The sequence below is a fragment of the Balaenoptera acutorostrata genome, chromosome 12 (genome assembly GCF_949987535.1).
Source record: "Balaenoptera acutorostrata chromosome 12, mBalAcu1.1, whole genome shotgun sequence".
In the NCBI taxonomy this organism is placed as follows: domain Eukaryota; kingdom Metazoa; phylum Chordata; class Mammalia; order Artiodactyla; family Balaenopteridae; genus Balaenoptera; species Balaenoptera acutorostrata.
Window position 1 is genome coordinate 5051160 of NC_080075.1, and position 118680 is coordinate 5169839.

The following is a 118680-nucleotide window of genomic DNA, read 5'->3' on the forward strand; positions in this document are numbered from 1 at the left end:
CTCATTCTTGGAAAGTATACAGATAAAGAAAAGGAAATTGAGCCCTGTAATACACAAGTACTAGCTTGGAACTGGCTTTTTCTGCTCTGGAGTCCTGGGAACATCTTCACAAATCATAACTGTCCCATGCATGGCTTCCCTCCTGAGGTGAAAATGACTGTGGAACACCAAAGACAGTTCATCCGGAGCTACTTCTGGAGTTGTGGAACCAGTCTTCTTCAAGCAATTGATGGCTTCTCGGGAATATCCTTTTTTTTTTCATATGATGAGCAAAATAATAGCTTACAACATCATGTAGAGTGGGTTTTTCAAAGCAGCACTGCTTGGTGTGTCTCTTGGTTTGCCCACAGTCCAAGTCTGTTGTTGGGCAAAGCAAAAGGATCATCTCAAGAAAGGCTGAGGGTGAGCACGGTTTGGGGCAGAGTCACCTTAGTCCCGATTTTTGGACACAGCAGAGCATTCCCCACTTATACCCTGTGGGGGACAGTCCCTCTTCTCTCTTCTTGTCCCAAGGGGGGTGACATTAAAACTCCGATTTAAGGTGCCAGTTGATTAAACTGAAAGGAAATGAAAGGGTCGATGTACAAGAAAACCTCAATGGAAAGTATAATATAAAAGCAATTCCACACTGTCATTCAGGTGAGTACCAATGGCGTTGCCGTGCTGTACACATTACCCTTCCCAACCGAGTTGTTGCAGAGCTTCCTTCGTAAAATGAAACATTTTCAAAAATGTAACCTCTCCAATCCTGCTAAAATGAAAGCGTTACTGCAGTCGCCTCTCCATGTGTGCCTGAGTCCCATGAGTGCATTCTTGGTCTCCCAGGTCAGACTGTGCCCGCAGTGTGGTAGATCCTCACAAATGGACCAGGTGAGTCAAACCCTTGTATTTTAAATCTTAAAAGTATAAAAATTAGATCTCCAATTTATTATGACAGTGGGAGATATAAAATGGATGAACCTGATAAATACAAAATCAGGGCCATAGGTTTCCTCCTACCTCACCTGAGGGCTCCACATGTTCCCTTTTGGAAAGAAAATTGGAAATTAATGCAGAACCACACTACCCATGGCGTCTAATTTGATTAATATGCTATTTACATGTTTAATTTTTTACGTTTTTAGAAAACAGTGTGAATTTCCTGCTTATGCCCCAATCTCAGGGAGAGAACCATTTACTCATTCTGGGTTTAGAGAATTGAGATTATTCAGATACATTGTTTGCAAAGATACCTGATACAGCTTCTACACAAATTGTGTTTCAAATATCAAGAAAGTTTTACTCCCTAAAACTACTTTTAAATGCATGTTTTATGATACGCATTTAATATATTCAAGTTCTTCTAGGTTAGAATACAGATTTAATTTTATGAAAAATACTACAGTAGCTTTGATGAGATAAGTATAATTTAGTTTGCTGTATTAGAAATAATGATGATAATATGATGATATAAATGATGATAATATTACCCTCTTATTGTATTTTAAAATTATATGTCCAATAAAATAAACAGGCTATAAACATCCAAAGAGGATTCCTTTATAAGAGGCAATATGGCATCATCAACATAAATAACTCAAATATGCACAACCACTGGCCCTAGGAATGAAATTTCACATTATACAGTGAGGCTCCCTGAGAATTCTACTGAGGAAGTAAAGTGACTCTTCTGTAAATATTCCCTTTTCTGGAATAATTGAGCAAATATTAGACTTAGTGCATGTTATTGTTACCATCCCTTTGATGATTCAACTTAAATTTTATACTTATTATATTTTTGTCTTGAATTGTTCTTTATAAGTGTGAATATCTTTCTTATCCTAGAATTAGTTGAGAAAAAAATGATACACAGGTACAAATGAATGAACGGTAAGGAAGACGTGGTAGTTATCATGAAGGTGCATGATACTTATGTGCATGCTTAGGTGGGCACATTTCTGCAGCTTCCCAGGTCTCAATTTCTGTATTTCTTCATTTATGAAATTGAAGTAATAATGTCTACTGTAGAGAGCTGCTGTCAGGATTGACTGTGAAAATGTATGTACAAGCACCTGTCCCAGATCTGCAAAGAGTACACACTAAATGAATATGGCTGTCTCTCCTACATGGCCCCTGGAGGTCCCTGCCAGCCCCAAGATTCTCTGTGTCACATGATACAATGCCTAATGACCACCCATACTGGTCAATAACACTTGGGTCCTCTATGAATCCCAGAAAATCATAAGAATATATTTTCAGACTAGGCCTCATTCCACTTACTCAGGGGATGCCAGTCTGCACTGGTAGAAATATACCTCCTTCACAAGTGTGGATAAGAAATACAGTTCTTTGTCTTTATGGATACAAGGGACTTAGATTGTCAATGGTTCAGAATTAACTTGTAATTTATTTCTATTTTTTTTAATTATGCAGGCACTATGGAAACAATCCGATGGAAATAAAAATAATGAAGGTGGAGGGTATAATTGGCCAAAGCCAACAGTCTTTATCATGTACTCAATCCACCATTTGCCTTTGAATCTGTAGGTACACCGTACATCAAGAATGGCTAAACCCTATTGGCTATACAAATAAAAAATTAACTTTAGTTCTACTAGACTTAATTTCAGGTCTATTTAGGTTTAAATTCAGGCTTTGAGTTCTAGATTAAATTCATGTTTATTTGGATTCATGTCCAACTACTTGAAAACTCTGACCTAGTTACTAATCTAAGGAGTTAATGGTTCAATTATCCGGGAACCCTGTGTAGTCCCTGATGTTAAAGGCTAGCAGAAAGGATTTCCAACAACGATTTGTTAAGAATATATGAACTATAGCCATCAGGGGGGCCGCCAGTGAAGAGTTACACTGGGCCTGGGACCCTGTTTTCCCAGATGGTCATGCTTTGTGATTACATCACGGGCAGGGACCAGATGATCCAGGCTTATAAACTAGCACCAAATGAATCACTGAAGCCGAAAGGGCTCAGAATCCTTTTCATCAGCACTTACAGAGGGGTTTGACAGTCTCCACAATACGAAACAGTAGAAGAAACAAGGAAGCGAAATGTCCATAAACCAGTTCTAAGGAATAGCGTGTTCAGTGCCTCTCCTCTCATAAATCAAGCTCCGAGCATCCAACTGAAAAGGAAGAAGCTGAAAAAAAAAGAGCTGGGTCTTCCTCTTACGGGGGAGAACTTACACATGTGCACACACACACGCAAACAATCTTTTCCATTCCAACACTTGCATTTACAGGCGAAGAGAATGAATAAGGTCCTAAAAGATGCACTGACTTAATCAAAGATCAGCGCCACATCCCAGTAGGAAATTCTGACCTCCTGACTCGGTAGCTTGGTCTCTTGCCATTCAGCTTAATAATCCTTGTAGTTGATGGTCCAAAAAGGTTAATGAACCTTAAACATTTCCAGGAATCTATCTGGAATTGGCTGGAAAATTTTCCGCTTGACTATGAATAAAGCATAATCACGGAAGTTGTACAAACAATGAGATTCCACGCTACTAGATTATCATTTTGAAATATTATATGTTTATCAAGGAAAATGAGATTTAGGAAGAAAGAGTTAGCTAAGAGTTTATCAAAGTAAATGAGATTTAGGAGAAGAGAAACGCAAATGATTTTCTGATCCCCAAGTACGCAGAATATCCTCGTCCATCCTCCTGACCTATAGAAAAGAAAGAATTGTAGAAAGTTGTTAATTTTCCATGAAAATACAGCTCACTCAAGAGCTGAAACCAAATCAAGCTAAACTCAAGAAACTTTATACTGCAACACACACACAAACACACACACACACCCCTAGCTCGGTGGTGGCCTGGATTCTCAGCAGGAAAGTCAAGCAGGGCCTTTACTGACACCAGCACCTGCTGCCTTTCATGCCCTATTTTCTAGACGCCCACAGCTTTGCCTGCCTCTCTTAGGGAAACAGCTGCAGAGAGGAGCCTTTGGTGACGAAGCAGAACAGTTCCCATGTGGTAAAGCTTGGGAACAAAGGTCAGCTGTGATAAGAATCTCCATAGTTGTGGATGAGGAGGAAACAAAATTAGAAAAGAAGTCTCAACCCAGTTTCTCCCGCGCTCTGTACTTATCCACTTAACGATGTCCTCACTATTTTTCAAACTTCCAGTCTACTGACAAGTGGAAAATTTTTTAATTATCTGAGTGAATGAAGTAAAAGAAAAGAAATGGTTATGTCAATGAACACACTTCCCCCCCGCCCCTTAAATTACCTGTATAATTAGTTCCCTTTTCCATGTAGTTTTTCTGATGAAGAACTGATCTCCAATATAACCCCAACAAAGGCAGTCACTCCCCGTTCCTATATGACTCTTTCATTCTGTGTATGGTCCATATTATGAATTGCATTTAAATGCATATCACACACTCCTAAATTTATTTATTTTTTAAATCACTTCTGTATGTTTATGTGTTTTGTCTTTCCCTTTGTATTTTCACAAAAGAGGGGAGGGAAACTAAAATTATCCCTTAGGGTGGGCAGGGACAGTGCCCTGTGCTTTTCACACATTTTTCTCATGGTGTGTCTGTACATTGCTCCCCCTATCCTCCCCCTTCTCCTCCTTTTCCTCTTCCTTCTACCTCTCTCTCTTTCCTTTCACACACACACATGCGCTATATATACATACTTACATACTTCAGCTTGAAGCCATGTATAGAGAATTAAATGATTTCCTCTGATGATAATATGTCAATATCCAGCTTGCTCTATCTATTTATCTATCTACGTATGTATCCATCTATCATCTATCTATCTATCTATCCATCTATGTATTTATGTATCTATCTATCTATCTCCACCTCCATAATTTTTCCACATCTAAACAAGGAAGCATGCTTCCTTTTCTTCATAATCCAGTCTAAATCTAACCTGTTCCAGGGTTTTACTATATTTCAGCTGGTCAGAGAGTGATCTCTGATTACTCTCAGCTTCTTCATTTCATTAATACCATTTCCTATGGTCTCAGAGAGAAGGTCTCTAGGATTCAGGCTTGTAAAATGACCAGGAAAACCTGGAAATTAAACTCCAAGGAAAAAAAAAAAAGAATATGTCCATTAACCTAAAAATAGTGGTTAGGCAATATTCACAAGAACAAATTATTTGGCTTATGTTTGAGTCATTTTTAACAAACGGTGTGGCTCGCGGCCTGAGTCATAGGTTATGAACACAACCAAAATATATGGGATATTTGGCTCACCCACCTTGTGTATATTCAACTCAAGGTAAGAGTTAGTTTACTTCTGAAAAATATGCCTACAGTGCAATCCAGTTCTTAGTATTTAAGAACCAGTTATAAACCTGTTCTTAAGACCAGTTGTTTAATTCACAGACATCAAATAAAGCTGTAAAACCAGTTCCTCTATTAGGCTGTAACAAGAAGACAAGAACCTATTTCTATAAATCTTTTTATTAGATTATGTATTTGTCTCTGTAAATGGACCTGTATTCTTCTACTAGTACCTGCAGTCTACCTTTTGTAATTGTTGTATATATTGTTCCCATTTAAGCAACCCATGACTTAATCACAAGACGCTTCACCGCAATTTTTGAATGTAATGGCATCCTCATGTTTTCCACAAACATCTCAGTGTGTTTCTATCCTGAGATGTGTTTACACTCCTGGAAATGGGAAAATACTTCATCAGGCATGGTTGTACTTTGGTCTGAAAGTCTGTGGTTGAAATGAGGCCTATTTAAAGGTATATTTCCTAGTTAGATGTATTAACATGTAAAATGTTGATCCATGTAAATTTTTTCAAAAATTTTGAAAGTATCGTGGTAAATTAGCATATTACTATATAGGCTTTGTCCCGAGGTATTTGGACATAGAGAATAAGAAAAACTAACAAATTCATCGTGTCCATTGAAGTCACCTGAAAAGAAACATAAGAATATCAACAAGAGATTGAACAAATAAGCATGCATTATTATGGGGAAACCCATTTTTATTTCTTTACCATTGACTAAACAGTTGATTATTTTTGAGAAGCATCAAAAATAACTAAACTTCTGAATTTTTCAATCAATTCTAAGAAAATCTTTACAAAAATAAGAAGTTAGTTTTGAGCAAATCCAACATCCTCAAATCCTGTGCTGCATTGTGCTTCTGGCAGGCACTGCACTTGGCAAACTCTTACCGGGATTAAGCCAAACATCTGGCTTCTGTGTACGTACACACAAGCACCAGTGGGAAACATCGCAGGTATTAAGGTCTGGGACATGATCAATTCACAATCTCCCACCACTCCTGGACCCTTCATGCTGCCAGGACAACAGCTAGGTTTTCTTAGTTTTCTCTCCCAATTTGCAGTGTTTATTTTTTTCAAACCTTCTCTACTTTTCTCAAGAATAGTAATTCACCTCCTTCCCTCACCACTCTGCCCTCCTTTAAAAAAAAAGAAAGAGAAAGCATCAGCAAGAGCTCTCTCACCTACACCAGATTAACCATCTATTTGCTTTCATACCCATATTCTTCTCTTTCCCTACTGATGGGGGCCTCAATGCCTACCTAAATTTTATTCTTCAAATCTCATTCTCTTGGGTCTTGTCAAGAAGTTATTATCCTGATGTTTCCCTGGCTCTTGGCTAGTTAGTCTCTCCCTCTGTACAAGCAGGGGTCCCCTCTTCCTCCACAGCTTTCCTTCTGTGGCTTTGGAGGCACATTCCTAGCCCCCCACTGGCAAGATCCCCTCATCTACCTGCCCCTTAATTTTCGAGCTCTTGATCAACATCCTTCATCCTTCTGTCTTCTTATTCTTGTATTTTCCATGAACATTTTCCCCTTCTCCCCTGGTGTTCAAATCTGCCAGTATTTGTGATATGTAAATCGACCACCAGCCCTAAATTCTCTACAGAACTCAAATTCACATTTACTGTGGGACAATGCCTCCAGGGTATCTCACAGTCGTTAAAGATAAGACAACAGCCCCAAATGGAGTCACTTATCTAAGCCCCAAGTCACCAAAACCAGACTTAACTTAATTACAGTTTCGGCTCTCCCAGTAATGGAATCTTAAACCAGTCAATCAGGAATCACCTCACCAGTACTAGGGAGGTCATCTGCCTGATAGACCCTTGCTAGCCCTTAAAGGAAAGTAATCTTGCTATAACCAATCCGTTTTTGTTTTTGTTTTGCCTTCAACAAGTGTAACTTCCTTGTTTCTGCTCCCTTCCACCGATGCAAGTCTTTCATTTTGTACAGCTCTTCAGAGCTCCTTTCTCTCTGTTAGATTGGATGCTGCCTGATTCGAATCAATTTTTGCTCAAATGAACCCTTAAAATATTTAATATGCCTCAGTTTATCTTTTAACACAGGTAACAATATTTTTAGAATAAAATTTACTATCTTTTCTTCCCATCCATCCAATGTGACCCTAATCTTTGTTTCATTAAATGCAAAACCATGTGTTGATGGCTCAAGAAATTTTGGCATTCTACTTGATTTCTCACTCCCCCTTAATCCTACATAGAATCAAACTCCACCACTTCTCACTCTGACTCCAAATATCACTGGAATCCATTCATATCCTTGCATCCCTGTTGCATCCACCCACTTGTTCCACCATCACCTCTAGCCTACATATTGCAATAGCCTCCCTGCCTCCTGTTTTTCCACATCTGAGATCTACTCTCCCTTCTGTGGCCATGGAGATCTCTCCACTCAACCACTATGCTACATCCAACTAATTTAACTTGTAAGTCATCCTGCCCTCCATCACCTTTGCACGTGCTAACCCATTCCTCTCTACCTTTGCCTTTCTAACTCACACTTATTGGTTAGGCTTTAGCTTAGATGTCATTTTCTTTGTAAAAAATTCCTTCACACTATGAGTCTGGGTAAACCGCCCTTCCAGTGGGCTCCTGTAGCATCCTACTGAATTGAAACTTCCTACTTAGTTGTCTGTATCCACTTCTGAATTTCAGAAACCTTGCCTATCTTGTTCACTGTTGTGGTTCTAGAACCTGGCATACAGCACCTGGCATGGAGGGAATGTTCCAAATAATTCTTAAATAAATTCATGAATTCATAGATAAGCAAATCGTTTTAGGACTAGCTGAAGACTAAATGGAAATAAGTCGGGTTGAGGGAAGAAAATGATTCACTCAGTAAAGTGATGCATGAGGACAAAATAGTCTATAAATTATTTATAATGTCTATGTCCTATCATAAATTCTTAAAATGCATTTATACACATATGACTTTTACTTGTTTATGACAGATTCCTTTTATTCTCATTCTCCATTCCTCCCAGTATCGGTGTCATTTGTCACATAATTTTGCACAGGTCTCTAACTGTGGGCAGGGCACGTTTCCCTACCTCTTGACTCTGGTTTCAACCATAACATGCGCTTTGGTCAATAGATTGATGTGAAGATGATGCTGTGTCCTTCTGAGTCTAAGACTCAAGAGGCCTTGAGTGTTTCTGCTGGTCCTTTTGTGCCTCAGCCTCAGCCAGGGGAATATGGCTGTGCAGACCCACTGATTCCAGAGGAGAATAAGAGACCCATGGAGCAGAGGTCCCCCAGCCAGGATGCTTCAGCTAACCCCAGCCTAGCTCAGCTGACCTCAGCTGACTTGGACCCATTCTTGCTCGATAAAGGCTTATGGATTTAAGCCACTGAGTTTTGGGGTAGTTTTGTTAACACCCAATTCTTGCAGCAGTAACTTCCTGATATGTCTGTCACTTGAATGTTTGGGTACAGCTATTCCAGAGAATGGTTGTGATATATACTTGCCATTGTTCATTAAAAAATAGTGAAGCTGTAGAAAAAATATTTACAATACATATGTCTGCTAAAGAGTTAAATCCAGAATATATCAAGAATTTCCTGGTTAGGACTCCAGGCTTCCACTGCAGGGGGCACAGGTTCTATCCCTGGTCAGGGAACTAAGATCCCACAAGACGTGAGGCATGGCCAAAAATTAAAAAAAAAAAAGAAAAGAAAAAAAGAACTCATAGCAAGCAAAAATAAAAGACAAACAATTTAAAATGGCAAAAACAAAACAAAATACAAAAAAACAAAACCCACTTCACCCTGGGAGGAACATTTCACAAAAGAAGGAATACAAATGGCCAATAGGCACATGAAAAGGTGCTCACACCATTAGCCATCAGGGAAATGCAAATTAAAACCACAATGAGATACTACTTCACACACACTAGTGCAGCTATTACCCCAAAACCTAACAACCTGACAAAACAAATGTTGGGGAGTCTGTGAAAAACTGGAACACTCATTTATTGCTGGTAGGAGTACAGAAATGGCCGACCACACCAGAGAGCTCCTTTGCCATTTCTCATAAAGATAAACTTACCCCGTGACCCAAAAGTTTCTCTCCTAGGTATTACTCAACAGAAGTAAAGACTATCTGTCCACAAAAAGACTTAGAGAAGAATGCTTATTGCAGCCTTATTCATAATTACCTTAATCTGGAAACAGCCCACATGTCCATTAACAGATGAATGGATAAGCAAATTGTATACTCCTAGTGGAATGCTTCTCAGTAAAAAGAAAGGAACCCCTGACACACACAACAATTTGGATCAATTTCAAAAACACTATATGAAGCAAAAAAAAAACAAAAACACAAACCCATAAATAGTATGATTCAATTTATGTAAAGTTCAATATAGGCAAAATGAATTTATGTGATAGAAATTAAAGTAGTGGTTTTTCTCTTGGTGGGGAGAGGCACAGAACTGACTAGAAAAGGGCTTGAGAGGATTTTCTGGGGTTTTGGAAATGTCTTCTATCTTTGGTGGGTGGTGGTTAAATGGGTGTATACAATTGACAAAACTCTTTAGACTCAATATTTAAGTTCTGTGATTTATGGTATTTAAATTATATATCAACATCAATAAAGCTTGTCCTGGCCAAAGAGGGTAGGGAAAATATACAGATAGATGAGAAAGAGAGAGAGACAGAGACAGAGGAACGCGCACAGTCACACAGGGAGAAAGAAAGAAATCATCGAACTTCAAAACTACACTCCAAGGTGATAGTTACCATAAGCTGAACCATAAGAGAAGGTGCTCTCCCTCCACAAAATTTAATAACGAAAAGAAATAGTGCTTTTTACAGAGTTCACGTGGTATTTGTGAAATGAGTGAATGCTTCACATGGTCCCGAGGGAGCCTCAGCGTGATCTGCCAAAGACCTATTGCCTCGAGAAGAAAAACAGCAACACGTAGAACACAATTTTGTCTCAACAGGACGTAACTGTACAAGGTAGCACGAGGCAGGGAGATGCTTGAGGTCGGCAGACACTTCTCTGCCTGGCAGAACACAGGTAGAACTCTCAAGACTTCAGGTTTCCTCCAACTGAACGACTTCCCCCGGGCTCTGCACCTGACCAGACAGCAGATCCTGAGCAGCTGCATCTTCTTACTGGGCATTTTTATCTGGTGCAGCCTTGGCTCTGCTTGTTTGCTTGTCAGTGTAAGGAAGGAAAAAAAGGCTTTCCCCCTGCCCTTCTAAGTACGTTTTCCAGCTGGGGCCTGAAAATTAGACTGACAAAAGATAGATTAACCAGAGAACAACAGAGCTTATTAACATGCGCAGCACACATACCTGTGGAAGAAACTCAGTGATGAGTAACTCAGAGGTGGTTAGAACTTGGACCGACACAGCATCTTAACAAAGAGAAATAAAGGTGTAGGGAAGGGATAAGACAAAAGAAAATGGTTTTCAGGCTTCTAGGGCCTGCAAACTGTAGGAAGGTAAATACGTAGGAGGAACTAATGGGCGATAAGGCATCTGAGCGAGGTTGGTTGGCAAGGTCCGTTTCGGTGCCTGCTTGCTCTCTCCTTCACGGCCACAAAGCTTCCCCAGGAGAGGGGACTGATGGCAGTCCTCATTCCCAGCAGTTGCTGCTTTTATTCAGATAACAGAAGCTCTGAGACAGCTTCTTTCTGTATCTGTTGATTCTCATTTGCCTCCAGCTCAAAATAATCCATGTGCCAAAGTGGCATATGTGGGGATGGCCCCTTGTGATCCTCTACACTAGCTAATGAAATGAAATGAAACTATTTCTATTTAGGGCCGAGTCCTTATTTTTACTAATCTTGGAACCCAGAGATCAACAAACTTTAGTTCTCATCACTCTGTACCGTGTTCTAAATCCTGAACACTTGTGTGTGTGTGTGCACACACGTGTGCGTGCGTGTGTGTGCGCGCGCATGTGTGTGCATGCACATCTGCCCCAGTTTATACTATGGTCTAATAGTTTTGCTTAAAATGCCCTAATCCTTAATGAGAGTTGATATCACTGCCCTCTAGATGGGTTCGCCCCAATCATTCTTCCTTTATGATTTACACTTTCTTTGCTTAATACCATAGATGAATTTCTGAGGAAATTGTGTATAAATCAGTTGTCAAATCATTTTCATGCACTGGAAAGACTCTATTTAAAGGACTTGCGATTTAGAGAAATATTATACAGAACCTCTATATAATTGTGGCAGTGTCCCTGGTTACAAAAGAAGGAATATGTTCGTTTTCTCAAAGAGGAAGTGAATGCACTGGGAAGGTATCTGGGGCTCAGAGCAGTAACAGCGTATGTTCCAAACCAGATAACGGCCACAGGGCGCTGTGTGGCAAGAACTACAGCCAAAGTCACATGCAGGCGCAGGACACGCACACAGCAGCGGCCGCTAGAGTGACTGTGGCTTCATCCAGCGCCCTCGCCCTTGGGTCCTTCTCTCCAGCGTCAGAGGCCACCAGAAGGTCCGACTGTCCAAGGGACTGTCCCCTACCTGGGACCCCCTGCTTTGTTGAATGGGGAGTAGGGATGATTTGGACCCCACAAGTTCCAGAGATTTGGACTCTACCCCCTAATCCAAAGGCACAGGAAGCCACAGTCCTCCAAAGAGTGATCCTTTAGTGACTGCGAAGTGTGAAAAAGGACTGGCAAAGAGGGAAGGATGCTGAGCAGCCCAAAATGGACAAATGTCAACCACAACTTCATCCATAACTGATGAACTTCAAGTCCATTCAATATGGAGGTATAATTTCTTTTACCTATAAGACTAAAAGACACGTAAGATTAAAATACCCATAGTGAGTTACTAAGAGCTCTGGAAAGTAGTCTCTTATTCTGTGAGTTGGCATGTAAATGGATTTAATCTATTTAGAGGATGCTTGGCAATGTCTAACACATTTAAAACTGTGTTATCTCTTTGAATCACAGTTGACTTTCTAAGGCTTCACCTACAGTTCTCCTAACACATACCTGCAAAATGGATTTACAAGGGTGATCTTGGCAGCATTGTTTATACAGAAGAAGACAGAGGAAGCAACTTAAATTGTGTTCATCAAGAGAAACATTGTCAGGCAAAAGATGGGACCTCCAAAAAATGAAACAATATACAGCTTTTAAAACCTTTGTAGATATGGAAAGATCTCCAAAGAATCTCTTGTGTTAAAAAAGCAAGTTGTAAAACATCATGTATACTATGGACACATGTGTTAAAGTAAATATGTTAAAGACAAAAGAGTGGATAAAAGAAAGGCATATATAACATCTATGCTTATATACATACGTGGACATTTTCTTAAAGGATCCAAGAGAAACTCTCAGTCGGTTTTGCTTCTGGATAGTGAACAATAGGTTTGGAGTAGGAAAGAAACCTTTCATTGTAAATCCTATTTAGTGTTTTTAAAACACATATTGTAATACTTGTTCAATTACATTTAAAAAATAAAAGGGATTTTACGTTGCATATGTTTGTAAGCTGAATACCCAACATTTGTCTTTTACTGAAGGAAATACCTGCAATAATTGGTAAAAGAAGAATAGTCAAATTCTTTAAGCAAAGTTAGATTATTGCAAAATCCATAATAACCATAAGCACTTCATATTACGTATATAAATTAAATTTTATAACATATATAATGTTTACTGACAGGAAACTCCACGTTGGAGTTTCCTGTCCAAAACTGGGAATCAGAAAAGTTAAGTGATTGGACCATCAGAACCAGCAAAAGTGGGTCAAGAATTTTCATGGGCTTTGCAGATTCCTAATCAAACTGCTAATTCCCTTTTTGTCGCAAGACAGGACTGATCTGAGAGAACAACTTTATTTTCTCCCAAAGATTCAATACAAACTTAACTAGGATAAATTGTGTTGTTTCCCTCAATATTGATGAACTGATGTTCACGTAGCTTCGTAAAGAAACTTGCCACTAATCCACCTGAAAGAATTGACCCCTTCATGGACCAGTGTCTCAACAGATTAATAAACATCAAGAAATTTTATACTCAAAATTTTGTTTTGTGAATTCAATAAAATTCTTGATTGTCAAATCAGAGATTAATTTTGAATTCTAAAGTACTGGGAGTACATTTTATTATTACATGTACAAAGTTTTAGAAGGCAGATTTTGAAAACTATATTTAAGCATATTTAGTGAGTTGAATGTGAAGAAAGAGAAAATTCAATCCCCCATCTTGATTATGTGTTTAAGTAGTTACGTTGAGAACAAGCAATGCTTGAATTTTTTCAGACTAAAATTAATAGAATAAGTTATCGAATGAATAAAGTAGCTACATTTATCCTTCCTGATAACAACTAACCATGATAGGGGCAATCTAGCTAGAAAAAAAAGGGGGGGGGGGACTCAAATGGCTTTGGTGACAGCATATTCTTCCTAAGCATCTACATTTAGTTTTAAAATGTGGTACTAAATAGTTTAATAGTGTTTAGAAATATTTTTGAGCTTTATTTTACATGTAGCCAGTTCTAACGCATTCAAAGTTAAAAATACTTTAAAACTTGTGCAATGTCATTTTTGTCAAATGCTTTTTTTAAAAAATTATGGGGGCTTCCCTGGTGGCGCAGTGGTTGAGAATCCGCCTGCCAATGCAGAGGACACGGGTTCGAGCCCTGGTCTGGGAGGATCCCACATGCCGCAGAGCGGCTGGGCCCGTGAGCCACAATTGCTGAGCCTGCGCGTCTGGAGCCTGTGCTCCGCAACAAGAGAGGCCACGATAGTGAGAGGCCCGCGCACCGCGATGAAGAGTGGCCCCCGCTTGCCACAACTAGAGAAAGCCCTCGCGCAGAAACGAAGACCCAACACAGCCATAAATAAATAAAAATTAAAAAAAAAAAATTATGACATTTATTTATTTTTTTAAGTATTTATTTTTTAAATTTTTATTTATTTATTTATTTATGTCTGGGTCGGGTCTTCGTGTCTGTGCGAGGGCTTTCTCTAGTTGCGGCAAGTGGAGACCACTCTTTATCGCAGTGCATGGGCCTCTCACTATCGCGGCCTCTCTTGTTGCGGAGCACAGGCTCCAGACGCGCAGGCTCAGTAGTCGTGGCTCACGGGCCCAGTTGCTCCGCGGCATGTGGGATCTTCCCAGACCAGGGCTCGAACCCGTGTCCCCTGCACTGGCAGGCAAACTCTCAACCACTGCGCCACCAGGGAAGCCCTCAAATTCCTTTTTATTAGCAATTCATGCTTTACAATACATCTGGAACATCTTACTAGGTTCTCGCGCTCCATTCTATAGGCTCCCACGCGCCGCTAGATTGATCGGAAGCTCTATTTTAAGAAACTAATCTACACTGGTGTCCAGTCATTTCATATGGCGCCAGAAACAGAAACAATAAACAAGCAAAAACACTGGTATTCCACAAACTGTAGGCCAGCAGTAATGACCTGCCCACATAGTAGATCTATGTGCATTTTAAAATAGAACCTCTTCTAATTCTCAACTACCCCAAAAAGTGCTTTCCTATCAAGTGTTTTAATTTCTGAATTTGTGCGAATATTTTTCCCGTTGGATACTCAAGATCACTAAGCTGTAGCCCTGACCTTCCTGCTGCCGGTCTCTGCAAGCTGTTTTATACTTTGATCAATACTGTAAACACGCCCAGACCTAGGGATTTGCATTTCTATATGAGGCCTTTATCCAGGGTTGCCAGATTTCACAAATAATATACTGGGTGCTGGCTAAATTTGTATCACAGTTAAACAATGAATAATTGTTTTGTGGGAGTGTCTCGATTGTTTATCTGGAATTCGAGTTAAACTGGGCCCTGAGGAGTAATTTAAGGAAAAGTCCTATGAAACTTTGTATGAATATATTGTTGAGGACATTGTTTATTCTGTTGTGTAGCTTCTTTTTCACAGAGACCAAACATAAGGTTTTTGTTTGTTTGTTTTCTCCTGGTCTTAATGCCAGGAAGCCTTGGTTGTCTTCTGTGAAACTATTTGTTTTTATTTTAGAAGGTCTGCACAGGAGCCCTTGATCAGTCTACTGTTTTCACCCTGGCTGCTGGAAGTCTTAGAGCCACATTTGTGGCCCATACAAGTGTAAGAGAGCACGTGGGGTACCATGTTTATGCATATTTTTAGCTTCTTTTCTGGCTCCATTTTCTGGCCCTATCTTGAGTTTCCTTTCTTCTGTTGCTTCTACTTTGTTATTGTTATTTACTCAGTTTTTGTATCATTTTTAGCACTCTTCGAAAGTCTTGGGGACAGGGTGTGTGAAGGAAAATAAATAGACTAAACCTGCAGTCTTATTACAAAAATAGTTTGATAATTTGACATGGAATTCTTTATTTTGAATTGCATCTAAAATGGTTTTGTGACTAAAGATTTACTTAATTGCTATGAGGAGGTTGACAACCTTGGCCCATTTTGAAGGTGATCCCACAGCTGAAGCCCCAAAGTTGGCCATGGAGTAAAGATCCAGTGTGTTTCCATTCTCCATTTAGGAAATAAAATGTTTGAATTTTTCACCTGGTGTTTTGTAGACTCTTTCTTTCATTACCACCTCTAAAATCATCATTTTGTTCAAATAACATTTGTATTAATATCGCATTTCCAGCCAAATAAATACCCTACCTCCTGTTTCTTTCTTTAACCTCTAAGTTATCAGTACGCAGATAAGCCATTTTATACCTCCTTGTTGATGGGGAAACAGGACGGCTGTCCATATGGGATGCTTTGTGTGTAGTCCCATCTGAAAGTCGAGTTAATTGGGCAGAAAATTAAGGGATTCAGTCAGTGCAAAGGTTAAAATTCAAGCACTTAGTTTAGAGCCAGAGTCCAAGTTAACTCTTGGCTGACTGATCTCCCACAGCAAAGTGTTTATGATTTGCATTCCCATTTTTACTTCTTTCACTGGATTAAAGTGTCTTACATTTAATTTTTTTAAAAATATTTATATATATGGAATCTAAAAAAAAAAAAGGTGCTGATGAACCTAGTGGCGGGGCAGGAATAAAGACGTAGACACAGAGAATGGACTTGAGGACACGGCGGCAGGGGGAGGGGAAGCTGGGGCGAAGTGAGAGTAGTCGACATATAATCACTACCGAATGTAAAATAGCTAGTGGGAAGCAGCTGCATAGCACAGGGAGATCAGCTCAGTGCTTTGTGACCACCTAGAGGGCTGGGATAGGGAGGGTGGGAGGGAGATGCAAGAGGGAAGGGATATGGGGATATATGTATGCATATGGCTGATTCACTTTGTTGTACAACAGAAACTAACACAGTATTGTGAAGCAACTATACTCCAATAAAAATGTATTAAAAATAAATAAATAAATATTTATTTATTTATTTTATTGAAGTATAGTTGATTTATAATGTGCTAATTTCTGCTGTACAGCAAAGTGATTCAGATATACATATATATACATTCTTTTTCATATTCTTTTCCACTATGGTTTATCACAGGATAGTGAATATAGATCCCTGTGCTATGCAGTAGGACCTTGTGGTTTACCCATTCTATATATAATAGTTTGTATCTGCTAATTCCAAACTCCCAATCCATTCCTCCCTCACGCCTCCTCCCCTTTGGTAACCACAAGTCTGTTTTCTGTGTCTGTGAGTCTGTTTCTGTTTCGTAGATAAGTTCATTTGTGTCGTATTTCAGATTCCACATGTAAGTGATATCATGTTTGTCCTTCTCTTTCTGACTTACTTCACTTAGTATGATAATCTCTAGGTCCATCTATGTTGCTGCAAATGGCATTATTTCGTTTCTTTTTATGGCTGAGTAATTTTCCATTGTATATATGTACCACATCTTCTTTATCCATTCATCTGTCGATGGACATTTAGGTTGTTTCCATGTCTTGACTTGTATTGAATTTCTTAAATGGCTTATAAAAGCTATCACCTTGACCATGTCATGGGAGGCTGTCTCTTCCATTTCCGTTTTCTCTTGGTTGACATCAAGTAATAAGAATATGTGGGAAGTTAGGGGAAGTTGGGGATGTGGAATTGGATGCATGGCTCCACGCATCAGTACACAAACAATGAGAACAAATAAAAATTAAAAGAATAGTTTTTTAAAACTACTCTAAAGCACCGTGACTTTTTAAAAATGTGGCATGGAGTTTTTAAACTTCCTTAACTAGAATACCTTGGGTAGCTCATAAAAAACCAACGCACAGTACGAAATGTTTAATTCTTTAAATGATGAAAAACTAGCAAAACCATTTAAAAGAGTGAAGTTAAGCTCGTGCCTCTGGAACGTGGCCACGGAGAGACAGAATCAGACAAGCTGTTAAGAAAAATGCTGGGCTGGGCTGCAGAGCACACTGCCGTCTCCCCTTTTGCCTTAAGCTCGTTCACCTCTGATAGCATTTCCGTCTGAGACTGGAAATAGCTCACATTTCAACCTCAGTTTGACTCCTTTCTGGAGTTTCTCTCACTGCACTTTCTGGTTTCATCAAGAGAGGTCACTGTGGCACTACTACTAATAACCGTCTCTTCAGCTCCCAAAACAATAGAAAAGTGCAGTCAATCAGTCAGTCAACAACCATGTATTGGATGGAATGAGGCACTATGGCCAGGCAGTAGGGGTAAAGAGGTGGGTAAAGGATGTGGTCTGGATCGCATGGGAATGTCAGGAAGGAGGAAAAGAGGATACAGTTAAACAGGCTAAACCAGTGAATTTGGACCAGATCGCTAGCAAAAACACAAATATCCTCTTTGCCTTTGGTAGGCATTGTGTTTAACAGCTTTATGTAACATCTCAAACAGGAAGCACTACTTCTTAAAAGATTTGATTAAGTCACATCATTTTAATCCTGTCTATATTTCAAAATACCTTGGAGGCATTTCTTCAAAACAAGCAAGTAAACAGACCAAATAATCCTCATGAATCTCTTCGAGAAATAAACTCATATGTTATTATCCATCTTTTATGAATGGAGGTCCCTACATCAGGGAACAGTCAACCCATATCCGTTATCCATGCCCCGCCCCCCACCCCGAGTGCTGAGGGGTTCTCAACCTTGGTTGAGGGTCTTTTAGAAGTCCCCAGGCCAGTTACATCAGAACCATGGGGGTGGGGGTGGGGGCATTAGTATCTTTTACAGCCCCCGGGAGAGTCCAGTGCACAGCCGGGGTGGACAGCTTCTGCCCAAGGATGCCTTCAGCTGTGGTCATCAAATTGTGTTGTCATCCAACACTGAAAATGAGATTTTATAAATGGTTTAAGAAAAAGCCCACTTCACAGAAATGGAGGAAATGGTGGGGTTGTGAGCTGGTACCCTTTCAAAGGCTGCCAACCGCTCTCTGTGGGTCACGTGGAATGAGATTTATGTCAGTAGAGGAGAAGCTGTTTTTTCTGGGTGGTTAAGTACTTTTGCCTGGTTAAATAAGCAAACAAATATGGGGTAGGGAAAAGAGGGAAAGGCGCCGATTTTGATTGGCTTTGTGTCACTAGACAAGAGGGTTCCCTTTCCCTTCGTTTGGTCTCAAACAGAAACTAGGCCTCCTGCCTCTGCCCTTGCTCTGTAATTGATTACAAAGAGACCTTTCTACCCAGCATATTCACTGGTTCTCATCCCAACAGGGAAAGGTACACAACTTTATTTTTACTTCTTCCTTAAGTGAAATGACAACTCTTTTCATTAACATGAGCTCTGAGCTATGTGAACACGAAGTGCATGAAGAGAATCGGTTTTAGTTAAAAAGGTTGTGTGAAAATGTAGTTTAGTGATATCTGTGGAGATTATTTTTAATGCATAAAAATTGCTAAAATATTTTCCACTACATTATGGACAAAGTATGGGAAAGTAAAGAAAAGAGTAAGTTGATTGAAAATTGTTCAACTTCGTTTATAGTAGAAGACCTCAAATGAAAGCAATAATGAAGTTACAGTATGAAATTATTTAAAAAATTATAGTGTGTAGTACTGGTAAAGATGTAAATGGAACTGGTATATCTGTCCATTGCTGGAGACCACATAAAGTGGCAGAAAACATTTGAAAAATAATTTGAAAATACTTTTTTAAGAGCTTTAAACATTCATATCTTAAGTAATAGCAACCAAGTAATATTAATATAATACATGATATACGTAATATTATGTTTAAACATTATGAAAGAAAACTAAATGTTTAAAAATTACAGAACCATATGTAAATGCAGAGGAGACCCACAAAAACAGTACCTTTTCTTAAAATAAAAATCAGAAAATAGAACAAGAGTATACATTTTTTTAAATGTTCACAAATAAAAATATTTGGAAAATAAATCAATATAAATATCTAACAATACATTATATAAGTAATTATAAATCTACATACAAGGTATTATTGATATGCTGAATATGTTAAAGCCATTAGTTTCATAATTTAAAAATTACCTGTGAAGCAACATAAAAAATGGTCATGCCATTCATATATATGATCACGAATGAGTCCACTCCAAGCTCAAGGTACAAAGATGAGTTGCTTAAGATCTGGATAAGGATGAGAAAAATCAAGTGGCATGCACTCTTTGCTATAACAGAGGTGATCATTATTACAGGACTTGAGATGGAAAGACAATCATTTATATTGCGGGATTTAGTAAGGCTTTAGAATGAAGAAGGGAGCATCTGAAATAAAACTGAAAAGGACAGTACCAGAAAGCAGATATTTGTGTAGAGTAGGTTAACCACCTATAGAATGCCGATCAAGCAGAGGGAGAAATACACGAATGCAGAAGGCATGGTGGGGAAGTGAAAATAAATCATTTTGTTGAGAAAAAAATTCATACCTTTGGGCTTCCCTGGTGGCACAGTGGTTGAGAATCTGCCTGCCAATGCAGGGGACACGGGTTCGAGCCCTGGTCTGGGAGGATCCCACATGCCGCGGAGCAACTAGGCTGGTGAGCCACAGCTACTGAGCCTGCGCGTCTGGAGCCTGTGCTCCGCAACAAGAGAGGTCGCGACAGTGAGAGGCCCGCGCACCGCGATGAAGAGTGGCCCCCGCTTGCCGCAACTAGAGAAAGCCCTCGCACAGAAACGAAGACCCAACACAGCCATAAATAAATTAATTAATTAATTAATTAATTTTAAAAAAATTCATACCTTCTTACCCAGTAATTCATTCATTCAATCAGCCAACATCTATTGAGAAGCTACTTAGACCAGACACTTGCTGGTGTACGTTATAGTGGTGAGGAACACACCATCCCTGCATTCTGGGGGCACATATTCCAAAGCATAAGACAGAAAAGAAGTGTTAGATTAATATATGTGCAACGCACTGGTATGGGGTGGCTATAATTCCGAATAGTTATTATTAGATTTACTGACAATAATAACCTTATGAAGTGGAAATTCTGTGTCAGGCCTCTGTAGTTTGGCAAAGGGGTAACAATGTAGACATCAACACCCAAACTAAAATTGCACTCTTATAAGTAAATTTCTAACCAGAGGGTAAGGGCCAGCAGGAAGAGGGGATTACAACATTTTTTGAATGTGCGTGTAAGCCAATAGTCTTTCACTCATGAGACTTTCTCCCCCTCCCATTTCTGTCCTTTAGGATTCTACCTGGGTTTTGAGATTTAGTATAAAATCCCACCTTCCTTATTTAAGAAAAGCCATTTTGTTTAGTGAAGAAATAGTTGCTTGGTACTTATTCTATGTTGGACATCCTCTTAGGCCCTGGGGACACAGTCAAGAAAGTCTTGCTCTCTGTCCTCAAAGAGCATGGGGTCTCGTGGAGGAGACCAAGGATGGGGTGATCAGTGCAGACAGGAGCGCACTCCAAAATCAGATGGGGGAATCAGGGCCAGCTTCCTGAGGGAGGTGTGATTTAAGCAGGGTTTTGAAGGGTTAGTAAGAGTTAGTCAAGTTAAGAGAAAGTGTGGAATGGTAGAAAATATTAAATAAAGAAGGATACAGTGACAATAAAGATCTTATTATTTATTAAGCTCTTATACTGGTTGTCATACATTTTATGTGCATTCATCAAATTTTAGAATAACCTTATGAAGTAGGTATTACTACTGTCAACATCATTTCTATGTTATAGACAAAGATACTGAGGCACAAAGCTATGAAGAAGTGTGCCTCTAGATCCTGATTTTTATCACTAGAGACTAAGTAGATGATTCTACCTCTCACAGTGTTGGGTCCTTCTCCCCAACTACAGCACATGCTATTGGCTGTGCCACGCCTGGTTATTTTCTGTTCATGAATGTGTTTGATCTCCCATCTATGCTGGATGTTCCAGAGAGCTGCACACCGCGCTTCTTGTTATAACATTGACATTTACTTTACAGGAGAGCTGAGGCTTCATTCCACCTGTTCGTTGAAGAAGAAATGTCTGTTTTCAGCAAACCAGTGATTTTTTTTTAAAAGTAAAGAAGAAAGAAATCCTCTTGGGAGAGATGATACAGGTCTCTCTCGAATGTTAGAGAAGAGTGTGAACATACTTAATTTTCCTTAAGTATTTCTTCATGTTTGCAACATGCATAAATGTCTCCAGAATGTTCTTAAAATCTTGTACACGATTTATTTGCTGATAATAAGTTGTCTATATTTAATCCATCATTTGTCGGGTAATACATTTATCTTCCTGAAACCATCTTTCTCAAACTGTGATAGGACGTTTTCTTTAGGCATCAAGGCCAGGTGGTGTTACTCTTACCCATATGTTTTTTCCGTGATTCTGAAGTAAGAGGCTAGCACTCCATGGTCCCCATGGTACCAACCGGTTCTGCCCTTCTGAGTCTGGGGTCTTGCTGGGGAATTTTTGACTTTCCAGATGAACAGGTGCTAAACTATTTATTCTGCTTCCTATGAAAACTTCTGTACCATTTTAATCTTATAAGGTCCAGGTCCAGGGATTCGATGTGTGGTGCACGGAGCTTGGTCGCCGAGGGGAATGGGCAAGCGGAGAAGGAAGGGCTGTGGGAGTCCCACACACAGCGAAGGCCAGGATAAAGGGTGGGATCCATGGCCCTGCAGGTTAATGCCACCCTCTGATTTACCCAAGAGAGGACACTGTGTGTATTTCTCAAAATGCAGATGCCTGGGCCCCAGCACAGACCTAATGGGTCATTTCAGGGGAGATGGGAGGGAGAGTGTGCAGATACCTGTGCTTTGAGCACATTCCCCAGGTGACTCTCAGGCACAATAAAGTTTGAGAATCATTAAGATAAAATGTTGGTATGACAAGCGTTATTTTTACATGTAATTACCCTTGTTCTTAAGAAAATATTTCCTGTGTCCAAAGTCCAGAAAATAACCTTTAAACTTTCAACTTGTCCAATTGCCTCTATTGAAAGACCTCCCCCGAAAAAAGGCAGTTTAAAATTGTGTGGCAAAAACAATTTTCTTTTCTTTTCTTTTCATATTTTCATATTCTTTTCAACTAAGCTTAAAGAGACACTCAGAAGTGCTTTCTAGTTTTTATTGCAATAAATTGGGCTTAAAGTGGTTACTTCAAGTCAGTTAGTTCAAATGATCTGATTCAGATCACTGCTTTGGTTTGGATTGGTACCCAGATCTGAGCATATCACATTTCTTTTTAAGAAGCTGTTTTTAGAGGGAGAAGGAAGTCCCTTTTTCCCTCAAAACCCCCTTTCAACCATTTTTTTTTTTTTAGCCACACCACGCGGCACGCAGGATCTTAGTTCCCTGACCAGGGTTCGAACCTGTGCCCCCTGAATTGGGAACGTGGAGTCTTAACCACTGGACTGCCAGGGATGTCCCTGTTTTCAACCACTTTGATGCCTGAAATTCATTTTTTCTCAAGCGGGGCTCAAATGCTAGGGCTCTGAGACATCTAACACACCAAAATGGAAGGTGCACATTCAGAGCCTTCCTGAGAAGGGAATCTTTAGATAAAGTGAAGGGGGCAGGGTGAAGCCCAGAGGAGGGGGGAACTTGCACAGCAACAACAGGCTGGACTGCTTTAGACAAAATTGCCCCCTTTATTTTCCCGGGGGCCAGCCCTGCTGGTTTCCACTTCTTTTCCCCCAAAGGGAAGGGACCAGCCATCTGAAGGTGATGTCTGGGACTACCAGAAGCACAGCTACTGGAGCTAAAGGAACCACTAACTCCAAGTCTGGCCCCTGGTCTGAAAGGAACAGAGGAAAGATTGTTTCCCTTTACCCAAATAATAGATCAAACTGGGGAGAACTGATTAATCCATGAAAGCCTTTCAGCCAGACTATATTTGCCATCCAGAAAAAGAAAGGCATTCTCTTTTAGCTCCTCTGGGCCTCCTCCCCAGGCTGAGCTAATTAAGGGTCACTTCAGGATCTTCTGAGTTTTCTTTGGTGGCTTCAGAGGCGAAAGATAGGAGGCGGCTTTGAACAAACAGGAACCCCACCCATAAAGCCAATCTCAAATTTCAACCTCAGTTCTTCTGCCAGCTAAAGCATCCACATAGAGAAGGGAGTGGGCCATTATGCAGGGAATTCACCCTTAGGGAAAGACAAAACCCCAGCAAGCACAAAATAACAAAAGGTAATCTCAGAAACACACGCGAAACCTTAATCCCTTATCATTGAAGATAACAAGACCAAACATTGGGTCCCTCTGGTGGAAGGGTACAGCACGTACTTAAGCATACGAGTTGGTGTTCTCCAAATTAAAATCAGAGGTCCTCTGAAGCCTCTTGAAAACTTTCCAGTGTTTCCCAAAGCCTCCTCTGGTTCTCTTCAGCTTAGAGCTGGCAGTGGTGACCCCTGGTAACTCTTCGTGGTCTTGGGGTGTCACCGGGTGATTCTGTCCTCAGCTCCACACTGCCATCCTTAAGCCTGAAGGCATTTCCTAGTAGGATTTGAAGAACAGCCAAATGGAAAGGCAAACAGGCAGAAAGCATAGCAAGAGATTAGTTCATATTAAATATGTGTGTTTTGGTGCCCTGCAGGGCAGTATTGTACATGCAAAAGCTATTTGGAGGTTTACTTTGCTTTTAAAAAGTTGATAATAAATTTACTAAAGTTACACATTTCAAATTCAAACAGTTATTTCTCTAAACATTTAAGGTTGGCCCTCATCTGACGAATCAAACTTATAATTGTTGAGAAATTTCAATCCTTTTTTTTTTTTTTTTAAACCCATTAGATTTTTTTTTTTTAATTTTATTTATTTTTGGCTGCGTTGGGTCTTTGTTGCTGCGTGCGGGCTTTCCCTAGTTGTGGTGAGCGGGCTTCTCATTGCGGTAGCTTCTGTTGTTGCGGAGCACGGGCTCTAGGCGCGTGGGCTTCAGTAGTTGTGGCGCACGGGCTTAGTTGCTCCGCGGCACGTGAGATCTTTCCGGACCAGGGCTCGAACCCGTGTCCCCTAGCATTGGCAGACGGATTCTTAACCACTGAGCCACCAGGGAAGTCCGAGAAACTTCAATCCTTTTAAACTTTCCATTGCTATTTGTAGTCTTGCTAAGATGCCTATTTAAAAATCATGGGACTGTTTCAAGTGCTTAAGTATTCATTTTATATTGGAATTTAAGGCCAGTCTGTTGTCTCTATCAATTCAAAATCCCAAACCATGCAAATATATAGTCGCAAACGTGCACCGTTTCCTTAATTCAAGATATCAATATCACAGATTAGATCTCACAAATATTTTCTATATTTAGTGTTAAGCTTTCCCACCACTGGAAGATATTTATCCATTAAGGAAAAAATTATGGCATTTCACACAATTTGGGGGTCACTTTCTTATACAATTTTAGGGGGTGACTTCTCAACTTGGCGAGTTTCTTTTTTTTTTTAATTATTTGCTTTTTATTAATTTAATTTTTAAAATTTATTTATTTATTTTATTTATGGCTGTGTTGGGTCTTCATTTCTGTGCGAGGGCTTTCTCTAGTTGCGGCAAGCGGGGGCCACTCTTCATCGCGGTGCGCGGACCTCTCACTGTCGCGGCCTCTCTTGTTGCGGAGCACAGGCTCCAGACGCGCAGGCTCAGTAGTTGTGGTGCGCAGGATTAGTTGCTCCGCGGCATGTGGGATCTTCCCAGACCACGGCTCGAACCCGTGACCCCTGCATTGGCAGGCGGATTCTCAACCGCTGCGCCACCAGGGAAGCCCCAGGCGAGTTTCTTAATGACCAGAGATTTCATTCAGGACATGACCGATCCTTGTCCTTGATGCTGATGGATTATACCTGACCCTACATGTGGTAGCTGGGTCCATGAACCCAATATTCAGAGGAAGTAATCAGATAGTCCCAGACTTACAGTTAATTGTATAAGGACTAACTATTTGGGAAGGACCCTCAGAAGTTGCACCATAATGCAAAGTTTTAATTGGATCTTAAGATACGTAATATTTTTTCATTTAACCCTGAAGCTCTTTAGACCTGATGGAATCTCCATTTTTTTTCAAATGCTTCCTCTCTCTTACTGATATCAAATAATACCTGCTTGAATTTTGACTCTCCTCTCATGACTCGTTTGAATACTTGATCCCAGTTTTCACAGTCGTTCTGTTAACATTGAGATCAAGTTGAGAGCAGCGTTGAGAGCCTGGCTGCAGAGCTATTTCAGGCTCATTCACTGGAACACATGTGGACGACAAACTAGAGGGCTCCTTTGCTAAGAGATGAACAAATTTTCCATGCCATCTTTTTTTTTTTTGAAGTATAGCTGATTTACAATGTTGTGTTAGTTTCAGGTGTACAGCAAAGTGCTTCAGGTATACATAAACAGTAAGTCTCCCACATACGAAACTTCAAATTGTGAACTTTCAAAGATGTGAATGACCTACTACCCAGACATCATTGGATTGTTTTTTCAAGAGGGTAGATAGACTTGAATCCGGCAAGGAACCAGGACCTGTGCCATCAATGTCAGGTGTGAGTGAAATTGCAGCTTGCCCTCCGTCTCCTATTGCTGACAATCCTTCAGCTCTACCATCTCCCACCTCCTCTCCCTCCTCCAGTCAGTAACTCTTCTTGCCTGTTCCCTCGATGCCAGCCCCTGGATGCCAGCTGTTGTACTGTACTACTGTACTTTTCAAGGCACTGTACTGTGAGATTAAAAATGTTTTCTTTATTTTTTGTGTTTGTTTTTTATGTATTATTTGTGTGAAAAGTATTATAAACCTATTATAGTACAGTACTATATAGCCAATTGTGTTAGTTGGGTACCTAGGCTAACTTTGTTGGACTTATGAACAAATTGGACTTACGGACGTGCTCTCGGAATGGAACATGTTCGTATGTAAGGAACTTGTGTGTGTGTGTGTGTGTGTGTGTATTCTTTTTCAGATTATTTTCCACTATAGGGTCCAGGTACAGACCCACACACACATACATAGTGATTTTTGATTTATCTATTCAAGTTCAGGTAGGTCAATGCGGAATCTGTATGGCTGGACTTACAAATTTAAAGCTACAGAGTTTCGGTAGCTGCGCCCAAACTGCAAGCACTGGAGATTTGTAGGTGTGAAAATGTTTTAGTGACAAGCAACTGCGTCTTTACATGTGATGGATGGAAGATAGCGAGCCAAGAAAAGCCAAGGTTTTCTGAGTTTGTTCAACAGAGGACTCCTTCCCTACCTCAGTATACCACAACTTTCACTGGAAGTGGTTCTATAATTCTCCTGGATAAAAGGGGTCAATTGCATTCTAGTTTAGATTAAAGTGTACTTTAAAAAATGACAGTGTGCTAGTTTATCAGTGTTATTGACAGGCCAAAGGAAGTTTGAAAGAGGTTCATATTTTGTTTGGAAATAATCATAGCAATTCACATGGATTGAGCAGTTACTATTGATGAATATCTTGAATGCTTTCCAAGAAGTGTATTAATTTCCCAACTCACATGACCACTATCATCATTTTTGAGATGAGAAAAACAAAGATTACTTGCCCAACATCATAAAACCAATCAATATAAAAGCTTATATAAAAAACCAGGTATTCAGGCTCCAGAGCTACACTCTTAATTAACCACTGGTATCAACTCCCCCAAAATAAACACTTTGACGCCTCCTTTTCTTGGCATTTTCCCCCACATTTGATCTTTGCAATTCTTGTTTCATTCCCCACTCGGCATACTACTTTAAAATAAGCCCTAGCAGCCATGAGGTATATGTATTTGAGGAAGCTTTCATAAAATTCTACCAAATGTCCTCTCCATTTGTATTCTACAAAGGTTGTGTGTAATTGGATTATTGGCAAAATACTGAGGCACAAGTGCTCTAAACATCACATTCATATCAAAAACACCAGTCTTGTTTTTTTCCAACCTCCTTTGACAAACATTTCCCCACCCTGTGCTCAACCTATTTTCCTTGTTACCAGTCTGTGCAGGGGTGAATTGCTACATTTTCTGAGTATGATTCCTTACCTCTCTTTCTGAGTCATATTTACCATTGTTATTTCTTGGTTTCCATATTGTCCTTCGTATGAGATGTCTAAGTTTCAGGGAAACTCATGCTCATTTCCTTATCTTATACCAAACCAAACACTCTTTCAGAAGACTTACAAAAGTCTTGTATTTAAGCAACACTGCTGAAGTAAGAACTTGGTATGCGTGACTCCTTTATCTGAGTCTGTTTAATGTAGAGGTGAAAATCATTTTGCTAAATGTGTTAGGTACCATACTAGGCTTTGAAGAAATAAAGATAAAGAAAAACCTGATAATTGCCCTCAAACAACTAATGAGTGATTCAGTGGCAGACTGGTTAATAGACCCCTGTGTGGGGTTAGAGAAAGGCTAGAGAAGAAAACCCAGTCTGACTTCCAGACTGAGACCCTATGACTGCAGAAACCACATCTCCATATATGATCAAACGAATTGGTCATTTGTAAAAAAAAAAAAGTAGTTGAATGCCTACCATGTGGCAGACATTGTTTTAGGATCTTTAAGTGGCATTTGAAAAACTCTCCACAATCTTAGAAAGTAGATATTAACTATTATTACCCCCATTTTATAGATAAGGAAAATGAGCCACAGAAAAGTAGAGTAACTTGCTCAGGGTCACCCTGCTGGAGGAGATGAAACCATATTTTCAATTAAAAATATTCTGACTACAGAATCTGTATTTTTATCACCAATATCACATGTTTTCACTAACTGGGTAGTCTCAGACAAGTTATTTTCCTAAAAGTAAAATGATAGTATTTGTTCTACTTCAAAAGAATAATTACCATTAATGGAGTAGCTGCTGTATTTCAAACACTAATTTTAGACTCTAGAAAAAACAATAGTAAACTTTGAACTCATTGGTGTGCATCATAGCAGGCCATATATCAAGAAGCCTCGCTAGATGGTATTTATTCATTTATTTCTTAAATCATTTAATAACTATTTCCTGAGTATTTATTATGGTTTAGACTTTGTCCTAGCCAGGGCTAGAAGGTACATTCATGAACATGATACTCCTAGGACTCATGAAACTTACACTATAGACAGAAGAAACAAACAATAATTACATAAATAAGCAAATAAATTAAGCCTATTTATTTTGATTTATTTACCCTGCTTTTTTTTTTTATAACTATCACCGTCTTGTGACTTACTTGGATGACCTTTGGATTTTTACTGAATGAAGTACCCATTTTCTTACACATATATGTCTTAGCAAGACATTAATACTCTTTGTTATTTCCTGGTCACCTAGCCTTATCAGAATGTCATCAATGTGGTGGACAAGCATGTCCTCTGGGATGGTAAAATAACCAAAGTCCTTACAGTCTAATTTATGGAATAGAACTGAAGTTGTTATAACCTAAAACAAAATGGTGAAAGTATACAACTACCCCTTCCAAGTAAAAGAAAGCTGCTGCTGGTGTTCCCTATTTATTGCAATAGAGAAGAAAGGCATTTTTGAATTAAATAACTGCATACTAAATATCAGGGCTTCTGTTAATTTCTTTCGGTAAATCTACCAGATCCCGAACAGCAGCTGCAATTTAAGACACAGCACGATTAAGCCTGTAATAATCCACTGTTACTTTCCCAGATCGATTTTCTTATGTCAGCTTCCTCAGGAAACAATCTCTGAGACGGAGCTTTGTGTGCAGAAAATTTTTTGGAGAGTGGTGTCTGGAGAAACAGGTGGAGGCCATTTTGGGCACAGAGAGAAGTTAAATTCAATGTAGTTGCAACAAAGTTTCAGCTGAGTTCACAGGGTGTTCAGATGCTGAAAAATTCAGAAATGTCCTGAATTATGTAGGGGGGATGGCCTTTTTGTGTCCATACAGATGAGTCACTGGATGCAGTCAGCCCCTATGGAGGGGGAGAAAACTTTCACAAGGCAGCTCTCTTCACCTGAGGATAGTTTCTGGGGAAGGACTCAGCCATCAACGAGCAACACCCCTGAAAGCTGTCAGTATGAGTACAAAATTTTGAAGGGGGATCTGGGCAGTTTACTACAGGATCCAATATAGTCCACCCTTAGCACCACTTGAATCCACTTGCCTTGTAAGATAAGTTGCCCCTATCTGGGGACAGCAAATTCAGGATTCCAAGGGAATCTTAAAAGAGGAAGGTTAGTAGGATGAACTGTGGCCCCCAACCCTCTAGCTGGTCTTGGGGCTGTAACTAATACCCTCATCTTCCTCCTGCCTTATTCATTCTCGAGTCCCCTCACTGTCATCTAACATTTCTGCTCATCTAGGTGGCTTTTCTGGTGGGATGGCTCATACCACATCCCTGATGGCTTTGAGTTACTACTCACCGTGCCCTTCTAAGGCTGTGGTGGTTGCCTCACTTTTCTGTTTACCATAAACATTGGTAAAGTTATTGACATATTTTCATACAGGGGAAAGCTGGCTCTTTGTAGTGAGAAGACAGAGACTGCTTCTGTTATTAATGGATGCAGAAGATGGTCTGCAGCTTCAAGTTCTCAGACTCATTGTTGTCTACCCAGATTTTGCCATCTCAGGTCTCAGGTTTCTACACTTGTCCTGTTCTTAGCATAAATGACCTGGTAGGGTTGAGCATTTAATTGGAGATTCAACTCTGCAACACTACAATCTGACTGGCCCAGGGCTTCATTATAATATTTACCCTGGGAGGTGGAGGTAACATATGCTGCGTTTGTAAGTGCTTCTCTGATATATTTACCTGGTGATTCACAAAACTGCCAAATTTCAGTGAGGCACAGAGAAACAGAAGGCTCTCCAGATAATTAAGGTTATAAAACAAGCAGCTCTTCTTCTTGACCCTTATGCGATCACAGATTCAATGATGCTTAAAATATTATGAAATATCAGAGCCCTTTAAAGACTGTGGCAAGTCCTAGTAGAAAAATCATAGCAGAACCCCCTAAGAGTTTGGAGTTAAGCCATGCAAATAACTTTTAAGCAAGTAACTGCATTTCTTTTGAGAGTGCCTGATTATGGGACACCAGGTGGCCATGCTGTCTGAGTTGCCCATCATAAATGGGGTTTTACCTGAACCACCAAGCCAAACAGCACTCAACCATCAAATAGAACTGGAACATACAGTGTATCGGTTTTCAACTGCTGCGTAACAAATTACCACAATTATAGCAACTTAAAACAACACAAGTTTATTATCTCACAATTTTTGAGGTCAGAAGTATGATGGTTAATTTTATATATCATCTTGACTGGACCATAGGATGCCCAGATATCTGGTTAAACATTATTTCTGGGTGTGTTTGTGGTGTTGTTTCTGGAAGACATTCGCATTTGAATTGGTGGACTGAGTAAAACAGATGGCCCTCCCCACTGTGGTTGGGCATCATCCAATCCATTGATGGCTTGAACAGAACTGAAAGGCAGAGGAAAATTGAATTCTCTCTCTCTTTGTCTGACAGCTTGAGCTGAGATATTAATTTTCTTTTGCCCTTGGATTGAGACTTACATCATCGGCATTCCTGGTTCTTAGGCCTTTGGACTCAGACTGGAACTGTACCATTGGCTTTCTTGGGTGTCCAGTTTGCGGATGGCAAATATATATATATATACATGCTAAGTTGAGTTCTCATCTAGAGACTCTGGTGAAAAATTTGCATTCAAGCCCACTATTATCATTTATTACTATTATTATTTTTCAGAATCCAGCTTCTTGCCATTGTAGGCTGGAGGTTCATGTTTCCCTGCTAGCTGTCAGCCAGGGGCCACTCTCAGCTTCTAGACCTCCACATTTTCTTCATCCCACGACCCCTTCATCATCAAGGCAGCAATGGAGAATTTCACCCTAGTTGAATGCCTCTCTCTTGCATCCTTTCTGTGAACAGCCTGAGAAAACTCTCTGCTTTCAAAGATGATTAGATAAGCCCCACCCAGATAATCTCCTAAAGTCAGTTGTGTCATATAACATAACCGAATCCCAGAAGTACAATCTACCCTATTCACAGTTCCATGGATTATGCAGGGTATTACACTAATAGGAAATCTTAGGGATTGAATTACTTTACTATTGCTGCTGTAACAAAGTATCTCACATGTAGTGACTTAAAACAACACAAATTTATTCTCTTATAGTATCAATACGTGAGGTGATAAATCTGAAATATGTCTTATGAGGCTAAAGTCAAGGTGTCAGCAGGGCTGATTCTTTCTGGAGGTTCCAGGGGAGAATCTGTTCCTTGTCTTTTCTGCCTTCTAGAGGCCTCTGGCATTCCTTAGCTCATGACCATATCACTCTAATCTCTACATCCTTCATCACAGAATCTTCTCCTCTGCCTTCTGACCCTGCTGCCTCCTTTTATAATGACTCTTGTGATTACACTGGACCCACCCAGGTAACCCACCTCTACATCTCCAGATCCTTAAGCTAATATACCTGCAAAATCCCTTTTGTCGTATAAGGTAACACATTTACAGGTTCCTAGAATTAGCATATAGACATCGTTCAGGGGTCATAATCCAGTCAGCCTAGCACAGGAGCCACCTTAGGATGCTACCTACCGCATTAATATTGGGCTTTACAAGACCTAAAGGTCTTATTTATAATGAAAAGTCTGCCATTTTACCATATTTAAGTATTAAATAATTAGGAATTGATTTTTATGTAGGATGAAAGATGGCAATTCAATTTCTTTTTCTGATGGAAGCCGGTTTTCTCACGAACGTTAATTGATAATATGTTTACATAGATGGGTGAGTCCATTTCTAGAATCTTCAGCGTTGTTCTATTTGCCAATGCATTTACCCCTTCACCAAGACTGTGCTGTCTTAATTACTGCAGATTTATAAAAAGACTTGAGATCTAATTTAACTAGTCCTCCAAATCTTCTTCCTCTTCCTTTTCCCCTCCTTTCCCTCTCCCTTTCCCCCTCTTCTCCCTCCCCCTTTCCCTCTTCTCCCTCCCCCTTTCCCCTTCTTCTCCCTCCCCCTCCCCCTCCTCCTCCTCTTCCTCCTCCTCCTTCTTCTGTGCCTTGCCTATTCTTGAGACTTTGCACTTTCATATACATTTTAATTTTAAAGTCTCCTTTTACTCTTAAGGTTTTTAAATATTGACAAATCCTGTATTAAACATGTTCATATTTCTATTTAGATTTCATTAAATATACAGACACATTCAGGGAGAATTAATATATTTATTATGTTGAGTCTTCCAATCTATCCTCTCACTTGAACTGGGTCCTCATTAATATAATCTCAAAAAATTTTATAATTTTCTCCAAAATAATCTGTACACCATTTTTTTTTAGAGGAAAAAAATGTTCAATAATACCAAAGAATGGTATACACACGAAATAACAGGAACATTTAAAACACTTCTGATGGTGGTGTAGATAGGTATGCAATTTGGCAACATCTTCCCTGACCAGGGAGTGAATCCGTGTTCCCTGCATTGACAGGCAGATTCTTAACCACTGCGCCAGCAGGGAAGTCCTACATGAATTCTTTAAGTATCAAATCTATTGAAATCACAGTGTCAAGTCTGCTGAAAAGACACAGGAGTCAAATTTGAATTAGTTGCAAGTTTGAGGAGTAGGCAATACCGGTTTCCTCCGGTATCTGAAAGTAGAGCCTTCACTATGAAATTTTCCTAAGCCGAAATGGTGTAAAGCAAAGAAGCAATTACCTTAGGACACTTCTTGCTAATGGATGCTTAAAATAAAGCGAGATAAAGCACAGATAATCAGATACAGTTCAAAGCCATGGGGGCTTGGTGCTGAGATGCCGAGCGTGGTTCCCAGGGAAGGAACTTGGTGGTTCCGAGGTGCTCCGGGTGCACGCTGCCTCTGTAATGGGATCGCTGCAAAACCAACGCTGAAAGCTGTTTTCACTTAATGGCTTTTTTCATAAAAGCAAAAATCCTCTTCAGATTTCTTCCGGTTAGCGAAAACAGGTCCTAATAAAACAGGACCTGTTTAAAACAGGACCTAATGAAACAGGTCTTTCATAAAAGCAAAATGGCGTAAATTTTCTAAAAGCAAGGGATTAGCTGTAATCTGAATGATGTTTATCCCCTTTGCCAGAGAAACAGGAACTTTCTGGGTTATAGTATTTCCCGTCGGTTTTTAGCAAACGGGAATTGAAATTCACAACATTAGAGTACAAAAAAGGTCACTTTCTCTTATTTCTAGATTAACTTCAATCAGCTAATAAGCGCTGTTGTTTTAGTCTTTCAGCGAATTACAACTCTATAAATTGTAGAAAACTAATAGCATTGCAAGTATTCTTTGTCCATAGACAGGCAAGTGGATTCCGTCAGGGGGAGAGACAATTGATTTCTCTTCCTCTGTGCTAAAAGCTTATTTTGCATCTATCAGTAATTTCTTTTTAGCATTCCTGATTGCCTATAAATGAGGAGCGTTTTGAATTTTCCTTTGATACACTGTATTGGTTCCCTCACTAATTAACGAGTTAAATATAATCTTTAACAAATTATTCTTTTTTTTTCTGAGAGTCATGATTTTACCTTAAAAAAAAAAAAAAACCAAAAAACACTTTGCCCTTTCACAGGGTCTAGCAGTTTGACTCCATTTGCCCACCCCTAATTGCAAAAATATACTAACACCTTCCCTGTGGTAAATAGGCAAAGTTTACTGTGCACTAAGTAGATCACAAGAGCTCTGCTAACAGCTTGAAGAGGTTAAAACAAGTTGCCTAAGTAAAGTTTTACAAAGCCACAAAAAAGGATTCAAATTCAGGTCTGCTTTACTCCTGGGCTCCAGCTGTTAACCGCTGGGTTATATTTATTCCTGAAGTACTTTCATAACCACAGAAATTTTCTGCTTGCTCGAGACTGATGCAGGCTCTATACTTCAGAGTCTGGTAATCTCTTGGCCTCATTCCCAAGTCACAAGCCCTTCAGAGCGTAGGGAGAGTAGATGTCCTTACCCTCAATTTACTTACATGGGGTAACTCGTGAGGTTCAAGGACTTGGTCAACATCGCACAAACTCCAAGTGATGGAGCTACTTCTCCAACCCGGACCTTCTGATTCCGAATTCTTCCATGCTGCTCTATTGGAAGAGGAGGCTGCGGGGTCGCCCCCAGACAGGCCAGGGGGGAGGAGTTTACCGCCGGGTGCCCACACTCAATGACATCCTGGAGAGAGTTCCAAAGCTCTGCAAGAACTGACCATGGAGCGCTAAACCAAGCTTGGACCACTGCTCTAAGACACTTAGATCTTAGGACTATTTTTTTTTCCTTTTTTTAAAATTAAAGTATAATTTTAAAGTATAATTAATTTACAATGTTGTATTAGTTTCAAGTGTACAGCAAAGTGATTCAGATATGTATATATACACACACATATATATATATATTTTTTCAGATTCTTTTCCATTATAGGTTATTACAAGATATTGAGTATAGTTCCCTGTGCTATACAGTAGGTCCTTGTTGGTTATCTATTTTATATATAGTAGTGTGTATATGTTAATCCCAAACTCCTAATTTATCTCCCCCTTAATCTCCTTTGGTAACCAGAAGTTTGTTTTCAATGTCTATGAGTCTATTCCTATTTTGTAAATAAGTTCATTTGTATCATTTTTTAGATTCCACATATAAGTGGTATCATATGGTATTTGTCTTTCTCTGTCTGACTTACTTCACTTAATATGATAATCTCTAGGTCCATCCATGTTACTGCAAATTGCATTATTTCAGTCTTTTTTACGACAGAGTAATAGTCCGTTATATGTATATACCACATCTTTATCCATTCCTCTGTTGATGGACATTTAGATTGCTTCCATGTCTTGGCCATGAAAAGATGCTCAATATCACTAATTATCAGAGAAATGCAAATCAAGACTACAATGAGGTACCACCTCACACGGGTCAGAATGGCCATCATCAAAAAGTCTACAAATAATAAATGCTGGAGAGGGTGTGGAGAAAAAGGAAACTTCGTACACTGTTGGTGGGAATGTAAATTGGTGCAGTCACTATGGAGAACAGTATGGATGTTCCTTAAAAAACTAAAACTAGAACTACCATATCATCCTACAATCCCACTCCTGGGCATATATATACCCTGAGAAAACCATAATTCAAAAAGAGTCATGTACCACGATGTTCATTGCAGCACTATTTACAATAGTCAGGACATGGAGGCAACCTAAACGTCCATCGACAGAGGAATGGATAAAGATCTTAGGACTTATTAGGACATGAATGCAGCAACATTTCCCCAGGGCTTTCTTTATATCTGGCATTCAAAGAGTTTATAACCTAAAAGCAGACAGGGGGCAGCTTCCCTGGCCTTGAAAATAATCTATCAAATGTAAAACTCTCTTTCTGGGTATGAAGTTTTCCTGAGTCTACCCTAAGCACTAGGAAGACTCTAATGAGATGTAATCCCAATCACACATTTTCTCCTCCAACAAATTCACCCTCCCTCCTCAAGTCATTATGAGATTCCTAACCCCCCTCTGTGAGGTCCTCTTCAAAGAGCTTATTTTCTTTCATTCTGCCTGGAAGAATTAATTTAATTCACCATAGATGTATTTTACCTTGCAAATATTCATTTTCATTCCTGTAATGAATGAGGTGTAATGAATATTCTTTCCAGACTTTTTTTCCAGTGTTTTCAAGTTTGACATGTTGTTATTCACCAACCTAATCAGTCTTTTCTTCTTCTTTTTCAAATTCTTTTCCCTTTAGGTTGTTACATAACATTGAGCAGAGTTTCCTGTGCTATATGGTAGGTCCTTGTTGGTTATCCATTTTAAATATAGCAGTGTGTACATGTCAATCCCAAACTCCCTAATCTTTCCAGATATTTTTAACAGAGAGCTGCCTGAAGCCCCGTGTGTGTGGTGCAGTGAAACTGCAGGAATTCCAGCGGTATTGTCTACATTCAGAACTTGAAATTCAGTTCCGGGGGTGTGGGTGGAGGACGGCAAGCATTGTTTGCTAAACCCCATGCTCTTAAGACTGCTGGCTTGTACTGCCCTGCTCTGTGTGACTTTCCCGTGGGTGGGTCCCTGGCTGAGGACCTGTCCTTTTGTCCTCTTGTTTTAAGAATATCCCCTTTTTGGAGGACAGAATTTTTCCTTCCTTTCCTCTTTCTGATTCGTTGTGGTTTTTTTTAACTTCTGCATTTATAACTCTGGGGACACCCCCCTTCCCATACACACAAGCCCTTTTGAAGATAGCATAGTCAGATAACAGGGCTGCTTCCTGAACCAGGTCCAGGACAAGCACAAACTCAGAACAAGGGCAGCCTTCACCCGTGAAACAGTACACCAGCGAAACCCAGAATCCGAGTTTCACTTGCTCTTAGTTACCCAGAAAAACTCCTGTGAGGAAACAAAATAAATGAAACCCTGTGAGGCCTTCCTTCCTTTTAAACTGGTCCAGGGCCATGGTGCTAGGTGACCTCTTATTTTTAAAGTTTCTAACTGGCTCTACTTCTAGTGTTTCCATTAGTTCAAAGATAATATGCCAATAGGAATAAAAATATTGGAATAAAAAATTGCTTAAAGGATAATTCACGTTTCAACTTCACTGTACTGAATCCAAGACGCAGACTCCCGAATCAATAATTTGGCTATAGCCACTGTCAGCTTCAGTTAGCACTTCAGCATTATGTAAGACAGAAAGGAACCTTGGGGAAGTGGCAGTAGCCCATAAACAAGACCAAAACCATTACTTGATTTCGTGAAGTGATCTTAAGAATTCATATGGTGGTGGCAGAAGGCATATTCATCTTTTCAGGTTACTCAATGTCTTCTTTGCAACAGCTAGGAGGCCGTTACTACAGCTTAGTGGATGGAGGGAGGGGCTCTGGAGTCAGACAGCTCTCAACGTAGATATACCGCCATTTGTGTGTCTTTGATGAAAACTTGGACCAGCTCTGTGTCTTGGTGAAAGCTATTCTGAGACTCAGTGTCTTCTCTGCAAAGTGGGGATAACAGTCATAATAACTACTTCTAAAGATTGTTTTAAGAATTAAATGTTTAAAAATGTGTATGTACTGTTCTTAGTGAAAAGCAGGGCACAAAGTACGCTTTCAATAAATGGTACAGTTACCAAGAATATGTTCCTCTTTAAATATTATACAAAGTCATTCTCCCTGCCCTCTTCCATCCTTTCAGTGGGTTGTCGGAATATATTTCCATCGTAAGTAAATAGCATAGTGCAGTGGTTCAGAGTCGCCCAGGGCTGTGGAGATTGTCTGGGTGGGGACCTCATTTGGGAACCAAGAACAAAGGTCTTTGGAAACAACATACAATTGATATTCAAAAGAGACTCAGTTTAAAATCACTCACAAAACATTTTATTTGTCTTCAGAAAATAATCTTAATGACACAAATGATCAATCTTGCTTGTCATCTGATTTTTAGATCATCTATTAAGTTTCTAAAAACAGATTTTCAAAATCACATCATCTTCCACTGTATTTATTTCCATTTTAAAGCAAAGTTCTTTTCTGGCAGGGTGAAGTTTCTGTTTCTTCCCATTGGATCCTTCCCAAGTGAGAAATAAAACGATGTGCGGATTTGAGACACTTATCAATTCTTCTCAGGGAAAAAGTTTACGTCAATGACTATAAACCAGACAGACCTGGTTTCCAAGGTCTTCCTTGGAAGCAGGGCAACCTTGGGCCAATTACTGCATCTCTCTAAACCTGTATCCTTTCATTTAAGATGGGCTGATGCTGGGAATTCCCTGGGGGTCCAGTGGTTAGGATTCCAAGCTTCCACTGCAGGGGGCACGGGTTCGATCCCTGGTCAGGGAACTAAGATCCCGCCAGCCGCGCGGTGCGCCCAAAAAACAAACAAACAACAACAACACAACAAAGACAGGTGATGCTGCATCTACGTATAAAAAGCATTTTGAATAGTGCCCGACATGTAGTAAGCGCTCTGTAAATGCTGCCTATTATGACTGTTCTAGTCAAGCCTGATTTCTTAGCACACGGAGTATGTACCTTGATTTTAGGACCACCCATTTTGATTCGCGATCTGTATTACTCTGCCTGGAAACAGAGTAGTGACCCTCTTGGTTCATTTTACAACATGGTTCCAGTTACCTTGTTGAGTAAGAAGCCTGGGGGGTGGAAATTGTGACTTCTCACCTGTCATACTTCTTGAGCATCCCTGGCTTGGAAGCTGGTTAGAGTCTCAGAAAGAAAAAGAATTTATTAAATCAAATACTGTGGCCAGATGAAACAACATATCCTTTGCTAATTAGAGGAATGGCTAGCACTGAGGCAGGCATCTCTTTTATTCCCCTTGGCTTATGGCCCAATTAACAATTAACAGCGACTGATGTTCTAACAGGGAGCTTTCTGTCTGCATGGCTGGGTTTTCTCAGGAGGAGTTAGAAATAAGATACTTGACAGAGTTTAGTCAGGAAAGAACAATTAAAAACTACAAGAAACCACCCGTATTATTCATGGATAAAATATACTTGCAAAAACTTTAGACAACATCAATACGTTCGCTGATTTTATTTATTAAAAACTAACTTTTCCTAATTTTAGAAAGTTATGACTAGAAGCTATTTTTTTCCCGTGCTTAAAATTCTTAAACACCTATCTCTCTAGTTAATATTTATAAGTTAAGGGAATCACTTTTCTGGAGGACAGATCTCCGTATAGGAAAGATTCCAAGTAGAAGAATGAAAGCCCATTGATGTTTCCCCCAAAAAGAGGAGTTTTCCCTTTCTCACTGGGTGCCTATCGTAATATGCAGAGACAGGGCTTCTCAACTCACTGACTTCTGAGAATCAACGATGATTAGAATTGGACACCAGGGTAACTCTCTCCAAAGCAAGAAAATGCAGTAATTTTGAGGTAATGACACAAACATAAATGAGCTTTGCTTGAAAACCATGAATCCATATCCAGACCTTATTTCTGGTTTTGCTGTTGGTTGATGGATGGCTGGAGACTCGACCGGGTAGAGTCGTGATGATGGTTTTCAATGCTCTCTAATTCTGTCACATCTTCTTCCCAGGGCCCCGAAGTATCCTTTGTTATGTCAATCAAACTGCCTCTCAGAAAGGTCTCAGATGTCTGTTATCACTCTTCATGTGATTAAACCAATGTATGTCCTCTCTCATGAACACGTATATTTTAGCCTAAATAATTATAGCCGTTAATGATCAAGCACTAAGCTAAGCATTTTACATATATTATCTTATTTAATCCTCACGATCATTCTGGGAGGTAGATAAAATTATTACCTTACTTTATCAATTGGCAAATTTCAGCTTAGGGAAGATAATTAAGTTGCCCAGGGTCCCACAGCTAAAAGTGGTTTGACTTCAGAGCCTGAGCTCTGAACTAACTATATTGATTTAAAAAGCCAAATCATTTGAGTGGCAGGCACCCGAGTAGGTGAAGAGTATTCTGCAAGCCTCCCTGCGGGCGGAAGACCTGAGCTTTGCCGCACACCTGGCAGAGCACTCACCCCCTATGTAGGAGGGGTCATTCTAATCACTGAACTCAGGTGGTAATTACAGCTCTACCGCCTGTGACCCTGTAGCTTCTTCCAAGAAGAGAAGCACAGAAGTACATGGCCGTTATAAGAGAGAGAAAAGCATGAAGGAAGAACAATAAAGTATCCAGAATCTCATCTGCACTTTGTCATGGCAAACTCCCTTCTACAGCCTATGTTTCTCTTTTACCAAGTTGATTAAAGACAGAAGAGGTCCCATGGCATCACATCAGGTTTGGGGAGCATAAATAAGGACATTTACCACATCCCAAACACCAGAAAACATGTGGAATCCCTTTTAAGGTGGAAAGCCTCTGCATAGGATGAATACAAGGAAATGCCTCTTTACCCAACTTCGGAATTCACTGAAATCCAAGACCATTCAATAGGAATAGGTTTGAGAAAGTAAAAAACCAAACAAAAAACTTATGGAGAGAAGCAGGATCCTGTGGGTTGTGTGTCTGATTTTTTTTTTTTTTTCAGCTGTAGGATTTTTTTTTAACATTTTCCTTTTTTTTGAAATTTAATTTAATTTTACATTAGAGTATATTTGATTTACAATGTTGTGTTAGTTTCAGGTGTACAGCTAAGTGACTCAGTTATACATATACATGTATCTATTCTTTTTCAGATTCTTTTCCATATAGGTTACTACAGAGTACTGAGTAGAGTTCCCTGTGCTATACAGTAGGTCCTTGCTGGTTATCTATTTTGTATATAGTCGTGTGTATATGTTAACCCCAAACTCCTAATTTATCCCTCCCCCCACGTTCCCCTTTGGTAACCATCCGTTTGTTATGTGTGTCCGATTTTTTGAGGTTAAAGATAAAACAACAAATTCTGCCCTTGGTGGATGAGGTGTGCTGCTCAGCAAGCCAGCGGCCAGGCCCAGGAGACCCCCAGGGTTTCTTCCCCTTCCTGAGCTGAGTAGAGAGCAAGAACCAGAGCTTTCTCAACACTCAACAGGAAATCTTCTCTGCTGCACTACTTGGTGCCTGTTGGAAAAACTCATCATGCGAAACTGATACCCCAGAGCACTCCCGGGGTACCTACTACACCCTCTACCAATCCCCAGAGTGGGCTGGGGATCCTCTGTGTCCTTCAGACCACGGTCAACCCACATGCACATGTATAAGTGTAATTCCCAGATAAGTCCTGTGACCTATGCAAAGTGGCATGGGCTCTCCTAGGAGGAAGGGGATCACTTGATCGCTTCTGATTAAGGGGATCAAGTCAGGTCTGGGGACTCCTGGGATGCACTGGATGGTTGCCTTTAAATATGCATCGGATTAAATCAATTGGGGATGTTTATAGATATCAAAAGTGGCAATGATAAATGATACTTTGGCTAACTGATTAGTGCAGATTAGTTAGTTGGCACAATTGATAGCTCTTGTAAACTCTTGTTAACCTATGGGTGGGTGGCCAGAAGAGAGAGAAGAGGAAGAGAGTGGAAGGAGGGTGGAAAGATAAAGTTAGGCAGCAAAGTTGGTGAGCTGGAGTGTGAAGTTCAAGTTCAAGGTCAAGTTTGGGGATGATGAGGATGGAAAATTAAATTGGAAATTAGCTGCAAACCCTAGGGGAAAATGTCACACCCTACAAGCGCACATCTAATTAATACCCATTGTTTGTGTCATTGCTATTAAAGCGTGTTTATGGCCGTTTTGTTTCTAATATCCTTATTTTTCAAATAAGCATTCCAAGTACAAAAAGACTACAAGCCCACAGTTGACAGATTAATTCTATATTCTGTAGCACACCTATTATTGCTACTGATTACATATAGCAATGTTATGACCAATTTTACCTCTCCCCAGACATATAACTTATTGCATAGTGCATATCAAAATCAAAATTGAATGCATTCTCTTGGGAGGGAGGACAATCAGCTTGTGAAGGCAGCAACTCACCACGTGATCTGGGCAAGGTGTCCTTATTTGTGAACACAGTGGGCTGAGCCAGGCCGTTTCCAAAGCCCCTCCTGGTTCTGACCTGACTAGAAGTTGCCCATGCATAGAGTCAAGGGGAATTATTGACCAATCATGTTTGTATCTCAATAAATTACATGAATGACACATTTAGTGAATAGTTCCTGGGGTGACTGACGTCTGTCTCTCACAGGGAATTCATCTACAAAGCAACCTAAGCACAGCTAAGAACGTGGAGAAGCTTGCAAGTCTGCTCCCAGTCATCTGAAAAATCTCCTTGCCTCTTAGAGAGTCATAATAGCTTCCAAAAACCAGAAACAAACACAAAACTCAAGGGACTTCCCTGGCGGTCCAGTGGTTAAGACTTTGCCTTCCAATGCAGGGGGTGTGGGTTTGATCCCTGGTCGGGGAGCTAAGATCCCACGTGTGGCCAAAAAACCAAACTATAAAAAAAAAACAAAACAGAAGCAATATTGCAACGAATTCAATAAAGACTTTAAAAATGGTCCACATCAAAAAAATAAAAATAAACAGGAACAAAACTCAATTGCTCTCTTCAGAACTCTGAACATCCTTCTTTCGCAATAATCGGAACATGGACTCTGGAAAAACCCAACACAATCCTGTGGACCGTGACATTACTTTCTTTGGAGCAAAGGCCTATGGGATCTGTGGAGGTCCCTGCCGGGTCTGTGCTCCGTTGACCATCGGGACCCAATGGCTGAGGCCTCTTCCTCACTCTCCTCCCCAGATTCGAACTCCTCATCTACTGCGTGAAAGAGAGGTTTGGGCCTCAAAACCGCCCTTCTGCCCCTGCCCAGTTGTTCTTCTTGGCTCCTATTTCTTTGATAACCCAAGTGGGGTGGCTTCCCTCCTCTGTGCAAGCTCTTCATCGGGATTATTTCTTGTGTCCGTCGTCCTTCCTGAAGTGACCCCGTTGGAGAGTGTGTGTTGAACATGATGGAGGGGACTTCTGCGTCACTGCCGTCATGATCTGGGAAAGGATGATGGAAGGAGAAAAGAAGAGGACTTAAGATCAGAGAGTGGAGACTTCATAACCAGGCGAGAGAACTCAGAGGGAAGCAGAGCCCGCCTGCTGTTCCAGCTCCTACACTCACCTTTCTCATCAGCTTGGTTTTCCCTTTCCGAGGTTGCTGCCCCAAGGTGGGGTGTAGTAGAAGCTATAGACGCGGTGTGAGAAATCAACAGAAATGCACGGAAACCCGCGCGTCCGGCTAGGCTCTCCCAGGGAAGTGAGGGAGTGTTTCTCACAAAATCAGATCCATTAGCCGTAAAGCACAAAAAGATGCTTTGTGTTGTCAAAGACCAACTCTAAACTGAAGGTTACAAGGTACTATGATATGAAAAGGGTGGATTTTATCTAGGTTTGTTTGTGGGTTTTTGTTTTGTTTTGGTTTTGTTTTTTCATTTTTTAACTCTAGGTTTGTTTTTTAATCAGTGGCTACCAGAAATCATTAAATCTGAGTTTCATCCTTTTGACCTTGAAATAGCTAATCTTAGAGAAACAGGGATAGGAGAGTCATGAGTAGCAAAATAGCCGTGATGCCTTCCTTTCAGAGGAGGTGAGGAGTGAACAGGGTGCGTCTGGCCCACGATGGCAATGAGAAGGATGGGAACGTCCACTTACTGAGAACTTACTCCGTGCTGATCTCTTTATATGTTATGCCATTTAATCCTCACAACAGCGCTTTGAGAGGAGGAAACTTGCGAGCCTCATTTCACAGGTGAGGAGGCTGAGGTCTCTAAGAAGTTAAGTGACTGTCAGTGTCACACAGTGAGGGTGGGGCTGCAGTTATCTAAGCAGCTGGCATCTGCTTCTCACCAGGCTGTCCCTGTCTCCTTTACAAAAGCTGTGTTTGGGTCAGGACAGCTCGGTCAGGAATGCAGGGCAGCCATTGGGTACCTATGTAATGTCCCCTCCAAATACCTAGACCAGGTCTGGGACATTGTCTTTCACTCCTTCACTGTGCACATGCCTTCAGGGGACTATTTTTCACAAATCTCATTTCTTCTCATTTCTTCAAGTTCTAACCTTATACATTTATTTTCCCTTTAAATATTCTCCTGAAAACTTAGGTATTTTAAGACATCTATATTTAAATCTGAAATAGGGTTCTTTCTCCCACTCTCTACTTCCTTCTAAAAAACAAAACAAGAAAACAAAACAAAAACTTCACAGCTAGAACTAATATGTACACAGGTTTATACTTGACCAAATGTGTTTGGAACGTGGGACATCAGAAAAACTTAAAATATCCTGTTCAATACTATTTTTCCAAAATGTGACCAAATTATCCTGAGAAGGTTGTCTGGAAGTTGAGGAGGGGGTGGGAGGTGGGAGGAGGGGAATCAGCTGCTTTGAATAAAAAAAAAAAGTTAGTTAAAATATTTGTCCATTTTTTGGTACAGATGAGCCAGTTTGCAGGGCAGAAGTTGAGACACAGATGTAGAGAATGGACATATGGACACCAAGGGGGGAAAACTGCGGTGGGGTGGGGATGGTGGTGTGCTGAATTGGGCGATTGGGATTGACATGTATACACTGATGTGTATAAAATTGATGCCTAATAAGAACCTGCAGTATAAAAAAACAAACAAAACAACTAATACTAAACTTTCATTGGGTTATTTGTATGGAAATATGTTAATATAAATGTTTCAGACATTACATGAAATTTCTAAAAATCTTATATTTGTATTTGTATGGAAATATGTATGGAAATATGTTAATATAAATGTTTCAGACATTACATGAAATTTCTAAAAAAAAAAATTAGTTAAAATATCTGTCCATTTTTTCAGGACGTCCCTTTAATTTGTGCTTTACGATCTGGTCTGGAACCAGAGTTCCTCTTGATCCTTTGGCGTTTGGAACACTAACTAAGAAAACAACGGCTGGCCCTTCTGCCCCCAAGAGCCGTTCCTTCCTCTCTCTCCCCTCAGCCCCCCTCCTGGTTTCCAACCATCCTTCTGAGCTATGGCCCCCCTCAGAGGACAGATTCTAGCTGCGTCTCCTGACCACCTTCTGGTTACTGAAAAGTGGGGTCCTAGAACGAGGGAGAGCCTTGGGCAGGTGACTTGCAAGCTTCCACTCAACTTAAGTCACTAGATCCGTCCAAAACGGGAGGGAGGAGTTGCTTGGAAAGTGGAAGGCGGAAGGAGGGAGGGAGGGGACTCTCCTATTCGCACGGTCCTCCTCCAGGTTGGCGCCAGGCAGCGCAGTTCCAGGGAGAGGTCAGTGGAAACCTTTGCAGCAAAACCTGAGTGTCCGTTCCTCTACCTGCCACCTGGCTGAGAGCTTTAACTTCTGGACACGGGCACCGGGGGTGGGTGGGTGAAGGAGAAGCAGGGAAAGGGCTTAGGCAGGGCTGAGCCCAACTCACACCTGATACAACAAAGGCTGTTTAGAGACCCAGACCTTGCCCTCCGCATGGTCTTGTTTTGTTTCGTTTCAATTGTGGTAAAATACACAAAACATAACACTTACCATTTAACGATTTTGAAGTGTACAGTTCTGTGGCATTAGATACACTCACATAGTAGGGCACCCATCACCACACTCCACCCGCAGAAGTTGCTCATCTTCCCCAGTGCTCCTGGGTTCAAAGAGGGTTGTCCAGGCAGGACCTCTCTACTTACAACGCCAAGGGAGCCCCAGAGACAAAGGAGCTTGGAAGAGTGTGTGGAGCCTGCAATCCAGCAGGGAGCACACAAACATCTAGAGAAGGGGTGTCCTAACACGGGAGGACAAGGGGGGAGCGAGGAGGGACAGTGCTCTGTGTGTCACAGCCCGGTTAGCTGTGGGGGACATCAGGGGACTGCCTGATGGGCGCTACAGCTCCCCCTACGTCCTCCCCTAGAGCCCCTCCAGCCATTCCCTGACCTCGTCCTGGGCCGTAAAGGCTTCAGATTTGGAGAGAAGGTGGGTGCAAATAATTGTGCCCAGATACCCATGGAGGACTGTCTCAGTCTAATCCTGATTATTATTATAATTCTTTAAAACGTAAGAATAACTGATAAAATAAGTCCCACTTCATTACTTTTCCTTCACAGATTTCTAGGTTACCTACTCTTTTTGCTCACCTAATGAAATTTAGAACGAGTTGAGCACATTTGAAAGAAAAAAAAATTCATTGGGACTAAGATTTCATTCCACGTCTAGATTAATTCATGTAGAACTGACATTTCTAAAGTACCGTCTTCTTTTCAAGAACCCCCCTATCTACCCAAGTCAAGTCTTCTTCGATACCCCTCACTAGTAATAAAATGAATAATGGCTAATATTTCTTGCCCACTTACTTGGTTGCTGGCACTGTTCTAAGGGTCTTATCTGCACCAAATGGCTTCACTCAGGGCAACACTTTTGTATGTGGGAGGTACCAACATTCTCCCTTTTACAGAGAGGAAATGAAGCGTGGAAAAGGAGAGTTTTATGTTGTCTTCATATAAGTCCTATATATGTTTTCCTAGGATTTTATGATTTTTATTGAAAGCGTGAGTGAGATGTGTTTTAGGGCATCTATTGAAAGGACGCTTTGACCTATTAATCTGGTGAATAATGCAAATGCATTTCCAAATGTTAAACAACCCCACCTCTGGGATAAGTCCTACTTTGTAAGGTGTAGTATTCTTTTACTATCCTGCTGTATTCTATTTATAACGTGTTTGTACCTTAGTGCTCAGCTGAGGCTGCTGTGTGGTTATTTTTTGCTACCGTAGCTTGTGATACTGACGTTCATCTCAAGAAATGACTGTGAGGCTTTCGTGTTTTCTATCACTCAAGCAACATAAATAGCTCCAGCTGCTTGTACCAGGAAGAGTTTTAAAAATTAATCTATTATACACCCTATACCTGGTGTTCTTTTGTATTGTTTGTTTGCTTTTGTTTGTGTTATAGCTCTTTTTAACATAAAATAATACTACTTAGAAGAGTGTGACCTGGGAATAGATGACTAGATCGATGAAACAGAATTAAGTGTCTAAAACTTTCTAGTTTAGGAGTAAATGACTAGTACAACAAAAGTGGAAAAGAAGGTGCTGGGGCAGGAGCATGGCCATTTGAAAACAATTTGAAATGTGTCTGTGTCTTAACCTACACAAAGATAAATATCTTTATATTTATTATCAAAATAACTATTAGCCATTTGGCTTGAAATTGAAAAAATTAAACCATGAAAGTTCTAGATTTTAAATTACTAGGTGAATCATTTTTCTAATTTTTCTGTGGAAGATTGAGCAGATTTGATGAATCAGAATACAAAAATTTGAAGACAAGTATATCTAAAAACGAAATGATAAATGCGAAACTTTAGGAAAAATTATTGGCAGCAAATATGAAACAATGGGTGATATTCGTATTGTACGGTGTTCTTCAAATTCGTTTTAAGAAAAAAAAAAAGCAGAAAAAATGGGCAACGGCAGAAACAAAAACTTCCTCAAAAGAAATATGGTTGCCTCTAAAAATGTGAAAAGATGTTCAACCTCACTGAAGATCAAAAAGACTCAGATGAAAATTAACTGTGGTATATAGATTTTATCCTATCATATAGTAGACTACTCAAACGTTCACTCAAAATAGCCCAGTAATGCTGATAACGTTCAGAAATTACCTTTCTCACAATTGTTGATCTGAAGGTAAATTTAAATATATGTAATTTTTGATCTAAAAATTTTGCTTCCAGGAAAATATACTAAGGGAGTAATTGGTTATTTGAGCAAAAATCAATCACAAGTAATCCAAAGAAATTATTAGATATCATTGCTTATATTCATTAAATGTTGGAAGCATCTTAAATATTTGTTAATAAGGATTTTGCTAAATAAGCTATGGGGCTTTCATATAATTGACTATTATTAAGTCATGAAATGATTACTAGGTTCATATCTATTGATACTAAAATATGTCCACAACATATGGTTGAGTGAACTAGACAATTTATAAATATTGAAAAACAATGACTGTATTATGAGTTTATGTATAATACCTTGCTGTGTGTTTGTGACTTTTTTTTTGTTTGTTTGTATCAGGTCCAGGTAGGGTAGAGATCAGGATGATATAGATAGAATTATAGAAGGATGTTTACCAAAATGTTCTATAGTGATTATCTTGGGTGTTGGAGTTTCGAGTGCTTTTAAATTTTTTTTTTTATGCTTTCCTCCACTGGCTGAGTTTGATTTTATATCAAGCATGTTTTTACATCAGAAAAAAATAAAGTTTCATTGTAAGGAATAATTATATTCCCTCTTGAAAGATTTAATTCTCAAATCCTATGTGTTTAGTTTATTCAAATTTCCAATGTGATTCCAAGTCTTAAAAATTTAGGAATAGTAAACTAGAGAACATGGCATATCATATATATTATATGCCACTTTATGCTAATAGAAAATCATTTTATATACATGTTTAAAAAATAATAACTTAGCTTTTATGAGCACAATAGCCAGTTTCAATAGCTTTAAGAATTCTATTTAAGTAATAGGTATTAAAGAGGAAACATCCAATCAGTAAATTTGGTGAAGTTATTTTAGTAAAATTTAGCCAACTTTGGAGAATTCTGCTAATTTATAAACCACAGGAGAATCCCACCACTTCAAAGAAGTGCCCATTTTATGTTTCCCTAAGACAAGGGTCAGCAATTGATGACCCCCAGGTGTATCTCTCTGATGCATCTTTTGGTATGGCCCCTGAGCTAAGAATGGTTGTTACACTTTTAAATGGCTGAAAAAAAAATTTTTTAAGAATATTTCCTGTTAAGTAAAAATTATATGAATTTCAAATTTCAGTGTTCATCACTATAGTTCTGAATTCAACTAATAAAATACTTGTGTTCTCTTTTTCTTGTCATATACGTACTTACATGATATTCTTGATTTTGCCTTTTGGCCCACAAGCCTGAAACTATTTACCATCTGAACCTTTGCAGAAAAGAGAAGCAGCCAGGGATGCAGGTTACCTGTGAATTCAGCCACCCTCACGTCTCTGCCTGCTGGCTGAGGATGGCTGTATGGAAAAGAGAGGTAGCGGATGTTTTTGGTACCAGCCTGTGGGTAACAAGGAGAAATAAAAAGCAGAGTTAGGCACGCAACTGACAGCGTCACGCAACTGACAGCGTCACACGACAAACAAAGTGAGAGATACAGACCCACCCTGGAGCATCGTTTCTGGATCACTGCCTTTCAGTTACTTCAGTTTAAGGAAAACAAAATGTCTCCGCCTTCAACATACGTCCTTTCCCTCTCATGATAAAATAGACCATGATAAACCTCTCAAAGTTTCTCCTGCAGCCACCCTGACATTAGGGTAGAGATTAGGGGCTACTCCAGACCCAACCTCCATTCAGAGTCCCAGTAAGATTGCTTGGATATGGCCTCAGATGGAGTAGTTCAGATGCACAGTGGGTACCATGAAGATAGGGTCCAAGAGATGTGGGGAGAACAAATTCCTCCCTGTATCTCCCTGGGGGAGAAGTAAGCTTCCTAGAGCCAGGGTCCCCGTCCACGGAGGGTCGCCTGGAATGTCCAGTCCCTGGCCGCCGTGGGAGCTAGTCTAGCCTTGCAGCCCAGGGAGTATGGTCCAGTCACTGAACCATCCTGGGGGGCAGCTTGCTGCCACATACCCCGGGGACCGATGCCTTGGGCTCCAAAGGGCCCAGGCCCAGAGAAGGGGGTGTCTGGTGTCCTGTACCCCCTTAGTTTTCTCTTTTTCTGGCAACAAGGTAGTGGTTTTGTTTGTTTGTTTAAACACTGAGGTAGTCACCTGACGAGGCCCTGCTCGGGGACCGGCCCAGTTCAGGTGAGTCAGGGTCCCCGCCTTACCGTCCTTCCCCAGGGCAGGCTGTGACCTTTCCTCGTGCTCTCCCTGAAGGTGTTCTGGCGGCGGATCAGAATTTCTTTCGCCTGCTTCTCACTCGTTTGGGGTTTGAGGTTGTATTTGTTGTAGGACAGGGTCTGTAGAAAGAAGGGGATGTCAAACATGTCAAACATGTACAGACATCTCAACATAACGTCTAGCCTCAGGAGACCATGGAAAAACCAAGAACAAAGACTAGTAGAGCTCAGGTCCTCTGAGCTTTTGCTTCAATTACACAGGCACAAGCTGTGGCCCCCGAGGAAAGGTCTGTGCTCGGGGCTAGCCCATCAGGACCAAGCTGCGTTGGGAGCCTTGCCCCTGGCTCACAGGGTAGTGCCCCCCATCTGTGCTGTCCCCCTGTGACCCTCCCACAGTGATCACCCCCGAGGTACCCACAGACGTCGGTGCCCCCCCAGCCAACACACACTCTCTTTCCCAGGTCATGTTTGCTATGCTAGGCCAGCGGTTACTGAGTGTTTAGGGATCAAGGGAATTTAAAAACGACTTTGGCAATTTCTAGAAGGTTGCTATTTTAAAATGTTGCCAATCAAAGATACGCACAAAAAATCAGCCCATTAGTATCACCAGTTCAAAAAGGAAAAAGTCTTTTAACCAAAGTAGTAGGACGGGCATAATCTTAGATACAGAACAGTTTTTCAGACTGAATCAGTTTAGTTTTATGAAAAATGTCTTTCTTATTCTCACGGAGGCCAGTGAAAATTCGTCTTGAACCACAGACCAGCATGGTCCTCACACATTTACAAAGTGCTTAACGGGAATCTCTTTCACCCAAGCTAGAGGACTACAGATGTCACCTTTTGTGACAAGCCTCAAAACTGTAGACTTCCCACTAGCAACAAAGCAGACAGACACTTGTCCTGGATTGCATCTCTGGTTTTTCCTTCAAGAGAGCAAGAGGACCGTGGCGGAGGAGAGGAGTCATATGAACGACGTAAAGACAAGATGACAACCAACAAGGACCTACTGTGTAGCACAGGGAACTCCGCTCAGTACTCTGTGATAACCTAAGTGGGAAGAGAATTCGAGAAAGAATAGATACATCGTATGTGTATAACTGAATCACTTTGCTGTACACCTTTGTCAATCAACAACATTGTTAATCAACTATACTCCAATATAAAATAAAAATTTTAAAAAAATAAGAAAAATAAAGGAGGCTTTAAGGAAAAAAAAAGGTGGCTAATCCGAATCGTAATGTGCTGTAAGAATAAGCTATACACTGACTTTGAAGACATTAATTTAAAACAAAAGAGTACAAAATATCTCATTGGTAATTTTTTAAATTTATGATGTGTTGAAATAATATTTTTGATATAGTGGTTTAAATAAAATATATTATAAAATTTTTTTTTTAAAAGGATAGGATGAGAAAGGAAAGACAGAAAGGGTAGGACTGGTGAATCTCATTCTCCCAAGTAATAAAAGAGGAAGCAAAAGCCATCTCAGGGGTGGAGGCCCCTCTGTTTACTATGTGTGTTCTCCCCGTGGGACTTTCCATCACCTATTGGCTCTTCTTGATCAACAAGGAAGGGGGATCTTGCACAGCTTAGAAGGGAGAAACCTGAAGGTCAGACTGAATAGGTACCGATAAAAGAAGAAGAAAGGCGATTATTTAGGAACCTGATAAAAAAGAGACAATGGGCAGTTAGCCTCATTTTTGGGTGGCTTGGAGTTCCAGAAGCTCTCTATTTCTGGACTTTCCCTAAACTCAACCTCCACCACCATGGGGCAAGTCTGAGTACCAGGCACCCTCTGGACTCCGGCCCTCACTAAGCTGGCCGGCATTCTTCAAACCAGGAAGCTCTTAACTACTTATCTAGGCGGAATGCGATAGTCTTGCTGAAACAGTTTCACTTGGAACGATTTGAAAGCTGCTGAATGTACTCGAAGTGTGCTATGAGTGCTGCTGACCTGTGTTCCTCCAGCAGGTGCAGGGCCTTTTTGCTGACACATTCCCCTTCATCACTGACCTTCTCGAAACAGCAGCCAGAAAACATTCCCTTGCCCTGGATCATGTAATTCTGAAGTCATGGAAAGAGCTGTGGGTGGGTAGCTGGCAGGCCTGGGTTCTTAACTCAAATTCGTTTTGAGGTCTTAAACAAGTCAGAAAAACAACTCCTCTAACCTCAGCATCTTCTACTTGAGAAGGAGGAACTTTGACTAGATGAGTTTTTGGAGTCCCATGACATGGTCACAAAAACCAAGGCCCTCACAGTGAACTCACTTATGACCCTACTCAACAATTGGGATGTTCCATTGAATCCTCAAACTTAAATAATTCCTAGAGGACACAAGTGAAAACACCATTTGATTAAATCAAAGTTTCAGGAGGATTCACTTACTGCCCCTGAAATGTTCTTGCTGTGAACTTTGGGCCAGGTCCCAAGTGCTAGTATAGCCTCCATACCCTTTTCCAAAATTGAAAAACACTATGCCTGACATGTCTCCTTTTTGTGGAGATATATATATATATATATATATATATATATATATATATATATATGTGTGTGTGTGTGTGTGTATGTATATATATATTTTTTATTTTTTATTTTTTTTGACCGAGTGGCATGTGGGATCTTAGTTCCCGGACCAGGGATCGAACCCATGCCCCCTGCAGTGGAAGCTTGGAATCTTAACCACTGGACCGCCAAGGAAGTCCCTGAAATGTCTCCTTTTTTTACCTTAGGCTTTCAGCACTGTGGTTTCGATATTCTAATCTAAACCATCTCAGATTTCTAAGCTCTATTACAGTCAACCACTCTGAGACAACTCCACCATCACAGGCATCCTGGGGCCATCTTTATTCCGTGGTGGATGAGTGTCACTGCTTTTCTGTCTCTGGAGGGGGAGGGAGCCCTGCTGGCTCTGGAAAACTCTGGGGCTGCAGGGCTAGGGCAGCCTGACCCCTAGGGCCAGCAACTGGATTTGCATTTCTCTTTATACCACGGGTGCCAATTTTGCTGCAGAAACATAACAATTAACTTTCTGTTCTCCAAACTAAGCAGAGAGAAATTGTTCATCGAGAAGACTGCCTTGGAGAGAATAACATGAACAAGAACTGATTCCTGGAGGACTGGATCCGAGGACAGGGAACAGGGACACGTCTTATACACACCCTTTGTCGAACTTGGTACATGTTGTGTGTCAGAATGTCCCTCATGGACTCCACATCTTCAGGGCAGAGTCTTTTGGTTTCTTGTATCCTCTGGGCCCTGAAAACATCATTGGAGGGAAGCCAAGCATTATTCTTCCATCTTGGCAAGGGGACCACAAAAGCATCAATTTACTTTCAGGACTTCTAATTGATAAACACAAAGGTTATGTTTTTAACATAACTTTTCCTGTTGTTTTAGTAAATTCATATGAAATGTCAGCACGTGTGTCTTGACTTACATTTTGAACATGTGGCTTCTTTGCCTATAGCTTGTATATGGGAATTTCTCTAACCCATTTTTAAAAAGGAGTTTAAAGTCACGGCAAACCAGTTACTGTTTTCCTCCGTATCTATTATGAACAGACACGTTTGTAAAAAACAATAAAAGTCAATGATTAGGAAATACATTTTTGGAAAGGATACCACAAAGGGCAAACCAAATGTTTCATTGTTAGATTCAACAGAAATAAGATTATTCCTTCAAGGCTCACGGACAACACCGTGTTAGTCCCACATTTTGAATAGCACTAATCTCTGCAGTACTGAATTTTTACGAGTACCTTTATAAGTACATTTATCTTGGAATTGTCCCTTTAGGGACTTTATCTCTGGTTAAAGAATAATGGTAAGAAACTAAAATCATATTTTACGAGGAGAATTAAACCATTGCCACCATGAAAATCAGGCCAGCTCAGAGACACTGGACCCTCTGAGATTCTAGAAGCAGTTGACTTCTTTCTGTCTTCTTCACCATGAGCACCCCTCCCCCCCCCCAAAAAAAAGAGCTCAAAAGCCAAGTCATGGCCAGGTTAGCAGTCAATGAACAATTGTCCTCTGAGGATTTCAGTCATGACATCGCTATGTGCAGAATTCTCATATGACACACATATTTGATTTCAATCACTTCGGTCTAGTGGTGGTAATTTCTAAAAACTTATTGTATGAATAATATACGCTCACTGTAGAACATAGGAACAACAAAAAAAGGAGAACTAAAGAAAATTAAACCCATCTTTTAGTACTATTACCTCCCTTGACATATTGGTATAAACCCTTACAGAGCTGTGATTTTTTTTTCTTTTCTGGCTGCAGCATTTTGAAATGCACACGTGTGCTGATGTGCTGTTACCTGCTTGCACAGGTCTTAGGATAGTTGACCATAGAGACAAGAAGTTATTGGTTTCAAGACAGGCCACTTTTTAAGTCCCTTTCCCCAAACATTAGTAGCAATATCGCCATAAATAGCAAGGATATTTTTGTAAGTAATGCACAATGAGTAAAAGATTTTTAAGGGCTTGGATGCTGGATATCACAGGACCAGGACGCCAGCATTTACTTAGCAATGCAATCTGTCGACTGACTAATGCCCTTCCTACAAAATCACTGAAATCAGTTTCCATATCGCAGAGCTGCAAACGTCAACACTATTGATATTCAGTTACCACCCTCGGTGATTTAAACATTATTATCAGGGCATTTCAACCTAACTGTTTAAATGTCCTTCAAATAAAATTTATTCTGATTTAGATACACCCACGCATTCCCACAATCTGAACACATTCCTTTATTATGGTGGAAGGAATCTATTGCTAAACAGAAACAACAGCTAAACAAATAGTTCCACTTTGTGTGTTCATAATAAAATGACCAAATAGGAAAAAACTATGGGTAAAGGAAATGGTAAAGTTAAACCTGAGATAGGAAATCTAACTTGGCATTCTCCCCAGTTTATAATTAACCACTCTGGGAAGGACCAGACTTAGTTCAAGCCCTTTTAGGCTGCTGGCTGGATGTGCAGTACAGGGTTCCCGGTAGCATTGCCTCGTATTTATTCTCACTGAGAAGCTGCAGCTATAGAATCAGAAGGATGAATTATTGATTCGGGCAATTACTGATGCATGGACTTTCCTACCTGCTACTTCGTTAGCAAAATCACTCCTGAAATGATCATATCATGAGCACAGGAAAGATACAATCCTCAGAAAAACTGAATCTTAGTAATCTCTAGGGCAAAAAAGTAAAATTATAAAGTGGAAGTCTCGTCACTGGAACAAGATGTAAAAGAAGTCTCTATTACCTTAAATAAAAGACCACTGGTAATTGCATGGCCATTGAAATCAAACTGGGGAAATCTGAATCTTAATGTGTTTGAATAAAAGGCTCACATTTCCCTTAACTTTTTAAAAAAAATCAGATGCTATAATGCTGTAAAAAGAGGTTTCAATTCTTTTTTTTTTTTTTTTAACATTTATTTATTTATTTTTATTATTTTTATTATTTTTGTCTGTATTGGGTCTTCGGTTCGTGCGAGGGCTTTCTCCAGTTGCGGCAAGCGGGGGCCACTCTTCATCGCGGTGCGGGGACCGCTCTTCATCGCGGTGCGCGGGCCTTTCTCTATCGCGGCCCCTCCCGTCGCGGGGCACAGGCTCCAGACGCGCAGGCTCAGCAATTGTGGCTCACGGGCCCAGCTGCTCCGTGGCATGTGGGATCTTCCCAGACCAGGGCTCGAACCCGTGTCCCCTGCATTAGCAGGCAGATTCTCAAAAAAGAGGTTTCAATTCTAAACACAGCGACAGAGATATGAATTCTAGTAGATGTTATCTTCATGCCATAAGGTGAAGTCCCAAAAGATCAAATATATCCTGATTTATTTGGAAGAATCCATCCTCTTTCAGTAGCGTCATACATGAAATCCAGGGAAATGCATGGTGACTGAAGGACGTGCCCACTAAGTAAACAATGGTACCAACAGCTCTTCTGTGTATGTGGCTGCCTTGTGTCTTCTCAGAAAGGTCACCAAGGTGACCAACACTGAGAACCAGTGAAGAATGCAGAGCTGTGGGCCCGGCTCCCTACAAGGCAACGTCCCATCACGGAAGTGAACATGGCATCAGAATCTTCATACTAGTGTCTTTGGTGTCAGAATGCATGACTGTGAACTTACACCCGTCAATATGTGATCAATTTAAAAATTCTTCAACTGCAATAAGTTAATTTGTGCTTTTTAATAAATGACATTATAATTATTGGGGAGTTTCTAAAGACAATATCCTGAAGTCGTACAGCTGTAGTGTGTTATGCCTATACATTTATTATAAATATATATATTTTTATCTTTCATTTTGTTCTTTTTTAACATCTTTATTATAAATATTTTAATATCTCTTCTTTTTAATAGTAACCAAATATTTTTGAATCGGCTTGAGCCTCTACCCACTGATGTTTCTAAGAACTTCCTACTCATGGGTAAAGCAAGGTGCCTCATAGTTAGAATAATAATCCGAGTACATAGTCTATTTATTCCATAGGGTTGTTTTGAGAGTCAAATAAAATAATGTATGTAAAAGTAAAGGAACGCCCCAGAATGAGCATTGTCTGCAGTGTGCCTAGGGGCACACTAGGGACAGCGTTCTCCTGAAGGTCACAGAGTTTGGAAATCTAAACCTCTTGTAGAACAATTGCTTAAACTTCTAAAGAAAAAAAATATATGTGCGTTTTATTGTTATCCTCTCATAACGGAGTCACAAAAAGCGAGCTGAGTACACACTTCTTTTTCCTATTATTGTATGAAGGTTTGTTTTTTAAGAAATCACTGCTTTGATCTTAGGAGAGGAATTCCTTTTTGCTTGACGTCCTACAGATTTCTGATGAGATCAAATGAATGCAATTTAAATACTAAACTTGTAGTAAATATCGGTTTAAAAAAATCTCCTCTCCCACCTCGGTTAACTAACCGGTTTGGGCTATGGGGGGAAAACATGTCTCCAACCTGGAAGGCTCTCTTACTAATCTTGAGTCAATGTCTGAAAAATAATTGACTCAACACAGGACATCCTCTAAATGAAACTGCCTTAAAAATTGCCTTGAGGTTAGGAACTGGGAAACCTGCTTATGACCAGTGCAACGTAATGTACAGAGATTCAAAATATATTTTAGCACATGAGAGGCTGATTCTCATTTGAGATAAGCTCCCCTACATTCCTAGACCAAGCGCTTACATCACTAGTGAGTAGAAGGTCGAGGAAGTTCCTCATGGTCTAAACTGCCTGCACCCGACCAGGTCCAGCCCTCCTGCTGGGCGCTGAGTTAATTCTCATCCATCCTTCGGTGAGCAGGTCAAACGCTTGGGGACCAGATGAGGTTCCCTCTCACCCTCTCACAGCTCCCTCTCACCCTCTCACAGCTCCCTGGGCTTTATGATCATATGTTTGTGTGCCCTATTTTATTACCATCAAGACCCTGCTCCAGGGGTGAGCTCCCTGAGGGCAGGGACCGTCTGCTCCCACAGGTCGTGGCACATAACAGGTGCCCTGGTACTCCCCTTGGCTAAGGGGATGCCCAAAAGCTCAGGAATCAGGTGAAGTAGGATTTGAAGGCAATATTGTAGAAAATAAAAGAATGCAAAATTATCCATGATGAATGACATATCAACATTTTAAATAAAGACGAGATCAGTATCCCCGATTATTTTTTTCTGCCTCAGGCTCTCATATGGCTCAGCACGGTGTTGCCAATAAATATTTGTTAGCACATTCCCATTTTAGGACCAGAAATTTCCTTACAGCCATGTAATGGGCAGCACCAAAACAAACCAACCAACTCACTGAGAAATAAGGCAGAAAGCTTTCTGTTGATACAAAGATGCCCTCAGGGATGCTCCTTTAGATTTCTCCCTGGCTGGAAATTTTCCCCATGTAAAAAAGGTGATGGTGTTTCTGATTCATTAGCAAGTAAGGGATGAGAAATAACACTCAGGTGTTAATGACAATTTCATTGCCATCTATTCTTAGCTCTTCTCTCAACTTGCTTTTCAAAGGTGAGGAGGTGGGGAGATAATTGAAACTCATTATCTTCTGAAGAGGTCAGGATGGAGGGGCTTGTGTTCCTTATGCTAAATATACGTTGTGACTAATTTCCCCAATTCCTAAACCATTTCTCGGGAGAAAACTGGGCATCTTTGGGGAGAGGTGAATTAATTCTTATGACATTCAAGAAGTTCTCGTTAAATGTCAGAGACTTAAAGCAGCTTTAAAAAATGTCTAACCAGCTCTTGGGACAATTGGTTTCCAGATGCTCCAACTGAAGCACCAGGCTTCAAAGGGCATCATCTTGTAATGATGGGGTAGGTACCAGTCTTACCCCACCCTCTGTTCCACCGGTAGCCAGTTCCCTCCTTGCTCCTGTTCACAGCTGGTCTCACACAGACGTGGCATTCTCCCAACTGCACACAGATCTTTGCCTGAGACACAATTACAAACACGGCCTTCTCTTTAAATATCCCACCAATCACCACACCTCTTGCTCCTCTACCACTCATGCCCAAATCCAACTTAGTATCCTAGGATGCTGACCTGGTCTCTCCTCATAGAAGACAGGAAGAGAGATGACTTATGGGAGAAAGACAATGGCAATATTAGCAGAAGCAAACGAGCACGGGTTAAAGGGTAGACATGTCTAAACAGGAAGACTTGTGACATATGCTAAAAATCTTCTATAAATTCATTTGCCCTGCCCTCCCAAAGAAAGATGTCAAAAAACTCTCATCTTTTTGCTAGAAAGTAATTTTCAGAAACTAGGTGAAACAGATCGAGCATGGACCAAGCTATAAGATGCCAAGACTTAGATCTTATTTCTTCCATTTTTCCTTTGTCATATCTCTGCCTCGTCACTCCTAATAGTACCTTTAAATGGAACAATGAGTTAGTGCCCCCTGTAATTCTGACATTGAAAGTCTACATCGAGGGCAGATGTCACTTACTGATGGGGGATGGAAAAGGCTGTAGAACTTAGTATCCCGGTCTCTGCCATCTCAATAGCTTGTTTCATTTCCAGCTTCTTGTACAAAGAAACGATGCTCGATTTTGGCAGGTTCTCTCGGATTAGGATTTTCCGTAAATACTTATGATCGAACTTCTTAAACCTAAAAACGGAAACCAACAGTTTGGAAATCTTCAATCTCTGTATGTGTTATGTAAGTATATACTTTTTCTAGAAACAAACTACACTTAACTTTATTCTGAAAGACACCACGACAGTGCCTGGAACACATGTGACTTTGAACACATTTTTGAAAAAAATAATCATAGCATTTATACATTTTTTAAAATAAAGAAAGAATGGCCTAGTGACCTGAATACATTGAAAATCAACCAAACAAAAGGAAGGGACAAGCTGTAATCAGGGCAAAAAGTGGGCATTAGTGGGGAGCTGGGGAGGCCAGCTGAGTTCTAACTGTGGGAGAAGAAACGGGCTCGGGGAGTCTGCTGTACCCTCCCAGTAGCTCCTAACCGTGGCAGCTGCACTGACAGTGGTGCTGGCCTGTTCAACCAGAGCCCACAAGTTTAAACAGCCTGGTAGTTACAGTAGATTTGCCCATTACGCTGCAGATCGTTTTGAATCCTGCCACTTAGGCGGGGTGTGGGGAGAACCCACATATACCCTGACAGTCTGAGTGATGGAGCATCTGTATAAGCCGGATGCTGACGGACGCTGACTATTGCGCCAAAGCTCCGGCCGACCCATGAGACCGAGCCACGTGGCGCATACGGTGCCTTCAGAGTCCACCATCTGTTTGGAGGAGGAATTTTCCACACCTTCAATCATTTTCCACGCAAAGAATAATTTGCCGCCTGATTTACACTGGGATGCTGGCTTATCTGGTGGTCGGTTAGTCTCCTGGCCTGTGAGGTGGATGGACGCTTTATCAGCCGAGGCTCCCCTGGGTTAAGCAGTCTGTGATTCCTTGGGCTCTGTGATCTGGGTTTGGTTCATACCAGGCTCACTCTGGCTCCCACTGGGTCAGCCCTCAGCCTTCTCGCTTTCTGCCTTTCTTCATGAGAAGCTATTGTTGCTGTTTATTCCTCAATCTACGGCCATTGGCACCCCACCCATCAGGACTTCTCTGATGCCCCTCACCCTGGGTTCGGGTTCACCTTGACCTTGGGCTGGTCAAGGCCAGTGGTTGCCATTGCCCTTGCCCTATTAACCACTGGCTTCTTCTCATGGGCCACTGGGTCACTTACTCTGAGCCCTGCACATCCTGCCTCCCTTCCAGCCATGCTCACGACTTCTTCCAAGTCTCCTCTGCCCTTGCTCTTCCTTGCCCGCCCCAGAGGCATGGAAGCTTCTCAGAGTCCTGTCCCCAGGAAGCTTCCCCTCTTCACCGGCTGGTAGTCATCTCACCCACACCCACGGCTTTGGTTACCAAATACTCACTGACAACTCACAACCTCTATCACAGCCACGATTTCCTCCTGAGCTTGAGACTAAATTCCAAACGGGGGCTGAGTGAGTATCTGAAGCATCTTAAACAGAATCTGTTATTTAACTCCAAACATTCTTCTACAGACTGTAAGCTTAACCACGGCACTGTTACCTCCCTAGGTTCCGTGTCTGAAGATCTGATGGTCATTCTCATTTTCCCTTTCCTCATCTTCCCCTCCTTACGCCATAGCCAGCCTGTCTACCCCAGAAGTATTTCAGTACCCCTTCTGCTGGTCCCTTACCCTCACTAGTCGGAAAGCTCTGTAGCTCACTGAAAACAAAAGACCTGAACCCACATCAAGGTTGCGCTGTACAACAGGTTAATCGACCTCTTGGAGTTGGTTTGCTCATCTTTAAAATGAGACTAGGGACTTCCCTGGTGGTCCAGTGGTAAAGAATCTGCCTTCCAATGCAGGAGACATGGGTTTGATCCCTGGTCAGGGAACTAACTTCCCACATGCTGCGGGTCAACTAAGCCTGTGGGCCACAACTACTGAGCCCGTGTGCCGCAAACTACAGAGTCAAGGCGCTCTGGAACCCACACGCCACAACTAGAGAGAGAAAACCCACATGCTACAACTAGAGAGAAGCCCGCACGCCACAACTAGAGAGAGAAAACCTGCACACCACAACTAGAGAGAAGCCCGTGTGCTGCAGCGAAAGATCCCGTGTGCTGCAACTAAGACCCCATGCAGCCAAAAGTAAATAAATAAATACATTTAAAATAAATAAATAAATAAAATAAAATGAGACTAATAGTGATAACACAGGACAGTTAAGGAGATCATGTGACAGATAATTCCTCTCTTTCTAATCCATCTTCCATATGGCTGTTGTAGTTTGCCTTCCAAAAGTCAAGTATGGTCATGCCACTCTCCTATTTAATAGCCCTTTGATATGAGTTTTAAAGGTCAAATAGAACTTTATAGTGTTAATGGCTATAGAGAGCTCCTTAGCTCTGTACCATAAAAGCGTGTCCCTGTCTTTCCAGCCATGTCCTCCTTTTTTCTCACCTTTTTCTCACCTTGTCACTCTCCCATATCCAAACCATGACACGCTCTCCCTTGCCTTTGAAGATGGAAATACACTGCTGCTACTGCAATTGCTTGGCAGGCTTTCCATTCTTCTTTGCCTGGAGAACTCATTTATTTTCCAAACTCACTCCCATTTCTGTATTACTATAGTTCTATGCATTTGCCTCTGTTATAACATGCACCATATTGACCATAATTATTTGTTCAGGCTCTTTCTCTTCTCCCCCACCCCACCCCCAGGACCACATGCACTACATTGTGAAGACCTAGAACACAGTGAGGGTGTCTTACTGCTCTTGACATAGTTTAGAAAGTTAGGTATAGATTCGGCTAAATGGAAGAATATTTAATAATGCTTCATTGGAATAACTATGACATTTGAACTTAAAAAAAAATCCATGGCCTAAATTCTAGATCGGTGGATAGTCACAGAATTTAAATTCTATTTTAACACTGTAAGGACTGCTAAAACGACGCTTCTTTCTACCTCATAAAAAAAAATCCCACTCAGGAGACTTCCCTGGCGGTCCAGTGGTTAAGATTTTGCCTTCCAATGCAGGGGGTGTAGGTTTGATCCCTGGTCGGGGAGCTAAGATCCCACATGATCTTAGCCAAAAAACCAAAACATAAAGCAGAAGCAATATTGTAACAAATTCAATGAAGACTTTAAAAAATGGTCCACATCAAAAAATCTTAAAAAAAAAAATCCCACTCAAAAGCTCTCAGTTTCTGTGCCACCACCGTGCAAGAGCCAGAATTTTTAAGATCTAGTCTCTCTTGGCATCACCAACATCAATATGTCGGAAATGTCTACCACTTGGTTAATTGAACTACTGCTAACGCCTACATCCTCCAAACAGCCGTGTAAAACTTCAAAAATCTCGTCTTCCTCATCCTCAATAAACTCTCCTCAGAGCCACGTCATTAAGAAATATGGCTGTAGACTAAATCCAGAAGAGGATGAGTTCTGAAATGTGAGATGTGGTGGAGAAGAGGGCCCCCGGCATCCTTACAGAATCGTTATGCGAGAAGGACCTCCCCCACGATGGAGGAGTCTCTTCCCCAGGATCCCTGATGACACGCCAACCCTCCTTCGCAGCTTCCTGAAGCCTGTCATTCCCTGGTTGTGCTTCTCGTATCACTGGGAAACTTGTCCTGGTTTTAAACTTAAATCTGGCGTCTCTAATTTCCACCTGTCCGTTGTACTAGTTTCCTCTAAAGCAACCAAGCCCAAGTTCACTGCTTCCTCCACCTGGTAGCTCTCCATTTCCCAGGACTTCTGCCTGCTTCCTGTATGGTATGGCTCCCAGGCCCTTTATCTTCCTGGCCACCTTCCTCAGGATTCCTTCTAGTTTTATCTTATCCCATCTACCTAGCTTCCAGTGGAACCTTCTGAGGTTCGCGATGTCACATATATCCCTCCTCGGTGGTGAAACCTCTGCCTCCTTACTTGTCTCTCACTTGGTAGTGGCTCCAATGCCCACACACATCTTCAATTCCAGCCTTCAAGTGATCCATCAGCTGCCAAACCAAACACAGAAAAATGATTGCTGATGAAACGTTAACCCTACAAGACACACAAGGAAGGTTAATACACCTTGGAAAACAAAGGGGGCTTTACTTTCCAGGAGCATACCCTCTTTTCTATCACTCTGTTCATGTAACTGACGCTTATAATGCCTTTCCCAGTAACACCACTTAGTTTCATGATGCAAAGGCTCTGTAGATAATTTCTTTAATAAAGCACATAACTTGCAATGAAAACAAGGTACCTGCTTTGCTTTGAATACTATTTTTCTAGAATGATCTAGGAAATTTCTCATTACTGAAATCACATGGATATAAAGCCTAATAATTAACTATTCTTTTAATTTCATTGAGAAAGAAAAGAATATGCCAGTATCCAATTTATACAGCTCTTGAAAATATAATTCTACAGGTATTCTATTTTTCTAACAACAAAATTTATCTATATGCCTCAGTTTTTGTTTTGTTTTGTTTGTTTTTTCTTTTTTTTTTGGGCCATGCCACGCGGCTTGTGGGATCTTAGTTCCCCGACCAGGGATTGAACCCGTGCCCTCAGCAGTCAAAGCACAGAGTCCTAACCACTGGACCACCAGGGAATTCCCACGCCTCAGTTTTTATCTGATCATTTTGTCTCAGTATTTACATTTCACCATCCAAGCCAATTATACTACATTTGCTTTATCCAAATTGTTTATAGGAATTTAGGAAAAAACACAGTCTCTTCATAATTTATTACTTTACAAATAATTTAAATTTGTCATCATTGAAGTTTAACATGGCTTCTAAATTTTTTTTTGCAAAATAGATTAAAATACTAAATTAATTCTGAAATAATTATGTACTCTCTACCAATAATTATACCTTTTTTTGAGAAAAAGAAACATAAGAAAGGGGTGAAATATCCAAGTTCTATTGTCTTAGGTATATGTCTAATTTCTTAAAATAATGAACAGAGGGGATAAAGATAGAGACAAAAATCTTCAGTTGGGTTAAAGCACTACTTATTTTAAAACGCTCACTCCCTATCCCCATCTGTTGAATAGTTTCAAATGGCCTTGAAAATTTTTCATTTGCGTTTCCTGGAATTAAAATTACTTTATTTCCTAAGGTGACTTTGGCCATGAAATTCAGGTCTGACTTTCGAAAGACTTCATCAGTTTCTCCAGCATTAAAGTTATGGACTTTCAGGCATGAAAGAAACCTCCAAATTATGTGGGCCAATCATCCCCTCCAAGCCTGAATCTCTTGTACAGCAACTATGCTGAGTGTTTTCGGTTATTGCTTGCACACATCCATTTCACCTTTGGGTGAGCCATACAAGCAACTGTCCAAACACTCTTCATTAACAGAGCTGAAGCCTCTCACCCTATGTTTTCCATACATTAGTTCTCATTTCTATTTCCAGTAGCCACATGAAACGCCATCCCTTCAATACTGTGTTGGACTTAAAACAAACTGGCAGAAACCATGATCGACTTCATTTTCACTTTTGTCAGAGTTGGATGTTTTCACCAAAACTGCCACTAGGCCATGTCTGCTGAAGTGGAAGCTGTTACCCCTTCTTTATTATAAGTTCAGGAAGAGCAGAAAATCCCATGTTCCATTAGAATAATTTCTTTCTTTCTTCCTTCCTTCCTTCCTTCCTTCCTTCCTTCCTTCCTTCCTTCCTTTCTTCCTTCCTTCCTTCCTTTCCTTCCTTCCTTCCTTCCTTCCTTTCCTTTTTTAGAACAATGATTTTAGAAGCAAGTCAGGCAACTCTGAACATTATTCATCATGATAGTTTTCTGAGGTGTCAGCTTGGCTAGGCTACTCCCCTGTTATTATTAATACCCATCTAGGTGTTGCTGTGGAAGTATTTGGTAGATAGGATTAAAGGTCACTGATCAGTTGCCTTTAAGTAAGGGATCTTATCCTAGATAATCTGGGTGAGTCTGATTTGATCACTTGAAAGGCCTGAAGAATAAAGCAGAAGAAAATGCCACTTGCTTTTGCCTGAGAGTTCCAATCCACCCTTCCTGATGGCCTGTCCTACAGATTTTGGACCTGCTTCCCCAGCACCCATAGTAGGTGAGCCACTTCCTTACAACAAAGCTCTTAATATATATCTCCTACTAGTTCTGCTCCCCTTGTTGAACCCTGACAGAAACACTGCTAGCTTGGACCCAAAAGGGAGAGAGAGAAGATGAAATGAAAGAAAGCTACTGGGCCCCAAATTTTACAGTCAAGAAGCAGGCTGATCAAACTAATAAGCCGCTAGAGTTACAGATGTAGAAAACATACTTATGGTTACCAGGGGGCAAGGAGCGGGGGAGGGATAAGTTGGGAGATTGAGATTGACATATACACACTAATATACATAAAATAAATGACTAATAAAGACCTACTGTAGAGCACAGGGAACTCTGCTCAGTACTCTGTAATGGCCTATATGAGAAAAGAATCTAAAAAAGAGTAGATATATGTATACATATAACTGATTCACTTTGCTGTACACCTGAAACTAACACAACCTTGTAAATCAAGTATACTCCAATAAAAATTACAAAACAAAACAAAACTAGTAAGTCACAAACACCTGCTACTGTTCATGAAAAAAGAACTATGACTCAGAGGGTGGAGGGGAGAACACAGAAGGTGGAGCAAAGAATCACAGAAGATTGTTCCCAGGACTGGAAACCCAGGCAGACTTGAAAATTTGCTTGGGGTAGATGACTCCTTTTTTCCGTCCATATTTCCCCCTTTTGGAAAGGGAATATCTATAGCCGTTATCTGATGACTGTCTTACCAGTGCGTTTTGGGAAAAGATGACTTGTTTCCTGAGTTTCACAGGTTCAGAGTGAAGAGGAACTGTGTCTCAGGATGGATTATACCCAGAGCCTCACCCATCCTTGATTTAGATGGTTGAGATGCTGAGAGTTGGGTCTTTTGAACTCACAAGATGTAGGTGAGATTTTTGGTCTCTGAGTTCATTCTATAGTGGATTGAGGCTTCTGAGATGTTGGGATCGGTTAATGTATTTTGCATGTGGAACAGACATGAGTCTTTGAAGGGCAAAGGACAGATGCAGTAGGCAGAATGTATGGTCCCCAAAGATGTACAGGGTCCTAATCCCCAGGGCCTGCAAATATGTTACTTTTTATTCAAAGAGGAATTAGGATAGCAGATGGATTTAGGCTTGCTATTCAGCTGACCTTATGATAGAGAGAATACCCTAAATTACCCACATGGGCCCAGTATAACCATAAAGATCTTTAATGTGGAAGAGGAAGGCAGAAGAGTCAGTATTAGAGTGATGCAGCATGAGAAAGCCCTGACTGGTCATTGTTGGCTTTGAAGACAGGATGTGTCCACAAGCCGAGGAATGCCAAGACCCTCTAGAAGCTGGAAGAGGCAAGAAAAGAGACCCTTTCCTAGAACCCCCAGAAAGAAGTACAGCCCTGCTACATCTTGATTTTATCCCAATGAAACCCATTGTGAACTTCTGACTTCCAGAACTGTAAGATAAAAACTGTAAGATGTAAGCTACTAAGTCTACGATAATTTCCTACAGCAGCACCAGGAAACTAGTACAGTCACTGTTGGTGGAGCTGGAGAGGAAAGAGGCCATGTCTAGTGACATATACACACCTCATCAAAGTTCTAAATCACTCTCATAGGTGACAAAGAGGGAACATCTTATCAACTTATTAATTATGACCAAGAGATAACTTACACGGGTATGAAGCTCTTCATTGATGGATTCTTTTTTATTGGTCTTTCTAACATCCAGGTACCTGACCAGAGGGCCAATTGTGATTCCCTAGATCATAAACCACAAAATAAAGCATTTTGTTGTAGTGAAGACTGTCAGGATAGAGAGCAAATCTATTGCAAATTTAGAACTTCCAATTTTAATGTCTTTGTTTTGTACTAGTTTCTCCTGGATAAATGCTCCAGTGTTTACTTTAGTTCTTACTTAATACCTTTACACTCTGTAATAAAAATAGGTCTGATGTCTATAATTTAAAGCAGGGATTTAGTTTCATTCCTTAAAATAACCTCCCATTAGTTTGCTGAGAGCTAATACTATAATAAAAACTATAATAAAAACTATTATAATAAAAGCTATAAAAAACTATTTAGTACTAATTGTTATCTCATTTTCAGCAATAGACATTCACCTGTACAAGGGGATATTTTGATTAATATGTTTTATCAATTAAAAGGTCACAAAATGTAGAGGTTACAGGATGACCAAAAACATGATCTAGAAATATTTGGGAATTTAGTTTGGGTATTGGGCACTTGTCTGAAAATCAGATAAAGTGTCCCTTTCTTGGTATTTTACTAAGTTAATACACAATCCTGAGAAGAATAGACTTATTTCAAATATGAAAGAAATCTACCAACCTGAATAAATACAGTAAAGTATATAACTACTAGAGTAGCAGTGACAAACATTTTCTTCCTAGGAAAAAGAGACAGAGGAAGCAAAAATGCAAGTGAAAAACTTCCAGCTCCTCGGACACCACTGTAGAAAATTATGCACTGGTCCTTGATGGAGAAGGGGAAAGTCCGAAACTGGTTACTGATATAGAAGAGAGCAAACACGCCTAGAAGGGGGGAAATACGTATTAGAGCAGAGGGTCACAAATGAGGGGACACAGCAGCGTTAGTGAACCCAAGTCGTGTGCCTGTGCCCACAAAACAAGGGAACCTAATTCCATCACACCCACGGCAGTCCATCCCAAACAGAACAGCTTACAAAACTTTTTACTTCTTGAGTAGTTGTGAGACAGCAGTGCTTCAAGTCAGAAGTGTTCTCTGGTAGTTTCCCAGCATGACTGCCTGTGTGTGTGTGTGTGTGTGTGTGTGTGTGTGTGTATTTAAAGTAATAAATCTTGATACTTTTGATATAAGAAATGGTATATATTTTCTAATCTATTTTATAAATTTTGCTCAGCCTTTCAAAACTAAGAAAAGCAAGGGTATCCCTTGGAGGGTTAGAAGCATTTTTATCAGCTCATACTCTCACTGGGTCAGCAGAGGAGGTGTGTGATTTTGAAGGTGAGATGAGCCCTCACAGTGCCTGGGGTCTCTGCGGGTGAGCAGATCTTTTGTGGTTGCTTTGGTTCTTCTTGAGGCTCAATGCAAAAAAGAAAGGAAGTTGGCAAGGGGTCCAAGGGGGGGATTCTTACTGTCCGTAAGTGGAAGGTGGAGGGCAGGAGAGCTTGCTGAAAACACAGAGGTGTTTTCTACCACATTGGCTTTTCACCCCCATGTGGCTAAGCTGCCACCCAGGCAGTGGTTCCTAGTGAGAAAGGTCCCTTCACTGATGCTCTGACTCACCAAAGCAGAGGTTTCCCTGGAGAGCAATAAACCTCTCCATATCCTCATGTGGTTTCTAATCGCACAGACATCACAGCAAGCATCACTGACATTAACTCTACTGCCCTGTAGATCCCCACAGTGTTAGAACTGAAAGGGACCTAACAAATTTGTCCACACCCACTGTTTTGTGGCTGGGGAAGAAGCTTTTGTGTAGTTAACTGTCTGTCCAAGGTCAAATAGCTAGTTAGTAACAGTGATAGGACTTGATGTGACATTATAAATTTATATCAGAGTACCCTTAATTCTTTTCTCTCCTGAAGACCCAACAGGCACATATATTCAGAGTTACTTTTATGAATATTTTAAATATTTCTACGTTCTTGTTATTCTTTCCTAGCATCCTCTGATAGCAGGGACACTGACAGTGCAGGAAACAGTAAAATTTAATTTTTCTCATTTTGTTTTGTTTGTCCTGGCTCCTCCACGGGCTAGTCCTATGACCTTGGGCAAAAGTCAATCTTTTCATGTACGCAGTCTTCTCACCTGCTTTCTGGAGGTACTGAGTACTTACACCAGAAGGTGGACGTAAGGTTTAATAATTTAATATCTATGAATAACATGAAGCCCGACCTTCTATGTTATAAGCCTTCATGAGTGTGAACTATTCTTAGCTACGATGAGTCAGGCAGGAGTGGGAGAGCTGGACGCCGACACCTGGCTCTGTCCCTCGCTGTGACGTGGCCAAGTCATTCTCCTGGGAACTGTTACATCATTTCCCTCGGATGGAAAATGAAGGAGCTGGGTGGCTGGTCACCAAGGGTGAAGCATCGTGAGGTCTCCCCTACATTAATCTCCCAGCTGGTTTCTATGCTTGTTGGCTGGGCGGAAGCTCTGAGGTGGTGCTCCTCTTGACATTAACCCTCCTCTCCTGTAGACCCCTCCAGTATTAGAACTGAACAGGACCTATGAAATCTGTCCATACCCACCATTTTGTGGTTGGGGAAGAAGATTTTGAGTAGTTAACTATCTGTCCAAGGTCAAACAGCTAGTTAGCAATACGGATGGGACTTGTGAGATTATAAATTTATATCACAGAATCCTTAATTCTTTTCTCTCCTGGAGACCCAATAGGCACATATATTCAGTTATTTTTATGAATATTTTTAATATTTCTACATTCTTGTTATTCTTGCCTAAATCCTAAAAACCATTCTAAATTTAGAATGGATATGTTCAAGATGAGTTCTGAGCCATTTCTCCTAATTTCTCTTTGAGCAATTGGCTTGAAAATACTGATCCAAGTCATGTAAAAAAATGCTTCAAATATTGGTTAAAGTCATTTAAAAATATAATCGCTTCTAATCAAAAGGTAAAGCATATCTTGTAGTTCAGTACTGAGTGTTCTTTCTAGCTCCAGAAACATAAATATACAAGTTAAATTAAAAGTCATTAGTCAAGACACCTCGTGTTTTTAAATTAGGCATATTTTATAGGGTTGATACCAGTTACATTGTAGAGTTGCCTTTACTAAGCACTTTTCAAAAATAGAGATTCACTTCCTTCGTTTTCTATATATCACACTCAACCCTTGACTAAAACTACCTGTAATATTTAGGAGACTGTTTTCTAACAGTACTTGCCTTACAAAGACTACAGTTTGTGAGATCTCACTTTTCCTGTCACAAAAGTATAAAAGAAAGCCCGCAGTGTATAATCTATATCTGATTTAAGGTGCAAGAACTCATAAACTGGCAAAGAAGTGAAGAGCAAGGGATAAATGTACTGAGTAATATTTAAATGCGTAGATGCGAAAGTTTTCTCTCAATTAAAAAAGAGGTGCTCCTCCTCCAGCCTTGCTTCAGTGCAGAACCTTATCGGCCAGTAATTATTCTGAACGGATTGAGGAAGCAAACGGAGAACATTCCTGGTCACTACAAGGTACCCAAACCCCCCTAACCAGTAAAACCAGTTGGCATCACCTCATTGCTTATGCTTTAACCTTGCAGGAAGGAATAAGAAAAATAAAAAAAGAAGCAGGTGGGACTCTCCGGGCCCTGCTGTGTCTTACTGATGGCTCTCCAGATCTGGCAGAAGGCCAGGGTGAAGCAGATGAAGGCCCAGTTCCACTCGTGGTTCTTCCCAATGGTGGACACGCCCATGAAAATGAAGATCAGGGTCTCACTGACGCTGCTCAACATCTTCATGAAATACTTGATGGTCGTGTAGGATGTCTGGGACACGTTTTCTTCGACATACTTTTTCATTGTCACTGCACAGGCTGTGATTCTGCAAAAGGAAAAGGATCTCAGGGAGAAGCCACAAGACCTTGCCCCTCATTGGAAAGTCCTCCCTATCGGTGACGGCACAGAGACACAAATCCTGTTTTTATCCAGAGAGGACATCTTCTCCAGTCCTCTTTCTGGCTGCAGGTTTTTCCTGAGATTTTCTTTCTTCCTCTTCTTCCTCCCTAAGGGGTCTGCACAAGTTGAGCGTGGTAGGGAAGGTGGGCATGACATGGTTTTCCCGCAACAAAATGGCATGCAATTCATGCACGAGCCAGAAGCAGGACTGTTTTTAGTTTGTTCCCTCCACCCCCATCATGAGCTTTGTCAGCCCCACCGCGTACTCTCTACTTCACCTGCCTTAACCAAAAGAACCCAGTGCAGTTACCTAGAAAGAATACTTCAGCGAGACCCCCTCATGTTGTAATGTTTCCTACAAAATTTTAATGAGAAATTTTTCCTTTAAAATGTTTTGTTTTAGAGCCACTTAGCAAGTCTGGATGGGAAAGAAAGGACTTTGTCTTGTCTTAGTAGTTTGCTAACTTTTAAGGTGGGAAAACGATGAGTGCCTAGACTTTACACTGTTGTATTTAATGAAGATAAATATTTCTATACAATAACATTGTGCCCAAGTGGCTGGGTATGAGGATGATGTCATAAAGAAGGCAACATGATCAGATAGAATAAGCCAAGTTGCGAAGCCTCATTCCAAGATCTACACAAGGATAAACATTTCAAAAATATTTTCATTAGGAAAAAAAAATCTGAATTTCTAGTCTTCTCCCATCTACCTAGTTTCACTCCACACTGACCGGTCCTGGAGCTGTGATGTGATTTGAAGGAAATAGCAGAAGGCAGAGCCCAGGAATGATAGTAGCTCATGGCATGCTTCCCTTTAACTTTAAAATAATGCATTTTTCAAGGAAAAAAATAACGACTGAAGTGAGACTTTAAACTTGAACCTCCCCCAGCTCTTTGCACCAGCTTTTCTGAGCGTTATAAATTGACCTTATAATTGCTATGCAGGAAAATCACCAGAACAGAGCAAAAGCAAATGCGGGAGAGAACATTTGTTTGGCAAAGGACCTGAATTGGATTTTGCAAAAGTTCAAAAAACCTGAATCCTGAAACACTTTTGAAGATTAGCATTAGGAGTCAGGCCTTTCTCAAAGGCCGGTCCACAAGATGTGGTCCTAAACTCGCTTTTTTTGGATGAGAGTTGGTCCTTGGTTTGTACTCACGCCAGGATGCCAGAGAGATAGAGCGTCTCAGCCACTAAGTAGGACAAGTAGCTGAACATGAAGACGATGAGGGGTTCAATCGCGGAGATGTTCTGAGTGAAACGTGTGATAAACGCAGAAATGAATCCAAAAATGACGCCGAAAAAAACTCCCCCGCACCCCACAATAATGAATCGGGCACATCCAGCCAAAATGTCCACAGGTTCTATGTCTTCAAATTTATGCATCTTTGTGAAGGCGATTAATATGTTATATAAGACCTAGACAAAAAGAAAATGAAAAAAAAAAAAGTAAACATGAATTAGAAATGAGAAACAGCTTACACACAGATTCTTAACTTTGTGTCTAGTTAAATAATACACCACAAAAATTACATAACAAGAAATATTAACACGGCTGCCTAACATTTCAATGCCTTCCAAATAATTTACATTTATTCAGTTTCTCCGAGTAAGAAGTATAACACTCACAGCTTTCAATCACTGAGCACCTACTACGTGCCGGTCTCTTCGCTAAGCTCTGTGTCATTATCAATTGATTTCCTCTGGCTCCGGATGCACCCTTCAACATAGGCTTGGTAATATACAATGACATTCCTTTATTTCTCCTTTAAAATGAGCACCACGTTAAGCTTGCTCAACTGAGGGGCATTTCAGGAGGTAGGGGCTTCCTGCAACTTCCGTGGGAGGGCTGAGAGTCAGCCATGTGGGCGTGAGAACATCCAGGGGGTCCTGTCAGGGCCACAGGGCCTGAAAGTGGTCCCTCTGCCACCCTGCATCCTCTACCCGAGTGATGAACTATCCACACACCTCTTGACACAGGACAAAAAAGCCCCAGCATGGCCCTGGTGCAGCATGCCTGTGGCCAGGGGTCCACCTCAGCAGCCTTGCCTCTGTGAACCCAGCCATGCAGGCTGCTGGCTCCTCTTGAGCCCAGGCTCCCACTGCCCAGTGCCACTGACTGCAGAAGACTGCTCCCTGTCTGCCCTCCTTGCTCGCCCATCAAGTCCAGACCAGCTCTAGCTTGGCTAAATCAGCCAGCTTCTCTGCTGTCCAGTGGCCCATCCACACCTTCTCCAGGGAGATCAGAACCCCTTCCAAGTTCGTCCTCCTTTGGGGGTCATCCCTCAGCCCTAGGGTACCCTAAAAAGTTCTCTTATATCTCGTAGCTATTCCTTTATTACAGTTAATAATTTTGATATTAAAATTTCTCTGTTTAACCTACGGTGTGCTTTCTCTTTCTTGGTTGGACCCCACATGCTTTCCATATACAGCATCTCATTAGAATCCCCCAAACGACCCCAGTCCGTGTGATACACACTCTCAATTTTCCTACTATTTCGCTGCTTATTTCCACATTCATATGAAGCTGCAGGGATCGATTTATCGCTATTTCATGCCACTTGGCAACCCAGAACTTGGACTGAACTTCCGCAAAGTGGCAGCCTGCCACACAGTGAGACACATAAACAGGTAAAGTAAGATCAGTGCAGGAAATGAAGACCTTTGAGACCCCCAGACCCTGAAGGGTCCTGCTAAACCACAGCACACACCTATCAACTTCGCTTAGACCGAGACAAAATCAGAGCAGGGGCAGAAGTTAAACTCAAGGAAACCACGTCCGGGATGGTATCCTGTGTGCTGAAGAACTGCAGCAGTGCCGTGGGCCCTCCAGCGCGGGTAGGTCTACGCCCCATTCATTCCCTCTCCTCCCTCACACTCCGCTCTCCCCTCACCTCTGGGCATCACCCGCTCTCTGCCTCCTGTTCACTCCCTCTCCATCCCCAATTCGTCTTTCCTGACAGAGACACTCAGCGGCCCCTCTGTTCTTCAGGGTGCCCTGACAGCGTTTGGATTCTGCCTTGGCTTCACCCCCAGGGCTTACCAGACTGCTAGCTGCCCTGTGCTCATGCTGACCCCTCAACCACGGTCTGCTACCTGCAGACAGCTGCAGCCATTTCTTCCCAGGTCCCCTTCCCAGGCCTGGCCCCTCCAGGTCCACTTGGTGCCTGGCCTCTGCTGACTTCCCATGACATCACCTTTGTGATTGAAGATCGACGTTTTCCCACGGAGAGGCTGGCAATGAACCATCACCTGCAAATGGTCCCTAGGCTGCTATCTTGTTCATGTTCATGATCATAAACTGTCAGGGTGCATTTAAACCAAAGCTCCCCTTCATCTCATTTGCACTCTCTAGTCAACAGAGAGAAGCAGAAGAACCAGCTAGTCTGTGAGGATGAGCATCTCTGCTCTTGGGTGACCCGGAGCCATGAAGGAAACTCTTTATACACTTTTTGCTATCTGTTTGCACATGAAGATGAAGAATCTTATCCAGCCCAGCATTTGGCTTTGGAATGTGAGTTGGCAGAGAGGACCAGTCTGCAACATAGCTCAGGTGTTACCAATCCCCATCTAGGATGCTTCATCTAGTGAACCTTGTTGATGGAGGGGAGGGAACACGAGGAAGGCACGCAATGACCCCTCTGCTCATGAGTTCTTGGTTCTCGTGCCCCTCTCCAGAGCAGCTTTGTCACATCGCCTTCTATGTTAGTTCCCTAGGGCTGCTGCGACAAAGTACCACAAACTGGGTGGCTTAATTCAGCAAACATTTGTTTTCTCACTGCTCTGGAGGATAGAAGTCTAGAATCAAGGGGTGGACGGGATCATGCCTCCTCTGAAGGTGCTGGGGGGGACGCAATCTGGAAAGCATGCCTTGGCTTGTGGACACATCAATCCCGTCTCCGCCATTGTCTTCATATAGTCTTCCTTGGGTGTGTCTCCCTGCATCTCCACATTGCCTTCTTATAAGGACACCCGTCATTGGACTTAGAGCCCACCTTAATCCCAAATGAGCTCATCTTAACTAATTATATCTGCAAAGAACTGTTTCCAAATAAGATCATATCCTGAGGTTCTGGGTGGACATGAATTTTGGAAGGGACTCTATTGAACCCAATGCAGCTTTTGTAGCCAAAATGACCTTACAATGCAATTAACTTGTAAAATAGGCTAGAAGATCTTAGTTATATATCCTTTCAGAGCACAACTTCATTTTGAATTTCATAAGACCCTAATCTGGGGCTTGTTCTCCAAATGGATCCATTATGCTTCTTTGGAGAGCCCAGGACACATGTTTTTCTGTGTCTGGATTAGTTCCCAATTTTTAGCGTACAATAATTATCAGCCAGTAACCTACAAACTCGCTTAGGTAAGGGAAAGTGGACAGATTATAAACAGGCTTGTTTCTTATCCCAAAGAGATGTTTCCAGTGAATTTTCTGGAAGAAGGAGAATCTGGGGAAGGTGAAAAAGAAGAATCAGGAAGCTTGGTGCAAATTGGCCCAAGCAAGGACACACACACACACACACACATGCACGAGCGTGCACGTGCGCCCCCACACCATGAGCATTGCCAATTTCTGAAATTAGGAAAGGGATTACTTTAAAAAAGAGAGAGAGAGAGACTTATCGAAATCTCAAACCAGATTTAAGAATACACATACCGAAGTGCAGAAATTTTGGAAAATATAAAAGTAAAAAGGAACCTCCCCCCATACAAAAATGTTACTTACTATTTCCGGAGAAAACCACTACAAACTGTGTGTGTGTGTGAATATATATACACACACACATATATGTATATATACATATATATATATATACAATATTATATATAATATAATATCTCAGCCAAAGACCTGGTGTGGCAGGGTTACTAAGGCAGGTCCATTTCTGGAAGGTGCGGGACTCCTCTGATGGGTGTCCTTAGCCTGAAGACTCCTGATGGGCTTGATAAACTCTTGTAGAAATGTATCCAGTTTCCCTCCATCCCTCTCTTTCCCCTGGGGTCACTCTGTTCTCCCTTCTCCCTGAACTCCATCCCCATTTTCTCTGGCAAGAGTTTCCCCTATAAATCTCTTGCACATCTAACGCCCTCTGTGTGTCTGACGCATGGATGGCCTGAACAATATCTAGCTGTCTCATTGTGTATCAACCATATTTTACAAAACTGCTGTAATATGCGTCTATTTTATTTAAGCAAAGTGAAGCCATGTTCTAAGAAAAATCTTGGCTGAGTGTTTGCAAGAAAATTGTGATTTATGGTTTCAAAACAAATCCAAAAGAACTTTAGTGGCTGTATCCCAACTCAGTGAGTTGGTTTAGTTCAGTTTCACCTTCTGCCTGACCTCGGAGCAACCCACACATGGGTCTTAGAAGCCCTGGATGTTGCACCTTTGGAGCTGTGCTCGTGTTCCAAGGAGCCAGATGCTTGCACAAGACTCAAAAAAGGCGAGTCTGAATGAGTTTAATTGGGACCTGGGAGTTTATTTGACTCTCAAACCCAGAGGAAACTCAGGGAATATGATTGAGACTCAAAGATTTGCATGTTGAGGCCACAAACGAAAACTCTTTTGCATAGCTCTCCAGAATATAAGTAGCTACCCCGTCTGTTCCTAGGGCCTGGGAAAGTCAACGGGGCCAGCCCTGTCCCCGGACGCCAGTGCACCCTGCCAGGAAGAGGCCATGGCAGTTTCAGAAACTAAAGTAGTACATATAATTAAGAAGACTACATTTACAGACACAATCCATATGACTGCATGAAAAACAATTCTTATCTTTCAAATTATATGGCTCTGGATGTCATTACGGTTGTGAAAGATTTTCTTTGGACCTCCTTCAAATCACAATCATGTGTGTGTATTTCTTACATATTAAAAGGAAAAACTCAGCCAATGCTAAAGCTCAAACACATCCTTGGCACTAAGGGAAAACAAGATTAGATTTACCCTCTTCACTCAGTGGGGAGGCGCAATATTGGGACATAATAAGAAATATATATTTTGTCTTTGTCCCCAGTAGCTGACACAGAGTTCCTAAAAATCTTGTAATTCCCTAAGTGGTAGGGATGAGAGGAACATCTTTGTTATTTGTAATGAGCCCCTTTCAACCACACTTGAGTTTATGCTAATGAGGTGACTCTTGCCTGGGGTTCCCCCCACCCCAAGGAGGGGGACTGGTTGCCATAGGAACCAGCCAAGTGAGTAAAGGGTTGTAACTTTCATCCCCACCCCCTAACCTCCAGGAAGGGGAGAAGGGCTGGAGCTTGATTTCAATAAACAGTGGCCATGGGGGAGAATGGATACTTGCATAGGTATGGCTGAGTCCCTTTGCTGTGCACCTGAAACTATCACAACATTGTTAATCGGCTATATTCCAATACAAAATAAAAAGTTAAAAAAAAAATCAGTGGCTAATAAATTAATCAGTCATGTCTATGTAATAGAACTTCCAGAAAAACCCAAACAATGGGGTTCAGAACGCTTCCAGGTTGGTGCTAGGAGGGCGGTGCCCCTGACGAGGACACGGAAGCTCTGCACCCCTTCCCACGTACCTCGCCCTGTGCATCCCTTTCATTCGGCTCTTCCTGAGTTGCATCTTTCCTAAGAAACGGGTCATAGAAATTAAACTGGTTTTCTGAGTTCTGTGAGCTGCTCTAGCAAACTTGCAAACCTGAGGAGGGGTTGTGGGAACCCCAATTTTACAACCAGTCAGTCAGACATATGAGAGGTCCAGTCTTGGAACTGGTGCCTGAAGTCGGGGAGTCTTATGGGACTGAGCCCTTAGCCTGTGGGGTTTTGGGGTTTGTGCTAATTCTGGGTGGTTAGTGTCAGAACTGAATTAAATTGTAAGACACCAAGCTGGTATCTGGAGAGTTGGAGAACTAGTCGGTATGGGAAAAAACACGCACACATTTGGTGTCAGACGTGATGCTGTAAAAAAAAAAAAAAAAAAAAACCAGTTCAGAGAAGTCTCAGAAAATGGTCCTTTCCTGTTACCTTTAACAAGCTCACCAACCTCCCAAGATCATAGTACTGGTAACCCTTTATGGATACCACTGTAAAAGTTTGCAAAGCCCTTTCAACACACAGAATACAATCACTTATTCCACTGAATTGCATAAATAGACTTTTCTCCATGTTAAAGAAACTTCTATTTCTGGGATGTATTTACCTTATGTGGCCATGACTTATTATCCTTTTTATATATTGCTGAATTTGATTTGCTAATGTTTTAAGTATATTTTAGTCTATATTCATTCTGCAATTTTCTTTCTTTGCATTATCTTTGGGTATCAGGGTAAAGGTGGCTTCAAATGTGAGTTGAAAAGTGATCACTCCTATTTTTGAAAGCGTTTATGAAGAATAAGTATTAGTTTTTCCTTAAGATACAGGCAAGATGTCTTATATCTTTTAATTTATTATTTATTCTATTATTATCATTTATTATTATTTTTACTATTGCCTTTATTTTACTTACTTTAGATTTACCTTGCTCTCCTTTCTTTAGTTTGAAGAAATTACCTGAAGAAGTAGAACATATGTCATTGATTTTAGAACTTTAAAATCTTTACTATAAGCATTTAAAGCCATAAATTTTCCTCTGGTACATCATTACCAATTGTTAAATGTATTTTTTAATTTCCTTTGTAATTTCTTGTTTGAATCACGGATTATTTAGAAGTGTATTGTTTAATTTCCAAATATTGGGATATTCCTTAACGTAATTTATTTTTAGTTTAATTCTGCTGGGGACAGAGAGCACACTCTGATTGCATGGCTTCTAAGTCTATTGCGGCTTTTTTTTACATTCAAATATGTGGTCATTTTTGATGAACGTGGTATTTGAACTTGAAAAAAATGTACGGGTTGTAGTTGCTGGGCACAGCACTCTATAAATATCAGTTAGAATAAGGTGGTTGATGGTGTTCAGCTCCTCAGTGTCTTGCTGACATTTTGCCTATTTGTTCTATCATTTTCTAAGTGAAAAGTATTAAAACTCTTGCTGTGATTGTGGAATTGTCATTTCCTTCCTTTAAATGTGTCCATTTATACTTCATGGCCCTACTACTGGGTGCATGCATAAGCACATGCATAATTGTTAGGTGTTCTTGATGAATTGACATTTTTTTGTCATTATGAAACATCCCTCTTTATCCTTGTAAAATTTTCTACCTTTGCATCTATTTTAATTGACATTAATATAACCACACCAGCATTCTAATGCCTGGTCTACCATATGTCTGGTATAGCTTTGCATCCATTTGTTTTCAGCTTATCTGCATCTTTATAGTTGTGTTTCCTGCAAATAGGATGTACTTGGGTCTTGCTTTATAATCAATTCTGATAATCTCTGACCTTTAATTGGAGTGTTTAGTCTACTAAGATTTAGTATAATTATTGTCATGCTTGGATTTAGATCTACCATTTTACTACCTGTTTTCTCTTTTCCTCCTCTGGTTTTGTTCTTTTCCTGCATTCATTTTGATTATTTGAATACTTTTTAGAATTCTTTTATAGTTTTATTATTGGCCATACCTCTTTGCATTATGTTCACTGGCACTCTACAATATAACATTCTTAACTTTTTACAGGACACTCTGGGTTAACATCATACCACTTCACATAAGTAAAGAAAACTTATAACCATGTAGGTTCATTAAACGTACTGACTTTTAAGTATCCTTAAGAACTGGAGTGAAGAAGCTCTTCACAATATTAAATCTCCTGGATTTCTTTGACACTGAGAGCTGATAGCTTAATGATAACTGATTGCATACTTCTGACTAGCAATCCTTCTAGACTTGATGACCACCGTCCCCACCGTGCTCTTGGCTCCTCGTAAGGGTAACATCTACGACAAAGCATCTGAGGAGGAGGAGGAGCCTTGTGTGGCCAGAGTACTTTCAACTGGAGACCTCTCGTTCAAGAACAGGAGTTGACGGACCCTTGAGAAATGTGCTCATAGACGAGCGACCATGAAGTAGCTTGAGGTGAAACCCTCTGTCCAGTTAGGAGCTGTAGCAGCCATGTCTTCTGAGAAGTACGGAGATAATGGACCAGGTGTGGATGAACAGAGAAGTCCAATGAGGCAGATTCAGAGATTATGAGGGGCCATAAGGAGGGATGGGTGATGTGCACCAAAAAACTGTGAATAATAAAAACTAAGGAGTAGGGGACAGATGACGGAGGAGATTATGTGGAAGCTACTTGGAGAGGGAAGAGAAATGCGAAGATCTACAAAAATGCAGCAGAGTCTGAGCAAGTGGCCAAGTTGCATCTATGGTGGGGCTCTGGAGTAAGAATATGATAGTTATTAGCACTGTTCACCCAGTATTTCTTTTCCTTCAAGGCATCTGATAGGACTGCAAGTCCAGCCTCTACCATGTGACTCTGCCTGGCCAAATTTTGTGTTTAAATAAGTTTTGAGCAGAAGCGATATGTCCTTTATGGGATTGGGCATTTGTTTGCCGAGGTGAGGCTTTTCATGAATCTTCTCTCCTTCCCTCTGGCACAGAGACCGGCAGTGCTCAATAGATGGCTGCTCTATAAGCCCAGATCCTGAAGAATAGAATGGAATGGAATGGAATGGAATGGAATAGAATAGAATAGAATAGAATAGAATAGAATAGAATAGGATAGAGGGCTCTGTTGGCCAATAGAAGACAAGAAGTGTAAGTAAGAAATATACCTTTGTTGCTGTAGGCCACTGAGGTTTGGAGGCATGTTTATTACCAGAACATAACCTGGTCCATCCTGACTGTAAGATAAGATCTGAAATCACTAAAACCAGCTAGGTTCTAGTTACAGCCTTTGTGACTCTCATAAAGCACTTCCTATTCCTGGGTTACCGTGGGGTCTTCTATGGGCTGAATTATGTCCCTCAAAATTCATATGTTGAAGGCTTGGGCTTCCCTGGTGGCTCAGTGGTTAAGAATCCGCCTGCCAATGCAGGGGACACGGGTTCAAGCCCTGGTCATGCCACGGAGCAACTAAGCCCATGCGCCACAACTACTGAGCCTGCTCTCTAGAGCCCGTGAGCCACAACTACTGAGCCCACGCACCACAGCTACTGAAGCCTGTGCCCCTAGAGCCCGTGCTTCACAACAAGAGAAGCCACTGCAGTGAGAAGCCAGCTCACCGCAATGAAGAGTAGCCCCTGATCGCCACAACTAGAGAAAGCCCGCGCAGCAAAGAAGACCCAACGCAGTCAAAAATAAATAAATAAAATAAATAAATTTTAAAAAATTATAAAAGAAAATTCATAAAGTCTTTTTTTTTTTTTTTGTTTTTTTTTTTTTGTTTTAATAGATCTTTATTGGAGTATAATTGCTTCACAATACCATGTTAGTTTCTGTTGCACAGCAAAGCAAATCAGCCATATGCATACACGTGTCCCCATATTCCCTCCCTCTTGAGCCTCCCTCCCATCCTCCCTATCCCACCCCTTAGGTCATCGCAAAGCGCCGAGCCAATCTCCCTGTGCTGTGCTGCTGCTTCCCACCAACCAACTATTTTACACTCGGTAGTGTATATATGTCGATGCTACTCTCACTTCGCCCCAGCTTCGCCCTCCTACCCCATGTCATCAAGTCCATTCTCTATGTCTACCTCTTTTTTTTTTCCACACACACACACTGTATTTTATTTTTACAAGAGATAGATAGACTGACACCAAGCATTGTACATGGATGACCACAACAAAAGCAACAATGATTGCAATTACCAAACATGAAACACACTTATACTATGTCATAACATTGACATTCAGTCCAGTAATCCTCCACTGTAACAGCTCCTTTACTTTGCAGTGAAAATTGATTTGTATATTCTTTTCCTCTGAGTCCTTGTGGGATTTTTTTTTTTTTAATTCAGACAGAAAGTCACAAAAATTATACTCATCCTCATCAGTTCACTCAGTCCCATGTAATTAATTTCTTTTTTTTCATCTTGATCTAAGAAAATTCATAAAGTCTTAATTGCAGAATGTTACTGGATTTGGAAATAGGGTCTGTAAAGAGGTGATTAAGTTAAAATGAGGTCTTAAGGGTGGGGCCGTTAATCCAATAGGACTGGTGTCTTTATAAGGAAAAGGAAGAGACACCAGGAGTGCACACAGGGCAAAGGCCGTTGTGAGGACACAGCAAGTGATTGGCCACAAGCCAGGAAGAAAGGCTCCAGCCTCCAGAACTGTGAGAAAATACATTTCTGTTGTTGAAGACACCCAGCTTGTGGTATTTTGTTATGGCAGCCTTAGTGGACTAATAGAAGATCTATGTCTTCCTGATTGTCTTGTGTATCTTTTTAATTAATCCTTATTACTTGAGCTTGCCATAAACCCAGTTCCTTAAAAAAAAAGCCTAAGTACTGACTCTACACATGTAAAAAAGCATTGGTGTATGCACATGGCTGATTCGCTTTGTTCTGCCACAGAAACTAACGCAGTATTGTGAAGCTATTACACTCCAATAAAGATCTATTAAAAAAAAAACATTGTAAGTTCAGAGTCACAGCACAGTACAGCAGAAATGATCTTCACTGTACATCAGATGCTGGAAAGGTACAGAGAATAACACACACACACAAACTGTATTCATCAACCTGACACAGGAAATTAAATAATGAATCCTGTTAATTTTCCATTTTGGATGAAAGGGCACTGGCACGTTAAGTTGTCATAGAGCAGTTCTTTGGCAACCACTTTCTTTGACTATTAAAGGAAATTAACTAAGAAATAAGAAACCCAGCAGTTACCTAGCAGTCGCCAGAATGATAGAGCCAGAAAAAGACAAATAGCATATGATACCGCTTATATTTGGAATCTAAAAAAAACATGATACAAATGAACTTATTCACCAAACAGAAGCAGACCCACAGACATAGAAAACAAAGTTATGATTACCAAAGGGGAAGGGGGGTGGAGAGAAAAATTAGGAGTTTGGGATTAACATATACACACTACTATGTATAAAATAGATAACCGACAGGGACTTACTTTATAGCAGGAAACTATACTCAACATTTTGTATATGGGAAAAGAATCTGGAAAAATATATATATAACTGAATCACTGCTGTACACCTGAAACTAACACAACATTGTTAATCAACTGTACTTCAATTTAAAAAAAAAAAGCTAAAAATAAGGGACAGAAGGGAAGAAGCTTTTATACTTCACTCCTTAAAGGAAGGGAAAAAAGATCTGAAACTCAGGACAGGAGATGAAACATGGGATATCCCGACTCTCTTAGGACTGACATCCTTGATCATTAGCTGCTTATAATCTCAGAGAGGCCAGGAAGATGACCTAAGCAGAGGTCAGAAAATTTAACAAAGAGAAGTAAGCGGCAGGGTTTTATTGATTTAAGGCGCAGCAAAGATGTTTCTTTAAGGAAATTCTTTTCAATTTAAAAAGTCTGAACATATTCTTCTCAGCCTGAAGAACAGAAGGGTAGAGGACAGGCCATATTTCATAGCTGCTCTTCCCACCTACCTGCCAATAGCTCCTACATACATATCTTCCACCAATCTTTCCCCCAGGCTCCAGACTTCTGTCTCTAAAACTACGGAAAATGTCTTTTCAGTGGCCTGTAGGTAAATGAAACTTAGCAGTTCAGAGCTAATAGCAATCACACACCCACACCCACCCCTGTTCCTCAGCCATGATCTCTTCAAGGAACCGCCCAGCCTGGCCCCTCTGAGTCTGTGCAATCTTCCCCTCCCATCACCTCCATGCCAACCTGAAGCAAATGCCCAGAGGACTGACTTTCACCATCTGGTGCTAGTACACCTGCAGGACAGGAAAAGTCATTTTAAGGCTGTTTAACCTCCAAACTTTTTAAACTATAAAAGCAAACATCAGTTGTGACCAGTAGATGTCAATTCACTGAAGACTAGCTCAGTGACTTGCTTCTTCTGAGAGGGTCAGTCTGGCACAGTGGAAATGTTACTGAGTGCAAGTTTGCTCTGCTGGCCCCACGACAGGCTAATAAACTGGAGACGAGGTGCTGGGCAGACTGAGAAGATGGCAGACTAATGTCTCAAAATAACCATCTTTTCGGGGTTTGGATGCCAGTTTCTTTTATAGCACAGAGAGGGGGAGGAGATGAGGAAGTAAAGTAAAAAGGCCCATAAGATTTGCAAATATCCCCTGGAATGGCCAGCCTCAGGGAGGGGATGTGTTAATTTCTTGTTCCTTGCAGCCATTCCCAGGTGGACAGGGTCCGGATGCTTCCCTGAACAAAGGCACTTTGGTTTAACCTTTAGGCAGAGGGGCAGGGTTCCCTGAGGCAGGCCACTGTGTACAGACAGTCTCCTTTCAGTGAACAAAAGCAGCGGAAAGCAAAGGTTAAAGTAAAAGAAACAGAGCCAACATGTAGTCAGATTTGGCTCTTCCCTGTTACAGAAAGAGCGGTTTCTGAGAAAAAGTACTGCTCAGTAATTTTTTTTTCATGAATGAATGAATGAATGACGAATGAATAAATGAAAGATTCAAACTCAAGGGAACTCTGGCTTAATCAAACAGGACTAAACTTTGAAATAAAGTAGTTGGATTTCACTGAGCTCTCCGTTTTCTCCCATGCTGCTAGGATAATGCTCACTTACGTGATCCCAGGTGAGCAGGAGGGAACTGGGGCAAACCACAGCCTGGGGACAGAGCCAATGGCTCTGTCTCTGACCCATCACCTGGATGTGATATGACAGAGCCGGCCCGCAGGACAGGTTCTGCCAGAGACTGTTCCTTTTACATAATCATTGAGAAAGCCACGGGGGAACAGACTAGCTGCTCACATCTCTTCCAAACGGCCAGCTATTGGGACTGCTCACATGACCCTGAGCAGATTTTTTCCACACCAAAGCCCGACACACCTGACACACCCTTGAGAACACATGCAGGCGTGCTCTTCGGGGCGGGAGAGTCTCTTGAAAACCACTGAACTAGGAAACTCTCTTGGCTGTCCGGAGTCCCAGGCTTAGAGTTTGCTTTTCTCCGGAGAAGAGTTTCCTTTCCAAATCCCTTTCCATAGCTGCTCAACCCTACCTCCTGACAAAGGAAGGACAACTTGGTAACCAGGCAAGGATCCGTTCTTCTTCTTGCCCTTGTGAACTGGAGTTAGTTCTAACCACCCACCAGGGGCTCACAGCGCAGGCTGCTGGAAAACCTACTTGTACCCCTCAGACTTCAATTAGTCTGTTTCTTCAACCAGAAGACAATGAACCAAAACAGTGTTTCTGAAACAGACTTGAGGAATTCCAATAACCTACGGTTGAAGTGTCCCTCTGTGACCCTGCACTGCCTGAGCGCATCTCTGAATTATTTATACGGGCCCAAGGAGCAGATCTTTCAGGCTTCTGGTTAACAGGAGCCCACAGCTGAAACCCCAGGCGCGGGGAGGTAAAGGTGTCTCCCAGGTGGGGAAGCTTAGGAGTGAAATCTGGCTTCCCTGTTGGTGAACGTCTGACCCCCCGAACATCCTTGTTTGCTGGGGCCAACCCTGGGCTGCCCTCTGCCCTTCATTTCTCCCAGCTCCTCCCACTCCCCCGACCTGGTCCAGGCGCCAACCCAAGCTATTGTGTGCGTGGCATCACACGCACCCCCGCGGGCCCCACGGCCCGTACCGTAACTGATGACCAGTGGCAGCTGTGCGCTGAGGAGAAGAAGCTCACCAGGCAGACCTCCAGAGGCTTTGATGAGAGTCGGGCCAGAAGGAAGATGCCTGGGCCCTGGGCTGGGTGGGCGCTTCCGTGTTGGCGCTAGGAGGGTGGTACGCCTAGTGTCCATCTGGGGTTTAGGCCTGATCCCCGTCTCCAGGCCGACAGGTACCAAGCAGATGGTCCGTCTTGCGTGGAACCTCCCCTCGAACCCGGGAAGGGCAACGGGACGCTGATTCCTCACCTACTAGGTGCCGGCGTCCGTGTGTCTGATTTCACAGCCTCCTCGAAAACACCCTCTGGGGTCAGACTGAACATTCCCATTTTACACCTGAGGAAGCGGAGGCACGAAAGGATGGAGTCACTTGCTCAAGATCACACTTGTTGGGTTCACGCCTCCCTTGTATATACCCACATTCTTGGCCGGAGGAAACTGTCTACTTGTAAAGGTATCTGCAGCCTCTCTCCTCCTTTCCTAGGAACGTGCAAAAAAATGAAGGTAAATAAGGAGATAAAAAGAGGACAAGAAAAACATTGCCCGACACTCCCCCAGAGAGAGTCTGCTCAGGTCTGTGTGCGGCGCTTCTCGCGGAAAAGCTGAGACCACCAAGTCCAGACAGATGGGGCGTCGCTCAGGCTGTGAGGAAGGCTCTGCGGCTCTCAGGCACTCATGGAGGTGGACTTCTATAAATAACACGCTGACCCTGACACGGGTTCCGACGTGTGTGCTTCTTTCTCACACCATCAAGCAATTAACTCAATTTGACTCCGTCTACTTGGAGACAGGGTCGGATCCCACAGGTTGAGGGCTCAGCCCCCCAGGACAGCCTCTCCCCCCGCTTCAGATGCCCATCGCAGGTCCAGGTTGTCACCTGGGCTTCTAACCCACCAGCCATAGTTGAGAGGTTCCAACAACCCCACCTTGGGTTCGATTAATTTGCTAGAATGGCTCAGAGAACTCAGAGAAACATTTTACTCACTAGATGACCGGTTTACTACAAAAGGATCAAATGATATCGCTTATATGTGGAATCTAGAAAAAAAGGGTACCAATGAACTTATCTACAAAACAGAAATAGAGTTACAGAGATGTAGAAAACAAATTTATGGTTACCAGGAGTTAAGGGGCGGAGGGATAAATTGGGAGATTGGGATTGACATACACACCCCTGTATATAAAATAGACAACTAATAAGGACCTCCTGTATAGCACAGGGAACTCTACTCAATACTCTGTAATGACCTATCTGTACATGTATAACTGATTCACTTTGCTGTACACCTGAAACTAACACAACATTGTAAATCAACTATACTCCAATAAAACATTTTCTTTTTTAAAACATTTTTTTTTTTTTTAAATTAAGGAAAAAAAAAAAAGGAACTGCCAGGTGGGAGAGATGCTTAGGACAAGTTATGGGGCAGGGGTGAGGCACTTCCATCGCTCTCCAGGAGCTCCAGCCTCCCCGAATCTCCACCAACCTGGAAATTCTCCAAACCCAATCCTCTAGAGTTTTTATGGAGGCCTCATTACTTGTGCTTGGTTGATTAAATCACTGGCCATGGGTGACTGAATTCAATCTCCAGCTCCTTTCCTGGAGGTGGAGATTGGGGGTGGTTTAGGGAGGGAGACTGAAAGCTCCAACTCCTTAATCACAAAGTCCATTCCACTGGCAACCAGCCCCCTTCCTTAGGTTACTTAGGGGCTTTCCAAAATTCGCCTCATTAGCATAACAAAAGGCAGCTCTCTTCACTTAGGAAATTTCAAGGGTTTTAATGAGCTCTGTGCCCTGAATGGGGACAAAGACCAAATATATATTTCTTCTTATAAATCATAATATTAGAAACGCTTTGTCCTGAACCCTGTGCCAGGCACTGTTTTAAATGCTTACCTGTATCAACTCACTTTAACCCTCAAACAACCTGATCTCCAGTTTACAGAAAGGGAACTGAGGCCCAGAGAGGTTAAGTGACTCATCTGAAGTCACACAGTTTACTAGTACAGGAGCCAGGACTAGAACTGAGGCATTTGGCCTCACTCTCCATGTTCTTGGGCACAATTTACTGCCTCTTGAATGGGATGTTTCTGGAGCTAGGACTTCTTTGAAGTGAGGACCTGCCCTCAAAATGAATGTTTTTAAAAATCTTTCCCGGATTAGACGCAGCTTCCTCTGGCAAGCTGTTCCCTGCCAGCTAGCTTGGTTTGAACTCGCCATGGCATCCTCACACCGGCAGGGTCCATGACTGTCCCCCACCACCGAGTGATGGGCAGAGGCGCTCAGCTCATCTTCGCATGCACAGTACCCAGGACAGCATCCACAGACATGGGTCCACGAAGGTGCGGCAAGGAAGGACACTGAGACTCTTCTCTCCCTGCGTGCCTACTCCTGGTTGCATCCCACCTCTAGCCTTTAGTCTCAGGGAGCAATTCCAAAGTTCCGTGATGGGAGCTGGTCAGAGGGAGAGCCCCCTGGTTTGCTCGCAGCTTCCCCGACAAATCCCAATTCAAACGGAGTGACCCTCTTGGGAATCAGAGGAGGAGGCCTGTGGTCACAGCACAGCCTGGGCACAGCCTTTCCTTGTCCCCATCACTCCCTCCATCATTCAGTTATCCCCTCTGTAGGCGGCCTCAGCATCTGTGATGCTCAGAGCTACCTGCTGGGTCCTACGATGATGGCGGGAGGCCTTCGGAGAAAAATCACGAGGGTCGGCAGGGAACCAGTCAGCAAAGCTGGGCTGATAAAGGGATGCAAAGAGGAGATGAGAAGAGGTCAAAGGAATTCTAGAATAAGGGATCAGGAAATCCAGGCTCTAATGCCAGCAATAAGAATGCATAATAAATAGAGGGGCAACTTGAATGAAAGGTATAAGGTCAATGCTAAGAAACTGTTGTTACTGATTGTGGGCAGGGAAAAGCAGTGGAGGACAACTTTTCACTATATCTTTTGGATATTGAGCCGCGTAGAATAAATTATATTCAATAAATGACTTCTCTGACAGTCTGTGTGTTTATAATAAAAATAACAATGAAGAAACTTAAGCACCTGGAGATCTGGTAATTCACCTGAGAGGCTCAAAGGACCAAGAAGGGTCAGCACAGACATGTGAGCACAGACGTGCCAAATGAAAGTTGTTGCTCGCCGGCAGGTTCTACAAGGATGAAACCAATGGCCTCTGCAGTCGCTGACCTGAAACACCCCCCGAAAGGAGCTCAGGGCAGAGATCAGGAATGAGGCTCTCTGTGCTCCAGGTAGGTAGTTTCAGGAGAAGATTTTATGAGCCCAATTTCTTGCATCTTCTCATATCTAGAAAAGCACTAAAATCATTAACGGTGACATCTGCTCTTCGTGCCTAGCGGCAACCTTCTGCCAAAGTGTGTGCTTGACTCCACGAACCCCCTTCACCAATATCACATATATATGACCTCCCTTCTGACCTCTTTGGAGCAGTTCGTCCAAGCTCTCTGAGAGCCTATCTCCCAGGCTATGGTCCACATTTTGCCCCAAACAACTTAACTCACGACTTTCACGTTGCGCAATTTTTTTCAGTTGACAGACATCTGGGGTCGGGGGGTCCTCTGCTCTTAAGCACTGTATACTGCTTCTTCACAGAATGGGGACAGCAATCCCGCCACAGTAGGTTGTTATAAAGCTCTAAGAAGAAAAAGCAGATAAAATACCTGCCAGTGTGACTAGCCCAAGGGTCCTGCTTAGAAACTTTATTGCTGTTCCCTCTACCACTCTCGCGTCCACCTTACGCCTAGAGAATGGACTAGAGTGGCAGCAAGATGCGAAATGCAGACATCACCAGAGGAAGGAGGGAAAACCAGAGGAAAAGAAAGTGGTGGGGAGAGAGGGAGGGGTGAAGAGAAAGCATGGAGTAGGAGTTAGGAGCAGAGACACTCTGGAGCTAGGCTGCCTGGGTTCCAATCTCGGGGGGGGGGGGGATGCCGGGACCTCCCAGGTGAGGTGGAGGAGGGGGTGATGGGGCAAGATGATAGAAACCTTGGTGGCATCACCTTGTTGCTTACTCAGGAAACTGATGCAGGAAAACCAGGGAGGAATACACATATAAGAACAATCTGCCTACAATACATGAAGCAGTGCCTTGTTTAAAACCAAATGCTTGTTAAGAAGGAGCCAACCACCATGCATGTCCCTGAGTTGGTGTGATAAAAAATAATAGCCAGCATGCCTGGAGTTCTCGCTGCACGCTGAACACTCACTATACTAAAAGCTTAATGGGAATTTTCCAGTGACCCTACGAGCTAAGTAATACCATCACCCCAATTTTACAGAAATTAGGCACAGAGATGACCAGAATCTTTCCCAGAGCCGCATACTGGACTTGGCCAAACAAGCCAGTTCTGTTTTGGAGAAAGAGCCCTGGATTTCCTACCAACTGGACATGAGCCCAGTCTCCTCATAGGTAACATATTGGTTGTTTCCTGTTCCTCTCAGCTCCATGAGTTGAAAATTCAAAAGGTAAGAATAAAAGAAAAGAGATTGGGAAGAGACAGACCTGGGCACCCATGTCCGGTCTGTCATGGTCAGGCACGATGCGCTTGTGCAATTTATTGTACTCCCTTTGCCTTATTTTCTTCATCTGTGAAATGTGACTATTAATTCAGCCTCACAGTAAAATCTAAGGATTTAATAAAATAATAAATGTACAAGTGACCCCATACAGGACCTGGATATAGTGGCTGCATCTCTCTTACTGCTGTGATGCTGGCCACGAGACTTCAACTGGGGATGCTAGTTATTATTTGAAAGCTACTGGGGTTTTGTCTCTTCTCCCTTTGCCCACCATTAAGGAAGTTCTCATGATTGGAGTCATAACCTAAAATATTCAGCGAGAGGGAGAAATAAGTGGGCAAGAGACCTGGAGGGTCAGGTTCATTGCTCTTTCGACGGTTGCATCTCTGGAGCGTCTCCTCTTTAGTGAGAGGCAGCTCTTTTCGTGGGATAAAGATCTGCAAAGTTGTCACACGTAACCCACTAATCACAGGTCTCTGTCTGGATGACTCAGGCTTTCTGCTGAAAGAGCCCGCTTGTGACGGCTGCCCTCGGGAAGGATCCCTCCTCAATGAAAGGGTGAGTCCAAGGCCCTTGGCTCAAAAGACAACTGCACTGCATTAAATACCAGTTGCTCTCAAACTGCTTTCTAAATCCGGCCCCAAGCTTCTCCAGTTTCACGCAGGGACGCAGAAGTGCCCCAGCACACACTTAATATCACTGTGCTGTGGGTGACCCCAGGGTGACCCCAGGGTGACCCCGAGTGACGTGTGGGCACCTCCATCCCCACCCCGGAGCCAGCACTGCGGCAGCTTCACCACGTGGAGGTCACAGCAGTGCCCTCAAGCAGATACTCTGGTCAGCTGAAAATTACAATTTTATTTGGAAATGATCATGTCAAAAAAAATGTCCAAGTGGAAACAATTAAACTTTGGGAAAGTCAAACAAATGCAGTTAGCAAAGAAACCCCAGGCCATGATTGGCTCTAGATGTAAAGTCTAGAGAAAACTCAGGCTGAATGAGTCTCAAGTTCAGAGGCAGCACCACAGAGGGAACAGAGCCCCATGTTCTCGTGGGTCGATAACAAAGACTATGTCTCGGCAACAACGTCTGTAGGTTGTATCAAGAAAGAGCTTGGTCTGTGAAAATTAAGTGAGGTGATATTGTCATTGCTAAATTTCCCTAATGATTTAGGAAGGGAAAGTTGCATAATTATCTCAGAACGGGCTGCCAGAAGGTGGCCTTGATGTTGACACAGATGAACACCCTCAAGGGCATTGCTTTCGTGCGGTTACAGTCAGCAAGGGACCCCAAAGAACTTGGATATGAGTAAAATGAGATGCTCTCTGGATAAACTGTGAAACGGAGGCATCGTGGCTCAGAGGGGTGCCTTAGGAGGTGGAATCGGTTCCCAGCCAAGGGGACTTATTCCACTATAACAAAACCCAAAGTAAGAAAGCACCTGAAGAAAGAACGGGTGGAGACAAATCTAGCCCAGTCCTTTCCCAGACGTAGCATCGTTTTAGATCAAGATATATCAGCTCTCGCCACCTAAAGGCCATGAACAAGTAGTTCCCAAATATCAGCCATCCTCTGAGGTGCTGGTTAAAAATACAGATTCCCAGGCTCTGGTCCCAGAGAGTGGGGGTCAGTGGTCCTGGGTTGAGGTTTGGCCACCTGAGTGCTCACCAAGCCCACCTGGGGGATTCTGAGGCACGTGGCTTGAGGGCCACACACTGAGAAATGAGATACGTAAATGGGATGGCAGGCTGGAGTCCAGGCTCCCCTGGCAACCGGCAGACAACTTGGCTTTCTGAGATGCTCGCCCAGCAGGGAAGGACAGGCAGGTCTGATGAGTCTAGTATCTCACTCAATAGTTAGAGATTCTCATTATGAATAAATAACCTGGCTTCTGACTTCAAGTGTGGGTCTCCTCCACTTGGTGAATCCACCCCGGATATCTTGGATTATTTTCAAATGCTTTCTCCCCCAGTACTATCCATTTCGGCATAAAGTCCTCATGATAAAATATTGTGTGCCACGATGAACAACAAGGTCCTACTATTGATATATAGCACAGGGAACGATAGTCAATATCCTGGGATAGACCATAATGGAAAAGAATTTAAAAAACAATGTATATATGTGTATTACTAGGTCACTTTGCTGTACAGCAGAAATTAACGCAACGTAAATCAACTGTATTCCAATAAAATAAATAAATTAAAATTTAAAAAAGAAAAAATAAAGAAAATTATGAGTAACAACACTAAAAAAATTGTGTGCCAGGTGAATTAAATAATTAATTGTAAAAGGGAGAAAAATTAAAGAACAAAACAAAACATGTGTGCGTGTTCTTTGGTTAGGCACAATCTTGGAAAGCAAAATGTGAAACCCAGGGCAATAAAAGAATACGTTAGTAGGTTAGACTACATACACATTTAAAACTTTTACATATAGAAGACACATGACTTAAAAAAATTTAAGTGACAGAATGGGAGAAAATATTTGCTTTTTATGTAACATTCAAGTTTAGATAATTTAAAGTTTATCTAAAGCTTAAAATTTAGATAATTTAATGAGTTTCTACAAATCAATTAAAAAAGAAATAAAACAGCAACTGGTCTCAAAGAAAAATTGACAAGAAGCAATATTTGCATACAATAATTGGGACATACTGATAAAAAATTGCTCACTGTTTATAGGAAATTCAAATTTAACTGGTATCCTGTATTTTTTTTAAGTCTGGCAACCCTGAAAGGACATGAATTTCCAATTCATAGCGGAAGAAACAGTAATGATCCACAATCTTTGAAAAGATGCTGAATATCATCATGCAGATTATAGCAACCATGTGTCATCCTTTTTTGCTCATTCGATGGGAAAACATTAAGAAAGCAATGCCCCTTGTTGACAGTGATACAAGGAAATATGCACTTAATACACCGTGTATGGAAATGCAAGCCCATAAAGATTTCTGGAAAATCTTGGCAGCTGTACACATAAAAACTAAAATTAAGGTTTAATATATTTGGTAAAATGAGAAGGGTCCTGAATGGCTCTACTGCAAGTTCCCCCTGCAATCTGACCCCACGGTAAGGTCCCCCAGCCCAATAACCCTCCTAACCAAGGGACCAGGCACAGTGCTTGTATATCCCTGTGTACTGGGGATCAGTTCCCTGACAGCCTGTGGAATTACTCAGAAGACTTTGATGGGCTTCCCTGGTGGTACAGTGGTTAAGAATCTGCCTGCCAATGCAGGGGACATGGGTTCGAGCCCTGGTCTGGGAAGATTCCATATGCCGCGGAGCAACAAAGCCCGTGTGCCACAACTACTGAGCCTGCACTCTAGAGCCCGCAGGTTACAACTACTGAGCCCGCGTGCCACAACTACTGAGGCCCACATGCCTAGGGCCGTGCTCCGCAACAAGAGAAGCCACTGCAATGAGAAGCACATGCACCGCAACGAAGAGTAGCCCCTGCTCACTGCAACTAGAGAAAGCCCGCACGCAGCAATGAAGACTCAATGCAGCCAAAAATAAAGAAATAAAATAAATAAATTTTTTAAAAAGGGATTTAAAAAAAAAGACTTTGAAAAAGAATAGATACATGTATATACATAACTGAATCACTTTGCTGTACATCTGAAACTAATACAACATTGTTAATCAACTATGCTCCAATATAAAATAAACATTGAAAAAAAAGAGAGCAGGGGACCTCGTCTCATTCATCATCATTGCCACCCAAGCAGTTAGCACTGTGCCCAGAACACAATAGGTACCAAATGAAAGTTTGTTAAATATAAAAATAATAAGCCAATCACATCATCCCCTAGGAACCAGGAGGTACCCCATCCTTCTACTAGTTCCTCCCGCAGTCCCTGAGAGCTCACTCTGTTCCCCAGTGCAGCACCCGTGTGGCCCTGCATGGTGTGCGGTGGTCCCCTACCCCGGGCTGTGAGTATAGGTGACAAACACACTTGTCATTAGTCTCATCTGTTTAGCGTTGGTGTCACTCCATAACCTTCTGGTGGGAATCCCTCCTTCATCATTTGAATGAAGAGGAGGTGATTATAGCAGCATCTCTCAAATTTTAAAGTATACCTACTTTTTAACCCAGAAATTTCACTTCCAAGAATATATCCTATACAAAGACTCACAAGTGCGAAAAGAGATGCACGCAGAAACAAGAATACTTATCGCAACACTGTTTTTTAAAGTGAAAAATTGACAACCACCTGAATATTCATCCATCAAGAACTGGTTAAATAAATCTTTATAAACGTAATCTATGAAATACTCTGCAACAGTGGAAAAGACCTAGAAAGAAATCCAAGATTTGTTACATCTAAGCAGTACATATGATTTAATGCCACCCACTTTATGTAGAATGATGTATCAATACATCTCTATCTGCGTACGTATATGCATGTGTCCATGATAAAAATGGGGAGGGAAAAGCAAACTGGATCCAAGGGGGAGGGAAGAGGGTCAGGGGGAGGCTTTTGTGTTTTATGCTGTATGATTTTGTACTATTTAAGTCTTTTACACTGAAAATGCATTCTAGTATTACTTATGTGACGTGATATAAATGTAAGAATAAGAAAAGTACATCAAAGTTTATATAAAATCATATAGACTAACTCCTGGTGGAGGTTTGCAATAATGTAAGGAAACTGGGCAATGCAGCAGCCAATCTGGAATATTTCAGCACCTCTAGCCAAAGACATCTCTGGGCCTTAATGCTCTGTGCTGATCTGGCCTGTAAACCCTTCTCGGCCTCTCTCTGGAAGGACTCCTAAGCAAAGCTGCTCTATCACATTCTCCTTGGGAGTCACGCAATTGAGACTGATATACAAGCCAATGCATCTGTGCAAATCCTCCGTCATCTCTCTCCCTACCCCTATCTTTTATTTAACTTCATTATCTAAAACAGAGCTTAAAAAAAAAAGCATATAAAGGGAAGGAGGGTGAGGTCCCCTGACTAAGAGTAAATAAAAGTACAAGTACTGCTTGTCCTAGTGTGAAAACCCAGAATAGCCTTTCGCCACGGTTTCTGCTTGCTCAGTGAAACACCGAATTCACTAAAGAATCACACTTCCTCTCTCCTGCTTCTCCTTTAAAGAAGCCAGTGGATGGCAAACAGCGTAGTGAGCAAGCGTGGGCGCCGTGCAGATCCCAAAGGCAGTGGCCAGACCTGGGGCCACACTGCCCTGGCCCATCCCTGTCCTGCTGAGGCCCAGGCCTGCCCGGCCTTCTCCACCCCGCAGGCCTCTTGTCTCCCTGGGGACGGTGGGGGGGGGGGCCGCATCTCACCACGCTGATGCCGTCATTGAGGAGGGCCTCCCCGAAGATCATCATGGACAGCTGCTCATTCACCCGCGCCTCTTCGAACACGGCCAGCACGGCCACGGGGTCCACGGCCGAGATCAGGCTCCCGAACAGCAGGTTCTGAAGCAGGTTGACGTCGCTCAGGCCAAAGGCCTGGACCTGGCAGATGAGGTAGAGCGAGAGGCCAATGCCGAAGGCATTGATCAGGGCCCCCAGCCCTGCCCACCACAGGATGGAGCCGATGTTCTCGAAGAAGGGCCGGGTGGGCATGAAGTACCCGCCCTCCAGGACGATGGGCGGAAGGAGGTACAGGAAGTAGATGCTCGAATCCATGACCGGAGGCGACTTGTGGTCGGTGCCGAAGATGATGGTGCCCACCAGGGCCCCGACGAGGACGAGCAGGCAGCTCTCAGGCATGAGGCCCGGCAGCCGGTGGTAGACGTGGAAGCCTGCGGAGAGCAGAGAACCACGTTCAGATGTTGGCAGAGAACCCGGCTCTGGCCCCCAGGACACCAGGGGAGGGGTGTGCAAGAGGCCTTGCAAAGCCATACAGATGGCGGCATCTCCGGGCCCAGCCCCAGCGACCATCTGTGGCAGCAGCTGCAAGTGCGGCTGCGGCCTGATGTGATGAAGTGCTTCCCATGCTCAGTGCAGGTTCCCGCATCTTCTCAGCCAGCCGCGCCCTCCTGCTTCCTCCTTCCTGTTTTCCCCATCCCGAGGGATCTGAGCGGTGGAACTCTTCTGCTCTCATGCAAAACCCACCTTTGAAGCTCCTGCAAGAGTCTACCACAGTGACCTAAACCCCAGCTCCTTCCAAGCTTACCTTACCTCACTTCCTTCTCCACCACAAACAAATGAATAAAAATGAAAAGTCTTTATTTTGTTTCCTTTATTTAACCAATGGCATTGCCACCCAGTCAGCCACTTGAGAGGAAATCAAATCGCATTCTTATGGGGACCCCATCACCTCTGCCCCTTCGTGCAGTTGGCAACCTATTTCATCAGTTATGTCTCCCACTGGCTGCCCCGGAAGTCCGTCTCCTCCTGTTCACTCCTGCAGCCGCTGCCTTCACTGAGGACCTCCCCGCTTCTCGTCCTACTTACTGCGGTGTCTTCCTGATCTCCTCCCTCTCCCTCCCCGTCCCGGTCTATTCCACATCCTGCTGTCAGATGACTATTCTACACCATATTAATCTGATTGTTCAATTCCCCACCTAAGACTCTGAAGGCACACAAAGCGTCTCACGGAATTTAAACTGAGAATATTTGTTAAGCATCCCTGTGACAAGAACAACCCACTGTAAGTCCTGTGAGGTGGGGGACCAAACACGTTTTCTACAATTCCAACTATTGATGAAATTTTAGAAACGTTCTTAACAAATAAGAAGATAAAGCCAATATAATGTATAAGTATACAGAGAAGTGTATATTGAATATATCAGCAAATATGACAAGAGATTCAGGCACAGCAGGCCACCTGGGACTCTCCCCGAGTCCGTATCCCACACACCCTGCACTATCTTCATGCATCTTACATTATAGCCAAGCTCACGCCTTTTCATCCAGGAGGCCTCCTTTCTTGTCTTTATGTATTATTATTGTTGCCGGCATTGTCCTTCTCTCCACCCTATTTTGGTCCTGCTCAATCTTTGAGGTTAAGCTTTTCCCAATCTCTTCCCAAGGAAATAACATGTCCTCCTTTACATTAGTGTAACATTTTATCTGTACCTGTTTAACAACGATCCCTTTCTACCATTTTTGGTCCATGACTTTTCTCCCCTGCTAAGCTCTAAGCTTCTCAAACTCAGGCAGAATGGTACACATCTTTATACCTCCCCAAAGCGCTTAGCAAGATGCCTTGTCCATAACAGCATGTCTAATTGCTAAAAGAATCTTAAGTGTATTGGGCTTCCCTGGTGGCGCAGTGGTTGAGAATCCGCCTGCCAATGCAGGGGACACGGGTTCGAACCCTGGTCTGGGAAGATCCCACATGCCGCGGAGCAACTGGGCCCGTGAGCCACAACTACTGAGCCTGCGCGTCTGGAGCCTGTGCTCCGCAACAAGAGAGGCCGCGATAGTGAGAGGCCCGCGCACCGCGATGAAGAGTGGTCCCACTTGCCACAACTAGAGAAAGCCCTCGCACAGAAACGAAGACCCAACACAGCCATAAATAAATAAATAAACCCAAAGTTAAAAAAAAAAAAAAAAAAAAGAATCTTAAGTGTATAAATGAATGAATGAACAGGTCAGCTGTTCATCAGAGAAGCTCTTGCATGGGAAGGAGAAGTTGAACAGGTTTTGGAGAATGAGTGGGACTTATATAGTTGGACAACAGAGGGAAGGCATTTTAGGAGGGGAGAACTCCAGGAGAAAGAGGGGGAGAGACAGGGATGGCCCAGCCAGATATTTTTGACATTCACTGAGGAGATTCATCTGGCCAGAGCAAATTTTAATTGGGAAGAGTACTGATTTTTTAAAAACAATTTTATTGGAGTATAGTTGCTTTACAATGTTGTGTTAGTTTCTGCTGTACAGCAAAGTGAATCAGCTATACGTATACATATATCCCCTCTTTTTTGGATTTCCTTCCCATTTAGGTCACCACAGAGCACTGAGTACTGTTCCCTGTGCTATACAGCAGGTTCTCATTAGTTATCTATTTTACACATAATAACAATAGTGTATATATGTCAGTCCCAATCTCCCAATTCCTCCCACCACCTCCTTCCCCCTTGGTATCCATACATTTTTTCTCTATGTCTGTGTCTCTATTTCTGTTTTGTAAATAAGATCGTCTATACCAATTTTTTCAGATTCCACATATATGCATTAATATAAATTTGTTTTTCTCTTGCTGACTTACTTCGCTCTGTATGAGAGACTCTAGGTCCATCCATGTCTCTACAAATGACCCGATTTCATTCCTTTTTATGGCTGAGTAATATTCCATTGCATATATGTACCACATCTTCTTTATCCATTCCTCTGTTGATGGACATTTAGGTTGTTTCCATGTCCTGGCTATTGGAAGTGTACTGATTTTGAGCCAAGCAATGGAGGGCCTGAAATTCAAGGCTAAGGAGGTAGGCTCCCTCCCATAGGCCTTGGGGCCATGGAATGTCTCCTTAGGAAGTTTTAGGTTCAGCCATCCAAAGAACACGTGGGTTTCCCTGACCACAGCTTTGAACTTCTCCATCCACCATCAGCAGGCAGGTTAATACAATGGAGTATCAAGAGACATTATTCCAAACCACTCAGCCCACTGGCTTCAAGACCAGCTTAAGGCCTCCTTCTAAAGTCCTACTCTCTCCATTTCCTAATAACAGCTTCCTTCTTCTCCTCTCTCCTCTTCCTTCTTCAGTTAGTGCTTATTTTAACCACACTTAACTTTTTAAATATGTAAAGTAGGCGGAAGAGCCCATAGTGTGATTTTCTCAGGCCCTGTGTCTCCCCAGTCTGGTCCTGCTTCCAGGGATCTAGTTTCCTGAAATGGATCCAATGTCACCTGCCTGAAGCCGAGTTGCATCTACACAGTGATAGCAGGAAGAGGGTTTAACCTGTAAGCAGGGCCCTTTAAGGGAAATGCTATGTGAATTTCACATTTCAAAATTCTTCTCCCCTTCCATAATGGACAATAGAGTCAGTCACTTTGAGGTTCTAGTTCCCTGGCCTGAAACTTAAAAGGCCACGAAGGCCAGCCTGAAAGTCAAAGATGGCCCTGTCGGAGCACCTATAAGGCAGTGCTAGATTCACCCATCTTCCCCCTTGAGGCTGGGGACCACAATCATTCCTACACCTTGCCTGGGTGCTCAATAAATGTGTCTTGATAGAATGATGGAATAAATGAATACTAGTGATTATTAATTATATTTTGATTCAAGATTTATAATATAGAATCTAAAAAAGCTATATGGTTTCCTTAAGTGTTAAAGTTTTATATCATTATTATTATTTTTCTGCCCCAGGTGAACAAGCTACCATATATAACGCTACAAGACCAGTACTTGGATCACAGTATATATTCAGTAAATTTGATCCTCTTTTCATGTACAATATAAAAATAATCTGAATTCTTAAAGTCCAGTAAATATGAAATTGTGCTTGAATAAGCATGATCCAACTGATAACCTACTTCAGTTATTTTCTTTTTCTAAAGTATGTTGAGTTGCATCCACGTGAAAATCAAGAAGATTTAAACAGCAATTCTATGAACAATAGCGTCCTTACAGGATTCTGAACTTGTAGTTGTAGTCTGGGCACACACAACACCTCTAAAGGACAATCTGTATATTATGCTAATATAAAACATATACTTTGCGCCTTGAGAGGTTCACTGATATAGAATAGAAGCCTCTTTCCATTAGAAAATTCTTATTTGTACCAAAAAGAGATCTCAGAAATAATTTCACAGATGAATGAACTGAGATGAAGAAAGACAGAGCTAGTCAGTGGAATCAGCTAGTTTCCTGATTCCAGGCCAACTTCACCCATTACTGTGAAAAGGAAGGGAGTGGGCGGGGTCAGAATCTCTGGCATTTTGACAAAGAAAAACTCAAGATCACATAAGACCAACTTGAACGTTCTCAGTATCCACGTGGTTGCATGAAAGGTGTTAGACCCCTAGCTCTGAACTGAGAATATCATCCCTTTGGAAACCCATTTTTACTTGAGCCCTTCTCAGAAATAATGTGCAACCCTCTGTGTCATTTAGTCATTTGATAAACTGCACAAGAGTTCTTCAAACTAAGAATTTCATTCTATCTTCACATCTTACGAGCTCAAAATGAACGGCAGTTATGACGGGCACCTAATGAATATGCCAGCACCCCCCAACATCCATGGGCAGGGAGTTAGATGAAAAGACAGAGCCCAGCATCCTGATGCCAAGGAGTTAACTGCCCGATTTCATGGCTCACCCCATATTTCACAGCTGTTCCAGAGGAAACATATAAACAAGCACTAACATGATTCATAGAGTCTATCTCAATGAGGCAATCTTATCTACTCAAATAACAAAGTTCATAACTAAAGCAAAGGAGACATTATGCTTGACAATTGAGATATTCGTATCAGTTTTCCACTCTGGAATAAGCTGTTTCTAAGGAGACAAGGGGGTGAACTTGGAGATTAAATCGTCACAGAGTGGAAACCATCACCTTGGTTTGGGCACAAAGAACCCTGGTTAGAATTTCGTCTATTAACTTGAATCCACTTTATGTCACAGAGGAAACCAGGTGTGCTCTACTGGCTCCACTCGACTCAGGTGTAAACAAAGATTTTACTGACAGATACCATCTCTGTTCCACCATATCCCATCACTGAGTGATAGGAGTTGCTTCTGGTTGCCTTGTTTCTTGCTTTCTGTCAATTTGCAAGGAGCACATGCCACTTTTAAAGAATAAACAATGGGCGTCGTTGATGAAGCCCATGGTTCCATGGCCAAGAATGAAAGAAGCACATTTTACAGAAGAATCATTATATGGTTCCTGAAATTTCCAATGGGTGACATTCCAAGCTCGACATACTTTACTCTGTATTTCTTAAAGCATAGAACCCGAGATTTTTATATGCCAAATAATGTCACATGGCTGTCACCCTGAAAGGAGAGGAAATCAAAACAACCGAAAGCCCAAAAGTAGGCTCTTAAATTTCAAAACACAACCTGAAGTATTAAATGGCTTGACAAAAATCAGTTATGACTTTCCCTTCACTTAGGAATAGAATTTTTTATGTAATAGCCCCAAGAGTTAAAATCCAGTTAATTCACCATCTACAAGGCATTTTCACACACCTTATCTCACGTGGAAAACAACTCCCAAAACCAGGTAGATGTTTGGGACCTTACCTATTTTTGCAAGGGATGCTAGGAGTATCCAGAGGGTGACCTCGTAAGGAATTTGCACATAATTATAATCCAGTGCGAAAACAGATACCGTCTCAGCTGGCTCAGAGCCGGCAGCAGCAAACCGAACATTAAGCTCAGGCTGGGCAGAGGAATTTGTGGATTCATTCAAATCAGAAGATGCTCCACCACACCTGAGGGCCACTAGCAAGAACAACCAATTCCAAGGACCGAAAGGCACAAGCATCTGAAAACCCATGCTGCGGGCTTCTCTTACTGTGTGTGCCCTTGGGTGCTGCACTTCTGAAGTGAGGAGGGTTTCCAGAGAGCGGCAACATCCACCTGGGTCACAGGTGAAATACGCACAGTCCGTGGGTCATTCCGGGAAGAGTCCGAGCACGTCATTGAGTTCTGAGTATAGATATTTTCAAATCACCTTTAAAGTATTTGTGTTCAGGCAACTCAGCCTCTGGCCCCAACGCATCTAGTCATTCAATAGAGTTGAGAAAGCCCAGGGAACTACCTGTGCGACCTTCATCCGATCGTGATTTGAAGAGCAATTTGTGAAGCAAAAATACTTCTTCATTCAAAGCTGTTTCCTCACCTCACTGCACACTGGTTTCACTTTGTGAGTGAAAATTAAAAAGGGCACCTCGGTGCTCATTCCAGATGTCACTAGAGCCCTTCTAACCAGGAAGAGAATCCTTCCCTCTTTTCCAGATCCTAGGAAAGGAGCTACCTGTTCTGCACCCACTCCTTCTCTCCTCCCCCTGCTAGCTCACTTGTTTTGAATGGCCGAGGCTGCAGGTAGCTCTTGAACTACACTTAATTATTTGCTCAGATTTGACTTTTGTAATGAAATGCTTTCCCTGAGTTCTCTGGGCGGGGGGGTGGGGGTGGGGTGGGGGTGGGGGTGGGGGTGGGGGGGTGGGGGTGTTACACTGCTGACACCTAGTGGGCGGCCACAATACTACACCTTGGCCGGTTCAAGGATGAATGACCGTGTAATTCTCATCCAAACCAGGGCACTTCTGAAAGTACAGGAGACCTATTAATAATCATACCAGACCACAGCTGGAAACCAGAACAGTGCTGGAAAACTGTGTCATGTGGTCACTGTAAAAGAGGAAGGAGGAGGAGGAGGCAGCATAGAATATGTCCGGACAGTAATTCAAAACACGAAGCTCTAGCACTCCATAAACTTTACACAGTATTAAAAAAAAAGAACAAGCAGAGGAACAAGCTCCATGAAATACCTCTAAAAACCAGTTTTGAAAAATTCTGTGGTGCATCCAAACTTTTCATTTTAAAGAATCGTGTTATTACGGCCTATTTGTTCAAAAGAAGCAGTATAACGGACTGTTTAGGGAAGAATTTTAAGATGGATGCCATGAATCTATTCCCATTTCCTCTACATCTGGCCAGATGACTGTAGCCAAGTCACTTATCTTTCAAAGCGTCCTTGTCTAAAAAGAGGGAACGGAATAATATCTATCTCATCGAGTGGCTAGGATCATTAAATGAGATAAAGCAAGTAAAGTATCTGGCATATAACTGATGCTTAATAAATGTTAGTTTTTATTATTAATCACATCTATTATTCTATCTGAGGATAAGAATTCCATTGCAATGACGAACAATGCTCAATAGCGAATGAGAATTATTATTCATAATCCATAGACTATCTCAACACCTATTCCATATCAAACTGCAGGGTGATTTGCATCTTTTTTCGTCATTCATATTAGTGAATGTAGATGGTTCCCACTTCAGCCCCACACTCAGCGAAGATCACTGGAAAATTGAGGTGGAAAATGTTGAGGAAAGCCAGCTTCTAGATGTAACTTCTTAGTAAGGCAATAGAATGAAAAGCTCACATTTGGATTTTTTTTCTTCTCTTTCCTTCTCAGTTTGCCTCTAAAATTGACCAGATCCAGTCACTAAAACGAGACTATCAGGTGAACCACAAGATGATGACTATACAGGGTCAATTTTTTTTTCAGAAAAGGTTACATGAATAGCCTTGTAATGGACAACTTCTTTATAATAGATATTTTATCTTTTTATTTGAATTTTATTTTATGTTTCTTCTAAAAAGAAATGAGAGAGAGAGAGAGCGTTTCCCATGGTGCTCTGTGGAAAGACAAAAACTAAGCATCAGGAAGCCTCTGTCCTCAGACATTAATTATCTGACTGACTTTGAGAAAGTCACTTTACCTGTTTAAGCCTCAATTTTTTCATCTCTACAATGAAGATGCTATACCAGGTATCCTTTTCCTGCTCTAAATTTCTGAATCTTTGTGAATACATGACAACATGTTTTAATCAATTGATAGCTGATGGTGTCAGAGAAGTGATGCCAATATAGGGAGGGTAATAGAAGAAAAACTAGAATTCTGTGGCATCCTGCTATCTTCTTCCAGGATGAGGTTTTCTCATCAACCTGGTCAACTCTTGGTATCACTTCCACCCATGCAGTAGTACTTTCACACAGCTGCCTGAATATTCTTTCTAAAGTGCCTTCTTAGTCCAGGTTCCCTACAAAACAGTGTAAGACAAAGATTACATGAATTCTGTAAACCAAAGGCAGCAAGAGTAAGAAAAAAAGGGAAGCAAGGGAAAAGCACTTTCAGAATGACAGCATGAGAGCCCTAGATGCTCTCCCTAGTGGAAAAACCATCACTGGTGAGAATTGTTAAAAATTAAAAAAACCAAAAATCAAAAACAACCATTCAGTCTCGGGAAATGGTACTGAGAGCATACAGCAACTGAAGACAATCTTCTAAATATTGGTAAAACCTGCAAGAGTCTGTATCCTGGAATGTTTCCTTCTCCTACTTCCCAGCTCAGTGTGAGGAAAACTCTACTCTGGGTGGGCACAGCCAAGAGCACGGGGCTCCCTTGTAACCTCAGCTCCCTGTCCAGGGCTACAGTTTCTACCCAGAAAATCAGGCTGTCAGTATTTGTCATCAACCCCCCTTCCCCGCCCCAAGCAATGTGTTGCACAAGCTCTATTGCAGGCAAATATGACTGAGAGATCTCCTCTTCTAGAAGCCCCTGCTCACAGGCTTGCAATTCTACCCCAGGCATGGCAGGCCAAGAATAGTGGGCCCCAAACCCTCTCACCCTGGCTTCCTCATAGGGCTGAGTTTCTGCACAAAGGGAGACAAGCCAAGAAGAGTAGGAGCTACTGCCCCTGTTCAGCACCCCATTCATAAAGCAGGGGTGTCTCTCTAAAAGAAGCAGGTTGTTGTTCCTGTATCCCTTTTCAGAGCAGTGGAATGGAGGTTCTGTTAAGGTGGGAGGCAGCCCATAGAACAGAGAACTCCATAGGTATCACTAAGGGAACTTGCTTTATTTGGAACAGAGTGTAGGGAAGTTCAAGCCTAAGGGCACTGTCAGAAACAATGGACATTTAGGTAGTGAGCAAGTGGGAAGAGCTGGTTCCTCCATGATATCTATACACAAAAGGGTAGACCAGTTAGCAGTTTAAAAGAAGAACTATGGAAAGAAATGGCTGTGAAGAGCCATTGTGGGGTCAGAGAAGTGTCAAAGACTGGCCTCAAAGTTTACTCTTGTGAAAATTACCCTGCACTTTAACTGAATCAGACTGTGGAGCAATTTCTGACCCAAGGCATGTAGAAAACAGTAGACCATTCAGCTAGCAATTACTGGGTGTGGAGTGATATCAATAGAGACAGCAGACCAGATAGAAGCTTAACTGGGAGATCAGTGAGAGTAAAAGAGAACCGTGGTTTCACTGTCATCCTGGGTGAGAGAGGAAGAGGTCAAGGGGATTATGAGAATGCCCAAGGCTCTACTGGCTGAGGGCAACATTAAAGTCTGCGTAGGGAAATAGACTTTACTGAAATAGTTCATCCAAGTTGCTAAACAAATAAATAAGCAGATAATCAAACAACAACAAAACCTGGAGGTAGGGGAGGGGGAGAATCAGTATCAAGAATTACTACAAAGTTATTTAAAATGTCCAGTTTTTAACAACAATAATAAAAATGAGACTATGCAGTCTACAGAAGATACAGTTTTAGATTCAAAGATTCAAGTAGATTGAATGTAAAAGGATTAAAAATGGTACACCATACAAGCAATATGGTAAGAGAGACAGAGTGGTTATACAAATAACAGACAAAATAAACATGAAGATTGAAAAAAATGATACTAGAGATAAAGAGGGACATTTTATAAAAATAAAAAGGTCAATTCATCAAGAGGATATAGCAATTATAAACTTAACCTATATCAAGTGGGATTAATCCCAGGAATGCAAGTTGTTTTAACATACAAATGTCATTTAATATAATACATCATATCAATAAAGGACAAAACCACATGACCATCTCAGTAGACTAGGCAAAGGCATTTGACAAAATCTAACACTGATTTTAAGAATACTCAACAAACTATGAATAAAAGGGAACTTCCTCAATATGATAAAGGGCATCTATAAAAAATCTGCAGCCAACATCATTCTTAATAATGAAGACTAACTGAATTCCTCAGAAACCAGATAAGAATGTCCAATCTTGTCACTTCTGTTCAACATTCTAGTAGAGGTTCTAGCCAGGGCAATGGACAAATGAAGGATGTCAAAATGGGAAGGGGAAAAGTAAAACTATCTTCATTTACATATGACATGACCTCTTATATAGAAAATCCTAAATAATTGACTAAAATACTGTTAAATCTAATAAATAAGTTAAGCAAATTTGCAAGATATGACACATACAAAAGTAAATTGTATTTTACAGTAAAATGAACAAAATGAAAAAAAAATTGAAAAGGCAATGCCATTTACAATAACATCAAAAACTAAAATTATTAAGAATACTCTCAATAAAAGAGATGTAAAACTTATATTCTGAAAAACAAAGTGTTGGAAGCAGTCAAAGAAGATTTAAATGTAGAAGTCTTCCTTATCTGTGGAAGATACATTCCAAGACCCCCACTGGATGCCTGAAACAGCCGATGGTACCTAACCCTATATATACTGCGTTTTTATCCTTACATTCCTACTTATGATAAAGTTAAATTATAAATTAGGCACAGTAAGAGATTAACAACAATAACTAATAATAAAATAGAACAATTATAACAATATAATGTAATAAATGTTATGTGAATGTGGTATTTCTCAAAATATCTTATTGTACAAATTTAATGCCTTTTTCCATCTTAACTAAGCACTTTGACAGTTTGAGGTGTGACAGCAAAACTAGGACAAATTTCTTTTTCCTTCTTCACAATTTCACAAATAGAAGATTCATTTTTACTGTAGGTCTTAGCCAGCTCAGTATATGATTTTTTACCCCTTTCTTATTAAGTTGAGAACTTTCACCTTTTCACCTAAAGGAAGAACTTTACGGCTTCTCTTTAGCATATCTGAATTGCCAGCATCACTATTCTTGTGCTTTGGAGTCATTGTTAAGTAAGATAAGGGTTACCTGAGCACACTCACTGTATGCAATACCAGGACGATCAATTCGATAACCTAGACACGGCTACTTAGTGACCAACAGCAGGATATATATACTGGAAAAAAGGATGATTCACTTCATCAGCTGGATGGAGCAGGACAACTCAAGATTTCCTCACGCTACTTACAACAGTGCTCAATTTAAAACTTATGAATTGTTTATTTCTGGAATTTTCCATTTAATATTTTTGGACCAAGGTTGACCAAGGGTAACAAAAACCACAGAAAGGAAAACCACAGATAAGGAGGGAAAGACATCCTTGTTCATGGATCAAAAGACAATATTGTTAAGATGGCAATACTCCCCAAAATGATCTACAGATTCAACACAATCTCTATCAAAATCCTAGGTGTCTTTTTTTCTATTTTAGAAATTGACAAACTGGTCCTGAAATTCGTATGGAATGTGCCTATAAGAGCCAAAAAAATATTGAAACAAGAAAACAAAGTTGGAAGATTCATACTTCCCAATTTCAAAAACTTGCTACAAACAAAGCTACAGTAATTAGAATAATGTGGTACTTTCATCAGAAAGTACATATAGATAAATAGAACAGAATTGAGAAAGCAGAAATAAACCCTCATATTTATGGTCAATTGATTTCTGACAAGTGTTCTAAGGCAATTAATTTGATAGGTTAAAAAAATGACTTTTTCAACAAATGGCGCTGGAAAACTTGAACATGCACATATAAAAGAATAAAGATGTACTCCTTTTTACTACCATACACAAAAAATAATTTAAAATGGATCACAGGCTAAATGTAAGAGCTATACCCTAAAATTCATAGGAAAAAACCAGGAGTAAATTTTGATGATCTTGGATTAGACAACACTTTCTTACATACACACCAAAACCCATAACCAACAAAAGAAAAAAGTAGATAAATTGGACTTCATCAAAATTAAAAAAACCTAAAAAACAAAAAACACTATACTACCAAGGGAGTGAAAAAAGACAACGGACAGAATGGGAAAAAAATACTTTCAAATCATGTATTTGGTAAGAGACTTGTATTCTGAATCTATTAATAACTTACAATTCAATAATAAAAAGATAAATAATCCAATTTAAAAATGGACAAAGGATCTGAAAGGACATCTCTCAAAAAAAGATATACAAATGACCAATAAGCACATGAAAAAAAGCTCAACGTCATTAGTCATAAGGGAGATACATACAGAAGTACACACAAATCAAAACCACAATGAGATATCGTTCACATTCACTAGAATACTGGGCAAAATAAGCCAACCAACCAAACAAACAAACAGAAAACAGGTAATAATCAATGTTATCAGTGCTGGCAAGGATCAAGGATGTGGTGGAAATAAGTGCTATTGGAAATCTAAAAGGTGCCGTTTGGCTGTTTCTCAAATGTTAAACATGGAGTTACTGTATGACCCAACAATTCCACTCATAAATATATACCCAAGAAAAATGAAAACATATATCCAATCAAAAACTTGTACATGAATATTTTTAGCAGCATCATTCACAACAGCCAAATAGTGGAAACAACCCAAATGCCTATCAAATGTGGAATGGATAAGTAAAATGTGGAATATCTCTACAATGGAATGAAGTGCTGATATACGCTACCATGTGGATGATTTTGAAAAAATTATGGTAAATGAAAGAAACCAGTCACAAAAGACCATAAGACTCTTTTAATATGACATGTCCAAGACAGGCAAATCTGCAGAGGCAGAAAGTAGATTAGCTGTTGCCTAGGGCTGAGGTGAGGGAAGTGGAGGAGGGGGATGGAGAGCGACTGTTCATGGCTGTGAAGTTTTCTTTGGGCTGATAAAATATTCTAAACTTGTGGTGATGCTTCCACAGCTCTGCAAGTATACTGAAAACTATTTGAATTGTACACCTGAAATGGGTGCATGGTATAGACTGTGAACTATATCTCAATAAATCTCCCTTAAAAAACTAGGAAGTGGGACAGGGAAGGGGGTTCATTTGTTATTACTCAGCAGCCATAACTTCACAAGAAAACGCAATTGGTGCCTTGGTCACATGGGGCATCTTCCAGAAAGCCCTGTGGAATCACCATGCTTCAGAAAGTTCTACAGGAGATGCAGAAGAAGAGAAAGGATTTATCTGGAGGGTCCTTTCGATCTCCCATCTCTTAATGGTTCCCCTTTGTCCCACCGGGCATTAACTCCGTATATTCCGGATGTGTTTACGGAGTACCTGTGGAAGCCTGATCGTACACCTTGCAATGGGGGGGCTTCACATCGGCCTGGAAGCAGGAGGAGGAGCCATAGCCTCCTTGGGTCCAGCCGGGCTAAGACCATGGAGGGCTTGATCCTGCAGGAGCCATTGATACGGCCCACCCCACATATACATACGATACTGCAGCCCAAGGGGTCAGAACCGGAGGATGAGCTGCAGGTTCTTGCATGAAACAACATGATGCTGCTCGTCACTGGTCATGAAAGGTGACCTGAAAGCACGTGGAGAAATCCTGGGCATTCTAGCTCCCTAAGACTATCGCCCATCTATTGGGTGAGAAGCGAGTGTTCCAACAATAGCTACTGGTGCACTGGCTCAAAGGCATCTGCCCCAGAAGAACATTCTGTTGTGAGACCAGGTGAGCAAGCAAGCTTATAGCAGCCAGAGCAGGTGGTCAAGGCCCACGCAGGTGGAGCCCAGCAAATCCCAGGGGCAGGAGGAGGTGATAGCACATAAACCGGGTCTGGTAAAAAAAAAAAAAAAAAAAAGCGCCTCTCTGATCAATTCATCCCTTAGCATGATCTAAGTGTTTCTAATCCTTGATTACATCTCATGCTCCACTTACCCAAAACTATTTAAATTTCCTGGGAGAAGCCTTACCTCTCTTTTCAAACCTACATAATTGTAAATGTAACTCCCTTAGACTGGAATAACCCAATTCTATCCCCCATCACTGCCCTTAATCTGAATGTTTCTGCTCTTTAGGACCCAGGGCAGAAGCATCTCACTTCCTTCCACTCTGGGAGGGGGTTTCTCTTGGAAGTCCTTCCAGAAGATGGTGAACTTATCAAAGCAGGGTTGCCACGCTTACCTTCGAGTTTGCAGTGCCTGGCACAAAGGGCTGCACTTGATTGATAGGTGCTGAAATCCATGTTGAAAGGAAAAGTTTTTCACACCAGCCTCAGTTGTTCCACGATCTGGAAAAATTAAACTCTTCCTTCAAAGTTTCAGAGCAACCTCATTTCCATCCAAGGGTCAAAATTAAGGTAGACTGCTAGCAAGTCTTGCCGGAAAATCTGTATCTTGAGAAAGCTTCTTCGTGAAGCAATGCCATGGGGTGGTTAAGGACACAGGTGCTAGAGCCTAATGATCTGGGCTCAAACCCCAGCTCTTCTATTTACTTGGCTGTGTGACCTTGGGAAAGTTACCCAGCCTTTCTGTGCCTTGGTTCCATCATTTGTAATGTAAGGGGAAGAATAAACATAAAAGTGTTCTGTGTATTCAATGACTTAATATTCATAAAGTGCCTAGAACAGTGCCTGGCACATAAAACGCACTAAGTATGAATGTAAAATAAAGGGGGAGAGGATGGAATGAAGGTGAGGAGGGCTTTCTTCACTGAACAGACATGAAGAATTGTTGTCGTATGTTCTGAGGATAAGAGGAAAGAAAAGGTGTTCTCTCAGGAAGAGAACGTGATGTTTCAGGAACATGTTTTACGTGGTGCAGGTTTCCCTGATTAGAACCAAGAGGATGCAGACATTTGGGGGGAGTGGTCAGGGCAATTGATAAGAAGGTGCCTTTTAAATTCAATCCTCATAGTTTAATTGACACAAGTACTTCCTCATGTGTCTACATGGTAATAAGATCCAAATGATAATTATTGGTTAACTTAGTTCCTTGGGAAAGATCGATTCATGAGGCGTCAGAGCACCACAGAACTGCTGACACTTCCCTGACTATAATTGCACATAGAAAAAGAGATTTGAAATATGAAGGAGGAAAACACTCAGCTGTTACTTGCAAAGCAGAACATTAAAGGAATTATTCTGGAATTTCAGGTCAGCAGCAAGCTACTGAATTATCTGAAGCTTTTGGTCTGATTATCCAGATAACTGTATTAGCAGCAGAAACCTTGCTTGCTCTGACCGTCTTTGGTGCCAGGTCCCAAGAACCCTTGGGATCCTTGTCATCTGCTCTTCTAAACCTGTCTACTGAGAGTCCAGTAGTGGGGAGGGAACGACACCCTCTCCCCAGTGGATCCCTTATAATTTAAGGGACCAAATCCAGTCCACCCTCATGAGACTAATTTAAGGGGTGATGCACCCAGCAGGGAATCACCTGTCACCCAGGGCTTCAGCTGTGCAGCTAGAAGCAGAGTTTTGGGGGGTTGATTTTCTTTCCTTTTTACCCTCAGTTTCCCAAAGCAACTTTTGTCTTAGAAAAGTTCCAAAACGAACAAGAGCAAAACTGACTATTCTGTGCCTTCCCATGGTGAAGTAGAAAATCATCTCCCTCCAAGAATAGTTCTAAACCAAATGATCAGCTCATCTTTTCTTCCTTCCCATAGTATGCGCTATAATTGACCTTACTGGAAGTATCTGCACAGCACTTCTGGAACTGAAGTATTTGTTGCTTGCCTCTGAGCTCTTGTTACTTTTTGGGGGCTCGAAGTTTATTCTTTTTTTAGGAAGAAAGAAGAAGAAGAAGAAAGCAGTGATAGAGAATCGGTCAGTGCTGTCCGGAAACACGACTTGCTTCCCAAGCCCACAGCTAGCAATTAGGCTGGACGACCTCAGGTCAAGGTCTGGCATGTCATACCCCTAAATTGAAAGCCTGCATCCTGAGCGGGAGCGAAGTCAAGAGCTTTGACCCTGTTTTCAGGACAGAAAAGCCGAGCTCTGTCTCTGCTTCCCAAAGTCAAACTTCTACTACTCAGAGGGTGTTGCAGAAGCGGGTAATCAACTCTGGGAGACTCCGCATCGTGAGGTGGAGAGGAGAGGCACCATGGTGGTGCAGGTGGAAGGGACTGGGCATGAAGGTGGGCTTCGAAATGGAACAGGTCTTCACTCCAGAGTAGGGTTAGTGTCATGGCCTTATAATTCTAATGTGACTGCTGTCCTAAGGGAATAGGGATTTTGTAGCGGAGAGAAGCTTGAAGTTGTGTGATCCTGGTTGTGTCCTAAACACCTCCAAGCTTCAGCTGCCTTATTGATGATAATGTTGATGGTGGTGGTGGTGATGGTGATGGTGGTGGTGATGATAGTGATGATGGTGGTGGTGGTGGTGATGGTGATGGTGGTGGTGATGATAGTGATGATGGTGGTGGTGGTGGTGATGGTGATGGTGGTGATGGTGATGGTGATGGTGGTGATGGTGATGGTGGTGATGGTGGTGGTGATGGTGATGTTCGTGGTGGTGATCGTGATGATGCTGGTGGTGGTCATGGTGATGATGATGACTATCTTAAAGATGGTGTGACGATCCAGTGACATAACATATGACAGAGGGAAATGCTTAGTACATATTAGACACCAGATGAATTTTAGATTCATTTTATTTCAAGGAGATTATGAACTCTATATAGGCAGAAGCCTTCTATCCCTTTGTATTCACCATAGTTCCTAAGCAATTTCTTTTCTACAACATCCCCTAAATGAATGAACCGGATGACTGAAATAAGACAGCAGGTGATTAAAAGTGAAATGCTTCATCTTACTCTACTTACGCACATTATCGCTAGTCACAGCTGTTCAGAAGACGAGTCATAACGTTAGTTGAACCCAGACTAATGTGGTGAGCTAGCATCTGTACTTTCCCCCCTCTTTCTTCTCTGTTTCAGGAGCGTCACCTCCCTCCCCAATCCACTGCCACCATCACTGGTACTAAGAATGCCTAGTAGGTCGGTTCTCCCTCTCTTCTTTCTGAAATTACATCTCCTTTTCTTTCTTTCCTCAATTCCCTTAGGGTGACTTTGACATTGGATGTCAAGGAGCACTGATTCTCTCGATGGTGAGTGGTACCATGTGTTGCCACTGGGCAGAGGCTGCCTTTGTTAGCCCAGGAGAATTGCTGGTGGATATTCAGGCGTTTTGGTTAAGTGGAAGTGACAGATACAAGCTAGTGATATGTGGCAATATCACGGGCCAGAGGAGGTTTCCAACTTTCTCCTCTAATTGGGCTTCAAGGACACAGATGGATGTGGAAAAAGCATAGCTGTGAACTTTTTTCACAATTCATCCTCAAGGAACCCACTTGCATGCCAGTAAACCACTGACGAATCCCATTTTCTGTGACTCAATCCAAGTGAGAGAGCTCCAAGAGAAGAACTCATAGAGATGGGGCTTGTCTGCTGGCTGGGAAGACTGAAGGTTCCCAGAGCTGAAGATGTGTCATCCCAACAGCATCTGTGGGACTGGGATGTAGAGGAGTAAAAAAAGATTCTTTTTTTAAAATTAATTTTTATTGGAGTTTAGGGGCTTCCCTGGTGGCGCAGTGGTTAAGAATCCGCCTGCCAATGCAGGGGACACTGGTTCGAGCCCTGGTCTGGGAAGATCCCACATGCTGTGGAGCAATTAAACCCTTGAGCCACAACTACGGAGCCCACAAGCCACAGCTACTGAAGCCCGCGTGCCTAGAGCCCGTGCTCCGCAACAAGAGAAGCCACCATGGTGAGAAGCCCACGCACCTCAATGAAGAGTAGACATGCTCACGGCAACTAGAGAAAGCTCGTGCGCAGCAACAAAGACCCAATGCAGCCAAAAATTTTAAAAATTTAATTTAATTTAAAAAATTAAAAAAAAAATTTTATTGGAGTATAGTTGCTTTACAATGTTGTGTTAGTACAGCAAAGTGAATCAGCTATACGTGTACATATAACCCCTCTTTTTTGGATTTCCTTCCTTTCAGGTCACCACAGAACACCGAGTAGAGTTCCCTGTGCTATACAGTAGGTTCTCATTAGTTATCTATTTTATACATAGTAGTGTATGTATATCAATCCTAATCTCCCAATTCATCCCACCCCCCCAAAAAAATTCTTGGGAATTCATTTTTCCTTTGGAATTCAAAGATCAGACTGGTGCTGACCCTCAGTAGGACAGCACTGAAAGTAGGAGACCAGCTGGAGCAGAGGAGAAACAGTAGGTGCAGTGGTGGGAAAGTGGGCATCTGATTCCCCATGAGGTGGGTGAGTCACAGTGGGAAAACTGACCATGAGGGGCTTCACTGCACGGAGCAGGAGACGAGGGGTGTCCAGAGAAGGCATGACCTGTGTCAGGTGCACCAGGAGCAGTGGAGGTGCTGGTGGGATTTGGGGGTTGGGGGAGGGTGTCCAAAGAACCCACAAGAATGCCTCAGACAGAAGGAGCTAGACGTTTGGCATCACGTAGAAGAAAGGGCATTCCACCAGTAAGAGAGAATTTCAAAGAGCACCATCTGAGTTAAAGAAAAATCTTCCCTCCTTCTCCTTTACTTTCTCCTCCCTCTAAACACAGTGAAGAAAAGAAGCAGACAGGAGGAAACAGAACAGGAGAGAAAAATAGACCACACTCTCTGTCCCATTGCCGGTTGGACCTAAGCTGGGGTAAAAGGAGAAGTTTGAACTGGACTGGAGATTAAAGTTTTGATATTAGATTAAACTAGTCTTTTAAAATTTTTGTTTTAAAATTAACATAGAACAAAATCGGCCTTTATGGTGTACAACTGTATGAATTTTAACACATATAGATTCACATCATCACCAAGAGAGGCAGGTTACTTTCTTGCACTCCCCTTTTGTGTGTCCCCTTTTCACACGTTCCTCCACCCCTAACCCCTGGAAACCACAGATCTCTTCTCTGCCACAGTTTTGGCTTCCTGCAAATGTCATATAAATGGAAAAATGTAACCTTTTGAAATTAGATTTTTTTCACTCAGCCTTATGCTTTGAGATTCAGCCAAGCTGTTGTGTGTCTCAGTAGTACATTCTTTTTTATTTCTATGAAGTGTTTAATTTTTGCACGTACAACTATTGATTGATTGATGTACCCTGCGCCAGGTATCACTTGATTACCTCTGAGCCCCATATTCACCATTCAGTATCTGCTCCATGGAATAGACGGGAGTTTTGAAGCATTTATCCCTTCCGGTGAGTACAAAGTTGAGCTCCATCAGCGGAGGGAGTTGGAGGGGCCTTGCAGGAGGGCCTTCCTGGTTCCAGCTGCAGTGTTTTGTGTCATTCTTCCTGTTGCTGCACCATCAGTCAGCAGCATGGGTGTGTGACATCTGTTGGTGCCCTGCCCAAGCTGTGCACACAGAGGAGATTACCTCTCAGGCACCTCGCAGTCCTGGCCTCTCAGGGACACTGCGCGGTCCAAGCCTCCGGCCCACGTGGCCCTCCGCATCCCCCCCTGCACCCCTGCCGCGGCTTTGGCTCACCTGCAAACCAAAACTTTGGTCCCTGAAGCTCCCACAATGCGGACCTGGGTGCTCCAGACCTCATGCCCACAGCCGTGTCCTCATTCATGCCGTGAGTCCATCCACCAGCCATGGTTTGCTCTGTCCTGGGAGTCTGCTGACTGCTTTCCAGCAACTATGGACTAGCTCTGGCCCAGGCAACTAAGAGAACTTTGCCGTTCAGTGGGCAATATCTCACCTTCTCTAACAATGTCCGAACCCCAGACTTGGGGAGGGGATTCCTTCCAAGTTTGTCTCCCTACTCTCCTTCAGCCCCAAGACACTCCGGAGTTCTACTGACATCTCTATACTCACTCTCTTATAGCCAAATAATTGTTTATATTAAAGATTCCCTTTAAAAATTACTGTGCGGTTTCTGTCTCCTGATTGGACCCAAACTGATACACACTAGTCGAAGGTCGTTGAGTTGTTTCCAGATAGTGTTGATTTTGACCAGAGCTGCTATAAACATTCATGTACAGAGTATGCGTATGTATGTGAACAGAATTTTCATTTCTCTGGGACTGATATCTAGGAATATATAGTAAGTGGATGCTTCACTTTGTAAGGAGTTGTTAAGCTGTTTTGTAGAATGGCTGGACCATTTGCTGTCCGTGAGAAATATATGAGAGCTCCACGTGTCCATGTCATCATCTGCATCTGGTATTGTCAGTTTTTTTCTTTTCTTTTTTGGGGGACTATTTTAATTTACGTTTTCCTAATAGATATTGATGTTGCACATCTTTTTATGGGCTTATTTGCCATCTCTGTGTCCTTTTTAGTGAATTGTCTATTCAAATTTTTTGCTCCTTTTTTAAAATTGGGTAGTTTGCTTTTTATTATTGAATTTAGAGAGATCTTTACATATTCTAGATACAAATCCTTCATTGGATATGTGATTTTCAAATATTTTCTACATGTTTACGGCTTGTTTTTTTCATTATTTTGACAGTATTTTTCTCATAACAAATGTTTTAATTTTTTGAAATCCAATTTACTAATCTTTTTTCTTATAGGTCATGCTTTTGGTGTCATATCTAAGAACTCTGCCTAATCTCGGGTCATATTTTCTTCTAAAATTTTTATAGGTTTAGTTTTACATCTAGATCTATGGTCCATTTTGAGTTAATGTTTGTGTAAGGTTTCAAGTTCATCTTATTGCATATGACGGCCAATCTTATTGCATATGATGGCCAATTATTTAACACCCTTTGTTTAAAACTCTGTCCTTTCCTCATTGAATTACCTTTTACACTTTATCAAGACTCAACAGGCCATATCTGTATGGGTGTATTTTTGCACTCTTGATTTTGTTTTATTGATCTATTACTTAGCCAATATAGCATTGTCTTGATTGCTGTAACTTTATACTGATTTATAAAGTTGAGTAGTGTAATTCCTCCAACTTTATTTTCTTTTGTAAATTGCTTTGATAATTTTTTAAAAATTTATTTATTTGTTTTTATTTTTGGCTGCATTGGGCCTTTGTTGCTGCGTGCAGGTTTTCTCTAGTTGCGGCGAGTGGGGGCTACTTTTTGTTGTAGTGCACGGGCTTCTCACTGCGGTGGCTTCTCTTGTTGCGGAGCACGAGCTCTAGGCGCGTGGGCTTCAGTAATTGTGGCATGCGGGCTTCAGTTGTTGTGGCACACGGGCTCAGTAGTTGTGGCTTGCAGGCTCTAGAATGCAGGCTCAGCAGTTGTGGCGCATAGGCTTAGTTGCTCCGTGGCATGTGGGATCTTCCTGGACCAGGGCTCGAACCCGTGTCCCCTGAATTGGCAGGCAGATTCTTAACCACTGCGCCACCAGGGAAGTCCCTGCTTTGATTATTTTAGGTTATTTACTTTTCCATTAAAATTTTAGAATCAGTTTGCCTGGATCTACAAAAAAATTCTTCTTGGATACTGAAGGAAATTATGTTAAACTTCTAAATCAATTTGGGGAGAATTTATTTGAGAATATGTTGTGGATTTGTCTATTTCTTTATTTAGTTCTGTCAGTTTTTGTTGCATGTATTTTGAAGCTCTGATGTTAGGTGCATACACATTGAAGACTGTTATGTCTTCTTGGCAAATTCATCTTTTTATCATCTTTATCCCTGGTAATTAATTTCCTTTTCTCTGAAGTCTCCTTAAGCTGATGTTAATATAAGCACTCCAACATTCCTTTAATTATTGTTTATAATATGTTTATATCTAACCTTTTACTTTCAACCTGCTTATATCATTATATTTGAAATGTTTTTATTACAGAGAGATATAGTTTAAATACAGTCATTTAAAAAAGTGTGTTCTAATAATCTTGATCTTTTACTTACTATGTTTATATATTTGACATTTGATATAATTATTAATATATCTGGATTTATGTCTACCATTTTATTGTTTGATTTCTGTTTATTTCCTCAGTTATTTGTTCCTCTATTTTCCTTTTCCTTTCTTCTTTTGGGTTATTTTAACACTTTTATCAGTCCATTTAAATTCATCTATTATGTTTTAACAATACTTGTTTTTCATTTGTTTGTTTGTTTTAGTGGTTGCTCAAGGGATTAAAGTATGCTTTCACTTTCTTCTTAGAATCAATATTTTACCATTTCAAGTAGGATGTAGTTACCTAACCACCACACAAGTTCCCTTACTCTGTCCCTTTTTTGTTGTAGTTGACTTATATATTACACCTACCTACATCGAAAATTCCATCAGAAAAGGTTATAACATTTTGCTTTCAATGGATTGTGTCCCGAATATTTAAAATATTATGTCATGCAACTCTGGATCTTGTTGAAATCCTATGTAGAATGCTATTTTTGTTTAAGCAGGCAACTGACCTAGTTGGATTCAAGCCCAAAATTCTAACCAGCCTTGTGGTTTCAATGTCAGTTCTATTTCACTGCCCTTCGGTTCTATTTAGACTTGTCCCTGGAACTCAGGAAGCAGTCTATCCTATAGTTCAATTCTCAGAGTTTATGGTATTCTATTTAGGGTCAGACTCAAGCATATGCAGCTTGGGGATGAGCCTTGGAGTTTGTAAGCAACTTTATGGGTTTGCTTTCCTGAGCTCCTCTCTGTCAGCACTCTGCACAGTACTTTCAGGTTCTATAGGTCTCCTGTCCTCCTCTCTGTAGTTCTCTGGCAAGAGTGCCGGTGCTTTAAGTACTCCACCCTGCGGTGCACTTCCCCCCACTGCTTCCACCTCCCCAGCCAAGTGGTAAGAGAGACACACACAAAAAATCAATAGAGATTTGCCACACCTTGAGACCACAGCTCCTTGTATCAAAATGGACAGTTCTCCCTCCTACAGAGATACAGGTTCTTGAGGACCCCTCTTGTCTCTGCTTTTGTTGATGTCACTGATGCCAACACAGGATTGCACAGGGGCTCGGAAGTAAGAGAACATAGAAAGGAAACTATACGGGAGTGTTAGGAAACACCTTTCCCAGTCTTCAAGGCAGAACTAGAGGGCTTCTTCTGGAACGAGTGTTAACACTAATGTCCACTTCTGGGTTTTGGACTGCGCTGAATCTAAACCAAGAGACATTGGAGGAAAATAAAATCGTGGAACTTTGAATTCTTGTCTTCTCCAATCTTCCTGCTTTGATGTACTTTTCAAAATCCTCAAACCGATTTTTATATGCACTTTATTCAGGTTTCATAGCTACAATGAGTTGGAAAGGTAGGGGGCTGTGTGCTTACTCCATCTTACCTGGAGCTGCAATCCGGAAATGATATAGATAGTAAATGTGGGTACTAAAACCCAAAAGAGACCAGGAAAGCTGTGAGATCGCCTGAGACATCATCCAGGGTCATGTAAGGACTATTCTACAATGTGCACTAGAGGCAAGATGACCACCATCCAAAGTAGGACACATTTTCAGAGTAAGAAATTATACTTGGTCTATGAAAATTATACCCAGACAACAAATGTAAA

The 118680-nt window shown here is 41.5% G+C and overlaps 1 protein-coding gene across 1 annotated transcript; it reads right to left on the reverse strand.

Annotated features, from left to right (window-relative positions):
* Positions 1-42618: 42618 nt before the first annotated feature.
* SLC9A4 (solute carrier family 9 member A4) lies at positions 42619-101120 on the reverse strand. Its single transcript, XM_007172120.2, has 12 exons — positions 100865-101120; positions 95005-95468; positions 71683-71942; positions 70228-70445; positions 67239-67441; positions 66562-66648; positions 62773-62843; positions 58784-58945; positions 52987-53083; positions 49817-49948; positions 48955-49042; positions 42619-42974 (listed from the first exon to the last, which is right to left on the reverse strand). The coding sequence occupies exons 1-12, from the start codon at positions 101118-101120 to the stop codon at positions 42619-42621; spliced, it is 2394 nt and encodes a 797-aa protein (XP_007172182.2).
* Between the last annotated feature and the right edge of the window lie 17560 nt (positions 101121-118680).

Coding starts and splice junctions, on each gene's coding strand:
- SLC9A4 (XM_007172120.2), bottom strand. CDS start 101,120: ATGGGTTTTCAGATGCTTGTGCCTTTCGGTCCTTGGAATTGGTTGTTC. Junction 58,946..62,772: donor CACTACCAAGTGAGAGACAA/GTAAGGAGGCAG, acceptor TTCCGTTTTTAG/GTTTAAGAAGTTCGATCATA. Junction 42,975..48,954: donor GAGGGTGGCTGAATTCACAG/GTAACCTGCATC, acceptor ATCCTTTCCCAG/ATCATGACGGCAGTGACGCA.